Here is a 142,327-nt window from a genome sequence, read left to right as displayed (position 1 = left end):
GGCCCAAAGGCGTGCGGTGCAGCCGGCCGACCCCGCGGAGGGGGTGGAGCGTTGTCCGGGTCAGCTTTGTCCGGCCCCGGAGCCCCTGTGAGCCCTGCGTCCCCGTCGCGCCGAGCGGCTCACAAAGCGTTTTCCCACCCGGTGGCTAGCCCCCTCCCCTAGGGTGGGCAGGGCAGGACCTCTCTAGGTCTCCTCTCAGCGGAGGAGGAAACCGAGGCGTACAGGGGGAAGTGACTTGCCCAAGGTCACGTAGCCGGTGAGAGTCGTAGCTTGGCTGGGACCCAGGGACACCCTGGGCCGGCGCGGGCCCAGAGCAGGGGGCTGGGAGGAGGAAGAGCCGCTAGCCCCCGAGACCTGAGAGACATTGATTCGGAGGAGGGGGCGCTAGGCCCTGTTCTCAGACACGCCCACCCAACGCTTTTTAGGTAGGCTTAGGAAATAGGATCTCTTGCGGGGTGGGACGGAGGAGCAGGGGCCTCTTTGGGGACTTGGTGGTACCCTGGGGAGCCGATTTGGGGAGCCTCAGGGGGAGAGAGTCATGTGGGGGGTGTACTCTGTGGAAGAGGGCTTTCTTGAGTGAATGGGGCAGGGCTTCGGAAACTTCTCACCGTGGGGACCATTTGGTCTCTGCCAGGCCGCCTTGCCCACCACTGCCCGGACTAAACCAGTCCAGCTGAAATTAATAGGAGGGAGGCCTTCCCGCTTTTGAGGAGACACCCTTAAGATGTCTGTTTTCATAAAATGGTCCAAGTTTCGTTCGTTCCCCAAACAGAAGTGCGTCTAAGGCCCTAGTAAAAACATTTCTGCTGTAGAAGGCCGAATGAGTTTTCCCAGGTGGTCTGGATCTGTCACCCATGGAGAACTCCTAGAGAACAGCTATCCCCAGGCGTGAAGGGGGAAGGAAGCGGGGAGGAGTGGGACAAGTCACCCGCCTGCCTGGCATGTTAGGCAGGGCCATATACTGTATGGGACTCCCATTTTTCTTTGGGGTGGGTGCTTGAGTGGGTGCTTTTGACTGTGGATCCATCTTGGAAAGGGAAGGAGGGGAGCATTTGGAAGTTCTAGAGAGAGCGCGCAATGAAGAGGGCCCTGTAACGCTGGAAAAGCTGTAGAATGGGGGGAAAGAAGATATTTAGTCATTGTGGGGGAAGGGAGATGAAAGGGTTGCTGAGGGGAGAGGGCAGTGTCTAGTCCTGAGAAAAGTTGGTATGTTTCAAAGACGGAGCCAAGGGTGATGAGTTTGAAAGGAGTCTGTTAGAGGTGGATGGTATCTTACAAGGTTGAGTAATAGGTATTGGTCTGCAACAATCACTTCATTTTCTTCGTAAAGACAGTTGTACTTTTATATAAATGTTTTAGCCTTTGCATTCCCCACCCCCATTCTCTCTCCTGTTCTAAGGCTGCTGGCCCGCAGTATTGTCTTGGAAGTAAGGCCTGACAAAAGAGGGAAGGGGAAGACTAATTAGCAAATGCATTAATTAGGGCCCTTTGTCCGAAATGATTTCCTTGTTTAAGTCAGCTGTTTTCTTGCTGCCCTCCTGCACTTCAGCTTTCCAGCTGTGGTGGCTGTTGGTTGGGTGCTGTGGAAGAACTGCCCTGATTTAGACAAGATAGTGTAGGTTTTTCGTAAAAAACTGAGAAACACCTATTTGACAAATATGTATGAAAGCATGAAAATTTACTGGTCAAAGATTTTAATCAGGGAAATGCAAATGGAAACAGCAATGAGGTGCCATTTCACACCCATCGGATTGGCAAAATTTAAATGCTGTGATAACCAAGTGTTAGTGAGCTTGTGGGGAAATCAACGTTTATTTCCTGCTAGTGGGAATGTAAATGGATACAACCACCTTGGAGAGTGAGTGATGTCTTGTTGGAGAGCTAATACACCTACTTATCCGAAATGTCCGTTTCTGGCTCTAAGAAATCCTAGTACAGGTGTGCAAGAAAAGAAATATGATAGAAGTATAACCATGTTCATTGCAGCTTAAATGTCCACCAGCAAAGGAAATGCATAAATTGTTAGATAGTCCCACACAATTGAGTCTTATCACACTGAAAAATAAACTATAGCCACATGCATTAAAATGATTGAATCTCACAAGCATAATATGGGGTGAGGGAATAAGTTACAGAATTCTTACAAAATGTTTCCACTTGTATAAAATCTGAAAACATGCAGAATAATATTGTTTGTGGCTATGTACATATATAGTAATAGTATAAAAACATGCATGGTAACAACACCAAATTCAGAGTAGAGATTATCTCTGGGAACAGAAGAGGAGGAATGGGATTGGACAGGGGGACACCGAGGGCTTTAATAATATCAAATATTCTGTTACTAAGAAATCTGAATCAGATAATTGCAAATTAGGATTTGCTTATTTTGGGTGTAGGGTCAGAGATATTCAATATCTTATTTTAAATATTTTTTCAGATGTTTGAAATATTTCTCACATGCAAAAAATTTTCTTGTTTATAGAGTGCAGGATTTTTGTCTCATAATAATGAAATTCTTGCTGCAGACTCCTGTCCAGCACAGCCTGTCAGGCATGTAGCCTAGTGATCCTTTTCTCACCCCTTTCTGACCTGCAAAGCCTAGTGTATTGTGCTGGATGATTTTTATTTTGGAACTGCTGATAGGCATGGAGTATTTCTCAGTCTTTCTAAACTTTCTGGTGGACCTGGGTCAGCAGTTTGAGCTTTGTCAAAATATAAGTGCCCCAGGATGTTCAGACTTACATGATATAGGAAGGGACCCAGAAACCTGATTCTGAAAAAGCTCCCCAGTAGATTCTGATGCCCACTAAAATTTGAGAGCCACTGCCTTGGGCTCCTGTCTCTGGGCTGTACTCCATCTCAGCTTTGCCCTAGGCTACCTTCTCTTGCCGCTCCTGCATGACTAGGGCTAATTTGGGCCCATGTGATACTTAGCTCTTTTGTAGGGCATAAAAGAATGATAGGGTTGGAAGCTATTGAGTGTTAAGCCCTTTATAATGTGGTTGTCTATTCCTCTTATTTTCATGCAGGTAGCTGAGGGGCCCACTGCCCACCAGGGCTGTTTATCAGGTTTTACAAACTTTAACCACTTGTGTCACGATATGGAATTTTATAATTAGGATAGGAGCAAAAATAGGGGCTAACAAAAGGAAAACCAGCAAATTTGGAGAAAGGAAACCTCCCCCCAACAGTAAATGTATGTGATTGTGCCTTTTTCTACAGATAATAGTGATTGTTTTAGTGCTTTAGTATATGACATGCATTTAATTTTCAGCTATTTGAACCTATAGTCAAAGATGAGGGTCTCAGATAACAACTGCTTACCCCCCTCAAGATGGAAGAATTTCCTTTCTTCCAAATTTGCTAGTTTTAGTTACCTGCCAGACCCTTTTTGCTGTAGTCCTAATATGTTTAGGAATGAATTTATATTCACAAATGTGAGAATTTCTGGTCATGAAATTTGTGAAATGCCTGTTTGTCTTTGGGAAGGTTCTTCTTTCTGGAACCCCACTTTGGAAGTGCAGTGTTTCTCCAGGTCTACTTTTTTTCAGGGCTGCTGTGTTAGGTTGTACAGATTGTGCCCAACATGAGGTCACCTGTTTTGGGTGGTGACTGGGAGTGGAAATTCATTTGTGCTCTGTTTATCAAATGAGCATTTTGTAGAGGTGCCTGGGTGGCTCAGTTGGTTGAGTGTCCGACTCTTGGTTTGGGCTCAGGTGGTGATCTCAGGATAGTGAGATCGATCCCCTCATCAGTCTCCACGCTGTGTGGAGTCTGCTTAGGATTCTCTCTCCCTCTCCCTCTGCCCCTTCTTGCCGTGCGCTCGCTCTCCCTGCCTCCCTGTCTCTCAAATGAATAAATAAGTCTTAAAAAAAAAAATGTGTTTTGTGTGGAACTCAGGGAGGGGACACCCTTTTCTAATTCTCACAGAGGTACCTCATGAACTAGAATGGCCTTGCAACTTTGGAAGGCTCCAAGGCAGCTTTGTTGGTCCATGTGTAACTAACTGTGCCATCCATAGTTATGGACTCTGTGAAGAGGGCAGGTCAGTTTTGGGCCTTGACTTAGGAGAATTTTCTGCACGTGAACTTTTCAATGGAAGGAGCCTACCCCTGGCTTGCTTGTTTTGTTTTGTTTTGTTTTCTTTTCTTTTCTGTTCTTTTCTTTTCTTTCTTATTTTATTTATTTATTTGACAGAGAGAGAGAGACAGCCAGGGAGAGAGGGAACACAAGCAGTACCCTTGGCTTTTCATCACCATGCTCAGTTGAACCAAGATTTCAGCTTAAAATTGTAAAATTTGTTATGGAGCTGGAGAAATATGCACAATTTTGAAAATACCGTTATTTATGAAAAGACAAAATGAGAGAAATATTAAAAAGACAAAAGCGTCTGGTAATTGAAGAAGAGAAAGTAGCTATGTACCACGTTTGCTCTTGCATTCTTGCAGTGCTCACTTTGAGGGGAAAATACAATGATTTGTCTCCCTGTTCCTCTACACTAGCATTCCTGAATTTCTTAAGACCTGAGGCTTTTTAGCCAATTTTGAAAATATTTACCTATTTGTATTTTTCATTAAGTGGTTGTTTACGCTCCTGCTGTTTTATTTTTTCTTGAAGAGAGAGGAGGGGATAGTGCTGAACCAAGGACAAGACTGGACTTCCTGCTGCTTTTGCAAATAATGGCAGTGTGTTTTTCAGAACAGTTGTCATGGAAGAGTGCTATTCTGCTGGCTCAAGGGAGAGGTACATTTGAAGTGGTTTCTGTTGTCTTTTTTATTATTATTTTTAAACATGATAGAGGGTGACGGTTGCAGACTTCCATTGTGCTTTTGCTGCTGTCTTGAAGGAGTAAAAAAAATGTTTTTAAAACGAAAAATGTTTAACAAAAATAGTCTTATGCCCACATGAGGAAAATAAACAGTTCTCACCTATGGGCCTTACCCAAAGCAGTTTGTTTTCTTTCCAGTTCTGTTTAAATGAATATTAGTGCTATTTTTAGGGACTGCTTTAAACAGTTAACTGGAGTGGTGTTGGGCAGGTGGAGGAGGAGAATGATGGGATTATACTGGAGTTTTTCAGTAGTTCCCTGCAGTCTTGATACGAGAGCTATCACTGTATTGTCTGCTTTTGTGATAAAGTATGTGTAGAAATAACGGAGAGATTGTGAGTTTTTTTTTTTAAATTTTTAAATTTATTTATTCGACAGAGATAGAGACAGCCAGCGAGAGAGGGAACACAGCAGGGGGAGTGGGAGAGGAAGAAGCAGGCTCATAGCAGAGGAGCCTGATGTGGGGCTCCATCCCATAACGCTGGGATCACACCCTGAGCCGAAGGCAGACGCTTAACTGCTGTGCCACCCAGGCGCCCCAAGATTGTGAGTTTTGATAAATACAGTAATTTGACCCTGTTGAAAGAAAAAGCAGAGGCAAGAAGTGATAAGAGGAAGAAATACATGCATGGAGAAGAGAATAGCAAGCAATTAAATAGTAGGACATTTCATAGTGCTTTTGGGATGTTCTTTGAGTTGAGAGTTACCTGACTGTATCCGTTCTGCTTCAGCACCTTGATTTCGGTGTCTGAAGATGGTGCTTACTGATCGTCAGTTGAAACCTGTTTTATTGTCATGGAGCTGGAAAGTGAGCAGTTTTGAAGGCTAGGCTGAGGTGGGAGGCTAGGCTAAAAGTAAAAACAAGTATCCATTTTGTAATTGCTTTTGTAAATAGGAGTGGAGACTCTCATAATTAACAAAAGTATTTTTCGTTTGGTTTTTAGGCTATCTTATTTAAAAATGGTTTTAATACATTTGTCTTCCTACATTGATTTTTGTTGCTGCCTGAGTACGTATCTGAGCACCTACTGGGTGCCGTAATCCCAGTACTAACCACTAGTCCATGGGGCTGGGGGCCTTCATTGTCGGAGACTTCATTACCTGAGGTGCTGAGAACTGCCCAGAAGACTGTGCTTCAGCCTGTGCTTCCTTCTTCTCCCTGGTCTTTTGGGCTTGGTGGTGGTCTATGCATCTGTCAGGTGATCTCCCCACGTGTGAGGGTGCAGAGGCTTTACGGAACCTTTTGACTGGGCACCCTTAAGTAAAACCCCTTGAACAGTATTGAGCCAGACTTGAGGGCCATCATAGCGGCTCCAGCTCCTCTTTCTTCTCTGCTGCCTGTGTTGCCACCACCCACCCTTTGCTGTGGAGCCTGGAAGACGCCCCCCTCACCCCCAATCATACAAAGAGGCTTTGTGCTCTGAGGATGTTCTAAAGGCGGGATCACTGTAATTATAATTCCCCAAGCACAACCAAGTAATGGGGGCAGGCAGGGTAAAGATGGTATCCAAGTTCTTGTTGGTAGGGAGAAGTCAGGCGGGGATTAAAAATCATCTGGAGACAGTACCAACATGGATAATGGAGCGTTGTTGGTAATGCTGATGGAAATGTGTTTAATTGAATACGTTTCAGATTTTTAAATTCTAATACTTGCAAGATATTTGAAACTTTAAAAAGATTAAGACAGCCTGACCTTTTTTTTTTAGGTTTTTTTTTTAAGTCTAAAATTGTAACTGAAAATTACTTTAGAAGAAGGTATGTAGAAATCTCAGTCTGCTTTGCTTTATGTTTATGTTGCCAGAATGATTGATTGCCCAAGAAAGCCAAATACATATCTTACTATCCAGGGGGTGCTCTTACTAATCCAGCTTTTTTTGTTTATTTCTAAAAGTAAGCCATGACTGACGTTTTTGGGAAGCTAATTTTCTCCTACCACCACAAGAAGAAAATCAGCGTGGGGTTATGTACTTAATAGACTTTTATATCAACCATCGTATGTCATGATGTGCTTCCAAGCTCTATTGGTAATCTCTTAGTGAAAACTTTTTTCTTACTATGTTAACTATTAGTATATTACTCTGATTAATGTCTTAAACAGACTTTTTTTTTTTTTTTTTTTTAAAGAAGTCTACTGAACAATTGACTACAGAGGTTATCTTTAGACTTTAGCATAGTGGACTCAAGTTGTCTTTTATGCAGGGTGAGGGGAAAAGATCCTTTTTGTTGTCATGATTAGTATGGACGTTTGTGGTGAGTGAAGCAGCCAGGGAGAGTGTGTGTTCTGTATGGAAACCTATAGATATTGTAAGCTGGTCCTTCATCTAATTACTTATTGGAGTCAGGTCAAGAGTTGGACCTTTATTTTTACTGTCTAGCGTGATTTTTGTCCTGTTGGAGGAAATCTCCCTTTTTTTAATTAACAGAAGTGTGCAATGTGATGATTTGATATATGAATACATTTTGAAGTGATTACCACAGTCAGGTTTATTAATACATCCATCACCTCATATAGTTAACCTTTTTTTTTTGTGAGAATGTTTCAGATCTTTTAGTAAATTTCAAGAATATAATACAGTATTATTAACTATAGTCATACCATGTTGTACATTAGATTCTCAGAACTTGTAATTGAAGGCTTGTGCCTTTGACAAACATTTCCCCGTTTTCCCTACTTCCCAAACCCTGGTAACCACCATTCTGCTCTCTGTTTCTATGAGTTTGACTTTTTAAATTAAAAACAATAAAAAAATTTTTTTTTTTTTTTTTTAGATTCCGCATGTAAGTAAGATAATACCATATTTGTCTTTCTCTGGGTTATTTCATTGAACATTATGTCCTCTAGGTTCATCCATGTTGTTGCAAATGGCGGGATTTCCTTCTTTCTAATGGCTGAATAATATTCTATTGTACGTATATACCAAATGTTCCTTCATCCATTCATTTGTTGGACACTTAGGTCCCTGTCTTAGCTGTCGTGAATAATGCTGCAAGGAACGTGGGGGTGCAGATAGCTTGAAGAAATCTACCTTAAATTAATCTTTACATAAGACTACTGGGTAGTCTATTACAAAGATATTGTCCATATAATCCTTATAAACCAATTTGACAGCTAAATTTTATGAGATTTGAAAATACACAAGGATCCATTTTATCTGCTATCAATGAAAAGTAAGGTTGAGCTCTCCCTCTCTACTCCCAGTGTTTAAGGCAAGTATACTGCTCAGCAGAGACTTTATTTTAGCTAAATTATGCACTGTTATTTGGCTACTTCATATGCTTCGTTTATAATATGTATTTCCTTTGGGCAGTAACCTCTGACTGCTTACTTCACTGCTCTCTGGTGGCCACTAAAAGTAATGATAAAACATTTATTGAATGCCAGCTGTGTACCAGGCACAGTGAGGATTTCAGATACAATTCAGATAGACAACAGTTCAGTGATAGATTCTGACAGCGTGTTAGCAGAACAAATGCTTTTTTGGGTATGCTAACCCTTAATAAAAGGGGAGAGAACATCAGAATAGCGTTAGTAGTAGTGATATATAACCGTGATAAGTAATGTTGCTAAAGCACACATCTAACCAGACCAGAACTTTACGTGGTTGCCTCTTAAGTAAAAGAAATATTTTTTCATCTGGCATTCAAGACCAACATAATTGGGTCTTTATTATTTCAATCTCTACTATTTTTCCTCATGAATATTATTCTCCAGGGAAATAGGATGCCCTGTTGTCTATATGTGTATCACTTTTTGACCTGTTTCTTCGATTCTTCATCTTGGAATGCCTTCAGTTTTTCCAAATCCTACTTATTTTTTAATATCTAGGTGGTAGTTGTCATTTATTGTGTGCAAAGCTCTGTTCTAAGTGCTTTACCTGGATTAATTAATTTAATTTGTGCTACGGTCCTTTAAGATCATGATGCTATTATTATCCTTATTGTGCAGATGAAGAAACTGGAACACAGAGAGGTTAAATAACTTGCTAGAAATGATGCAGCTATTAAGAGTGTTATCTGGGATATGAACTCAAGCTGTCTAGTTTCGGAGTCTGTATTTTTAGCCATCATGCTTTACTGCATCTAATTTTTTTTTTTTTTTTTAAAAGCAAACTTAGCAGTTAGTTTTGGTAACAAGAGCTTGAATGTAAGCTAAGGTGATCACTGCTTTAGCCACTGAAAGGAATTTGCAATCTTTAGTTTTACCTTTGCTCCTGAGAAATACACTCTCATTTTCTTAAGTTTTGAATTATTGCATTAGGTTTATTTAATTTTTTTTTAAAAAAGTCATTCATTACTTTTTTATATAAGGAGTAGGAGTACCTGCTTTGGGATGGGTGGGTTCACATTAGAATAGGCATATTTAAATTGCTTCTTGGAAAGTCTCCCATGTTCTATGATCCTGAACTTTAGGGTCTTAACTGAGTGCTTGTTTGAGCACGTAAGCGGATAAAAAAATCTCTCAAGGAAAATTTTGGCCCTACTCAAATGAACTTCTGAATCCCACCTTTTTGTGGATATTTCCCCCCAAATATCATCGGAAGAATGGATGTTAGACTTCTTTTTAGCTTTTTTTTTTCTTTTTAGGCTTCTTAATTTCCATAATAAATTGATTTGTCACAAAGTAAAGCATAAACATATCTGTTCAGTAGCATAGAATATGAACACTTCAGGTATTAATTGGAAATGCTAATGTGTTGGGTTGATGGTGTCTGAGACAGATTATTTGAAGAAGATAATGTGGCATTGTGGTTACCAAATGAACTACTTCAGACTTGGTTGGAATGCTTGTTAAAAATTCTCTGTCTTTAGGTGGCCTAGAGTTGGAATCTGAGATTGAGTAAATTTTGTTATAAGCAGCTATAGATAATGTTTCTAATATTATTTTCATTTATACTGTAGGCTTAATAAGCGTTGGTGGGCCATCAATTTAGAAAATGTGCTGTGGGAAAATGAGATTCTAAGGTGAAAACCAGGTACAGTACTTAACAGACTTTTGGAACATGGCCTGTTTTTGAGCGGAGCACTGCCAATAGTCTTTTTCTCCTACTTTGCTTTTGGATACCTAGAAAGAAAGAAGGAATTCTTTGCTTTTCAAATTACTAAGCGATATGGAATTAAATTCATCAGAGGAAGATACTCTTCCTATTCAGACAGGATAAAGACTGGTTAATCCAGATAATTGAGGAATTTCCACTCGTTTACTTGTTTAGGTTCCTTTAAGACCCTTAGCTTCAGAACAAATCAGGAGTTATGTTTGGGGGCTCTAATGGAAGACATTATTGTTGACTGTGTTTGCTATATGTCAAGAATGAGTCATGAACTCGTGTGATCTAATTATCCAATGTTTCTTTTTTTAAAATTGTGCATGTATTGTTGAAAACAGAAATTATTTCTATTCTGTGATATTTTTGAGCTTTAAATAAAAGCTACCATTGTGTGCTACAAAACCAAAAAACAAAACCAAAAAACCAACAAAGGCAGCAAGTCAAAAGATCTGCCTTCCTAAAACGAGTTTGTGTGCATCTCATGACGTTATTAATTTCTATGTTAAGGTCAAAACAAAAGTCGGAATTTGACTCTAGAATGTTAGAGTCTGTACATACTTTGAATCTAACTTTTGGTAGAACAAAACCTTCTAAAAAATGAACTCTGTTTCAGCTGACCTAAGTGATTTTAATTTAACATAAACAGTTTTGTGGGGTGGAGATAGAAATCAAACCAGTTTTGCTATACCAAAATCTTTCTCTAGCACATTGGAGATGTAAATATGTTTCCTTTTTAAGTACAATTGTTTGATAGAATAGTTGTACTTTTTTCCTGGTGCTATGTAGTTAAAACCCCAGGGCCTAAATTTATTTTAAGGTTTCATTAAAACTTTGTTTCTATGGAAGGAAAGTTACCAAATTGAAAAGGGGCTTCCAAGGGACACTTGGGTGGCTCAGTCAGCTAAGCGGCTGCCTTTGGTCAGGTCATGGTCCGGGGGTCCTGGGATCCAGTCCTGCATTGGGCTCCTTGCTCAGCTGGGAGCCTGCTTCTTCCTTTGCCTCTGCTGCTCCCCCTGCTTGTGCTCACTCTCTGGCTGTCTCTCTCAAATAAATAAATGAAATCTTAAAAAGAAAAGAAAGAAAAGGGGCTTTTGAAATTTTGATTCCAAGATTGCTTTTAAGGAGGGAGAGGCAAGTCAAACTGGATATGGGCCCCACAGAATTGCCTGTGCTACTTCCTGGGTCACGAGAGCTCAGAGAGGGGGCTGTGTTGCAGTAGGGCAGGGTAGGAGCTAGAAGTGAAACTGGAAGTGTCTTTAAAAAAAAAAAAAAAGGCAGATCGTTGTATTAGACTGAGTCAGGCTGGATTGAGCAGTGAGACTGTGATTCTCAAGCACAAATGTGTATGTAGTACCCCTGGCAGATTTCCTGATTAAGTCAGCATGTTTGCAGTTGACTCAGGACAGACCTTAGTCTCAGTGGAGGAAAACGAGAGAAAGAGCAAAGGGAGAGGCTGAGGCAGGGGCCTTAAAGTGCAGGTCCTTTAAGAAAAAAACAATTTTTTTAAAGATTTTATTTATTTATTTGACAGAGAAAGAGACAGAGAAGGAACACAAGCAGGGGAAGTGGGAGAGGGAGAAGCAGGCTGCCTGCCGAGCAGGGAGCCCAATGAGGGGCTTGGTCCCAGGACCCTGAGATCATGGCCTGAGCCCAACGCAGATGCTTAATGACTGAGCCACCCAGGCACCCCATGAAAGGAAATTTCTTTAAAAAAAAGGAAGGAAGAAAGGGAAAAAGAGAAAAGGGACAAGAGAGAGAAAGAAAAAGAAAGAGAGAAAGAGAGAGAGAAAGAGAGAGAGAGAGAAAGAGAAAGAAAGGAAGGAAGAAAGAAAAAGAAAGAAAGGTAGATAGATAGATAGATAGATTTCTGTGCCTTTGAGAGCGAGAGAGAGCAGGAAGTTAAAGGTGAAATTCTGGGAATACTTTCCCCTCCGCACAAGCTGTATGGAAGTGGAGGCTGTGGCACGGAAGTGGATGATAAGTAGGCTTAGAGATGTTGATAAAGGTAGCCTTCATAGAACAGAAAAGATGGATCACTGGAGTTTGTTTTTAAAACGATAGACGTCACTACAATGTTAGCAGTACAAAGGTTAGCCAGTCTTACGTAATTTTATTATGCCTAGGGTTAAAATTGAAATTCACTTACTTTAAAAGAAAAATGAGAACTTACAATTGACTTAAAATTGACACTTAAGAGCATTGTGTTTCCAGGGTGGTTTAATGGTAGTTACATGCTGTCTGTCACGCACAAAAGTTGACTATGCTAACATGCTCTGCCTAACTGGGCATGCACAGCTCATGTTTGTCCCACCGGAGTGATAGGTCAGATTCAAAGAGATGAGAAACCATTGCTCTTTCTGCTGGCCTCCCCCCTTCCCATCCCTAGAACCATTCATAGATGCTCTGTGTGTGGATGGTGTGTGTAATATGGATTGGAATTAGGTTGATGGCTCTGAGGTAGGCCAGCACCTCATACACTCTATGCATCACCTGGGAATCTTGTTAAAATGCAGATAGTTAGCAAGGGCACCGACGTTGGTGGAGGAGTGCCTCTCAAACTTGAGCCTGGATGATAGGCATCTGAAGGGCTGGTTGAAAGGAAGACTACTTGGCCCCACCTTCCTGAGCTTTTGATTCACCTCATTAGGGTGGGGCCTGATATTTTGCATTTTAAACAAATTTCTAGGTGATGCTAATGCAGCTGCAGGGAGTATATTTTGAGATCCCCTGAGGTAGAATATAAATAATATTGAGAATCAAGCCATCTGTCTGGGCTTCTTGAGCATTATTTTGTAACTGAAAATGGTGAGGAAGTTTGCTGAAAGTAATAATTAATGCTGTTCATGGTGAAATAGGTGATGAGAATGAAGGAGGGCGCTTGTGATCACCGCCACCGGGTGTTCTAGGAAGTGTCGAACCACTATGTTGTACACCTGAAACAAATATTACACTGTATGTTAACTAACTGGAATGTAAATAAAACTTAAAAAAACACTGTCTGTGTTAGGCAATTAACACCTTATTAAACAAATCTGTGTTTTATTGTGGTGAATATATATCTCTGTCTAGAAAACTTCCACAATAGACCCCACCAAATGGATGGTTATAAAGATGATTACTTCTGGGGAAGGATCCAGCATTATGGAGGGTGGGATTTAGCTTTCTTTGTAAGGTTTTAATTTTTACTAAAGAGATTGTCCTTCTATTTATGTAATTAATTTTATAAAAAGGGATAAGAAAACTGGGCCGGATAGCCTCCCATTTACTTCTCCAGTTCTGTCCTCCACCCTGTTCCACCTGGCTCTCTGCCCCAGGGAAAGAGCTCCCCCCAGATCCTCTGGCTTCTTACTGGATTCAGCCTTAGGAGATTTGAAGGGAAGGAGAATGAAGGCAGAGTATATATCCCTTCTGCTGTCGTGGTAGCCTGCATTTTATTACCTGGATTCTGGGAATCTCTGTCTCCTGTCTTTTTGGGGGGCCAAAGCATTAATTGTTCTGCTATTGCTAGTCCTGGTTCCTGTTCTACCCCCTTTGATTTCTGTAGGCCTCACCTAATTTAGTAATTATTCCTTTTATAAATAGACCCTTTCAGATTATTCTAATTTGAGTTTGTCATCTCTTCACTGTTAGAAGCCTGATGGACCCTCCAGTCCTATTCCTGTCTTTACTATATTTTCCCATTTACACCCCACCCCGATCCTCTCTACTGTAATCCCAAGGGTAGTGACAGTACTGTTTCGGTAGGTGTAACCTTCCAGACATTCTCTATATATAGTGTGGCTTTAAAATAAATACACATGTTTAACATACAAGGAATCATATTGTATTTCCTATTGAATAAATTCTTTTTACATCATACTAGATCATGACCATCTTTTTTTTTTTTTTTTTTTTTTTAAGATTTTTTTTTTTAAGAGAGAGTGCAAGGGGCGGGACAGAGGGAGAGGGAGAAGCAGACTCCCTGCTGAGCAGAGAGCCCGACAGAGGCGGGGCTGGATCCCAGGACCCTGGGATCTTGACCTGAGCAGAAAGCAGTTGCTTAACCAACTGAGCCACCCAGGCATCCCCTTAACATGATAGTTTTAATCATATACTGAATTTCCATTAATACTTGATCTGTTTCTGCATTCTGTTCTATTGATCTGTCTCTATTCTGGCACCGGTATTACACATTTTATTATTGTAGTTTTATACAGCTAAATTCTTGGTAGGGCAAATCGTCATAGTTATTTTTATTTTGGAGAAGACTTTTGGCTTTCATCACATACTTTTTTCCCCTTCCATATACAGTTTTTAAAAGTGTTTGTCAGGATTCCCTCAGATCCCATTGATACCCTGATTGGAAATGTCTTTGTAAGTTTTGTAGTTTAATTTGCATTTGTCAATGTATTTCACATTTTTTTTTTAACTTAAAAATTTTTTTTTGAGAGAGAGCCAGCGAGAGAGGGAACACAAGCAGGGGGAGTGGGAGAGGAAGAAGCAGGCTCCCGGCGGAGCAGGGAGCCCAATGTAGGGCTCAATCCCAGGACTCCGGGATCACGCCCTGAGCCTAAGACAGATGATTTACGACTGAGCCACCCAGGCCCCTGTATTTCACATTCTTTTTGCTTTTGACCGTGGGGTGTTTTCATCATACTTCTTGAGTTTTGCTGATGTTAGGGAAAGCTGTTGATTTTTGTATACTTATTTAAAAATTAAGCTCTTGTAGTTGTCTTAGTAATTTTTCACAGGTTTTTCTTGGGTGTTCCAGTTGGACAGCTTTATTATTGGTAGAGATTACTAATTTAGATTCCCTTTCAGTATTTTCCTCTTTTTTTTTTTCTTCTTGTTTCATTGGCTAGGCTCTAACATCGGGAAAAATGTCATCTACTTGACTTTAATGTGGCTGCCTCAGGTGTGCTTCACTCTTCATTGTCGGGCTGACGATGGATCTGAAACCTAAAAAGTTAAAGGAGTATTTTTATGTATTTATTTATTGTTTTTCTCAGAAAGGATAAATTTGTCAGATGCTGTTCAACTCAGTTATCTACCCTTGGAGATTGTTTCTTTCAGCCGATTTATGTGCTGAATCATATTAATCAGTTTTTAGTATGGAATTATCTCTAAATTTCTGGAGTAAATCTTATAGTACTAGATTGATTTGTTAGTATTTAGGGCTTTGGTATATATTCAGAAGGGGGAAGGTCTCTAATTTTCCTTCCTTTTGCCATCCCATCAGGATTTTGGTAGCATGGAAAAATGGTGTTTTTGTTGGAGGAGCAGTAACCGTTTCTATTTTGCTTTTTAGTTTATTGTACTCAGTTTTCCTATTTTTTTTGTGTATGGGGGGCAAGTATTCAATTTTGGTGAATTAGATTTTTTTTTGTAGAAAATTAAATTCTTTTTCCAGCTTTAAAAAAATTATGAGTTCGTTAGGTTCTTTGACTTTTTAGAGTTTCTTCTGTAAATAAGATTTTGTCAGCTTTCTTAATAAGTTGCATTCTTTTTTATTAAATTAAAATCTGCCTTTGTCTATTTACTCATCTGTAAAATGGGTATAATGAAAATGAGCTAATGTATGTGCCTTACCACATAGTAAGCAAATGATGGTCGTTATTTTTTATTATTTAAATTTTTACTTATTTATTTTTAGAGAGGGAGGGGGAGGGGTAGAGGGGGACAGAATCTTTAGCAGGCTCCACGCCCAGCACAGAGGCTAGATCTCACAACCCTGAGATCATGACCCAACCCCAAACCGAGAGCCGGGCACTTAACCGACTAAACCACCCAGGCGCCCCTGATGGTTGTTATTTTTAAAAAAATGATTGTCTTCTATTATTTTTGAATTTCTTGAATTCTGTATTTTTGTATACTGATTCAGGAATCTCTTTTTAAGATTTTATTTACTTATTTGAGAGAGCAAGAGCGTGTGCAAGTGCGCACGAATGGGGGGGAGGGCAGAGGGAGAGGGAGAAGGAGAAGCAGACTCCCTGGTGAGCAGGGAGCCAGCCGTGGCCAGGGAGCCGCATGTGGGTTTTAATCCCAGGCCCCTGAGATCATGACCTGAGCCAAAGGCAGATGCTTAACCGACTTGAGACACCCAGGCCCTCCGATTGAGGAATTTCTATTCTCATCTTTATTAAAATCTTTCTGTATGCCTTAGAAGTTTTTAAAATATGTATATATTTATTGCCTTCTGATTACAAAAACGCACATGGCAAGAAAATCAAACATTACAGAAATATGTGTCAGAAAATAAAAAGTTTTTATTTGAATTCTTGAGAGATCAGTGAGAACAAGTTGGTGTATATATACTTAAGAGTTTTTGTTTTTGTGATGCACATACATGTTATAAAAGAAGGGCCGTACTATATATATTATTTTGTAGTTTGCTTTTTTCAGCTTTATGTCTTGGATCTCTTTCCAAGTTAGAATTTACAGATCTAGTTTTTCTTTTTTGAAAACTTTATTTAACAAACAATAGACATATAGCAACATTCACATCTTCTGAGTTTGCAACTCAGTGAATCATCAGTGTGAACACACTTGTATAACCAATAGTCAGGTGAAGAAATAAAATATGACAAATACCCCAGAAGCTTCCCATTGTGCCTTCCTATCTCATTCTTTTTAAAAATTTAACAGCTTTATTAAGATATAACTCACATATCATACAATTCACTCATGAAGTATAAAATTCAATGTGTTTGGTTTGGTATATTCACAACTGTGCGACTATTACCACTGTCTAATTCTGGAATCTTTTTATCACCCCAGAAAGAAACGCTATACCCGTGGTAATTGGCAGTCACTCTCCATTTCCTCCTACCCCAGTGGTAGGCAACAACTAATCTAATTTCTGTCTCTATAGATTTTTCCTTTCTGGACCTTTTATGTAAATGGAGTCATACAACATAAAGTCTTTTATGACTGGTTTCTTTCTCTTAGCATAATGTTTTCAGGGTCATCCATGTTGAAATGTATATCAGTGTTTCATTCCTTTATATGGCCAGATAATCATTGTCTGAGTATACTACATTTTATTTATCCATTAATCAGTTAATGGACGTTTAGGTTGAACCACTTTTGGACTATTGTGAATAATGCTGCTATGAACATTTGTGTACTAGGTTTTATGTGGACATATGTTTACATTTCTCTTAGATACACACACACACACACACACACACACTCACACACACCAGGAGAGGAATTACTGGGTCTGATAACTCTTGTGTTTAACCTTTTGAGGAACTGCCAAACTTTTCTAAGTTGGTTGCACCATTTCATTTTTCATTTCCACCAGCAATGTATGAGAGTCCTAAACTCTTCACATTCTCATCAACAGTTACTATTTTCTGTCTTTTTGATTATAGCCATTCTACTGCAGGTGCATTGGTAGTTCATTGTGGTTTGGTTTGCATTTCCCTAATGGTTAACAATACTGAGCATTTTTTCATGTGTTACTGGTCTGTGTAGATTTTTAAAAGGTTTTAAAATTTTCCCTGATTGTCAGAGGCAAAGCTGAATAGTATATTTTATGTCTTTATAATTTTTAGAAAAGCATCTAAAACTTCAGTACATCTATGCTTCTCTACTCTCTTTACTTTTTTTTCCTGTAGATATAATCCGGCATTTATGTTATTTTTATATATTACATATTTTGAGAGTGATTTTTTAAAATGTTTTATGCAATTATATAGTGAGATTTACAACAGTTACTTAGATTTATCTGTATTTTAACTTGTTTGTGGTTGCTTTCCATTCTTAGCTATACAGTAAGTGTAAATCAGTTCATTTGTGGTGTGAGTTCTACAGTTCCCAGAATCTGTGTTTCTGCCATTTTTTCTATAGTACGAGTAGAAATCTGTATGATTGATAAACCTGATTGAGACATTTCAGAGGTATGATTAAGGTTCGCATTTCATTGACAGAATCCAGAGCTTTGTTCCTCTTAACTGATCAGGAGTTTCAAGGTAGTATTTTTCAGTTAGTTAACCCTTGTGGGAAGAACAGCCTGAGGTTGGGAGTTTGTAGGAAACATGATGTAGTCTGTTTCTTGGTGATCAGAGAGATGACTAAGGAAGCTAGATGGACAGAGTGGAGCACATAGTTTTGTTATTTGGAAGGATTACCTGGTCCTGGAGCATCATGCCTGCTGCCTTTGTTCAAATATAATATGTACATATCCTCGTATTTGTGTGATTTATGAATACCACTACTTTCTCTATGACCCCTTTCAATTATTACAAATAATTTTTGTACAGTGTACTTTGCTTTACCCAAAAGGTAAACAGTTCATATTGAAATCTGAATGGAAATACTTCTCGAGGAATCTACAGGAGATGGGCCACAGGATTGATATGACTTTTCCAAGGCCTAGGAGCTAGTATTCAGTTTCATGGCCCAGAAACTGGGCTTTTCCTGCATGTCTACAGGTGATCAGATTCACACTGCCTCTGTAACAGAAGACTTGTATCCAAACTGAGAGTACCAGTTCATAATGTGAAATGGCCTTTCTGATGACTTAAGTACACCAAATACTTACGAGTGTCTGCTTTGTACCAGGCCTGCTTACTACTGGGTATGCAGTAGTGAACATAAGCAGGTAAAACCACTGAACTTACAGAGGTTATATTCTGGTGATGTGAGATAGACTATAACTAGTAAATATATAACATGTCTTAAAGATGGTGAGTACTAAGAAGATAAATAGAGTAGGGTAAGGAAAGATAAGCAAAGTGTAAAAGGAGTGGGTGCTGTTTAAATCTGAGACCTCTTTGGTGTGGTGATACCAGCTGAGATCCAGAGGAAGTGAGGAGTCCGACTACTCAAGTGCCGAAACCCTGAGGTGGGAGTGTGCTTGCTCTATTCTGGGAGCAGGAGGGACTTCTAACTGGCTAGAGAGGAGGAGAAGAGTGGCAGGAACTAGGATGGTGACCTTCACCATTCTAAAGACTTTTGTTCTGAGATGAGATTACTGAGCAGAGGAGTGATGATGTGATGTAACTTCCCTTTTAGCACTATCACTCTGGCTGCAGAGCTGAAAATGGGCTGTAGGGGAAGGGAAGGGTTGGAGTAGGAAAAGTGGTTAGGAGGCAGTTCTCGTAGAACAGGAGATAAAGTGATTAACTTGCTTCTTGGTTATAGCCCTTGCTTCTTGGTTATAGCCGGGATGTGTACGCTAAGTCAGAAACAGGCCGCTTGGTGTACAGTCCATCACCTGTCAGCCCTGGTCAACTTGACCCTTTCTTCTACTTCCTTAAACTGTGCTTGCCAAAATCATCAGTGATGGTGAGTTGCAAACCAGTGGATACTCAGCCACATCTCACCTTACATCTGACCAGAATCCTCCATAAAATTGACTTTTTTTTTCTTAAAAATTTTGTTTGAGAGAGAGCAAGAGAGAAAAGGGGGAGGGTGGGCAGAGGGAGAAGCAAACTCCCCACTGAGCAGGGAGCTAGACCTGGGACTGAATCCCAGGATCATGACCTGAGCTGAAGGCAGACACTTAACTGCCTGAGCCGCCCAGACATCCATGTAGAATTAATTGATTCTTTCTTGAATCCCTGTGTCTTGGCTTCTGCAACTTTCCACTGTTGATTTTCCTGTCATCTTTATTTGTATTTTTTTTGTTAGCTCCTTCTCCCCAGTAACTACAGGAGTGAATTGCTCATGGCTTGGCCTTGCACCCTTGTTTTTTTCTGTGTTCTCTTTCTTGATATTATTTGTTCCCAAGGATTTAAATATCATTTATATGCTGAAGATTCCCAAACTTACATTTTATAGGGAGCTCATATTTTATGTGTCAACAACTAAAATTATTACCCAGCCAAAACTGGGGGGGCCTGCCTTACCACCCCCAAAGTTTTTCCTTTTTTTTCCTCCCTATGCTACCCCTTTTTAAAATTTTAAATTCAATTAATTAACATATACTGTATTATTAGTTTCAGAGGTAGAGTTCAGTGATTCATCTCTCTTACATAATACCCAGTGCTCATTATATCATGTGCCCTCCTTAATGTCCATCACCCAGTTACCCCAGCCCCCCTCCCCTCCAGCAACCTTCGGTTTATTTCCTATGATTTTTTTTTAAGATTTTATTTTTATTTATTTGACACAGAGAGAGAAAGAACACAAGCAAGGGGGAGCGGCAGGCAGAGGGAGAGGGAGAAGTAGGCTCCCCACCGAGCAGGGAGCGCAACGTGGGCCTCCATCCCTAGGCCCTGGATCATGACCTGAGCCGAAGGCAGTTGCTTAACTGACTGAGCCACCCAGGCTCTCCCCTATGATTTTCTTTTTCAAAGATTTTATTTATTTGAGAGTGAAAGAGCAGGGTGAGAGAGAGCACGAGTTGGGTGAGGGACAAGCAGACTCCCCGCTGAGCAGGGAGCCCAATACAGGGCTTGATCCGAGGACCCTTAGATCATGACCCACGCTGAAGGCAGATGGTTAACTGACTGAACCACCCAGGCGCCCCTTGTTTCCTGTGCTTAAGAGTCTCTTATGGTTGGTTTCCCTCTCTGGTTTTGTCTTATTTTATTAATAAATTCCTTAAATTCTTAAATTCCACATGAGTGATAGCATATGATAATTGTCTTTCTCTGACCGACTGATTTCACTTAGCATAATACTCTCTGGTTTTATCCACATCATTGCAGATGGCAAGATTTCATTTTTTGATGGCTGCATGATATTCCATTGTATATATATACCACATCTTCTTTCTGTCGATGGACATCTGGGCTCTTCCCATAGTTTGGATATTGTGGACGTTGCTGCTATAAACATTGGGGTGCAGGTGCCCCTTTGAATCACTACATTTGTATCTTTGGGGTAAATACCTAGTAGTGCCATTGCTGGGTCATAGGGTAGCTCTATTTTCAACTTTTTGAGGAACCTCCATACTGTTTTCCAGAGTGCCCACTCCAGCTTGCATTCCTACCAATAGTATAAGAGAGTTCCCTTTCTGAGCATCCTCGCCAACATCTGTCGTTTCCTGACTTATTAATTTTAGCCATTCTGACTGGTGTGAGGTGGGGACCTCATTGTGGTTTTGATTTGTATTTCCCTGATGCCTAGTGGTGTGGAACATGTTTTCATGTGTCTGTTGGCCGTTTGGGTGCCTTCCTTGGAGAAATGTCTGTTCGTCTTCTGCCCATTGCTTGATTGGATTATTTGTTCTTTGGGTGTTGAGCTTGGTGAGTTCTTTAGAGATTTTGGATACTAGCCCTTTATCTGTACGTCATTTGCAAATACCTTCTCCCATTCTGTCAGTTGTCAAAGTTTTGTCAACTGTTTGACTGTTTCTGTTGCTGTGCAAAAGCTTTGTATCTTGATGAAGTCCCAGTAGTTCATTTTTGCCCTTTCTTCCCTTGTCTTTGGCGATGTGTCTAGGAAGATGTTGCTGCGTGTGTTCTCTTCTAGGATTTTGATGGATTCCTGTCTCACATTTAGGTCTTTCATCCATTTTGAGTCTATTTTTGTGTATGGTGTAAGGAAACGGTCCAGTTTCATTCTTTTACATGTGGCTGTCCAGTTTTCCCAACGCCATTTGTTGAAGAGACTGACTTCTTTTCCATGGGCTATTCTTTCCTGCTTTGTCGAAGATGAGTTGATCATAGAGGTGAGGGTCCATTTCTGAGTTCTCTATTCTGTTTCATTGATGTGTGTGTCTGCTTTTGTGCCAGTACCGTACTGTCTTGATGATTACAGCTTTGTAATAGCTTAAAGTCCAGAATTGTGATGTCACCAGCGTTGGTTTTATTTTTCAAAATTCCTCTGGCTATTTGGTGTCTTTTCTGGTTCCAAACAAATTTTCTGATTATTAATTCCAGCTCTGTGAAAAGGGTTGATGGTATTTTGATAGGGATTGCATTGAATGTATAGATTGCTCTAGGTAGTATAGACATTTTAACAATATTTGTTCTTCCAATCCATGAGCATTCAGTGTTTTTCCATTTCTTTGTGTCTTCCTCAATTTCTTTCATGTGTGTTCTATAGTTTTCTGAGTAGAGATTCTTTCCCTCTTTGGTTAGGTTTATTCCTAGGTATCTTATGGTTTTTGGAGCAATTGTAAATGAGATTGACTCCTTAATTTCTCTTTCTTCTGTCTCATTGTTAGTGTATAGAAATGCAACTGATTTCTGCACATCGATTTTATATCCTGCCACTTTAATGAATTCTTGTATGAGTTCTAGCAATTTTCAGCCCCACAGTTTTTTCCATCGATGATGGCACTATCAGTTGCTTAAACTGGGAACCTAGGAGTTCTTTTTGGCCCTTTGTTTTACTCTCATGCCCCTCCCCCACATCCTTCACCAAGTCCTTTTCAGCTTATCTCCAAAATGTATCTTGTATCCTTTCATTTCTTTACGTGGAAACCATCTTGTTTCTCTTCCAGAACTGCCGCCTAGAGTGTTTTAGTTGGTCCTCAAACTTCTCTGGTTTCCCTCCCATTTTCTTGGCACAGCAACGAGAGAGCTTTTAAAACAATGGGTCATATAGCTGCTTAAAACCATTCATTGGCCCTCTGCTGCACTTGAACTTAGCCAGTATTTCCTTTGTTTCACAAGCTGTTTTCTCTACGAAGACTACTCTCTGCCGTTTGCTCAGCTCCTACTCATCTGTTAGCTCTCAGCTTTCCTCTGAGGTTTTCCTTGACCACCTTTTCTAAAAGAAGGTTGCACCCTGTTTTCTTTTCCTTTGAAGCTCTTGCCACAATTTGTAATTACTTATTCATGGGCTTACATATGTGGCCCAGACGCTTGTTCCCTCTAGGTCTGGCAAGATAGTTGAGGCTGTCCTTTAGCAGAAGAGTTTGGTCTTGATTGTAACTGATACCAAAGAAAGTGAATTCAGAAGAGGCTGCAAATAATTTTGTACTTTGTCTTGGGTCAGTTCCCAGAAGCCCATTCTCCTTTGATGTTCCTTCTTCCTTGCTTTTCTTTATCCCTTTCCTTTCTATTCTTGTAACCTTCCTTTTGCCTGAGACAGGGAAAGTCTTTGACAGCTTGTGTTGAAGCCTAAGTCGATTTGTTCCTGGCTCTATCCCATAAGGTGGTTTTTTTGGATCATAATATTCTTCACAACTGAACATATATAGGACAGACCAGACCTCTCTTATGTGGTCATCTCTCCTAATAAACTTTGTTCCTTTTTTTTTTTTTTTTTTTTTTTTTTTTAAGTTTTTTTTTTTTTGCCAGAGAGAGAAGGCACAAGCAGGGGTAGCAACAGACAGAGGGAGAAGCAGGCTCCTCACTGGGCAGGGAGCTGGATGCAGGACTTGATCCCAGGATCCTGGGATCATGACCTGAGCTGAAGGCAGATGCTTAACCGACTGAGCCACCCAGGAGTCCCTCTCCTAATAAACTTTGATATGTCGTCCTAATGTACCTCTTTGTGACCAGGAGTTTGGTATTGGGAAAAATGGAGGGAATGAAGGGGCGTGGGGTTCCCCTGTCCTGTTCCCCCACCCACTTCAGGTTTTCTTCCCTACTAGATTGCAAGCAGCCTGAGGAGATAAATCTGTTTCCGATGTTCGTCATCATGAGGTACCCACTGCTTCTGTAGTCCTGACACTTAGTAGCTGCTCAGTGCATATGCACAGAATGGAAGTGGAACAAAAGCAAATTCTCATCTTGGGAGATCTCATCTAAGTGATGGGAGGGGGGAATTGATGAAAAATCTCTTCCTCTCAGCAGTAGATGCCTCTAGTATCCAGAATATTTGTGTGCTCCCCCTTGCTCCCTGCCCCTGTATCTCCTCTGGGTAAAACTAGACATGACCAGAGTGTGGTCTCAGAACCTGTTTCTTATTGCTGATTGCCACCTTCAGGTGGCCCTTTGTTTCTCTGTATGTGCACATGCCACTGATGACGCTGGTTGCTTCTCTCCATCTGGTAAGTACGTTCCTGGGCCTAGTAAATAGCCTGTTTCCTACCCCTGTGTTCTGATTTGTTTCACTTTCCTAATCAGCCCTGTTCTTGTGGTGGTGGTTGGGGGGGTGTTTTGGGGCAAGCACACTTGGACATACACACACTTTGTTGCTACTGCATTTATTCCAGAATGTACGTGTATATAATAGTTTGATTAAATCAGTGTAGATAAAAGTTCTTTTTGTTCTTGCCTCTGAATTTCCTGTTTGCTGGCTTAAATTTTGGATTAGTTTTAGTTTCTTTTTTATTATGGTCACTTATGCTAGAGACGTAAACCCATCAGTTTTGCAAACTGAGAACAGTCTGTGTAATACTCTCCACTACCTTCCTTGCTAGATGTCTGTGTGGGGAGTTCTGAGTAAGGTGTGTGGATAATTAACTTTGTGTGCTTATATCAAACAATTATGCTGTGTCTGTAAATGGGGGTTTGGAATTTCTAGTATATTTATTGGTCATTACTGTTTTTAATCCTCAGCATTGCCTTCTAGGCAGTTGATAATCATCTTAAGAAACCACAAGAAAAATGTTTTTTAATTACATTTGTCGTCTCTAATTGTAGGCACTGATTTTGGCCTTGAGTATAGTTTTCAGATATTTAGAGACATGGTTTTGGTGAAAGGATTTAAGCCTCTGCCTTTTAAGTTAAAAAAAAAAAATTTTTTTTTTTTTTTGCATTCAGGTAAAAAAATTTCCCCTAAAGCTTTAGATAGCAATATCCTAAAAATACATAGTATAAAACAGCATTTGTGCTGATGTTACCAATTACTATGGATAATCTTGAGTTCAAAGATTTCCTGACTAAATAATCCTTCTTTCATTTTCTTTTGGAAGAACACTGCAATTAGTTAAAAACTTATTCTTAGCTTTGTACATGGTGATAGAAGATAAATATGAAGGTAAAAAATTTTTTTAAATCCACAAACTTTTAAAGTGAACAACTAATAGTATTTAGTGCTGGTGGAAGGAAAGAAGTATTTCTGTGTAAGCAGCATACAGTGTTTAGAGTTAATACTTTAATGTGGTCTGTATGTGATAGAGTATGGAGTAAGTTCTCTTTCTCTCTCTCGCTCTTTCTCATGTATCCGGGTGTTAAATATAAAGGAATTCTTCAGTCACAGAAAACACTAACGGGATTTGTAATCAAAGCTTACGAAGCCATAATAATGGATTTATTCTCAAAATATTAAATACTCAACAAAATGAGGGCAATACTGTAGTCCTGATTTTGACAGAGAGGTTTTCTTTTTGGACAAATAAAACAAGTTAATACTTTAACATAGATTAGTAAATTTAACCTAAGAATAATTTCAGGAATAAATGCCTGTCAGACAGAATGGCTAGTATGAAAAAGAGAAGAAGTAACAAGTGTTGGTAAGGATGTGGAATAAAGGGAACCCTTATGCACTGTTGGTGGGAATGTAGATTGGTGCCGCCACTGTGGAAGACCATATGAATGATCCTCAAAAAATTAAAAATAGAATTACCATATAGTCCTGCAATTCCACTGCTGGGTATTACCCAAAAATTATGAAAATATTAATTTGAAAAGATATATGTACCCCCGTGTTGATTGCAGCATTATTTATAATAGCCAAAATAAGGAAAGAACCCAAGTGTCCATCCATAGCTGAATGGACTAAGAAGATGTGGTCATACAATGGAACATACTCAGCTGTAAAAAAAGAATTTTATCTTGCCATTTGCGACACATGGATGGACCTAGGGGTATTATGCTAAGTGAAATAAGCTGGACAGAGGAAGGCAGATACCATATGATTTCAGTTGCGTGTGCAATCCAAAAAAACCAAACATGCTCTTTTTTTTTTTTTTTAAAGATTTATTTATTCATTTATTTGAGAGAGAACATGCATGCATGTGTATGTGATTGAGCCAGGAGAGGGGCAGAGGGAAAGAATCCCAAGCAGATTCCTGGCTGAGCACAGAGCCCCATGTGGGGCTCCATCCTACGACTCCAAGACCATGACCCCAACCAAAATCAAGAGTCAGACACCCAACCAACTAAGCCACCCAGGCACCCCTAAACAGACTCTTATATACAGAGAACAAACTAGTGGTTGTTAGAGGGGAGGGGAGGGGAGTGTGAGGGGGGATGGGCAAAATAGGTGAAGGGGATTAAGAGGTACAAATTTACAGTTATAAAATAACTAAGTTGAAAAGTACAGCATAGGAAATACAGTCAATAATGGAATAAAGTTGCATGGTGACAGACAGTAACTATGCTTGCTGTGGTGAGTGTTAAGTAATATATGGAATTGTCAAATCACTATGTTGTACACCTGAAACTAAACATTGTATGTCAACCATACTTCAATAAGAATAAAAAAAATCCCCCAAACTTAGAGTAATTTCAGGGAGGGTTAGATCATGGATGCTAAGAGACCCTTTACCTTAGGGACTCCCCTCTCACATTTTCACCCCTTCCCCCATCTTTTCATTGTGTGGCCCTGGAGGACAATCTTTCTTACTTTTTTTTTTTTTTTAAGATTTTATTTATTTATTTGACAGAGAGAGACAGCCAGCGAGAGAGGGAACACAAGCAGGGGGAGTGGGAGAGGAAGAAGCAGGCTCACAGCGGAGGAGCCTGATGTGGGGCTCGATCCCACAATGCCGGGATCACGCCCTAAGCCGAAGGCAGACGCTTAACCGCTGTGCCACCCAGGCGCCCCCCATTGATAAATTTTTAAGGGCCTGTGGACTCCATTTTGAGAACCTCTGCCTTGGGGACACCTGGCTGGCTCAGTTGGAAGAGCACATGATTCTTGATCTCAGGGCCGTGAGTTGGAGTCCTACATTGGGCATGGAGCATGCTTAAAAAAAAAAATGAGCATGGAACATACTTAAAAAAATGATTTGAAAAAATAAAAATAAGAACCTGTGCCTTAAAGATTAACATCAACAAGGCTTCCCATAAAACTTATACATAAGGGTGTTAGAGCTATTCCAAACAAAGACTGTTTTAATAAATGTTACTGTCTGCCCATTTGCAGACTTCCAGAATCTCATGGTGTGAACAGAGCTCTGTTGAAAGGATAGATGCATGTTATTGTCTTACAACTCAATAAAGAAAATGTTACAAATTAATATATCGATCACCAATTTAATGGTTTAAGTTCAGGCAGAGTCTTTTTCAAGCATATCTTACTCTGAACTGTTACTTGGACACAGTATGTGTAGTTCCACAAGATAGTTTTATCTTATGTTCGGTTTAAATGAGGTTGATTCCGAGGAGTTTAGTGCCTTACTGTTCTGGAAGAAAGCAGGCTGGTCCTACTTTAACACAAGTTTCATGAGCAGAAGTCAGATTTTAAGGTTTCATTGTCTTATTCCTGGAAGGACCGGTGTCCATGAATTTAAAGAATTTGGGTAAAATTTGTCTCCCTTAATGGTTTTATCGGCTTGTGTCTTATTGTATGGTAATCTTGCAGGTTGTGAGTGTTGATGTAAGTAGTGCAAAAGACACTTGGGCTAGAATACAGTAGATCTGACTATTAATAGATTTTCTGCCACTAAATAACCCTGTGACTTTGGGTGGGTCACTTAATCTTCCTCAGCTTTACTTGACTGTAAAACAGGGAGGTTGAACTCATCACTAAGGTTCTTGTAACTTAACACTTCTAAATACTTCTAAAACACATACACCATTAAATAGGTCCGTACAGCAGTCAACACAATCCAGACTCTTGGCTTCATACCTGGCACATTGTAGGATGTAGCAATTCTGGAACCAACGAGGTGGTGCATTTGAGCTAGTCAGGAACCTAGAAGCAATGGGTATTCATTAGATTCAGTAAGTCCAGTAGGCTGAGAGCTAAATTGCAGGAAGAGGCCAAGAGAAACCCTTAGCCCAGGAGGGGAGGCAGTTTTACTGGCAAGTTAGAGCCTAGGAGAGGTCATTGAAGAGAAAAACCAAGAGCTTGGCATTCAGGATAGCAAATGGCTAGTTCTCCCTTGATTGTACAGTAGCAGGCATCAGAGTTTTTGATAATTGGTGTTTTGTGTTTTTTGTTTTTTTTAAAGATTTTATTTATTCGACAGAGATAGAGACAGCCAGCGAGAGAGAACACAAGCAGGGGGAGTGGGAGAGGAAGAAGCAGGCTCATAGCGGAGGAACCTGATGTGGGGCTCGATCCCAGAATGCCGGGATCACGCCCTGAGCTGAAGGCAGATGCCTAATTGCTGTGCCACCCAGGCGCCCCTGATAATTGGTGTTAATGGTGGTTGTGTATAATGAACAATTTTAAATTGCTTTGAATTTAATGTTTTGTAAAGCAGAGGAATACATACTGTATATTGAAATCATATCAGGAAAGAAGGTTGAAATAAAAATTTTTGGATCAGTTATCAAGAAAGTTCATCCAGGTGGAGCTTCTGTTCCCTACTGATGCTAAAAAAAAATTCAAAGTTACTGGGCTGATTTCTGTGATCTGGTCAAATGGTGATTTATGAAACCAAAAAAAAAAAAAAAAAAAGGGAAAATGACTGCAGTTTTAAACTTGACTTGTTTCTTAGCTTCCTTCCACTACAGATACTTGAAAATTGGCTTTGTATAGTTTGTTCTTTATATTAAAGAAACAATACTTTAATTGAGTTAAAGTACAATTACTACATTTGCAGTTTCTGAACTTATTTCTGCATATATGCGGGAATTGAATACTGATAAATTTGATTTTTTATATTTGTAGGTAATGATTTTTAGTTGGATACAACACAGTTTGTTAACTAGCATACATATGTAACCTTGGAAATCTGCTATTTAGTTACTAACAGGATTTAAAGTTAACGTATAGGGGCACCTGACTGGCTCAGTCGGTAGAGCATATGACTCTTGATCTTGGGGTCCATGTTGTGTGTAGAGAATACTTTATTTTTTTTAAAGATGTTATTTGAGAGAGAGAGAGCAAGCACGAGCAGGGGGAGGGACAGAGGAAGAGGGAGAAACAGACTCCCCAGTGAGTGGGGAGCCTGACGCCAGGCCTAATCCCAGGACCCTGAGATCATGACCTAAGCTGAAGGCAAACACTTAACTGACTAAGCCACCCAGATGCCCCTTAAAAATTAAAAATAAAAAAATTAATACTAATGTATAATTGATCCTTTTATTAAGCATAACATTTTTTCAGGTTTAAAAAAATACTTGAAGATGGGGTGTCTGGGTGGCTCAGTCAGTTAAGTGTCTCTCGATCTCACCTCAGGTCTTGATCAGGTTGTGAGTTCAAGCCCTGCTTTGGGATCTTGGGAAATAGGCCCACGTTGGGCTTTCTGCTTCGTGGGGAGCCTGCTTTTCCCTCTTCCTCTACCTGCCATTCCGCCTGCTTGTGCGCTCCCTCTCTCTCTCTCTATGAAATGAATAAAATCTTTTTTAAAAATGTGTGAAATCTATATATTTGTAATATTGTAGGCACACTTTTAATATTTGTTATACAAAGTTTTGAACATGTACAGGTGGAGAGAGACTAGTACAATCAACCCCTGTGTACCTGTTATTGCAGGTTCAGCAGTTACAGGATTATGACAGTTTTTTTCATTTACACTTCCATTTCCCCCATATCTATCTGTATCTACCTTGAATTATTTTGAAACAAGTTCCAGTCTTCGGCAGCCATGACACTCTCTAGCCACCTGGTGGCAGTATATCATAATTTGAAAGTTATTAAATCTTTTGGGAATATAATTATAGAAAATAAAGCACAGGATGGGAGTTATTTCTTAATGGCACAAGATTTCTGTTTGGGGTAATAAGAAAATTTTGGAAAAAGATAGTGGCAATGGTTGCACAATGTTGTGAATATAATTAATGCCACTGAATCATACACTTAAAAATGGTTAGGATGATAAATTTTATATTTTATGTTTTGCAACAATAAAAAGGACAACCTCATGATAGTATTTGTTAATGTATAAATACACGAGGAAATTTAGTAGTGTGGTTCTTGTGAAAAGAACTAATATGTGTTTGTTACACTGTTACCTTTTGGAGAGAAAGACCTGGACCAGCCATTAAATCAGTGAGCTTCCAAAATTACTTTGAGCAGCAAAACCGTGATAAATAAAGCATTAAATTGGAACTGCTGAGATATAATGAGGGGTCTCGGAAAGCATCTTCCATCTAGTTGAGCAACCTTCCGCATTCCCATACCATTTCAGGGCTCCTAAGTGTATTTAACTGTGGAAAATCCCTGCGGAGTTCCTCCTAAACCAAAAAGCCAGTATTCATTAGATTTACAAGGATTTGTAGAAGAGATCTAGGTATCAGTTGTGTTTTTATTTTTTTTTTATTTTTAATTTTTTGAAGTAGGTTCCACGCCCAGTGTAGAGTCCATCATGGGGCCTGAACTCATGACCCTAAGATTAGGACCTAAGCTGAGATCAAGAGTTAGACACTTAACCGACTGAGCCACTCAGGCCCCCTCAAGTTGGTTGTTTTAACTGGTTTATTGTTTAGTCTGTTTTAACCTGAGATAATCACATGCTCAGAACTTTTTTTTTGTAGGGGGAAATGTAGGCATTTTATGGAGAACACTGTAAAATTATATGAAAGCATGCTTAGTGTTCTAGATGTTCTGAGTTTCAGAGTTGGAAGGGATCTTGCATTATTTAGTTCAACCTGTTCTTTTTAAAGATGTGAAAACTGAGTTCCAGGGAGGTTGGCTTGCACGATGCTACACAGCTAGACAGTCAGCAGTAGGGCTTTGTGCTGTACCACCACTACTTGATAGCAAAAGCATATCAAAAAGAAAATGGCTCTCTTCTTATGTCTAGAGATAGGACTAGTAGTCATTCTGATTTTACCCTTTTTTCATGTCCTTTTTCCTGATAATTTTGAGGTTCAGTTATCAAAACCAACCTTTGGTAACCAGAAAATGAAGTCAGCTAGAATATGCAGTTCTTCTGAGAAGTCTGCTTGGGAAGGTTTTGCTATATTTGATCATTTTAATTTGCATTTGTACTTACATAATGCTTTGGTATGGTTTATCACAGTGAACACAGATCCTAGTAGCTGCAGGCACATGGTTCAGAGTAGCAGATCCCTGGCCTCAGCTTTAAGATCTTCAGCCCTTGCTCTGCCATTAACTTCTTGTAAGCCTGGGGCAAGTCACTTCCCCTCAGTGGACGTTAGTTATATGTTCAGTGTAAACTGGTAGAGGGAGATTTGATGGGACTTAAAAGTTCCAGCCATTCAGAGCTGTTGAGGTGTGTGTAGGTTTCAGCATTGCCTTGAAGAATAACCCTCTTCCGTGCTTTTAGTTAAAAAGAATTTACAGGGTAGAGCTGCTGCTCTTGGTTGCCTGTGACAGTAGTTATGCATATAAGTGAAAACAAACTCAATTACAGAGTACACATGAGTGAATTTTTATTTAGGTCTCTTAATGCAGTTAATAAATTTGAGTGTTGAAATCTGAAGCTTCCTCTTGGCCTGCATCCTAAGGTCACTGGATTTGAAAAGAAAATAGAAAGCAAATGGTAGTTGGCAAGACCATTTCCTTTCTGTGTTTACATTTCTGTTACTTATTCAATAGTTATTTTGAATACTAAGTATGGTGAGAGGGCTCAAGATTTCGGAGTCTGTTAAAAACTTGTCTTTTCTTTGCTTCTTTGGGGACTTATGCCTCTCCTTAGTTTTCTGTTTAAGCGGTTGTTTGTTACTAAACGTTTACTAGCATCATGTTACCAAATGCCTACACATCTGGGGCTTGAGGTACGTAGCAAATTTGAATCCTTCGGAGATAGCAGAATTTTAGTTAGAAATTTGTCTCCTGGATTCATAACGAGTATCATGTCCTTCCATTCGGAAGTATTTAATTAATACCTACTAGTGCCCAGTAGTGTGCTGGGTTCAGTATATCAAAGCATGTTGTAAGGTGTGGGTTCTGCTGTCAAGCAGCTCTTGGTCTAGAAGGAGAAGCAAAGCAATGTGATATTTTGTGACATGGTATGCAAAGGTCTATAGCAGCACAGAGGAGTGTCTAAATCATGTTATTCAGTCACAGTGATGAGACCCTGTACTCAAAATAGCCACACTTAATCACAGGAGCTTAATCAATCCAACTTGATGTGCATTTAAAGTTAATGAACAGTTTTTAGATTATATTTTTAATACAAAGAAAAAACAGTTGTTTCCAAGCCATTTCCTTATTCCTCTTTTTTTTTTTTTTCTTAAAGCACAAGGGAGGGGGAAAAAAGCATTTCATGTAAACTGTTAACACTGAATTCATATTGTCGTCAGCTCTTAGAGATTGTCCGGAGAATCCTCACTGTGTATATGAGCCCTGTACCTTGACTCCTTGCCCTCAAATTCCAGAACAGAAAATAACCCTCCATGTAAATCAATATAACATTATCAGAGTCTGTACTTGAAGGGCCAGAAGTCCTGCTTGGAGGCTTTTAGCATAGTGAGGACTTTGGCAGGGCTAACCTACAGAGAAACTCTCTAACCTGAGCAGAAGGTCCAGTTTTTCACGTGGACCTCACAGAGCAGTGTGAGAGTTTTTGGAGCATCACAAAGCTTGGTAGGCTTTCCTGTGCAAGAGCCAAAACTTTGAGGGAAGGGGAAGAGGGAAGACAAAGACTAGATTAGAGCAGAATGAGTGTGGGAGAACTAGACAATTCAGTTTCTAAATGTTTCAGTAAGTGGGACTGGCTCTCATGTTCCATCTCAAGGTGAAGTGTTCAAGCCTGGATGAGAGTTGAAAGGGAGAAGAATTTCAATATATCTTTTCCTAGGCTGTCATTTCAGGTGACATGTTGAAGCTGTGAGTTGCTTTTGTAAAGGAAAGTGTTCACTGCTGGTATTTTGCTGTTCTGTGACACTGTTTGAGATCAGCTGACACTCTGAAGTACTAAATTGAAAACCTGGATTAGGGAGCTGTAGCCCCGCTTTCAGAGAGACACATGCCTCCTTGCTTAAGGAGAGTCTTTCACCAGTTGGTTCTCTCTCTCCCTCCCCCTCCCCAGGTCTTTCTGGTCTATGGTTTGGTTCTTCTGTCTTAGCATGGACTGTCTGCTTACGCTGCCTTTCATCCCAACTCCTTAATTTATTCTCAAGCATTTTTGTAACAGTGTTGTATGTTCTATTGCTTTGATATATATGGCCACCAATGATCCAATTTCAAGTTGTGTACAAGGTCTGATAAAGAGAGTGGAGCAAATGGTAATTGAGTCTGTTTAATTATGCAATTAATGAATAACCATTATTAAAAAGGAAAAAATTACATGAAATCATATTGTCTCAAAATTTGGAACATATGGCCATGTGATCTACTTCCTGCATTTGTCTGTTTCCCTAACCACGTTCAACTTCTCTCCCATGTTCAGATTTTCTCAGATAGCATTTCATGATTGACTTCTTTCCACCTGGATTTTTTCTGTTCTTTGCTTCTAATACTTGATGATTCTTGTTGATAAGTTGTCTTTAAGTCTTCCTAAGTCATATCATTTGTGTGCACTCTGTCAGACATCAGGGGTGGAAGCATCATGTCATAATATACTCTGCCATGGTAAAAAAGAGTGAGGTGGTCTACTCTGGTGGATGCTGAACCCTGTGGGGCACTGTGTGTTCTGGGTTGGCTAGTGTAGCCTAGGAGATTTGAACCTTTGTGGTCTATGCAGAATTTGCTGGGGGTGGGGCAGGGATAAGGGATTCACCAGAGTGTTATCATAAATGATCTCCAGAGACGGCTGTGAAGAGGAGAATGGTTCTTAAAGCCGCAATATGAAATTATGCTAAATTTTCAGGTTAATAAAGAGCACTAATAGCATTTTGGGTGAGAATTTTTCTTTATTCAGATTTAACTCTTTAACTTACTTTTCCTCTGAAAAGCTAAACTGTAGTTGTAGTATTTCTAAAGCCGGGGTCTATTTGATTTTAGCCAGGGATATACAGATAATTTTGTTAGTTTAGCAAGATTTTCTGGACTGTGGGTCTGTTGAGTTCTCAGAAATGGCAGTTAACTGGAGTATTTTACTATAAAGTAGCTAGGCAGCTTACTGTCCCCTCTAGGCCTTTAATTCCATCAGTGAATTTCTAGCAAATCGAATTCTTTGGACACTTTTCAGTCTTGATTTCTAGTTGAACTTCCTATCACTCTTCTTGAAATCCTTCTCCCTTGGTTGCAGTGAACTGTTCTGCACTGTTTGCTCACTGTCCCTTTCAGTGTCCCTTTTCAGGTGCTTTGGTTGTTTTGCTTTGTTCACGTCTCAAATCAGTAACAGCAGTCTGGAAAACTGTGTGTCAAATCTGGTTTGCTGACATGTTTTATTTGGTCCTCAAAGTGTTGGAAATGTTTATGGTAGTTGCCAATAATAAAAATATAACATTTTATTTTGAGAATCTGAATGTATGGCTTTGTTTGTGGTGGGGAAAGGAGTTGGCTGCGCGGGGTGGCCGTTTCCCTGTGGTAGTGATCTTCAGAGCTGCTCCTCTGGGAGAGGCACGTCCTCGCTCCACTTGGCTGGCGCTGTCCAGAGCACTTCCCTCCTTCGTTAATCCCCTAAATCCCCTAGTCTTTGTACCTTTGAGTTTGCAGCTGCTGTTTTCCATGTTACATGCACCAGGTTCTTACCTGGGATCTCTTCTTTTGTCTCCACATGGTCTGCCTGAGCAACTCTGCTCCCATCAGTCACAGAAACCAGATGGAGGAGGTCTGTTTGCCATCTTAAGTAATTTTTTTTTCAGTTCAGTGGTTATGCTTGCCTTTTAACATTGAGTTCATTTCTTCTTTGCATTTTATTTTATTTTATTTTTTAAAAAGATTTTATTTATTTATTCGACAGAGATAGAGACAGCCAGTGAGAGAGGGTACACAAGCAGGGGGAGTGGGAGAGGAAGAAGCAGGCTCATGGCGGAGGAGCCTGATGTGGGGCTCGATCCCATAACGCCGGGATCACGCCCTGAGCCGAAGGCAGATGCTTAACCGCTGTGCCACCCAGGCACCCCCCTTCTTTGCATTTTAATCACATTCTTTTTGTTGCTTTCTGGTCTATAAGGTTTGATAGCTTGAAATAATTTTCCAGCAACATGTGTTAATTAAGACTTTTTATCTGCTTCTAGTGATTCCGAATTTTCATTTGAGTCTTCTGTGTACCACTGAGTGTTGTATTGTGCATATAAATGATATAAAGATTGAATTGCTTTTTTACTTTTTTATGTAAATACATAAGAGCAGTTTTCTCAGATTTTTTTCTTGAATCTTTCATACTTTTGCTTTAACATCTTTATGTAAAAACTGGTCTTTGAGGATTATACCAGACTGGCCTTTATATCCTTTAGTAGTGTTCACCTACTAAAACTCTGGTCCGGACATTTCTGTCATCCTGCTCCCCTCAGTTCATGAGAGACTTGATCATCTGGGTCAGATGCCCGAGGATAGTGCATTTAATGTGACACCCTCTAGGAGCCTAAAATCTACTTGGAGATAACAAACAACAGAGAGTAAAAGCAGTAAAAGACTTAAAAATAACATTTTAAGACATTTATAGAGGAAGTGGCACAGGCCTATGTTTGATATGTTGTTAATCACATTATACAAGCAGTTATTTGAAGGGTTGGGCCCTCTTTCAAAGGCCTGTATTCATGTTTCCTTGTGGAGGCAACATCACCCTATTGTAATTCCCTTGGCCTCGCTCTGTCCCAGGGGAGGAGTGACTGATCTTATTGGAGAATTAGGTAAAGGAATTAGGCCCAGGGGCGCCTGGGTGGCACAGCGGTTAAGCGTCTGCGTCTGCCTTGCGTCTGCCTTCGGCTCAGGGCGTGATCCCAGCGTTATGGGATCGAGCCCCACATCAGGCTCCTCTGCTATGAGCCTGCTTCTTCCTCTCCCACTCCCCCTGCTTGTGTTCCCTCTCTCGCTGGCTGTCTCTATCTCTGTCAAATAAATAAATAAATAAAATCTTTAAAAAAAATTAAAAAAAAAAAAGGAATTAGGCCCAGCTCCCAGTTCCTTCCCCATTTCCCTTACCTGGGGAAGTACAGCCTGTTTTCTAGAAACAGGCTCCAAGCTGCAAGTTTTCTTAGAAGCAGACCTCCGTGTGGAAAGTCTGTAGTTTTCCAACTGTGCCTGTGATTGGGTGGATGAAGTGGCTTATTTCTGGGCTGCAGTTTTAGGAAGCCCACTGTTGCAATGCCTTTAAGTTACATTTAAAAAATATAGGGGCGCCTGGGTGGCACAGCGGTTAAGCGTCTGCCTTCGGCTCGGCGTGATCCCAGCGTTCTGGGATCGAGCCCCACATCAGGCTCTTCTGCTATGAGCCTGCTTCTTCCTCTCCCACTTGTGTTCCCTCTCTCGCTGGTTGTCTCTATCTCTGTTGAATAAATAAATAAAAAAATCTAAAAAAAAATATGGGCTTAATCTATAATGAAGCTGACAGTTTGATCTTTGTCTGTTTGACTTTTTTGTCTTATTTCTCAATTATTCCAGAAGTGGGTACAAGGAATTTTATTTAATGATCCCCTAAACTCCATTAGTAATATTGCTAAAAAGTTCATGGGCGGGATGATCTTTTTTGGCTTTTTTGGGGTTTGAGGTTGGGCATTGCGAATCAGGTAGGATTTTAAAGGTGTGTTGACTTGAGAAAATTCAGGCAGATAAAAGTGAATTCTAATTAGGAACACGAAGTTGATAGCTGGCTTGAGCAAAGCCTTTGGTACAGTGTTGGTAGTGATGAGACTAGGAAGATTGGCCAGAGCAGATTGTATAGAACTTTGAATGCTTGATTGACAAATTTGGCTTTTTAAATCTTAAAAAGTAGCAAAAAGCAACTTGACGGTTCCTTGTAGGAAAATGATAATGCTAAAGGAATGTATTAGAAAGGAGTTTTATGAATTGGCGTTTTAATATAGTATGTACAAGATTATGTTCTCATTAGTGTCCAAGAAAAGGCTAATAACCAGTGGTAACAGCTAATAGGCTACAATCTAATGTTCACTTAAGTCAGTTTGAAAGTACAAATGATTTAATATACTAGGAAATAATCTTTCTTGAAGATGGTCATTCCTTAAGTAGCTATGATGTTTTTTAACAGGAGGCTGCTTTGTGGCTACTTTTGATGGACTTGAAGTCATCCTTGAGCATTTATTTCCCAGAGGAAGTTTTTTTCTGTAAGAGTGTGCTTATGAATGTATGTTAGACTGGTGCCTGATAAAATAAGAGAAATAGCTTTGGAACCTATCCTTGTGATGTAGTTATACACACACACACACACACACACACACACACACACACACACACAGAGATATGCATATATATATATATATTTTAAGTAGACTCCACACCCAGTGTGGGGCTTGAACTCAAAACCCCGAGATCAGGAGTTGCGTGTTCTACCAGCTGAGCCAGCCAGGGACCCTGTGATGTCATTCAATATTAAGAAAGATTTGGCAGAATAATTTCATAATTCTGAATAGGTATAAGGCTGAAAAATGAAATTATTTAAATTCTGTCTTTGCTTATCAGCCGACATTCATGGCGAGGTTGGCTCTGTTACACACAGATGTCCTGGTCCCAATAGGTGCCCGCCAGGATGGGCAAAGACCATTTTGTAACATTAGCACCACACTACAAAATAGAGAGGGGTGCTCTTTTTCCCGTGAGCTTTTCCTTTTTCGTCATTTCTTGCACCACCTTCTCCCCTATCCACACCAGCATGCCATTCCCGCACCCCCTGGCCATCATCGTGGTTAAAGGAGCCACAACCAGCTTTGCCTTGGCTGTGTTAGACTGGCTGGCAGATGGAATGAAAAATAAGTCCACCCTTGGGGTTTATAACTATCAGACCATGAGCTACTTCAGGGGGAAAAAAAGTTTTGGATAAAAAGGTTAAATCAGTATCTGAGGTTATATAAGTGCCCATATGAGTAATTGTCACTTTACACAAGTAATACTTTTTTCTTTTTATTAGTTTTTAATTATACAAGTAGTACTTGTAATTGTAGGAGATGCAAACAATAAAAAATATATGAATATACTCCCAGTCCCATTATTCTTTTCAAGGATAATTATCTTAACAGTTCGTATATATTTCCAGACAAACTAGACCTTATTATATTCATTTATTGATCTGCAGCTTGCTTTTTTCACTTAATATATCTTGGTGGCCTTTCCGTGTTAGTAATTTGTAGGTGAGCTGTATATTAAGTAGATCATAGGAAGAAATAAGAATTTAACCACTTTCCTATTGATGGATACTGATAAGATTTTCCCAGTTACAGACTGTGCCAGACAATTTTTGGGAGAAAGGAGTTTCTCCTTTCTCTTAACTTTTTCTATTGATCTATTGTAAGAATAACTACTTATTAACCCTTATCGTGCCAGACACATTACTAAATTTTTTGTATCATATAAACTTTGCAATGGCCTGTGTCATAGATGTCACACCCTTTTCCCGGTGAGGAAGAAATTTGAGGCTCACTTACTCAGGGTCTCACAGCTCAAGGATGGAAGAAAAAGGGTTAAATTTTAAGCTGATCTCATCGCAAAATCTTGTTCTTTTTCAGATCTCATTTCTAGATCCAAGTAAATTATTAGTAAGTAAAATGTTTTTTCAGGCAGTGATGTTAGAATTTGCTTGAATGTAATTTTAATGTTTTATTTATTTATTACTATTAATTTTTAGAGAGGTGGGGGAAGAGGGAGAGGGAGCGAGAGAATCTTAAGCCCCATGTGGGGCTCCATCTCATGACTCTTGAGATCATGACCTGAGCCATAATCAAGAGTCAGATGCTTAACTGACTGAGCCACCCAGGTGCCCCTTAATGTTTTATTTATAAAAGTTTACTCCTTCTTTATTTGTAGTTCTGTGTCCCCCCTCCCCCGCCCCTTGCTTTTCATACATAGCTATTCTACGTAGATTTGAAATACAGAAATATGAAGTGGCCCCTGTGGCTCATTTTATTCTTCTAGTTTCTGTTAGAGAGTATTTGATAGAGAGAACTGTGTAACAATAATTCTTTCGCTTCTAATGTCTGTATTGTAAAACTTTACCTGTGTATTGCTTTGCCCTCCCCCAGGCCAGTGGCTGTTCAAGGAAAGCAGGCAAGAGGGCATCTTTACTCAAGTAGACAAAGATGCCAGTCCTCTTACCTAGCCAGCTGGGTGAGAGGGAGATTTTTTTTTTCCAGTTAGGAATGGCATTGACACTCCCCCCACCACATACCTGTTTGGTTTTGTAGAAGTAAATATTTTGGAGAACGAGTGCACTTTCCTACCTTTTAGGCTTTTTGCTCAGCTCTGTGAAAGCTCTACTCTGGACTGAAGCTCTCTCTTCCTGTTCGGGTATATTGGAACAAGGTATGCAGGGAGGAACCTGGAACGCTTTGTTTTAGAGTGGTGAATTCTAACTCTGAGAATCCTGGACTACTGTGAGGATCTGTTAGAAACCACTCACCTGGATTGCCTTTTGCACTTTGCAGTCTGACGTAAACCATCTTGACAAGCTGTTCTAGGGTTCTCTGATAATTTAGGCTTTGTTTTCCCTTTTGAAGTTGAAAGCTGCCTGGAGATGGAGCCATGTTTCTGCTGCCTTTTTCCTTCTCCCAGCAGCAAGCTCAAGCTGTCAGCCAGTAGCATTGATTGGCTTATCACTCATCAGGTGATAAGTGAACACTTTATTTTAGAGTGTTGCCCTTAGAAAGCTATGAGTTCAGGTGAAAAGAATTAGTTCTCCAGATGGAGGATAAACATTTTACAAGCCAAGGTTGTGTGAATAATTTTAGGTGAGATACCAGTAACAGTATAACTGACCAAGCTTGGGTAGATTTTCTTGTGTGTTAATTTTATTTACTCATATTTCTATTTGGTCTCACTTGCATCACCACAGATAACCAAGAGTTGGTATAAAGAAGGTATTTTAGGGGCGCCTGGCTGGCTTAGTTGATAGAGCATGTGACTCTTGATCTCAGGCTTTTAAGTTTGAGCCCCCTGTTGGTTGTAGAGATTACTTAAAAAAAATCTTTTTTCTTTTTTTAAAAGATATTTTAATTGTAAGATTTGTTGAGAAAAAAAGCATATGGTGTACATATGACTCATCTGATGATTGGTGAGAAGTGGCATCTTTGATAGTAAGATGGACACACGAATTCTTTCACTATGCCTGCCCTGCTCAGCTCAAATGCCAGGAGAGAGAATGAAGGGCTGGTCACCTGCCACTGCAGCCTACGTGACCTTGTCAAGTGGTCACTGGTATCCTGCTTGCTTCCTAAATGTTTGTCTGCATTGGGCAAGGGCCTGCCTGACCTTTGCTTCTCTGGTGGCAGAAAACTGCTTTCTCTCAGGACTAGCAAGTCAGGATACAAACTTCAAAGATTATTGGCCCAGGTGGCCATGGCAAAGAGAAGATGGATGATTATCCATTTTATAGGCAGCAAATACAATCTAGTACTTTGAAATTCTGTGTTTTGTTATCTAACAAAACTTGGAGATTTTTATTTCCTAAAAAACATGACCGGTTTCAAAATGACAAAACAATTCATTTAAATGTTAAGCTTCCCATATGATGCTGTCACCTCCTAATGCTAAGGATCGCGTCTGCATATATGTTCATAATTGTGGAATAACGTTTTGTGGATGAGTCTTTTGCTGAAATTAGGCTTTTATCACTTCTAAGTCATGGCAGGGTATTTTATTTTTATGAAGGGGGTGCCAGAAATACGAAGAAAGTCAAGTGTTTTAGCCCAAAGATTTGAATTTATAAGAACTGAAGTGTAAACTAAGTGTATTATGTAACTATGTTTGGTTATCGTAAATAGTAGATGATCACCCATGCTTAGCATATATGTGCCTGGCATTTTCTACTCAGTAGCTGAAATAGTATTTATTGAAGTTCACCTTTATCCCTTGTAAAATGGGAGGTAATGAATAGACACGAAAGTAAAGACTTGGATTAATTAATTATAAGGTTTTTTTGGGAAAAGATTATTTATTTATTTGGGAGGCAGACAGAGAATACAAGCAGGACAGGGGGGAGCAGAGGAAGAGGGAGAAGCTGACTCCCTGCAGAGCAGGGAGCCTGACATGGGGCTTGAACCCAGGACCCTGGGATCATGACCCAAGCAAAAGGCAGATGCTTAACTGACTGAGCCACCCAGGTGCCCAAGTTTTAAGATTTTTTTTTTTAATAAAGTAACCTCTATACCCAATGTGAGGCATTGCATGTTCCACCAACTGAGCCACCCAGGCACCCCAAGACTTGGGTTAAAGCTGAGTGAGAGAATGCCTAGAAATACTAGATTATTTATTTTACAGTGCAAGGTATGGATTGCATTTAGGCCATATTTTTGTTTGGATTCACAATTTCTTCATTCTCTTTATGTCCCCTCACAAAGAATAAGGAGATGTGCTGGAAATTGAATTTTCCCCCCTTTTATCTGAAGTCCTCCTGTTTCCACTCAAGTAAAGAAAAGTAAAAAGTGGAGCCATTCCTTTTACTACTTAGCCTCTTATTAAAACTTAAGAAAACTGATAAAATCAGTCACTTCCTCCTTGCTCCTCTCATTGTTTTTATTTTGTCTCCTTCTCTTCCTTTGTCTCCTTTATTAACTACTCCTCACCCCTTTCTGTACATTTCATTATTCAGAAAATTCTACCTCTTGGCCATCTGCTTTTCTCTGGCTACAACTTCTTAAGAGATCTTACCTGTTTCTGAAATCTCAATGACCATCATTTTGATACAAGTTCAAATGTGATATAATTATGTTCAAGGACTGGATGAGAGGGGAAGTAGAATAGGAGGGATGAAAGAGTCTTCTAATAGCATGACAGAAATTTGATAAATAATTCATAAAACTGATAACCAAGAAATAGTCATATAAGCATGTTACTTAGAAAAATTGAGGTCAGTACTGTCTCGAAGATTTGAGGATACTTGCCTCAGGGAAGGGAGCCTGGGGACTAGGGTAGTGGAGTTCTTTTTTCATCATAAACCATTTCATTCTTTTTTACTTTTCAAACTTATGTCTGTGTGTTACCATTACATGCTAGTATTTCCCAGAATTACTGACTGGGAATGCATCTTTGTAGAATAGGTTAAAATATAAGATTAAGTGAAAGAGCAGAGACTTTCTCTTATTTATTTATTTATTTATTTATTCCCATGTCCCTCGTGCCTGGGATAGATCTGACACATAATGGGGGTTTGATAAATATTGAATGAATGAAGCCACTGCAGAGATGAAATTTCTGGAGTAGGAATGAGATTAGAACCTTCAGGATAGAAGGCAAGTGCTTTCTACTGAGCTGTAAGCTCCAAAGAGCAAGGAGCCTTGCTTGCTTTTTGCAGTGTCTTTTATACAGGTGTCTGGTACAGAGTAGGTACCAGTGCTCAGGGCTCTCTTTAAGTGTGGACCACTCACGAATTACAGTCCTGAGTATAAGAAGAAAGCATAATACCCCTACCGGTGTCTTGTTGGATCTGTCTGCTCATAGTATACTTGCTTCCCTTGGTTGATTCCTTTTTTGTTAAGCATAAAATCAGACTTACTCGATTGTGCAGTCTTTATGTATTCAGTAAACTTTTTTAGTAGGGTCTGCTGTGAGCAAAACTGAGCAATGGGCTCTACACAGGTAATAAAGATGAATAAAAGTAAGTCTCTGACTCTGGAAAATGTAGTCCAGCAGGGGAAATACAATTTATCTGTATTTAACTGTTATATACAAGACATAGTATGAGGTGTAAGCAGCTTGTGTGGGAGAAGAAAGGAAGGCATAATTGAATCTCACTGAGGCTGGTAGGGTAGAGGGACTGATTGAAGTGTAGACCAGAGAAGGGAGGGGGATGATGATGAAGGCTTTTTTCCCTTTCTTTCTCCTCCTTTTTTCTCCCTTTCCCTCTTTCATTCTTGTAGTTCCTTTCGGCCTTTGTTTCTGCATTTAGTTAGTGCCTGTCGTGAGTTGGGAAATGTACTCCATGCTTGAATATGAAAGATGAATTAAGGCGTTTATGGTCTCGTTGGAGAGACGGACATGTAACCAAAAAATTACAGCATGATGAACGCAATGAGAGTTCTAGCAAAAAGTTATAAGGAGTTAGGCAGTGTCTAACAGTCAAATCAGCAGCCTTGTTTGAACAGAAGTGTTGATTATATTACCATTTCCTGAATTGCTATGTGCCAGGCACTGTGCTGTGAGCATTTTCATACATTTAATCTGAATAATAACCCTCAGGACAACTCTAAAGTAGATGTGAGTAGACATTATTATTCCCACTTTATAGATGGAAGGCATATGATTTGTTAAATGACTTGGTTAAGATCCTGTATTCCCATAAATGACTCAACTGTGTCTAGGTCTGGCTTCAAGGGTTATTCTACTCAAGAAACAACCAGAGGAATCTTTATATACTGCTGGTAGAGTTGTAAAGTGATGGCGGTCACTTTGGAAAACACTTTGTCATTTTCTTAAAAGGTTGAATAGAGGTACCATATGATCCAGCAGTTCAGCTCAATAGAAATGAAAACAAACATCCACGCAGAAGCTTATATACCAGTGTCATAATAGCATTATTCATAATATTACTGAAGTGGAAACAACCCATATATCCATCAGTTGATAAATGGATAAGCAAAATGTGGTTATCCATACGCAGGAATATTATTTAGTCATAAAAAGGAATGAGTTGATACATTCTGTAACATGGATGAAGCTTGCAAACGTTGTGCTAGGTGAAAGTCCATTACAAAGACCACATATTTTATGATTCCACTGATAAGAAATGTCCAGAATGAGCATATACAGAAATTAGAGTAGTGGTTGTCAGGGGCTTGTAGAGGGAGAAAACGAGGTAATGGCCTTGGATTTCTCTTTAGAGTGAGAAAAATGTTCTGAAATTAATTGTGATGATGGTTGCATAGCTTTATGAATATACTAAAAAAATTAATTTTACACTTTAAATGGATGAATTTTATGGTATATGAATTGTATCTCAATAAAGCTGTTTAAAACAACCCAAGACTGAAATTTAATTTTCTGCTCTACTTAGCTAGAAGTAACAGTAAGATCTTATTGTCATGGTAAATAGGCAGCTGATCCTCACAGAGTAAGATTTTTCCTCTCTTGTTATTTACCTAACATTAAAAATGTCTTAGAGTGTATTATCTGATAGAGCCAGTAGTAAGATTTAAGTTAAGATCTCTAAAAACAGTGCAGTCTATTTTGTTGTTAAGTTCACTTGGAGAAGGCTTCCAACATTGAGAATCGGTGAATAAATAAAGTTGGGTTTAACCGGTTCGATACTTGAATCTTTGGAGCAGAAATACAGACCTTGTTGGTTGGTTGTTAAGACTCAGAACTCCTAGCATATTTTTTCGCAGCTGTGCCATGACCGTGATATCCCAGTAGCAATTGTGAAGGCTATTGTGAGTGATGTGATTAAAACCCAGAGACATCATATTCCAGAATTTAGCAACCTCTGGGCCAAGTATTGGGTAAGACTCAGTATGTTTGCATGTCCTGCTATAAAAATCAGGCACTTAAAAAAAATTCTGCTAGAGTGAAAAGGAAAAGAGCCCTGAAAGAACAGTAAATGGGAGCAGAACCAAAAAATTAGACTTAAGTGTTGAGTGTGTCTTTTAGACAGTACTTGTAGTGACAGTTACTTAGGAAGTACAAACAGGAGGGGTGCCTAGCATGTGAGTCTTGATTTCACGGTTGCGAGTTTGAGCCCCATGTTGACTGTAGAAATTTCTAAAAATAAATAAAACTTTAAAAAAAAAGTACAAGCAGGATTCTTGGGGCTGGATTTTTTTGAAAATTCTACCTGTCACTCTTAGTGTAGAATGAACAAACAGATGCTTAGTTTTACATGCTTAGTTTTCTTTTTTATGTTACTTATTGAGTTCAGATGCTTTTTATTATCTGTATCAATTATTTGGATTGTGGTGGCTGGTAGGCTAATTTAAGTTTTCAAAAGACTGATTTAGAAGGTTGTTAATACCGTCACAAAACAGGACCAGATTTCAGAACAATCAGTTAAACACGTGTAGAATATCTACCATATGCAGGGGCCTATTCCAGTGTCCTAAAGGATCTAAAAGCAATGTAAGACTGTTGGTAGGTCGGTCTCAACTGCCTTCTCCAGGGTACTTTCTCAGAAGCCATTATGGATTTGGATTGGAGCTTAATAACGAAAGGAATGGAGTAAAAATATTTGTCTCTACACGTAAGCTAACGGTTGCTCTTAGCAGAGCGTCTTAACAGTTGCCTCCAAGATATTTTTGTGAACAGGATCTCAAAGGAGAAAGAGGAAAATGGATAGTTCACCTCAAGAATGCTGCTCATGGTCATGAGGGTTCTCTGGTTTTGTTTTTTTTTTTTTTCTTCCTTGAGGCTGGTTGTCTGATCTGGTTCAGTATTCATGGGAATTCTGGGAGCTAGCCTTGGAGCTAGGCCCTTTTGTTCTTTGGGCATGATGGAAAATTGAAAATACAGTGAGCAAAAGCAAGAAAAAAAAAATGTCCTATCACATATTGTTAGTATCTAAGTGTGTATTCTTCTGAATTTTCTTTTGCTTATTTGCGTACATATACATGTAACCATCATGAAATCACGCTATTCATATTATTCTGTACGCTGCTGGGTTGGATCCCAGGATCCTGAGATCATGACCTGAGCTGAAGGCAGGTGCTTAACCGACTGAACCACCCAGGTACCAGTCCTTAAGTCCTTTTTTAACCTAGCCACTTCCTATCTTATATTTTTCCTCTTAAAATAATATTAACACGGACTTGAGAGAACCTGAGCCATTTGTTCTGCACAACAAGTTTGGGTAAGCTGATTGCTTTGTGATATTATTTGTTCATCTATCTTCTCTGTATTTCCTGTAAGCGGAAATCATATCCAGTAGTTTGATGGACGTCGTGAAGTATTTATTGCTTGAATGCCAAACAGAGGTCATGTCTGAATCTCATATTGTATAACCTCAGAATCCATTGTCTGGTTGGTCCACTGTTAATGATGCTGATTGGCCCCTGGATTAAGATGATGGGAGTTGATAACTGTGTAGTTCTCTCTGCACCTACCAGTAGCCTGTGTAGTGTTACTTTGGCACTTAGAAATTTCCACCAGCCATTCACCTAATGATTTTAACCTAATTGATGACCCTTGCCCGAATCAGCAGTTTTATGGGATTTGCAAAAGGATGTTTCCAATTCTGAAATACCTTCAACGTGTATTCGCTGGTATTCTTTCGTAATGTAGAACTAGAGAGAACTGAGGCTGTTTGGTTACTCTAAAAGATAGGATAAGTGCATGATTTTTTGGTTTTAATTACCAGTTTTTGAAGTAAGAAGCTGTTTTAATAGATACCAGAGGAAGTGATAGAGAGTTTTACTTTTCTCCCTTTTCTTTGAGTATAATTACAGACTCACAGGTTTTCATTGATACAATTGTTTGGGGTCAGCTACAGCCTTTCTTTTTGTTGATTTTAATGCTTAAATTGGTAAAACTTTGGCCAGTAGGAGCTCCTGCTTTTGGTTTGTAGAATAGGTCACAGAAAGCATGTGGTGCTTATGTGGAAGCTGTTGCTCTTCCCATTGTCCAGTTTTGTAGTTCACACCAGCATTTTTTAAAAAAACTTACTTATTTTCATTTAAATTCGATTAATATATAATGTATTCTTGGTTTCAGAGGTAGAGGTCAGTGATTCCTCAGTCCTATATAATACCCAGTGCTCATTACATCACATGCCTTCCTAAATGGCCATCATCCAGTTACCCCATCCCCCCACCCCTCTCCCCTCCAGCAACCCGCAAGTTGTTCCCTATGCTTAAGAGTCTGTATGGTTTGTCTCTCTCTCTGATTTCATTTTGTTTTATTTTTTCCTCTCTTCCCCTATGATCCTGTTTTGTTTCTTGAATTCCACATATCAGTGAGATAATATAATTGTCTTCTCTGACTTACTTCACTTAGCGTGATACGCTCTAGTTCCAACCATGTTGTTGCAGATGGTAAGATTTCTTTCTTTCTTTCTTTCTTTTTTTTTTTTGGTGGCTGAATAGTATTCCATGTGTATATATATGATCCACATCTTCTTGATCCATTCATCTGTCGATGGACATCTGGGCTTTTTCCATAGTTTGGCTGTTGTGGACATTGCTGCTATAAACATTGGGGTGCAGGTGCCCCTTTGAATCACTACGTTTGTATCTCTGGAGTAAATACCCAGTGGTGCAATTGCTGTGTCATAGAGTAGCTCTATTTTCAACTTTTTGAGGAACCTCCATACTGTTTTCCAGAGTGCCCACACCAGCTTGCATTCCCACCAGTAGTCAAAGAGGGTTCCCCTTTCTCCACATCTCACCAACATCTGTCATTTCCTGACTTGTTAATTTTAGCCATTCTGCCTGGTGTGAGGTGGTTTCTCATTGTGGTTTTCATTTGTATTTCCCTGATGCCTAGTGGTGTGGAACATGTTTTCATGTGTCTGTTAGCCATTTGGGTGCCTTTCTTGGAGAAATGTCTGTCTTCTGCCCATTTGTTCTTTGGGTGTTAAGCTTGGTGAGTTCTTTAGAGATTTTGGATACTAGCCCTTTATCTGATACATCATTTGCAAATATCTTCTCCCATTCTGTCAGTTGTCAAAGTTTTGTCAACTGTTTGACTGTTTCTGTTGCTGTGCAAAAGCTTTGTATCTTGATGAAGTCCCAGTAGTTCATTTTTGCCCTTTCTTCCCTTGTCTTTGGCGATGTGTCTAGGAAGATGTTGCCGCGTGTGTTCTCTTCTAGGATTTTGATGGATTCCTGTCTCACATTTAGGTCTTTCATCCATTTTGAGTCTATTTTTGTGTATGGTGTAAGGAAACGGTCCAGTTTCATTCTTCTACATGTGGCTGTCCAGTTTTCCCAACACCATTTGTTGAAGAGACTGACTTCTTTTCCATGGGCTATTCTTTCCTGCTTTGTCGAAGATGAGTTGATCATAGATTTGAGGGTCCATTTCTGGGTTCTCTATTCTGTCCCACTGATCTGTGTGTCTATTTTTGTGCCAGTACCGTTCTGTCTTGATGATTACAGCTTTGTAACAGCTTAAAGTCCAGAATTGTGATGCCACCAGCGTTGGTTTTCTTTTTCAACAATCTCTTGGCTATTTGGTGTCTTTTCTGGTTCCAAACAAATTTTTTAGGATTATTTGTTCCAGCTCTGTGAAAACAGTTGATGGTATTTTGATTGCATTGAATGTATAGATTGCTCTAGGTAGCATAGACATTTTAACAATATGTCTTCCTCAATTTCTTTCATGAGTGTTCTATAGTCTTCTGAGTAGAGATTCTTTTCCTCGTTAAGTTTATTCCTAGGTATTTTATGGTTTTGGTGCAGTTGTAAATGGGATTGACTCCTTCATTTCTCTTTCTTTTGTCTCAATGTTAGTGTATAGAAATGCAACTGATTCCTGCGCCTTGATTTTGTTATCCTTCCACTTGGCTGAATTCCTGAATGAGTTATAGCAGTTTTGGGTGTTTTTTTTTTTTCCTTTATGTTTTTTGAGTTTTTCCGCACAGAGTATCATGTCATCTGCAAAGAGTGAGAGTTTGACTTCTTTGCCGATTCAGATGCTTTTTATTTCTTTTTGTTGTCTGATTGCTGGGGGTAGGATGTCTATTCGTTGAACAGCAGTGGTGATAGTGGACATCCCTGCTGTGTTCCTGACCTTAGGGGAGAAGCTCTCAGTTTTTCCCCATTGAGAATGATACTTGCTGTGAGCTTTTCATATATGGCTTTCATAATATTGAGGTATGGTGCTTCTATCCATACACTGTGAAGAGTTTTAATCAAGAAAGGATGCTGTACTTTGTCAAATGCTTTTTCTACATCTGTTGAGAGGATCTTACGGTTCCTGTCCTTTCCTTTATTACTGTATTGTATCACATTATTGATTTGCGGATGTTGAACCAACCTTGCAGCCCAGGAATAAATCCCACTTGGTCATAATGAATAATCCTTTTAATGTACTATTGGATCCTACTGGCTAGTATTTTGGTGAGAATTTCTGCATTCATGTATATACCAGGAATATTAGTCTGTAATTCTCCTTTTTGATGGGTTCTTTGGTTTTTGGATCAAGATAACGCTGGCCTCATAGAAAGAGTTTGAAACCGCTTCAGAAGAATAGGTGTTAATTCTTCTTTAAATGTTTGGTAGAATTCCTCTGGGAAGCTGTCTGGCCTTGGGCTCTTGTTTGTAGGGAGATTTTTGATTAGTGCTTCAATTTCCTTGCTGGTCTGGTTATGGGTGTGTTCAGGTTTTCTGTTTCTTCCTGTTTCAGTTTTGGTAGTTTATACATCTCTAGGAATGCATCCATTTCTTCCAGATTGCCTAATTCGTTGGCATATAGTTGCTCATAATATGTTCTTTTTTTTTTTTTTTTTTTTAAGATTTTATTTGTCAAAGAGCACAAGCAGGGGGAGTGGCAGGCAGAGGGAGAAGCAGGCTTCCCGTGGAGCAAGTAGAGCAAGGATCCGTGGAGCAAGTAGAGCAAGGATCCGGTGGAGCAAGGATCCTGATGCAGGGCTTAGTCGCAGGACCCTGGGATCATGACCTGATTCAAAGTCAGACACTTAACAGACTGAGCCACCCAGGAACCCCTCATAATACATTCTTATAATTGTTTGTATTTCTTCGGTGTTGGTTGCAATCTCCTCTTTCCTTCATGATTTTATTTATTTGGGTCCTTTCTCTTTTCTTTTTGCTAAGCCTGGCCAAGGGTTTATCAGTCTTATTCTTTCAAAAAGCAGCTCCCAGTTTCGTTGTTCTATTCTGTTCTTTTGGTTTCTAGCCCATTGATTTCTGCTCTGATCTTTTATTATTTCTCTTCTCCTGCTGGGTTTAGGCCTTATTTGCTCTTCTTTCTGCAGCTCCTTTAGGTGTAGTGTTAGGTTGTGTATTTGAGACCTTTCTTGTTTCTTGAGAAAGAAAGGCTTGTATTGCTATATACTTCCCTTTTAGGACCGCCTTTGCTGCATCCCAGAGGTTTCGAACAGTTGTGTTTTCATTTTCATTTGTTTCCATGAATTTTTTTTAGTTCTTCTTTAATTTCCTGGTTGATCCATTCATTCTTTAGTAGGATGCTCTTTAGCCTCCATGTATTTGAGTTCTTTTCAAATTTCCTCTTGTGACTGAGTTCCAGTTTCAAAGCATTGTGGTCTGAAAATATGCAGGGAATGATCCCAGTCTTTTGGTACTGGTTGAGACCTGATTTGTGACCCAGGATTTGATCTATCCTGGGGAATGTTCCATGTACACTAGAGAAGAATGTGTATTCTGTTGCTTTAGGGTGGAATGTTCTGAATATATCTGTGAAGTCCATCTGGTCCAGTGTGTGCTATTCAAAGCCCTTATTTCCTTTTTGATCTTTTGCTTAGATGAGTTAGGGGGGTGTTAAAGACCAGCAAGGAAATTGAAGTCCCCTACTATTGTATTATTGTTGATGTGTTTCTTTGATTTTGTTATTAATTGGCTTATGTAATTGGCTGCTCCCATGCTAAGGGCACAGATATTTACAACTGTTAGATTTTCTTGTTGGATAGACCCTTTAAGTATCATATAGTGTCCTTCCTCATCTCTTATTACAGTCTTTGGTTTAAAACCTAATTTGTTGGATATAAGGATTGCCACCCCGCTTTCTTTTGATGTCCATTAGCACGGTAAATGGTTTTTCACACCCTCACTTTAAATGTGGAGGTGTCTTTGGGTCTAAAGTGAGTCTCTTGCAGACAGCATATCGATGGGTCTTGCTTTTTTATCCAATCTGGTATCCTGTGTCTTTTGATTTGGGCATTTAGCCCATTTACATTCAGGGTAACTATTGAAAGATATGAATTTAGTGCTGTTGTATTACCTGTAAAGTCACTGTTTCTGTATGTTGTCTCTGTTCCTTTCTGGTCTGTGTTAATTTTGGGCTCTCTCTTTGCTTAGAGGACTCCTTTCGATATTTTTTGTAGGGCTGGTTTGGTGAGCACAAATTCTTTTAGTTTCTGTTTGTCCTGGAAGCTTTTTATCTCTCCTTCTATTTTGAATGACATTCTAGCTGGATAAAGTGTTCTTGGGTACATATTTTTCTCATATAGCACCCTGAATATATTATGCCAGTCCTTTCTGCCCTTCCAAGTTTTTGTGGATAAGTCTGCTGCCATGTGTGCTGCCAGTGTAATGTTTCTACCCTTGTAGGTTATGAACCTCTTGTCCTGAGCTGCTTTCAGGATTTTCTCTTTGTCTCTGAGATTTGCAAGTTTCTCCGTTATATGTCAGTGTGTGACCTATTTTTACTGATTTTGAGAGGGGTTCTCTCGACTTGGATGCCTCTTTTCTTCCCCAGATTAGGGATGTTCTCTGCTATAATATGCTCCAATATGCCTTCTGTCCCACTCTTTCTTTCCTCTTCTACTAGGATCCCAATTATTCTAATACTGTTTTGCTTTATGGTATCACTTATCTCTTGAATTCTCCTCTCATGATCCAGTAGTTGTTTCTCTCTCTTTTTGTAAGCTTCTTTATTCTCCATCATTTGGTCTTCTGTATCACTAATTCTCTCTCCTCCCTCATTTGTCCAAGCAGTTAGTGCATCCACTTTTTATTGTACTTCATTAATAGCATTTTTTATTTCAACTTGTTTAGATTATATTTCTCCAGAAAGGGATTCTCTAGTGTCTTCTATGATTTTTTTCAAGCCCTGCTAGTGTCTTTATAATCGTTATTCTGAACTCTAGTTCCAGTATCTTATGTCCATACTGATTAGGTTACTGGCAGTGCTGTCTTTTGTTCTGTTTTCTGAGGTGAGTTTTTCCATCTTGTCCAGAGATGAATAGATGAACGAGTGAACCAAATACTGTAATGGCAAGAATAACCCCAGAGGAATATACACTAAACAAATCAGAAGAGTCCCGAAAGTGAAGGAAAAAGAAAAAGAATATAATCAGACAGGTGCACAGAATAGAGCAATACACTGGATCCTGTGTGTATATTGGTCCGTTTGTTAGAAAACTAGATCTCAAAATTGTAAAGAAATGAAAACATATATGTACAAAAATAAAATTAAGTACAATGAAAGGGTAGAATGTAACTATAAAAATGAAAATTGAAAGACAAGAAAAAAAAGAAATATAGACAGGTTGACAGAACAGGGCTACACAATATCCTGAGTGTACTTTGGTCTTTTTTTTTTTTTTTAAGATTTATGTACTTTTTAGGGAGAACAGGGGAAGGGACAGAGGAAGAGGGAGAAGCAGGCCCCCTACCGAGCAGGGAGCGCAATGTGGGACTCAATCCCAGGACCCTAGAATCATGACCTGATCGGAAAGCAGACGCTTAAGAACTGAACCACCCAGGCACCCCTGGTTAGTTTTTTAGGAGAAGCTGCATCTCAAAATTGTAAAGAAAGAAAAACTTATGTATATACAAAAATAAAATTAAATACATTGAAAGGATAGAATGTATCTCTGAAGATGAAAATTAAAAAAGACTTTACCAAAACAACAAACAAAAAAAAAAGAAAACAAAGAAAAAGAATATGATCAGACAGGTGAAGAGAATAGAACCATACACTTGATTCTGGTTGTATATTGATCTGTTAGAAGAAACTGCATCCCAAAATTGTAAAGAAAGAAAAACTTACATATACACAAAAATAAAATATAGTGAAAGGATAGAATGTAAATGTAAAAATGAAAATTAAAAAAGATAAAAAAGAAGAGTTGATAAAATAAACTGGTTCAAAAAGAAAAGGGGGGGCACCTGGGTGGCACAGCGGTTTAAGTGTCTGCCTTCGGCTCAGGGCATGATCCCGGTGTTGTGGGATCGGGCCCCACATCAGGCTCCTCTGCTATGAGCCTGCTTCTTCCTCTCCCACTCCCCCTGCTTGTGTTCCCTCTCTCGCTGGCTGTCTCTATCTCTGTCAAATAAATAAATAAAATCTTTTGAAAAAAAAAAGAGGGGAGAAAAATTAAAATTGAAAGTAAAGAATCGTGGGGAAAAAACCGTGAATTCTATATGCTACATTCCCCTAGCGCGGAAGTTTTGCAGTTCTTGTGGGGAAAAAACCGTGAATTCTATATGCTACATTCCCCTAGTGAGGAAGTTTTGCAGTTCTCAGTGATTGGTGAACTTCGTTCGGGCAGGATGTTCTTGCTGATCTTCTGCGGGAGGGGCCTGTTGCGTTGATTCTCAAGTGTCTTTGCCATGGGCAGGGGCAGGATTGTACCTCCGTTGCCAGGGGCCCAGGTTAAGTAATCTCCGCATTGCTCTATGTGGCTTTTGTTCCCTGAAGGCTTTCCGCACAGCTTTAGAGGATTAAGAATGAAAACGGGGGCCTCCCAGTCTCCAGCCGGGAGTCAAAAGCTTGGGCCCCATTCCTCAGTGCGCCCTCAGGGAAAAGCGGTCAATTACTCCGCCTCCCTGGTCTCTGTCCACACTCAGTGCTCACCCAGCCTGTGACGGAGCGTTTCCGTCTCAAGCACGAACTCCCTTTCGAGTCTCCAAAAGCTGCAGTCTCCTGTGGCGCAGTCCTGCGCAGCTTCTCCCAGGAGAGGAAGGGGGGTCTCCTGGGTACTGCTGCTTGCCGGGCCCCAGCTCGGAGAGTAGTCAGCCCACCGACTGTGCCAGGCTTCGCGATTTATGGCATCCCCGAGCTGAGAGCCCACTCCTCGGCTCGCTGATTACAACCCCCTTCCTTGCTCCAATGCCTGGGAACTCTGTCGCACTCAGGCACCCCTGGATACCCTGTGACCCAGAGAATCCTGAGACCACACTGTCCTACCTAGGCTTCCGTCCCCGTTTGCCTCCTGAGCGCCTTTCAGGCAGCCACGTCCCTCACCAGAGTAGAGTTCTGTGCTAGGCTGGTATATCATTTTCCAGTGCCGGCTGACGGGGGCTCCTTTCCCCTGTGGTTTATTATCCCATATATCGCCTCGGATTCACTTCTCTGCACCTCCTACTTTGCAGAATGTGTGGTTGCTTTTCTGTTTGCAGAGTTGCAGCTATTTTCTTAGATCTCCGGTTGAGTTCGCAGGTGTTGGGAATGATTTGATAGCTATCTAGCTGAATTCCTGGGACCAGAGAAACTAAGGTCTCCTAGTCCTGTGCCATCTTGGACCCACCTCAGACTTCCATTTTTTGTTGTTGTTCAATTTTTTATCTTTTTTTTTTCAATTTTTAAAAAGATTTATTTGAGAGAGCAAGAGCACGTGAGGGGGGAGCAGTGGGAGAGGGAGAGAATCTCCAGCAGACTTACCCCTGAGGGTGGAGCCAGCACAGGGCTCGATCCCCCCACCCTGAAATAAGGACCTGAGCTGAAACCAAGAGTTGGTTGCTCAGCCAGCTGAGCCACCCAGGAACCGCTTTTTTGGTTTCATCTTAAAAGTATATTTTATTTATTTATTAAAAGAGAAATATTTTATTTTTTATTTTAAACTGTTAGGATTTGACCACAGGTTAGTTCCTTGTTGGCAAATGAATACATTAATAAATTCAAGGATGCAGTTTTTATTTATTTCTTTATTTGGGGAGGAGGGGCAGAGGGAGAGGGAATAATAAGCAAGCTCCACACCCAGCTCGTAGCCTAATTCTGGGTCTGATCTCGCGACCCTGAGATCATGACCTGAGCCGAAACCCAGAGTGGGATACTTAACTGACTGAGCTACCCAGGTGTCCCAAGAGTGTAGTTTTTAAAAATACTTCTTTCAACATAAAATGTTAGATCTGGAAAATACTTTATGAATAAAAATCTAAACAAGTGCACATTTTACTAATATTTTTATTGAAGTACAGTTGACATACAGTGTTGAGTTAGTTTCAGGTGTACAACTTCCTTATTTGACAAGTGTGTATGCTATGCTACACTCACAAGTGTGGCTACCAGCCGTCACCGTAGAATGCTGTTACAGTACCACTAATTATATTCTTTGTGCTGTATCTTTCATCCCTTTGACTTTGAAACCTCCATTTTAATTTAAAACTCTCAAATTTTTATTTCTGAGGTGACAGGCAGCTAGCTATTGGGTTCAGGAAGCTAAGAGGAACCCACTTCCTATTTCTAGATTAAATAATGCAAACCCCCATCTCAGATGAGTGCATTGAAGAATAATCCTCACAGTGCTCAAAATGCCACATTTTTATTACAACTTAAAGAGCTAACCACCTTTCAAGATAGGTGCACCCTTTGCCCATGTCTCTGTAGTTTGGTTTCGTGGTTTAATGCCTCTTGTTTTTTATGTCCAGATTTCAAGGGGTATGCTTATTCTCAACAGTGTTTTTCTGCTTATGTTTATGTAAGAAGATTGTATGTTGTATTTCACAAACTCAGTACAACCTCTTTTTCCCCTTCCTCCTTAAAACAGTGTGCAGAAGAGTCTCAGTTATATTCCAACTGTCCTTGTTAGATTTTCATTTGGAAAATCATGCTGGGTGTCAACAAAGGGGAATGCGAATTCTGGATGGGCCTGGGACTAAGAAGCCATTTTACTGCCTACAAAGAGCAGTGGTCTTTGGCAGTGTTTTAAGTATATTATATTGTAGCATGATAATTTGCTACGTGTGTTTACTGTGTTTTAATTTCCTTTTAGGAAAGGCGAAGTGGCAGGAGATAAGCTCAGAAAGGTATAGGATAGTCAGGTCACATGGGCCTTGTAGACCAGGGGGTAAGGACTTTGGATTTTGAGTTAGAGATGTAACCAGGGTTTTCAGTGAAGGAGTGACGTGATCTGTCTGAACATTTGAAGGGTCATTCATACTACTATATTAGAGAGCAGATTCGGGGGTGGGCGAGGTGAGGAAAGTTCACAGGGAGAGTGGAACTGAGGAACCCGTTAAGCTATTGCATTAGTCCAGGCTTTGACTTACGTAGTAGCAGTGAGGAATATATGAAGTAGTTATATTTCAGGCATATTTTGAGAGTGGAGCCAACGGGATTTGCTAATTGATCAAATACGGGATATGAATGAAAGAGAGGAGTTGAGGATGATGCTAAAGGTTTTGGCAGAGCAGCTGGTGAATGGTTTTGTCATTTACTGAAACTAGAAGAGGGGTAGTTTTGGAGGGGAAGATCAAGAGCTCAATTTTGAGTGTGCTATGTGTGAGATGCTAGTTAGACGTCTGAGTGATACTGAGTAGGTAGAAGGATATAGAAATCTGGATTTCTGTGCCAGGGGAGGCGGAGGAGTCAGGGTTTGGACATAAAGCCAACGGGAATAGTTGGGATCACGAAAGGAGTAAATATAGATAGAGAAGAGAAGTTGGAGGATTGATCATTCCAACTTTCCAACTTTTAGAAACTGGGGAGATGAAGCGAATATAGTGAATGGGACTGAGAAGTTGCAGTCAGTAATGTGGGACATTTCCGTGAGGCCAAGGGAAGAAAAGGATTTCAAGAAAGAGTGGAATCAGGTCGGTCAGTTGCTGTGAATAGATGGAAAAAGATGAGGATTCAGAATTGACTCTTGGGTTTGATTGTTTGTTTTTGTTTGAAGTAGGCTCCGTGCCTGGTGTGGAGCTCAGTGCAGGGCTTGAACTTGCAACCCCGAGATCAAGACCTGAGCTGAGATCAAGAATCAGCCACTTAACTGAGCCAGCCAGGCACTCCTTGACTATTGGTGGTGGTCTCTGGGAACATCAAATAGTGTCTTTTCTTTACATCACTACCTTGCTTCTGTGGATTAAAACACTAGCTGATATTCTTGTCATTTGCTCTGAAACTTCTTCACTTCCTGTCACTGTTTCACCCTTGACCTCTTTACGTTCCCTAGTTCTAAACTTTAGACTCCAGAACTTGACTTTAATTTTCATTTCTTTCCTTTTTTTTTTTTTTTTAAAATTTATTCATTTTAGAGAGGGAGAGAGCAAGTGAGTGTGTGCACGTGCAGGGGGAGGGGCAGAGGGAGAGAAACTCAAGCTGACTCCCCGGTAAGCCAGGATTCTGATGAGGGGCTTGATCCCACAATCCTGAGATATGACCTGAGCTGAAACCAAGAGTCAGATGCTCAACTGACTGAGCCACCCAGGTGCCCCTAATCTTCATTTCTGGTCTCTTCCCTCAGTTTTCCACACTTTTCTGACTCTTCTCAGGGTGTTGCGTGTTTCTTTTCCCTTAAAAGCTCCGGATGTGGTTTGTTCTCCTGGGCCCAGCATCTTTTGCTGGCTAAAGTAGGATTTGTAACTATTTTTGGTGTGTGTCTTGGACTGCTTTGGTATTCAGGTGAGGTTTATTAGGCCCCTTTCCAGGAGAATATTTTTAATTTCATAAAATAAAATACATGAGATTTCAAAGAAAATCAATTATGCTGGAATGTAGTTATCAAAACAGTAAAAACTAATTTGTAATAAAAGTACATTTGCATCTTTATTAATGCATTAAGTGACATATTTTATTTTATTTTTTATTTTATTTTATTTTTTATTTTTTTAAAGATTTTATTTATTTATTCGACAGAGATAGAGACAGCCAGCAAGAGAGGGAACACAAGCAGGGGAGTGGGAGAGGAAGAAGCAGGCTCATAGTGGAGGAGCCTGATGTGGGGCTCGATCCCATAATGCCAGGATCACGCCCTGAGCCGAAGGCGATGCTTAACCGCTGTGCCACCCAGGCGCCCCAAGTGACATATTTTAACAGTGTTCCTAATAGCTATCATAAATTCAAAATAGTGATATGTGTGGGGGAAAAAAACCCCCAAAACCTCAAAGTAGTGATATGTGTGACATTTCAGTATACCTGCAACAACTATTATGTGAAAATATATGTGGTTTTTATTAGTGTCGGAGTCACCACAAATACTGTCAATACTAATGTGGTTTGTTGCTATATTAATAAGAGAATAAATTTTTATTTAATATTAATGATAATAAAGATAAAATTTTATTCCCATCTAAGTCTTGGGCCCCAAGTTAACCTAGAGAACTGTAATGCTGGTGTGAACAGACCATTGCATGGGCCACCAGGTGGAAGACAAGCCTTGTCTACCTGCAAGCATACTGTTACTTTGGCCCCCTGGCACCTTCTCTGCCTGTGGGTGCCAGGGCAGGCTCTTGAGCCAGAATAGTAATTTTATAAAATATATTTGAAAGAAAAAACCAGAACACTCATTGTAGATACCGTCATCTAATGTAGTATGTTTGGCTTGTTCTGTACTAGATTCTTTCAAGTTTCAAAAATTTGCCTCCTTGTTTCTTCTTTTGCTGCTGTATACTTCTTTTTATTAGCTTATCCAAAGCTGCTTTAAGACCTGCATTTTATGCTTCAGGAATTAAGTGTGAGCATTCTGTCTACATCCTTTGTCTTTTGGAGCAGGGACAGCTAGAGAGGGAATCTGGTGGTTTTGTGCATTCTTTCACTTCTTGGATGCTTCTGCATTGTCTTCCAGTAGCAAAGGGCCCTTCTCTTAGCGGCAAAGGAGTGAGTTCTGATATTTGGGGTCAAAGGTCAAAGAGAAACCCTGCCCGTTTTAAAATTGGGTTGTATGTTTTCTTAGTGTTGAGTTTTGAGTTCTTAGAATACTTCTGGATACCAGTCCTTTATCAGATAACGCATTTTGCAAATATTTTCTACCAGTTTGTGGCTTTTTTAAAAAAATTCTTTGAACGTCTTTCATAGAGCAGAAGTTTTTAATTTTAATAAAGTCCATCTTATCAATTTTTTTCTTTCATGGATTATGCTTTTGGTGTTGTATCTAAAAACTTATTGTCAAACCCAAGATCTCTTAAATTTCCTCCTTTGTTATCTTCTGTAAGTTTTATAGCTTTGTGTTTTACATTTAGGTCTATGATCCATCTTGAGTAATTTCTGTGAAAGATGTAAAGTCAATGCCTGGGTGTTTTTTGTTTTTGTTTTAGTTGTGGATATCTGTTTGTTCATTTATTTTAAAGATTTTATTTGTTTGAGGGAGAGAACACAGGCCAGTGGAAGGGGCAGAGGGAGAGGGAGAAGCAGACTCCCTGCCAAGCAGGGTACCCAACACGGGGCTCAGTTCCAGGACCCTGAGATCATGACCTGAGCTGAAGGCAGACACTTAACCAACTGAGCCGCCCAGGCGCCCCTATTTTTAATTTTTTGAGGAACCCCATACTGTTTTCCACAGTGACTGTACCAACTTGCATTCCTACCAACAATGCACGAGGGTTCCTTTTTTCCCACATCCTCACCAACAGTTGTTATTTTTTGAGTTTTTGATCTTAGCCATTCCTACATTATTCTTTTTATCAGTGCATAAAATATCATAAAAATCTACCTTTAAACAAATCTAAAAAAGTTATTTCAATAAGTATGAAATAAAAATGTTTAATATTAAGAAAGTGTCAAAGTTTAGTTGGTAGCATTCTCAGTTGCACATGGAATAGTCAGACATCTGAATCGATGGCATGGTGAATTTTACAGAATATGGTAGATGGCAGTGGGATGTCTTAGGTTCAGCTAAACATTTGTCCTCAGACTGGTAAAACCGCCATAGGTCTCATTTGGCAGCACTTTATTCAGAAGGATTTAGGACAGAAACTATAAGTAAGATAGAGTCCTGGAGCACCTGGCTGGCTCAGTTGGTAGAGCATGTGACTCTTGATCTTGGCATTTTGAGTTCAAGCCCCACATTGGGTATAGAGATTACCTAAAAAAAAAAAAAAAAGATATTGGGAGTCCTTGCAGCCATCCATGTAGCAGTTCATATTTTCTGAAGTGCTCTTCTGACAACTTAAGTTCAAAGAAATGTTACCTACATTTGGTGCTGCAGAGAACTCCATAGGCATAGTTTCCAGGATCCTCTGCAAGGGACATGCCTAATTATATGTCACCAGACCAAGAGAAGCTCAGAAACATGGCTTCCTACTAAGTGTTTATTGTACTTCCAGTCCAGATGCAGCTTACTAGTTTGGCAATTTCTATCATAAGCAATGTTGCCAAGTAATGTATAGGTTGCATGTTGTTTTAATCAGGTTAATAGGGATTATCCCTAAGTCACATTCTCATACATGAGGAGAAGGGGTTTTGCTCACCTTAGGTAGACAGTCATGCCTGCTGGCTTTTTATTTATAGTTTTTGTTTTAGTTATCTTTTAAAAGGCTTTTCTTACTCCAAGATTATAAGTCTGCATTTTCTTTCTTTCTTTCTTTCTTTCTTTCTTTCTTTCTTTCTTTCTTTCTTTCTTTTTTTATTTAGTCTGCATTTTCTTTTAAAACTGACCTCATTTTTTAAAAATGTACTTTTATCTTTGAGCCACCATTTTCTGTATGGTGTGACATAGGAACCAAAACTTTTTCAAATGACTAATCAGTTGTTTGGATCATTTATTGAATAATCCTTTGTTTTCCTATTAGTTAGAAATGTCGCTATTAGTTATTATAGGAGATAGGTCTTCAGACTAATAAACATGTATATTAAAGTATATATTTTTAAAGCAATAACTTATTTGTAATCTTATATGATTATGTATTAAACATTTTTTTAAGATTTTATTTTTAAATCCTCTCTTCACCCAACATGAGACTCAAAGTCACAACCACAACCCCACGATCAAGAGTAGCATGCTTCACTGACTGAGCTACCCAGGTGTGCCCCATGATTGTGTATTAGATTATATTATCTGTATGCTAAGAATTTATAGGGTCGTCTTTTTTCTCAAAGAAAGTGTGTGTAGTCTGAAGAAGGGTATATATATTTTTTCTAAATAGTTTTTCCTTATTGAAAGCTGTTATGCTTATTTAGGTGGCCTTTGAAAGCTGAGCTGCTCAGTGAAGTAGAAAATGGTGAATAGGGGGTTTGAACAACGAGCTTCTAGTTTTAGACCCGCCACTTCACTGACTGCTACTTTGTGCAAGTCAGCATCTCTGTGTTTTGTTTTGCTTAATTAAACTGCATGAATAATAATCCCTATCCAGCCTACTTCTGACTGTTGTTTAGTGTTAGATGGGATAATAGATATAAAAGCACCTTTAATTGGAAAAACAGTTTAAATGTTAAGGACTTACTGCATCTTAACTTTTCCTCCCTTTCTCTTGTAGGTAGTGTTGGTGCTTCTTTTCAGTGCCAGTCCATCCATCACGACCACATTTGTCATGATGACAGTGACAAGGTGAGGTCTGTGTTGATGTCTATCATGGTGAAAATGCATGCTGCCCTTATACTGTTGGGTTCATTTGCATAACTGTGGACATAGGGCCAGGAGGGTGTGCACAATGTTGAGATCCAGAGGGCCTTCCTGGTTTATGTGTCAGATTATTAGACTGTTCCAGAACACTTGAGGATAATTTTCAGGAGGTGGGCTGGACTCTTGATAAACTCTTCATTTTTTTACCCTCATCCCCGTCACTTGGCTTCCTCTTTTCTTGCACAGAGTGAGAGCATTATCTTAGTGTATGAACAGGTGCTCCCAACACTGCTAATTATCTCAACAATTTGTGTGTTTCTAGTTTGAAATCTCTTAGCCATTTTGATTTGGTTTTTGTAGTTGATTGTGTTAGATTATGGTTTCTTCTCATACTTAGTTTTTTTCTCTGTATCCAAAGCCCAATTTAATGGTGACGATTGAGAACAGAACCTGTCTGTTTCATGCCAAAGAAACCTTTTTGGGCCTGTTTTTTTGTTTGTTTTTAAAATCAGGTCCAAACTGTTGGTAGTTTTGTTTCATTTTGGTGTTTTGCTTCTTCTCTAAAGAAATCTCGTCTTGGGGGCTTTCCAGTACTCATCAGCACCCTTGATGGCCCAGCCCTTGGAGTAGATACTAATGTGGGTTTGGTGTTTGGAACATCTGGCTGCTGATGTTGGATGGGCTTAAATTTAGTCTTTTCCATCATCAGTTTCCAGTGGCTTCCCTCCCATTTCCTGTGTCTTACATGCAGGAATGTATCACTCCCTTGGTAGTTTTCCCAGGCAGACCAGTCCAAGTGATCTTTTTCTCTGCTGTTCTAATCAAGACCCTCCTCCCTCATCCTGTTGGAGCTAGATCAAGAAGTTGGTTGGTCATTGGGATTTTCCAAATGGCTTTCTTTGTTCTGTGTGTTGATCCCTGTCTTTGTGAGCTTTGCTCAGACAGATTTCAGTCTGTTTACAGAGAGAGTGGCATGCTTTTAGCATTCCAGAGTCTCTTATTATTACAGTAATCCAGAGTCCTGGATTTAACTTTTAACTTATTTTAGAAGCAAGCCACTGAGACTGCTAGACTATATAGTTGGCTCTATAAAATTCAGTATACCACAGATTGTAGAAATGAGCATTTGAAAGTGAAAGAGTGATGATAGAGGGAAAGGCAGAATCACTTTAGGCCAGTAATATTGCATACATTTGTGCTTTGTAATTGTGAAGATGTTTTTGGGTTAAGGTTTTTCCCCTGCTAAGTATCATATGCTTTTCTCTATTTGTTCATTTGTCGGGGTGATGCCGAACTGTGCTCTGTTCTGTCTCCAGGTTCAAGGGTCTGGAGATGAGATTTCTCTTCACCTATGCCAAAAACTTGCCATTTACTTTAAAATGTTTTTGCTCCTAATTTCTGAATCTTTGTATGACCAGTTTTGTTCTTTTAGGAGATGGCATTTTTTTCCTGAAATACGTGGGGAGAGGGAAGAGAACTTAAGAGCTTTTGTCACTTGATCTGCCCAGTTCTCAAAGAATTGTGAGAAACTGCTCTTCCCTCTCTTCTGCTTGCCATGTGTATACTTATGATTATTTTCCCAGAGGGGAAATGGAGAGAGTGGATTCGTTTCTTGACTATGTATTTATAATTTATTCAACTGATTCAGTCAAATGTATTGATTGGCATCGATGTGTCTAAGCCCTTAGGAAATGTATCAGAATACAAAACAAAGATTGCTGTTTTTTCAAGTGTATAGTCTAGCTGGCGAGGCAGACAATAAAAATACACTGTTAATACGTAAATAATAGAATATGTTAGAATAAGTGCAGTGGATTAAAGAAAATATAGAGCAGAATAAGTGAGATGAGAACCACCAAGAGTTGGATAGTACAGATTGCAACTTTCTATAGGATCATCAGGCATTTTTCTGGGGAGGAAAACAGTAGATAGCATGTTTAAAAATCAGATCTTTATGTCTGCAACAGCTGCTGACTTCATTCTGTAACAAATCGGTATTGGTTTTGCTTGCAAAACCAAAAATGAACCTGCTACCTGATACATACCACTTGAATGTGTGTGTGTGCACACATATACACTCACAATACATTCTCTCACTTTGAGAATTGAAGGGACTATAGGGCACAGCCAATTTAGCCCTCTTTTTAAAATAAACTTGGAAGCTGTGACCCCACTGGTAGAAATGACTTGTTCAGGAGTCACTCTGTAGTGCTGGGTCTAGACCAGATCTTCTGTCCCCTATACAAGTCATGCAAAATAATTGCTTAGGTATTCTGATTGTGAAAACTGTCAAAACACATGTTTATGCCTTGCTTAGTATCCTCATTTAGCTTTCAGGCATGATCCATTTCTCAGATTTGGGAACCAAAGGTGATTTTTCTTAAAAGTGGCCTCAATCTAACTAAACCATGTGTGAGTAAGGATGGAACCAGGGGTGAGATGAATAAAATTTTTTAAAAAAGGTTTTATTAGTTTTTTGTCAGACAGAGAGGGGGGGGAGAGTGCACAAGCAGGCAGAGGGAGGAGCAGGCTCCCCCTGAGTAAGGAGCCGGATGCGGGACTTGTCCTGGGATCATGGCCTGAGCCAAAGGCAGACGCTTAACCGATTGAGCCACCCAGGCGTCCCAAGATGAATTAATGTGTAGCCTCAGTGGTACACTTTCCCAGAGTGGCCTGGAACACTTCCAGGAAGGCTAGTCACTTGAGAGAGGAAAATGGGAGAATTCTTTCAAAATTGGCATGTATGTGAATGGCTACTCAGAGCAGAAGTCTTTCCTGGACAAAACTTCCTTTTGCTAGCCATTTGTCAGAGAAGAAGACATCAGTCCGTACAGGTAATGCCATGCAGACTACTTTTAGGGAAGGTAGGAAATGTGTTACTGGTTTTTCTTTCATGACTGTATACTTTCTTTTAATCTTGATCTTTTACATTTTTCAATTTTTAAAAAAAGTTACATGTTGATTATACAAAGATATGTAGCACTACTTTTAACCCCTCTACCCAGAAGTAACAATTGGAATTCAGTATAAACAAGATTAATTGAAGTTATATTTGTGTAAAATATTTTTCATCTTTGTAAGCAGTGGTTATTAGTATATTCAGAGTTGTAGAACTATTTCCACCATCTAATTTTAGAACAGTTTTAACATTCCTCACTCAAAAACCCATACCTGTTAGCAGTCACTCTCCACTATTCCTTCCCCCAGCTCCTGGCCACCACTAATCTTTATGTCTTAATGGATTTGCCTCTTCTGCCGATTTATAAGTGGAATCACATTATATGTGGCCTTTGTGTCTGGCTTCCCTCACTTAGCATAAGGATCTCAAGGTTTGTCTATGGTGTAGCCTGAATCACTCTCCATTCCTTTTTATGGGTGAATACTATTCCATTGCGTGCATCTAACACATTTTGTTTATCCATTCACCAGTTGATAGGTATGTTTCCATACTTTGGTTATTATGAATAACATTGCCAGGAACATTTTTGTGTAAATATGTTTTTGTTTAGTTGGTCACATGATATGTTTTTTTTTGTTTTTTTTTTTTTTTTTTAATTTTTTTTAAAGGTTTTATTCATTTATTCGACAGGAGATAGAGACAGCCAGCGAGAGAGGGAACACAAGCAGGGGGAGTGGGAGAAGAAGCAGGCTCATAGCGGAGGAGCCTGATGTGGGGCTCGATCCCATTACGCTGGGATCACGCCCTGAGCCGAAGGCAGACGCTTAACCGCTGTGCCACCCAGGCGCCCCACATGATATGTTTTTAACATTTTGGGGATCTACCAGACTGTTTTGCAAAGTGGCTGCGCCATTTTGCATTCCAACACATGCATGAAGGTCCCACTTTCTTCACATCCCCATGTTTACATCCGACACTCTTTGGTTGTCTTTCAAATTATAGCTGTTGTAGTGGGACATCTCAGTTGTTGTCCATAAGGGATATATGTTTTAATTTGCATTTCTGTAATGACTTAAGTATGCTGAGCACTTTTTTAAATGCTTATTGGCCATTCCAAATCTTATGGTCAGTTAAAAAAAAAAAAACTCAGTTAAAGGTCTTTTTTATCGTTCTCGGAGATATTTATTTATTTATTTATTTATTTATTTAAGCACAAGGGCAAGAACAGTACACAGAGACAGACTATGTCATAAGAAAACTCACTCTCTTTGCATTCTCTTCATGGTGAAAATAAAATTAAGTTGCTCTGCTTATCTATGGCTGTGTAATTAATTACCCCAAAATTCATTTGGTGTAGAGCACTTGTATCTTTCATGATTCTGGGGTTTCCTATGCTCAGGTAGGTGGCTCTTGCTTTAGAGTTTTCTCATATGTTTGCAGTCAAATTGTGGCTGAGGCTGGAGTCATCTTTAAGTCCTCAATCACATGTTTGATGTTGATGCTGGTTGTCAGCTGGGACTTCAACTGGGACCCTTGGCACAAGCACCCAAATGTAGTGGGGGCTTCTTCATAGCATGGCAGTTTGATTGCAAGAGTGACTGCTCCAACAGGATCAGACAGATGTTGTATGGCCTTTTATGACCTAACTTCAGAAGTCACAAAGCATCACTTCTAGCACAGTCACAGAACTGCCCAAATTCAAGAGGAGGGAACCTCTGTCTCACCACTGGGGAGTAATGTCAACGTAAGAAGAAGAGAATGAAGGGTGGGAGAACTTACTATGTATGGTCATCTTGGGAAATATAATCTGCATACTATATGTACTTGAACATCAGTTAAAATGGCTGCATAATGTTCTACCATAAGGATACATGGTAATTTATTTAACCTGTCTTTAATTGTAGAGCTTTAGGTCATTTTAAAAAGCTATTATGCATTTATTCATACAGCAGATATTTATTAAGTCCCTACTATGTGCCAGGCACTGTTGAGTAGCCAGGATAGAGTGGTGGAAAGACTAACAAGGAAGGTCCTTGTTCTTCTGGTGTTTATTTTTTGTGAGAAGGGCAGAAAATGAACTGTATATGTAAATCAGTAAATAATCAGATACTCCTGAGTGCTGTACAAGTAGTTGGGCAGTTGGCTACTCTAGGTGTTAGGGAAGGCCTTTAAGAAGGTGACACTTGGGACACCTGTATGGCTCATTTGGTTTAGCATGTGCCTTCAGGTCAGGTCATCATCTCAGGGTCCTGGGATCGAGTTCCATTCGGCTCCCTGCTCAGCGGGGAGCCTGCTTCTCCCTCTGCCCCTCCCCTTACTCATGTGTATGTGTGCTCTCTCAATCTCTCTCGAATAAATAAAATCTTAAAAAAACAAAAAAAAGGTGACACTTAAGCTACGGTCTGAATGATAGGGAGGAACAAGTTGTGAAAATCTGGGCCATGAGAGAAACGTCGCAGGGAGAGGAAAGGGCTAGTGCAAAGGCCCTGAGGCTAGAAAGATTGCCCAAACGGAAGGCTGATGTGCTCAAGCAAGGTGGATGAGGGTAGAAGTGGTATGAGATGAGGTTGAAGAGGTAGGCGCGGGGCAGGTCATATAGAACTTAGTAAGCCAGGAGAAGGTTAGTTTTCGTTCTGTCTGTTACAGGAAGCCTTTGGAAGGTTTTAAAGCAAAGGAATGACACGGTCTCATTTATATTTTTAAACATCCCTTTTGCTGCTGTGGTAAGATTTTTTTCTAACTGTGGTAAAATACACCTAATTTAGAATTTACCTTCTTAATCATTTTAGGTCTGGTACAGTTCAGTGGTGTTAAGTACATTCACATTGCTGTGCAACCAAACTCCAGAGCTCTTTTATCTTGCAAAATGGATACTGTATATGCATTAAGTAGTAACTCCTTGTTCTCTCCTAAACAGCCCCTGGCAACTACCATTCAACTTTCTGTCTCTGTGAATTTGAGTGCTCTGTGTACCTCATATAAATGGAGTCATAAAATATTTGTATTTCATTAAGATCTATTCATTTGAGAAAGCACGGGAACATGCACAGGGGTTGGAGCAGAGGAAGAGAATCACAAGCAGACTCCCCTCACAACCCTGAGATCACCACCTGAGCTGAAACCAAGAGTTCCACGCTCAACCAGCTGAGCCACCCAGGCGCCCCATATTTGTCTTTTTGCGACTGGCTTATTTCACTTAGTGTTGTCAAGGTTTGTTCATGTTGTAGCATGAATGTTGGAATTTCTTTCCTTTTAAAGGCTGAATAACATTCCATTGTATGTATATAACACATTTTGTCTATTCATTCATCCATGGATGGACACTTGGGTTGCTTCCATGTTTTGGCTCTTGTGAATATGCTGCTAGGAACATAGGTGTACAAATATCTCTTAGAAACTCTGCTTTCAATTCTTTCGGGAATATACCCAGAAGTGGAATTGAGGAACTGCTATACTGTTTTCCAAAGTGGCTGCACCATTTTGCATTTCACATCCTTGCCAACACTTGTTATTTTCTGTTGTTATTGTATTTAATAGTAGCCATCCTATTGGGTGTGAGGTCGTATCTCATTATGATTTTGATTTGCATTGCCTTACTGGTATAGTGATACTGAGCAGCTTTTCATGTGCTTATTGGTCATTTATCTTCTTTGGAGAAATGTCTCTTCAAGACCTTTGTCCCCCCCCTCCTCTTTCTAGAGAGAGCGTGCACACGTGTAAGTTGGTTGGGGGGGGAGAGGGAGAGAGAATCCTAAGCAGGCTCCATGCCCAGTATGGAGCCTGATGCCAGGTTTGATCCCATGACCCTGAGGTCATGACCTGAGCCGAAATTAAGAGTCAGGTGTTCAACCGACTGAGCCACACCGGTGGCCCAGCCTTTGCCCATTTTTAAATCAAGTTTGGTTTTTGTTTGATTATAGGAGTTCTTTATGTATTCTGGGTATAACTCCTTATCAGACAGGTGATTTGCAAATATTTTCTCCCATTCCAGAGGTTTTCTTTTTACTCTGTTGGTTGTGTCCTTTGCACAGAAGTTCTTATTTTGGGGGCACCTTGGTGGCTCAGTCGATTAAGCATCTGACACTTGGTTTTGGCTCAAGTAATGATCCCATGGGTGATGGGATTGAGCCCTGCTTCAGGCTCCGTGCTTAGCAGGGAGTCGACTTGGGGATTCTCTCCCTGTACCCTTCCCCCTCCTTGCTTGCTCACTCCCTCTCTCTCTCTGAAATACATAAATCTTTTTTTTTTTAAGTTTTTATTTTGAGGGAATTCCAATTAATCTTTTTCTCTTGTTGCCTGCGCTTTGGTGTCATATCCAAGAAATTATTGCCAAACCCAGTCTCATGAAGGTTTTCCCCCTGTGGTTTGGTTTTGTTTTGTTTTGTTTTGTTTTTGTTTTTGTTTTTTAAAAGATTTTATTTATTTATTTGACAGAGATAGAGACAGCCAGCGAGAGAGGGAACACAAGCAGGGGGAGTGGGAAAGGAAGAAGCAGGCTCATAGCGGAGGAGCCTGATGTGGGGCTCGATCCCATAACGCTGGGATCACGCCCTGAGCGGAAGGCAGACGCTTAAGGACTGCACCACCCAGGCCCCCCTCTCCCTGTGTTTTTACCCTAAAAGTTCTATAGTTTTAGTTCCTAAGTTTAGATCTTTCACCCATTTGAGTTAATTTTTGTGTGATAGGGTAAGGTAAGGGTCTGTCTTCATTGTTTTGCATATGGATATCTAGTTTTCCCAACACCATTGCTGAAAAGAGTGTTCTTTTCCTATTGAATTGTCTTGGGACCCTTTTGACACTTTGGGGGTCATTTGACTATATATGCAAGGGCTTATTTCTGGGCTCTCTATTCTGTTCAACTGATCTATGTATCTGCCCTTATGCTGGTACCACAGTGTTTTGATTATTGTAGCTATGGAATAAGTTTCGAATGATGTATTTCTTGAGCCTGGATTGTTAGAGAAGAATTGAATCACAGGATATGAACATTTTTTTCAGCCTTTGTCTTTTTTGTGTATTTTTTCACACATATGCATCAGTTTATGCTTCCCTATGAGAATGCCTGTCTCGCTTCCTTTTCACATTGAATAACATCCATAATGTCAAGTTACTTTGTGAATGATTGATGAAAAGTGGTTTCTAATTGTTTTAATGAATATTTCTGTGATTACTACTGAGGTTGTATACATCATTTGTTCCTTAGTCACTTACAGCTTTTTAAAAATTGGTCTTTTGCATAATTTTCTCTTCTTGTGGGATATTCCTGTTTTCCTGTCACTTTTTAAATCTTCTGTCATATTTGCAAAAAAATTCCCAGCTTTTAATTTTTAGTGACTTTTTTTTTCCTGTTCAGAAATTTAAAATTATTTTGGGAGCAAGTCTGTTGGTGGTCCTTTGAAATGTATTTTATTGCTTTTACTTCTAGGAAATCTGTCTCCAGAATACCTTCAGATATTTCCCTACATTTTCTTAAAGTTTTTAAATTTTACATTATGCTTTCTGAGCTTTATGGTATTATATGATGCAGTGTGTTTTTAAATAGATTCTCTCTTTGCCTTATTGTGGAATATCTGAGGTGATTAGGAATACATTGTAATGTTAGGTATTTTGAGATTATTGTTATGTGGCATTCTTATCTTGGCTTATGAAATATCATTTCTTTCTAAATTTAATTTGTTTTTATTTATAAGACACTGTCATAACAGGAACAAGTAAGCAGAGGAGAGATAAACTTCGGTGAGAGCTTAAATTTTATATTTGCTCTGTAAAGAGTTGTCCTTTATGTAAGGGTTTTTATGTAAGGTGATCATTTCTGTTTTGTGTGAATCTGCTCAGGTAACACACTTTCTTCTTTAACTTAAAGTTTGGAAAAGGCCTCTTGAATGTGGCTTGGACCCGAGGGTACAGGGTTTATAGTGATATGCCATGTATCACAATGTCTGTGCAAAAGCACCCTGGTTAGTCGGTGTCTTAAATGTATGTCATCAGTGGAAGCTACCAAGAGAACCCTGGCATTTTCATTGAGCTGGCCACACCTCATGAATGCAGTGTGTTAGAATTCAATAGCCAGGGGCATCATCCAGAGCAAGGCATCAACTATGCAGTCACATGAGCTCCCCCAGCATTCCCTACAGGAAATTCTGTTTTCCATTAAACATGGTGAAAGTTACAAGATAGTCCTGTGTTCTGATCTGCTTAGAGAACATTCTCATGTTCCTTGCATCTTGACCATTTAAGACCCCTCGCATTCCCATGTCCCTTTTTGGCGACTGCTTTTTCATTATTTTCTCCAGAGTGAAGGTGCTAGTTGTCTGTCTGCTTTTCTGTTTCTTAACCAGTGCTTATACTATGATTTATTTATTTTCTTGAAGCACTTACGTAAGTATAGTCCATGTTTAGTGGCTTTTGGGGTCATATTTTACTTTAGTGTCTAATTCTTAATGATTTGAGTCCTCGTTCCTTTTAGTTGCAGTCGACCAGTTTTAGCGGGCCTTCCTCTCCAGGTGTTTCTGGGATGCCATAGGTATCTTTTCTGGTGGCTGCCTGCCCTCCTAGCTAGCCCTTTGACTCAGGACCTGTTGGTCACCAGCTTTTCTAAGTGCTGCCCCTCTCACTAGTGTCACTTTGGCCCCAGTTTGGGCTCACTTCCTAGGTTATTGCATTTAATAAGACCATAGTAAAGGGTCAGGGATTTAACAGGGAGTTAAAACAAAGAAAATTTAAAGCTGGGTATGAAATATGACTGTTCTCAGAGTATCCTGGCCCAAGTTTTGTTTTCTGGGCTTCTCTCCCTAGTCCTTGGCCTACTGCAAAGATAGAATTAGCCTATCTTTCCCTCAGGGGATGCCCTTAAACACTGCTGTTTCCTCTCCAGAGTTGACTCCCAACTACTTTCATTTACTGTTGGGTGGAGTAAAAATTGGCTCAACTTTTTAGGAGGCAATTTAGCAACATTTCTCAAAATTAAAAAACAAAGACCCTTTGAAACAGCAATTGCATTGTTAGAAATTTACCTTTATGGATATATTTTCTTTTTTAAAGATTTATTTATTTATTTGAGAGAGAAAGCACAGAGGGAGAGAGAGAGGGAGAAGCAGACTCTCTGCTGAGCAGGGAGCCTGATGGCAGGACTCAATACCAGGACTCTGGGATCATGACCTGAGCCACCCAGGCGCCCCATGGATATTTTTTTAAATGCAGGGCAAACTGTATGTGTGTATGAGAGTATTCGTTGAGTCTTTATAATATCAAAACACGGAAAAAACCCACTAAATATAATACTTTGTCAAAAATAAGAGATGGTTTATCCCTAAAAATGAAATAACAGGCTTTTGTTAGATCTGTATGTGGTTAACTCTTTTCGTTGCCTGGGGCTGTCCAATGGATTAAAAACTATAGTATTAGCATATGATTTGCCCTGAGATTGAGCAGCTGGATCAATTTAGAATGAGAGTCATAGCAATTAGAATTGCTCCCAAGATGCGCCCTATTTGCCAGAACAGAATGAGCAAGGTGACTTTAAGATCTCTGCTTCAGAGGGTATGCATTAAGGCAGGTCGTGCCTCAGAGTCTGCTCTTTCTCATTTATCCTGCTCCAGAGATTGAATGTGCCATGATGTGCAGTCCATGCTTTATGGTGCACCCTTGCCTCTCCATTTCTGGCTCAATCTCGGTCTCTATTTTTCCTGTTTTTGGCTCAGCTTATCTTAGGCACTCAGGTTTATTTACTCATCTGTCTTGAACTCTTTCCTGGCTGATGGCCTTTCACCTGGTTCTGCTTTTTACCCCCTTCTCACCTTCACTGCCCTGAGAACTGTCATGGTTCAGTCCCCGGCATCTCTCACCTGTACTATAGGAACAGCAGTCTGCCCACTCCTCCATCCCAAAGCTGGCTATATTGGGGGAGGCTTTCAGTGGCCTTGGGTTTGGGTGCACCTTTGCTGCCCCTTTCTGGTCTTTGGCAGCTGTAGCTGGCAGCTGCTGCTAATTAACCTTTCCAGTCTGACAGGTGGTAACACTTAAGGGTGAAAAGTGCTCATGCTGATGTTTTGCATTAGATCAAGTCTTGTCATGGTTTTGGATAATGTGTAGCCTGAATAGTGCTAGGCCAATACACCTTTCCACTACGTAGCTTCATCTTCTTGGATCCTTTTAGCTGGTTTTGGGGGAAGGAGGGAAATTTTGAGGGAGGAGGGTGAGCAGAGCTAGCTTTAGGAAATTTTGAAATTTCCTCTTTTGTCTCCTCGTTCCTCTCTTTTACTACCCATTCTACTTTTGTCTCTCCTTTCTTCCTGGGATTTTTCTGTTGAGAAAAACGTTGAAATTACCAGTGCTATGAAATATCACATATAATTAATTGAACTATTGAGTGCTTGCCGTGTACTAGAACCCTTGCAAGAATCAGACTTAGTCCTTGGCTTCAAGGAGTTCACCGTCTAATGGGCAAAAGATTGAAGTAAATACGTATTTATGTGGCAGAATGATTAATGCTATGTTAGAACACAAAATAGAGACCACTAACAGCAGTAGTGGTTGGGGTTGGAGTGACATTACAATCAGGAGACTTGGCAGTGAATATGATGGCACAACCCTGTTCCTGACAGTGTTAACAGTGGGAAACTGCCTCTTCATTATAAAGGTCACGAACTCCCAGCAGGAGGATCATTCTTTACCCAACACCTTTTTTGACAGGCCACAAAAGCGTATAGCATTTTTTTCCCCTCTGATATTTTTCCTCTATGTGCGTGGTTCTTCAGCATCTGAACAAGTGATTCTTTATCTGCAGCTCTTCAATTATGTGTTTCAGCATTTTAAAATAAGACATGCGGCCCCTTCCCTTTTTTGTGTATTCTCTACCGGCCAGCATTCTTCTCATACATGATAACAAAGGAGAGATGGGACCTGCTCTTGAGGGGCTTACAGTTTAATGGGGGAAACAGACATTAAGTAAATACTGTAAGGAATTGTGATAGGTGTGTGTAAAGAAACAAGAAAGCCTATAGCCTCAGTCACCTCGTTTATATAGAGGTCCTTCAGATAGTCATTATGTTTAGAGTCTGTGATGTCTTAGAAATACAAAATTGAGCACCAAACCAAATTTTATATTTACTGTTAGGCAGACTATTTATCACTTATGTAAAATTTATTTGTGGTTATTGTTCATGCAGTGTGCTCAAAAATGTATTTCCGGCCATAGAACTATTCAAATTCACAAGATTGGAAGTTAGTTTTCTAGAAGCAGATTGTGAGTTTCATTATGAGATCTTCCTTAAGTTTATCCTAACATTATAGCTGTTTTCCCTTTGTTAAAAATAAGGAAGAGACAGGGGCACTTGGCTGGCTCAGTCGGTGGAGCATGAGACTCTTGATCTCGGGGTTGTGAGTTTGAGCCCCACATTGGGTATAGCGATTACTTAAAAATAAAATCTTTGAAAAATAAGGGAAAGAAATTTAATTCTAAGTTCTGTTGGCTAACCAGCAAATTCTGCCAAATGTTTAAAGAAGGCATAATACCATTCTTATAGAAACTATTCTAGAGAGTAGAAAAAGAGAGAACACTCCCTGATTCATTTCTAAGGCTAGCATAATCTTTGTAATAAAACTTCACAAAGACATTACAAAAAATGGAAAATAACAGCTATTCTCATTTAAGAACACAGATGTAAAAATCCTAACCAACATGTTAGCAAACCAAATCCAACAATATATAATAAGGGTGATAAAACAGGATTTTATTAGGAATGCAAAATTGGTTTAACATCCAAAACCAGTCAATGTAACTCACATATTAACAGAAATATTTTATGATTATCTAATAGATGCAGGAAAATTTGATAAAATTAAACATCCCTTTATGATAAACTTTTAATAATTTAGAAGTGAAAGAGAAATCTCCCAATTGCTAAAGGGATCTGCAAAAAACCTATTGGAAACACCATACTTAATGGTGAAATGTTGGGAGTTTTCCAGTTTGGGAATAAGACAAAAGTGCACATTCTCATTGTTTCTGTTTAGCATTGTGCTAGAAGTCCTAGCCAATGCAGTAAGACAAGACAAAAAAAAGGAAAAATGTGTTGGAAAGAAAGAAATTGAAAGGTCATTATTATCTGCCAACAGGATTATATATACAGAAAATTTAAAAAGATAAACTATTAGAATTAATAATTATATAATTATAGCTATATAATTATATAATATACATGTATATAATGATATCTATTTTTAGAATTAGTAATTGTATATAAAATCTGGAATAAACCAAAGAACAAAAATATGTAAGACTTGTATAGAAAATATAAAGCAATATTGAAAAAAAGTTGATGACTCAGGTAAATAGAAGGATACGTCTTGCTCATAGATTGAAGATCAGTATTGTAAAGATTCATCCCAGATCCAGTTCAGCCCAATCAAAACCTCAGCTGTTATTCCCATGTATTAGAATGGTAGGTCACCACAGTAGATAATCCCAGTGACCAGACATATTTGAAAGAGTTTTAATATTTTCCTATTTGATAAGCAGTGATTGGTATATTTTTATTTTAGAAGTGAGGGGACTTAAATTACTTGGGTACCTCAGGAAGAAGTTTTTAGTAGTCATTCAGTTTTTACTTCTATTGTGAAAATTGATTTTAAAGAGCAGTCTTGGAGTCAGAAGTCTCAAAAAGCTCTTGCTATAGTCAGTTACTTTGCCTACAAGTGTTGTGCTATCCCTAACCATATGTGGGTATTTAAATTGATCCTGGTCAATTCATTAGATGCCCTAGCCTCATTTTGAGCGCTCAGTAGCCACATGTGGCCGCCTTTTGGATGATGCGGATATTGACCATTTCTATCACAGAAAGTTTTATTGGACACCACTCCAGGAAGGCTTTGCACCTTTTTGAACAGACACCAAATAAAATTTTAGGCGTACTGAGGTTGAGCAACTATTCTGTTATAATTTACCACTTGCCACATTGGGTTGTCAAAAGTGGCCCAGCTAAAGCCTATCTCACTGGTTGGGTGTTTATTAGCAAAATACTAGATTTTCTGGTGAAGAAAATCAATTAGAGAAGAAATTGCAGCACAGATTTCATACTATCCAACCTTGAGTTATGGGATTATTGTTTACATCTAGGCGGACTTAACGGGTTAAGCCCTAAGAGCCCAGGTAGCTAAGATCTTAACCATTTGAGAAGGTTTTTCATGGAGTTTGCCTCACAGAGGATTGACTGAGGCCCAAGGGGATTCACATTAAGCTTAAGGGATGGAAACCCTGAAGGATTGTAATAGATTTTTGCTGCTGAGATTCAGCACTTGATGAATCTGGCTCTTTTGATTAGAGAGCTCTCAAATGGTTATTTCCCTTCCCTTTCCCAGTTTTTTTCTTCCTTTCCTCCTCTCATCACATAGCTAATATCCAAGTATACAAGAAAAGTGGCTTCAGAGTGGTCTGGATTATGTAAGGAAGCTTGTGCAGCTGAGGTTCTGCTGGAAGCTAAGTGAATCTACAGCAGTAGATGAATTATAAGGGACTCAAGTTAGAAACCGATTGCGTTGGTTGCATCTAAAAGTGTGGTTGGGATTTATGACTATCATGAAATGAAAAAAAAAACACTTTACAGTTTGGATGTAATCATCTACAAACTGGCTGCTGTGGAAGACAAAGCATTTTAGGAGGAAGATTCAGCTAGATAAAAGGACTACATAATGGAGGTTTGGGGCTGGGGGTGTTTATCGAATCAGCGCCGGTTATATCATTTTAGCTTCTCTTTGTCCAGGAATTGTAAAGCTTGTGATTTATTGCTGGAACTTCGATTCAGAGTTGCTAAGCACTTGCTGTTGTGTTTCAGGCTGTAGGTTTGGACCTTGGGGTTACAGGGCCAAAACAGAGAGCCAGTCCTCTGTCTGATACAGGAGACAAATGCACACAAATAATTACCATATAGTGTCAATTCATACGTTTTTAGAAGATCCTTGAACATCAGTTTACTCTGATTCCTTAATTTTCCACTAGGCAGCTAGGCCCAGAGCAGGAATGAGACTGGTTTAAATAATGCCAGAACTAGAACCTGAATTTTTTGCTGATTGGACTACCCTAAGATATGATTACCATTTTTTTTTAAAGATTTTATTTATTTATGTGACAGAGAGACAGCCAGCGAGAGAGGGAACACAGCACGGGAGTGGGAGAGGAAGAAGCAGGCTCCCAGCGGAGGAGCCCCGATGTGGGACTCGATCCCGGAACGCCGGGATCACGCCCTGAGCTGAAGGCAGACGCTCAACGACTGCGCCACTCAGGCGCCCCAGCAACTGATTACCATTCTTGATGGCAGCAACCAGTTTCCTATCTGCATAAAGTCCACTTCTTGCATAATGCCCCCTTGATGGCCCACCTTTCCTCAGATACCACTTAGCTGTCTTTTCGTTGCATTTATTGTGCTTTTATGGTCTGTCTTCCCTTTTAGCTCTCGAACGTGATCAGAACAGGCAGCATGCCATCTGCGGTCTTTGTACCCATCTCATTTCCCATCCTTAGCGCGGTCTGAATAACGGTCAGGTTTAATTAAGCCTTAGTGTTGGACACGTTGGGTTCCAGCCTGCTTGCTTCTTTGTGAGACACCTTTGACTAATCACCTCCTTCTGCATCAATAAAAATTCCACCTATGAGTCCACATGAATACATATTATATTGTGAATTGAGTGAGGTTAGTTAGTTTGATTGCCGAGTTTTGGAGGAGGGAGGCATGGCCCAGAAGCCATACTTTAGGGAGAGAAAATGTATACGAATTGGGAGACACTGCCGGCCCCAGGGTCCCGTTCAGTAGCTGGGGCCTTACGGGTAGAGAGGCGGGCCGGGGCGGGGCTGCGCAGCGGCGCTGTGCCACGGACTCTGTTGCCGGAACTAGTCCCAGTCGCGCGCCCGGACGCGCGCCGCGCCGCCCCGCCCCCTCCCCCGCGGGGTGGAAACAAAGGGGGCTCAGCGCGCGGAGCTGAGCCAGGGGGGAAAGGGGCGGAGCGTCTGGTGGTCTCGCGCTTTGTGCTCGCTAGGTTTGTTCCTGTGTGGGGGACGAGGTGGAGAGGCGGGCGGCGACCTCGAACCTTGAAGTGGGAGTGCCGCGTGCTCGCGCATCTTGCGGCCTGGCGGCGAGGGGCGTCGCCTGCGCGCGCAGCGGAGGGTAGTGCGCCGGCGCGGCCCGCCGTGTTCGCGAGCACCGAGGCGGGGTGCGGCGGAGCGGTACGGTGCCGCGGCCCCGGCATTTAGGCCCCGGGGGCTGAGAGGATGGAGCCCCCGAGACGTTAGCCGACTCTAAGCTCTGAGCGTGCAGCTGTTTCCTAGCGCGGCCCGTGTGATGGTGCCGGGAGGAAGGAAGCGCCGTGACAGCGCCTCGGTCGGAGCCCGGGTTCCGGGGGTGAGGAGGCCCGGGGACGGCGGAGCTGGCGAGCTGGCCGCTGGCTGGGGGAGCGGTCACAATAGGAGGCGGCGGCCCAGCAACGAGCCGCGGGAGCAGCCCCGCAGGGCGGAGCCTCCTCTCGCAGGTACTGGCCGCTGCGGCCGTTGGTTCCCGCTTGAGGGCGGGACGGGCCGAGCCGAACCGAGCCGAGCCGAGCCGCAGGCCGTTGGGAGCCTGCGGGGCCATTCCCGGCAACCAGGAGGAGGTGTGGTTGCCCGGTGCTTGGCGGGGCGCGTCCCGGCAGTCGGGCGCTCTTTGTTCCCGTGGCGGTGGCGTGGAGGTGTGGGTGCAGTGCAGCCCGCGGGAGCCCCGGCCCGCGGCCGCTGGCAGATGGCCTCTCTCTCGCGGTCCCTCCCGTTTTGCCGAGGCGCAGGTGAAATGATGTCACCCAGGAGAACGCGGAACCCGTTCGGAAGGGTCCTTTTGCGTCTTTCTGCTCTGCGGGTTTCTAGACAGGCTGCGTTTTGTTCTCAGGGGATGGAAGTTCTTTTCAGAGCTGAAGAATGAGAGAGGTTGGTTTTGAACCAGGAATTTTTCAAATTATTGAGAGCTAAAGAAAACAAAGTTTTTGTATCCGTGTGTAGGGACCTGTAAGAGACATAGTTTTTTCTTCGTGCTACGAAAGTTGGGTATGCTAATTCTTCCACCATAAATAGAAATTAATACTTAACGTAGGTCATTGCTGGCATCATGTTAATTGCCTTCTCTTACGTGGCGCACTTAACTTTGAAAATTTAAGTGTATGCAACTCGTACACAATCGGTTTGTTACTTTAGAATCGCAAGCCTTTGGGATCGTGTTTGGCCTCGGTTACAGGTGCTATTGTTAATACATTTAATTCAGTTCCTTTCAGTAGCAAGCAGCCCTGTTAACACTAGGCTCAAATTAAAAATCCATTCGCACAGTTTTTGTGAAATCAAAACTTAATAAAAATCTAACGACAGTTGGGGTCAAAGTAAAATTTTAACTGTCTTCGGACAACATATGGGAAAGGAAGAAATAAGACTTCTTTAAAAGTAAAAATACAAGACCAAATATAGATAGATGTTAGATCAGTTGTAGTGAAGTTGGGACATACGTGCAATCAGAAGATGAAATTACTAACTGGAATTTTAAATGAGAATTGTCTCTCTTCACATACTTCTTTCTCCAGTTCTTGCTAGCTTGTAAACTTAATTGGAATAATATTTCTTTTTGAAAACATATTAAACCTTAAATCTGTTCATTACAGGAGTTCAATTTTAAGTTGATTTCTATAATTTTTTGTGAGACTTATCTCTTAAGAGATTTGGTAGACTTTAAAGGCTATAGTTAAATAAATTTTGCCACAAACTGGCCATATGGGCCACAGGGTCTCATCTGCAAAATATGAAAGTTGGATTTAAATGATGTCTGTGGTCCCTCCACCTCTGATATCTTTTCTGATTCTGGAAGGTAGTTTGTTTCTGTACTTGTTGAGGTTTATGTACCCGTCCTGTTTTTATAGCTGAACTAAGTTTGCAAGTATTAATCTGAGTAAATGTTGAGAACCTGACTTTTGAGGGAGGATGGACATACGATGGCATAGTTAGATATAATTTAATCTGTTAGCATCATAATGTGTAGATCTATTGTCTCTCTGCCAACAGCTTTGGATGAACTTTTTAGTTACATTGCCAGACTCTTTATTTGTGCTCATTTTTACTTTTTTTCAAGGGTGTCAGTGGGAAGTATGGATGAGAAATCCTTGAATAAAAATCTAAAATGATCTCTATGGAAAGATTACTGGTCAAGATTGTCATTGTTTTCTGGTGTAGTCCATCTGTTTCTCTCTGTGCTGCCCCGGTTTTGTTTAGGGCACCTTCATTTTTTAATTCACTTTGCTGGTTTTTATGTAGTGTCTGGGTCTGCTTACTAGGTTTTTGGTTATTTTCCTATTAACCACATATATCAGGCCTGTGTTTTCACTTTTCTGCTTTGGTTAACTCATAGCTTGCTTTATTTTTCTCTGGAGAGAGTATACAGATTGTAAACGCACATTTGAATGTAGTTTTGGTCTAGTTCATTCATTCAGCAAATATTAAATTCTTGAAGTAACTGCCTTTGTGGAGGAGATGAAGCAAATGCTTTAATTCTGTATAATAAATTAACAAGTGAGAAATTTGAGCAAATAGAGGATGAGGGGCCATCTACACAGTCTCATTTCTCCTCCAACTCTTACATCTTTTCATGTTCCTTTCTTAAGGATTTCAACACCTTACCTTCCCTCTATGTTAGAGGGCTTTATTCCTCATAGTTCTTGTTGAATTGCCCCTCATTAGACTTGAGTCTCTGAGGGCAAGAATAATTCCTTTTTTCCCATGTATTCATAGCATTTAGCACATAGTAGACATGTAATAAATATTTGAATCAATTATGAATTTAATTTAATAAGAATCGTAAAGAGCTTAGTCACACTTTATATTTTCAAATACATAAATATTTTTGTATATAAATTTTTCAGATTGATTTGGACTGGTCATGGTCTAGATACTTGCCAAATCTGTGTAATTCTTAGAGATAAACCTTGAAGAGATACTTTAGAGCATTGTGCTAAGTGGTTACCAGCCTAAATAAAATTATTTTTGATGTACTTCCTTGCTGGGAGAATAATCCTTGTGCAGGCATATCTGGATGTGGAATGGAAAGAAAAAAACTTTAATTAAAATAATTTGTAACTCTTATTTTTTCTAACCTTTATGTCTATCTTCTCAGAAGATGTTATGGTAGAGACCTCTTGAGTTGCACGTACACACATACCCCTTCTGATTAATTTATGGGATTGTGGGGTTAGGGAAAGGATGGTGAAGCCTTTCAGCTATTTTCACCAAACCTCGTTATGTTGCTCCCAGAAAGACATGAACCCAGTTTGTTGTTTGCCTTAACTCAAGAATGGAAATACTAGTATGTGTTAGAAAATGATTGTCCCAGTGCTGAGCAGCAGTGATCCTCCCTCAGTAGGTAGTACCAGTTTTTGAGTTTAAGGCTGCATGATAGTCCACCAAGCATGTTACCATTATTTTACTTAGCAAATATTTATTGGTTAAACATTTAGATCACTTCTAGTTCCCTTTTTAAATTATTGCTATTACTGTACTATGATGAACATATTTGTGCACGTGGCTTTTCCCTTATTTTGGAATATTCCCATATTGGAGTATAATCTGAGAATTTATCAGATGAAAGGTTACTGATTCAGACTGTTCAAAAAGTTAATAAAATCTACTTGATTACTTTCCAGGAGACTAACATTTGCCATCATGGAAGCAGTGAGAATATGTGGATTTTTAGATAATTTGGATTTGACCTTTTCGTTTTTTAGGTACCCAGACTTGAATCTAGAGGAAGACTTGGAGGAGTCAACACTAAGCATCTGACTCTTCATCTTTTATTTTGGTTTGGTTTGGTTTGTTTTCCCCCCCCCTTCTAATAGGCTATGATTTGAGTGCTTTTGACCAGTTGGTATGCTGCTAGTAGCAATGAACAATGTTTTGTTTTGTTTTGTTTTTTTTCTGGAGAGTAATATGGTTGTTTTGGAGAAGACTATTTGGCCTTATAGCAATTTATTTTGAAGAAAGTAGATTATTTTAATGCTGGCCTACACGTCATGTCATGTACCTGCAAATCCTCTACCTCAACTTTATGAGAAAAATGTAAATGAATGAAGAAGAAAGCTGTCATCAAAAGTGATTTTGGAGGAAGCAAGTTCTGGGACAATATCTGGACCTAAGTCCTATGTTATTTTTAGCACCATGACTGATAATAATTAGACTCTTCAAGACAAAGGTTAAATTGTTGGTTATATTATGGTTTACCATACAGGGACAGGCCGCATTAAACAAAAGATTGCCTAAAATAGTACTGTATTGGTGCTTAAAAGGCTAAAGTGTTTTCTGTAACTTTAGTTATGTGAAACAGGTGCTTTTCTCAGTTATGCTAGGTGAATTAGTCATATCGTTATATGTAAATAAACGTTAAAAATGAGAAGCGTCGGGAGTTGCAGATTAATCAGGTCTCAGGGATGTTTTCTCGGCAGGACTTCTTAAACATAGGTTGCATCCTGAGTGAAGACTGAAGTTACTGTATCTTTGTAATGTTCAGCAGTTGCCAGGTTAGAGAAGAATGCAGTTGTATCAGTTTCCAGATATGGTATACCATAAGTAATTTTAATTGAGGACGATTGAGGGAAGTAGTGGAAAGTTATGTCAGAAATAATTTACAAGGAAACATTTTTTGAATACTTAAAATAGCTTTAAATAGACTTTGTGGAATAGTTTTTTTGTAATCCAGTTAGATTACGAAAAAGAATGTGTTTTTTAATAAGTTTTATTTATTTAAATAATCTCTACACCCAGCATGAGGCTCGAACTTACAACCCCGAAATCAAGAGTCACATGCTCTTCTAACTGAACCAGCCAGGCGCCCCAAGACTGTTACTTTTAAAATTCTTAAAAGTGTTTTAGTGGGTTGAGCATGAATTTTAGAGCCAGATAGACTTACCTTCAAATTATGGCTCTGGCATTCATAAGATACGTGGCTTTAACAAGTCCGTTAACTCTGACTTGCAGTGTGTAAAGATCAAAGAGCCAGTTCAGTTTCCAGCATGAAGTTACCAGATTTAAAAATCTGCTATGTTGCTTAGGTAAAAATGTCTTAATTTATATCTTTCGTCATATTAATACAGCTAAAATTCTGGAGAGGAAACTTACTTCAGGTGTGGTACAGCAATTTCTGTTCTATTCGATATGTATACATCATGTTAGTTTTCTGTTGTGTTAACAAAGTACCACACATTGAGTAGCTTAAAACATGAATCTATTATCTCACAGTTTACATGAATCAGGAATTTTGATGTGGATTAGCTGCAGGGCCCTCTGTTAGGGATTTACCTGTCTGGTGCTGTGATGTCATGAGAGGTTTGATGTCCTCTTCCAAGCTCACTGGTGGTTGATTCAATATGGTTCCTGTAATTGTAGGACTGAATCCCCCAGTTTTCTTGCTAGCTGTCAACTGGTGACCCTCTTAGCTCCTAGAGGGTGCCCTCATGTCTCTGCCACATGGCCCCGTTCATATGCCTTCTGGCAACATAGTGGTTGCCTACAGGGTTGACAGGAGAATCTCTTCAGGAAGGGTCAGTTCCTCTTTTAAGAGCTTTCTCTAAGTCGGGCTTACCTTGATTAACTTAAAATCAACTAACTTGAGATCTTAATTACACTTAAATTCCTTCACTTCTGTGAATGGGTTCATATAATTAGGTTATATAATTTAACCTAACCATGGAAATGAAATCCACTGTATTTATAAGTCCTGCCTACACACCATGGAGGGATGGATTATACAGGAAATGTGTACTAGAGGTGGGAATCTTGGAGGCCGCCTTAGAATTCTGCCTGACATGGACACACAAAATGATTATATGTGATTTTATCTAGTGGGTACACCTGGTTTCAAGTCTATCTATCATTTTGTCTTGGATCTGTATTAACTATAGCACCTGAATATAGCTTTTCTCCATGGTATTTTTTGTCCTCCCTTTTTATAGATAAATGGAGCTTTTGACCGAAGGAAATTGTTGTGGGTAAGAGAGGAATATGCTTGGAAATTATTAACTTATGAGCACAAGGGCCAGGGTTTGCCAGAGTTTTGTTTTTGTTTTCTTATATATGACTGAAATCTTAAGTTTTCAAAGGAACAATGAATTAAGGAGAGGAAACCTGACTCCCTGATCTATTTGCCAAGCTAGCCACTTGTACTAGCAGTTTATAAGAGTGCTGCTCAGGCAGACTGCTTCAGGTATGATAGTTGAAGACAGGTGAGCTTTTTAAAACATTCTTCAAAGGTAACTTGCAAATTATAAGTTTAAGATTACAAAAAGAATATGAAACTTACATAAAGGAACAGACTTTTAAGAGAAGAGAATTGCTTTAAAGCGGTAAAAGAACTCAGATTGAGTGAGGAGTCAGGAATGTGAAATACACTTGTTCCTATGAAATATTTTTACATGTCTTCAGATAAACTCAAGGCTCCTACCTCTATTCTAATTTTTGCCTGTATTCAGGCATTTAAAACATCCTATAATTGGCTGCTTTGGATTTTGGGTTTTTTTTTGTAAACTGGAATAAGCTCTTTGGGGGTAGGATCCATGTTTTGTCCTTTTCTAACAACTCTGAGGCAGTCAGTAAATATTCCTTGATTCTGCGTTTCATACTCTGTCATAGTGGTAAAGAATATTAGCACATTCATGTTTTTAGTGCAGAGATAAGCTTTAGCTCATGTTGAAGATATTTTGTGTAGCGGTAGTAAGAATTCTAAAGTTACTGCCCTCAAGTGATTTGCTTTTACTCCTAGGAAGGTGTTTGGAAATAATTTTAGTCTTACCAGCAGGCCTGGTTATCTGTTTACTAGGCTCATAGCAAACCAGAAACAATTTATAAAGGGGCTAAGGATGGTAATTATAGAAGTATTAATATAATTAACATGCCTCTTCATGATCTGTCTGCCTTCCTCTCTGGTTACTTCTGTACTGGATAGCCAAACTGAATATGTTGCAGTTTCTTGACTACTGCTCTTTTGCCAGTTACCTCTCCATAGCATCTAGTGCCTAGCATTATCATAGAAAGATGATACTCTGTATATTGTATAGTGATTTGCTTTTGTATCTTTTTCATAGCATGTACTTCTTGAAGGAAACCATGCCTATCTTGGTTTAGTGCCTTTCACAGAATAGACATTTATAGGTGAAGGGAATGAATGAGATAGTGAAACTGACAACCAGACATGTGGTTTAAAGCACATGGTCTTCAGTGTAGGGGTAAGCACGTTTACAAACCGTAACTCCCAAGAGTAGTTCACTCCACAGCACAGTGGTACAAGTGATGCTCATGATGTCCATGATTAAAAATGCTGCAGATTTGGGGTGCCTGGGTCACGCAGTCGTTAAGCGTCTGCCTTCGGCTCAGGGTGTGATCCCAGCGTTCTGGGATCGAGCCCCACATCAGGCTCCTCCACTGGGAGCCTGCTTCTTCCTCTCCCACTCCCTGCTTGTGTTCCCTCTCTCGCTGGCTGTCTCTGTCAAATAAATAAATAAATACATACATACATACATACATACATAAACAAACCTTAAAAAAAATGCAGGTTTAAGGGGATTAACCTACAATTAAGTCAAGCATTTGAAACACGGAGTCATTTGCTTTGGGGCTTATGATCTTATTCTTTATTCTTAAGGTCACTAGGTTTGTGTTGAATAGAGCTGAGATGTCCATAAACTCTTCTTTTTTATACCTATGGTCATTATAGAAGGTTTGCTACAAATGTTCTGAAATCTCGTCGTCTTTGTATGATTGTACAGAGGGTTAATTAAAAAACAAGGAAAAAATATTAATCTTAATCAAGATGGACAGTAATCTTTCTGTACTTGATGCATGATTTTACCTCAGGTTTTCTTAACATGAAGTCTTACCTATCCTTGAGGATTTTAGAATTAATACCAACAGAAAAGATATCAGGTATTTTATGGGAATCATAGGAAGGACCTTGCATTTTTGAGCAGTGCTGTTTTGTCTTTTAAAAAGTTTTTGTAAGAGAGATCTGTTGCCAGAGGCAACCTTTGCCATCCTTATATTTGTTTTGATGTTTAAGATTAATTTTTAATTTCTTTCCAGTCTCTGCTAACACAAATACCTAGAAAATCCAGACTGTCCTTCATAGACATGATTCTCCACATTGGTGCGGCTAGCCATGAACTATCCTTTTCTTCTCCCTCTTTTTCCCAGATATCTCCCGGGGCCAATTCAGCACCTCTACCTGGCCATCCTAACAAGGTGATTTGTGAAAGGGTGAGACTTCAGAGCCTGTTCCCTCTCCTCCCAAGTGATCAGAATACTACCGTTCAAGAGGATGCTCACTTCAAAGCTTTCTTCCAGGTTCTTATATATTTACCCTTTCCCTACGTAGGGCTGAAAGTCACAGATACATTTTAGGTTGTTTCTAGGAAGGCTTAAAACAGAATTCTCAATATCTTCTTATTTTCTGTTGTATGTGGGGATAAGTATTCTTCTTAGAGGACTTCTTCAACGTAACTTTTTAGCCAGCTTTTCTGAAGAATGTTTGTCTTCTCTTGAGCTGCTGTTTATTATTTGACCACTTAATATTCTTGTTTTTTGATCTTTTGGTCTTAATCACTTGTCCTAATAGGCCAAGTTCTATAGGAAAATAGAAGATATTACAGATATATGAAGTTGTGTAGGGATGGAAAAACGAAAACATGCAAGATATTTTTTAAAGCCATCACTGCTTACTTGCTTCATGCCCAGAGTTTGATAGTGATGTATATTTCAAAAAGAAAACACAGTAACTTGCCTTCTATCCCACTTTTGATAGCTGTAGGTAAAATGTGATTAAAATTTTTGTTATATATAAAATGAAAATAAATTATGGCAGGGACTATCATTAGTTGATAGGATTGCTAGGATGTGCTCACATAAATTACTGGCAACTCAATTTCTAATCCATTACTCCTGGAGAAGCATGTTTTAGTAATGAAAGTATTAGTATTATCAAGAGGAAACTAGTTATACAATGCTTCTGGATATTAGGGTTGTGGGCCAAGGCATGTATTTGTATATGTGTATATAAATCTGAGGTAGTGAGAGTTGCTAATCAAAGCTTGGACTTTGGGATAGAACTGGCTTATTTTCTGTTTGTGTGGGAGTGGTAGGTGGGGGCTTGGGACTAGTTCTGAAAGAGAAATGCTTGTGATACATTAAATCGGAGATGTTAAATTTCTAAGAATAGCTTTGTAGGTGATCCAGAGATCTTCAGTACGATATTCCTTGTTGGAATTTGTTCCAGGTGCTCCCCTTTGCATGTATTGTCTCCTTTGTTTTTAACCCTCCTAATAATAAACCAGTCATGGATGGTTTTCTGGATGAAGAAATAGGCTCAGAAAAACTCTCTCAGATGCCCAGTTACATAGTTAGTTATTGGCAGAGCAGAGACTGAAATTTACCTTTTGCTATTTCTTGTCTATTATAGCATACCACCTTTAGATAACAGGTATTTCTGTAAATAGTACAGTATATATTAAGAGACATAACTGTCTGTATTGAATTAAATGGAGTATTGACTACCATTTTTGATACAGCATTGGTCTGTGATAGCTTGATATTTAGTAGTAAACCAGTGTAGCTAAGGAAGAAATTGACCTAACTACTTTCACTACTGCCACCATAAACAGTTACTTGATGAATCTTTGTTTTCCATACCTCTTTTGAGTCTTCAGGCATTAACTCAATACAAACTTTAAACTCAAGGAGTTGCTGGAAAATGGAATAGATTTAAACATATGTTTTAAAAACAAAAAGTTAGAGCCACTTCCATTTGAGTGTTGCAGAAAGGTAAAAGGTATTACTGTTAAATTTTTATTTATAGCCCTAAACTTCAATTTTACTTTTTTCTAACTTTAAAACAAGGCCGTCAGTGTACTTGACTCCCAGGGAAGACTGGAGAGTTTTCTCTGCCCACTTCCTTGCCTACCACTGTTGCACATGAAGCAAAGTAAATCCTTCTCACATGCCCTTTGAGATACCGTCACATACCTTCAACTAATTCTGATTCTACAATTGGGTATGATTTCTTGTTCCAGTTATGCTTCTCTCATCCTTAGAAAACTTAATTGCCACATGAAAGGGAGAAATCTACCCATTTCTTATCCTCGGAGTTATTCTTTTAATGTGTTGTGTTTTCATTTCTTGGCTCTACCCCAAGTTCCTGCCCTGCCAGCTTTTTCTACTTTCCCTTCCCTTTGGAATACTCCATTTTAAACAGACTCACCTACCTCTTGCATTTTTTTTTTCTTAAAGCATCCTCTTTATTCCCTTATCTTAGCTGAAACTAGGCTCTTTTCAGAGGATATCATTTTCCCTGCAGTCTTGTGTAGGAGTAAAAAAATTGTTGACCCCCCCACCCCCGCCGACTTCCAAGCGTGGGAATTGAGTGTTTGCTAGTAAGTGGGATGGTCATAGAGGAGAAAGAAAGTTTTTGATATTCTCCTGGATCCTTGTTTCCAACCACCAGTCATCTTTGAACAAAAATCTTATCTGTTTTTTAGCTTTATTTGTCATCTATCTCCACTTTATCGATTTTGTCACTGTTCTTGTGTATTAAAGACCTTTGTACTTGTTTTATATTACTCTTAGTCAAAATTGTTCAAAATCTGCATGCTTTTAATTTTTAAAAATTACGAGGGGCGCCTGGGTGGCACAGCGGTTAAGCGTCTGCCTTCGGCTCAGGGCGTGATCCCGGCGTTATGGGATCGAGCCCCACGTCAGGCTCCTCCGCTAGGAGCCTGCTTCTTCCTCTCCCACTCCCCCTGCTTGTGTTCCCTCTCTCGCTGGCTGTCTCTATCTCTGTCGAATAAAGAAATTAAAAAATCTTTAAAAAAAAAAAAAAAATTACGAAATATTTCATATATGAAAGTTATAAAGCAGACACATGTATAATTTAAAAAAACACCATCTTAAGAAGTCAGCCATTACCAATACTTTAGAAGTATTCATATGACCTTCCATATTATATCTACCTGCTGTCCCATACCTGTGCCTTGGGTAAAACTCTGAATTTTGTGTTTAATAACACTTTGCTTCTCTAAGTGGTTTTACCACATGAATATCCCTCAATACTATACTGTTTAGTTTCTGAACTTAACATAAATGGTATCATACTTTGTATTTTTGTCATTTTTGAGAGTCATTCATGTTGATGCATGTGGCCATGTAGTTGATTCATTTTCCTTCTAGTATTTCATTTTATACGAATATGCTGACATGAATATGTTATTCAAAATTTGCATGCTCTTTTCGATGGACATTTCCAGTAGTTTCCAGTTTTTTACTGTTACTGCACGCAGTGTTGCCACAAATATTCTTGTATGCGTTTTTCTGGTTGACATCAGTTGATTTTTTTTTTTCAAAGATTTTATTCATTTGAGAGAGATTGAGAGTGAGCACGAATGGGGGGCAGGGGAGTGGGAGAAAGAGACTCCCTGCTGAGCAGGGAGCCCCATGTGGAGCTCCATCCCAGCACCCTGGGATCATGACCTGAGCCAAAGGCAGATGCTCAACCCACTGAGCCACCCAGGTGCCCCTCAGTTGATATTTGTGTATTTATTTCTCTGTATTTTTTCACAGAAGAGGTATAGGTATAGGCACCTTTGCATCTTTATAAAAATAAGTCTATAATAAACATTAGAATGAGAGTACCCCTTTAATTGTTTTAGAAATTTAAAGTAGAATTAACATACAGTAAAATTCACCCTTGTGGAGTACAGGTTTGTGACTTTTGACAAATGCATACAGATGTGGATCCACTGCCACAAGCAAGATATTAGTACAATTTCGTCTCCCAAAAAAATTCCCTTTGTCTCTGCTATCTACCCCTTACAGTTTTAAAATTAGCAGTTTCTGTACTATCAGCCAATTCCTTGTGATTGGGTGCTTTCATAAAATAGGTACATTGTGGGGAACTTAGATTTCATGTCTAGCACAACCCTTGATTTCAGGGGTGTGTGTCTGTATCCTAATGATAACTGTGTGATACTTTATTTTGTAAATTTATGAAAGTTAATTAGGCAATTGAAATTTTCCTGATTTATACACAGAAATAGACTAGGTTTCTGAAAGAGAAGACTATTGGGAAAAAAATTTCTCCAGCAAAGTTACTTAATAAAACTTTCAGCCGAAATACCAGAATTTTATGATTTTAGAAAACTTAGAATTATTCTAAATTCATAAGAAAAGATTTTTGAGAGAAAAGACGGGGAAAACCTTTTTTGGAAATTGTTGTAAGGGGCAGTATGCCATGATAGATACTAAATCATAGTACAAAGAAGTAGCTCCATGTCACTGAGCTGTTTGTTGTTAAATACAGTGGATGTTTTTCGGTCCCCGTCTTATGTGACCTCTCAGTTGTATCCTTGAAACTCCATTCCACTGGCTTCTTTCACCACACTCCACTTTCCTCTTATCAGCTACTTGGCGTAAAATATTTCTTAAGAGTTCAGTATTGGGCTTCCTTTTTTCTGTATAAATTATTTGGGGAAATTTTGTCCGTGCATGTAGCTTCATTAACCTGCCATTTATATACCAAAAACTGAAATCTCTAGTCTCTGAGCAGAACAGTTCCATGTGGGTAGAACAGTTCCATGTGGGTATCTCAGAGGGATCTCCTGATTTCAGGTTGTCTGCAGAACAGTTCCATGTGGGTATCTCAGAGGGATCTCCTGATTTCAGGTTGTTCTGAATATCTTCTCTGTTTTCATTGGTTTCATGTTTATGCTTCAGTTTTTTTATTTTAACCATTGATTTGTGTTTACAGATTAAAATTATTATAGTTACAGATTCATGATGCATAAAATCTAGTGCTTTGGTGGAACTAACATACCATTTGGAAACAAATTACAGCATCAAGGTAAATCAGTTTTTGTGAACCAGTGATGTTTTGTGTAATTAAAAATTAAAAAAGGGATGCCTGGGTGGTTCAGTCAGTTAAGCATCCGACTCTTGATCTCAGCTCAGGTCTTGATCTCAGGGTTGTGAGTTCGGGTCCCGCATTGAGCTCCACGCTGGTCATGGAGTCTACCTAAAAAAATTTTTTTTTTTTTTGAGAAAAAATAGGACATTAATATGTATTAAAAAATTACCCATGTAGGCCTCCCAAGGGAGGCCTAGAAGTTGGACTACCAGTGATAGTAACATCATATTTTCACACAATGTTGTATTCTATTCATTATGATGGGACTGCGGTGCTATACCACTAGACTCCCTTTCCAAGCACTCACTGCTCATAAAAAACTATTCTTTTCTTTGGCCTTTCATGAAAAAACACAAACTTGGATCCTATCAAAAAGCAAATTTCTGATTTTTTTTTAATGTGTGCTTTTGAAAATACAATATTCAAAGCCTCTTTCCCCTCTATATGAACAAGATAACATCCCAGGAAAATGTACTTAGTCTGGTTATGAGTTTAGATTTTATTCTGAAATCTTTTGAGCTGAGGAATATCAGAGCTATGCATTAGAAAATTGAAGTCCAGTGTGAATTATGTGAAACAAGACTATGTATTGTGTTGTTCAAGGGCAATGTAATCATTCAGTTGTCTTTGGTTCGTCTTAACCAATAGAAACACAACAGTCTGGATATAGTTTAATAGTTTAAACGAAGAACTTCAGGTTGTGGAGAATTAAATGAGAGAATGTATAGAAATCATTTTATAAACCATATTGTGTGATTAAAATATGAAATTGTTAATTTCTTGCTTTTCCCCTGCTTATATCCTTCCTTTGCAAAACAAAACAACTGGGTCCATCTTGATGGTTATTCTTCATTACCAACTTGCTTTATGTGGAGTGTCTTAGTTTTCTAAGTACTTTGACATCTATTGTTTAAAATGAATGAAATTCAGTGTTTTCTCTCTCTGGGTCATTTAAATTTAACATTTGTTTCTTAATTGTGAAATGAAAAATTTTATCTTTTGTCAAAGATAGCTAAGGCAAGTGGAGAAGGTCTGGGAATTTTTAAAAATTTTTTTCTTTTGAGAGAGAGAGAGTGGGGTGGGGAAAGAAGGAAAGAATCTTAAGCAGGCTGCACGCCCAGCACAGAGCCCCTTGTGGGGCTTGATCTCATGACTCTGAGATCATGACCTGAGCCAAAATCAAGAGTCAGACATTGGGGTGCCTGGGTGGTTCAGTTGGTTAAAGTGTTCAACTTGCTTAAGATTCTTTCTCTCCCTCTGCCCTCCTCCTTCTCTCTCCCTTTCTTTAAAAAAAAAAAAAAAAAAAGTTGATGCTTAACTGACTGAGCCACCCAGGTGTCCTGAAAAAGTAAATTTCTCCTTTATGGCGAGTTTATCCTTAGGGACTTTTCCTAAGAGAGTTCCTGAACTTGGTTTGGTGGTTCTCAGAGTATAATCCCAGACCAGCAGTAGCAGGCATCACCCAAGATCAATTTAGAAATGAGGATTCTTGGGCCCTAATCTAAAATTTCTCAATAAAGACTGGGGAGTGGGCTCAACCACAACCTGGTGGTTCTGACACATGCAGAAATGTAAGAACCACTGGCCAAGGTAATGGGAGGATCCCTCCAGATTCTGCTGTGCATTTACCTCTGTGAAGAGTCCTTGTGGTAGCATAATTCTGAACCAGTTTCTATATTTCTGAGCTTAGCGGTTCATAGGCAATCTCTGTGGGCAATGAAAAAATTGAACCCTAAACTTGGTGTGAGGAGCTAAGCTAACCTGTGGTTTGAATTCTCAGCGGAGAAAGCTCTTCTCCAGTTCCCAGTCCAGACAGAGTGGATGTTTTCTTACTGATTCTCCATGCCAGTGAGCTTTTTCTAGTTTTCCCTTTTTATTTATTTATCTTTTTAATTTTAAATAGGTTCCATGCGCATCATGGGGCTCGAATGCATGACCTTGAGATCAAGAGTCGCATGCTCTACCGACTGAGCCAGCCAGGGGCCCCTCTAGTCTTCCCTTTTATTGCAAGTATAGTACTTTGGAAATTTGGGCTCTGTGCAGGGCTCTCAGTGAGTGATAAGGCCATATCTTCTGTGTCCTTCCCCAAGATAAGAAAAACAAAACAAAAACAACCCTGGTTTTCAGTTTTCTCTTTGTTTTGGTCCTTGGTAATTTTTCCTTTTTTTTGAATTCATCGTTGCATTTGAAACCTATTTTTGTTGTATTTAAGCCATTATCTCTGGATGTTATACTATTGATGATTTTCATATTTGGTCCGTGATTCTGTCAAAACAGAGGTCTTTCTCAAACCCCCTGTAACTACAGTGGTGATCTTGCATGCCTTATCCAAGTTGATCATAAAATTGAAAACCAGTAAACATTCTTCATAGCGTTAGGAGTATCTGTATAGTCATTGCAGAACCAACTAGCATGTTGACCGATGGAGAGGGAGATGTAATTACATCTCTGCCTGTTCCACTCAAAGAATGTGTTAGATGACAAAATGATACAGATTTGTTTTCATCTTTGTTTTTTCTAGACTCTGATTACGTTTTATACTTCCTATGACAGAGGAGCCATGTGCTTAAGTTTTATAAAGAAATTCCAAGTTCTCAGGGCACCTGAGTTAAGTGGCTGCCTCCTGCTCAGGTCATGATCCCAGAGTCCCGGGATTGAGCCCCGCATCAGGCGCCCTGCTCAGCAGACAGTCTGCTTCTCCCTCTGCCCCCCAACCCTGCTCTAGTGCTTGCTTGCTCTCTCTCTCTCAAATAAATAAATAAAATCTTAAAAATGGGGGGGGAACTTCCAAGAGCATTTTTCTTGAAGTCTTTTAGCTTGTTCTAATTGTAATGATGACTTTTCAGACCTTTACTGCCATCATCCTGAGGTTTCTTTCCATTGCACTTCTGGGTTACTTCTGCTGCTTATTAGATTGTGTGTGTGTGCGTGCGCGCATGTGTATGTCCTCGAGAGAGAACACACGTGTGCACATAGAAAGTCAAGTAAAATTTTTTGAAAGTATATGTGAGAAACATCTTTGAATCTTAATACATCTGGTAGGTTCTTTGTTTTTGCCTTCACACTAGATTAATAGTTGGGGTGTAAAATTCTAGGTTCAGTATCTTTTTCCCTCAACATTTTTATTTTATTTTTATTTTTTATTTTAAAAAGCTATATATATATATATATATAATATATTTATTTTTAAGATTTTATTTATTTATTAGAGAGAGAGAGAGAGGCAGCGAGAGAGGGAATACAAGCAGGGGGAGTGGGAGAGGGAGAAGCAGGCTTCCCAGGGAGCCGATTGGGGCTGGATCCCAGCTTGAGCCGAAGGCAAACGCTTAATGACAGCCACCCAGGCGCCCCTAGAGGACTAAAATTGATGTGGAATGTGATGAAACCATGTCGTATATAGTAAACTTTTTAATATTTCCCTGTCTTTATCCATTTTGGTTTTCTGTTACTTTGAGTAAAAAAGGAAGACTTAATAGCTCACTTCACATTCTTTGTCTCCCCCTTTTCACTAATGTGAACCTATCACAGCATGAAGAAAGAGATGGGAAACTTCCCCAGTCACCTTTGCTTATCTCTTTAAAAAGAATGCATGTGTTGTAAAATAAGAACAGTGTTAACCCACAGTTTTAACATCATTGAAAATTTGCAAAGGTTGATAGTCTAAGTGCTTCTTCAGGTGGTGTTTGTGGATCTGTACCATTCCCCTCCATTTTGGGCAGTTAATTTTTAGAATTCAAGAGTTCCATGCCTTAGCTTGGCATTGAGGTTTGCAGTATAAGGATATACATATGAAAGCTAATGATCATGATTGGTTTCTAGCATTTGGTAGTTTAAAAAAAGTCATTTATTTTATAACTGGAGATCACTTATTTCTAGTGCTTGTGTGTAGTTCATGTATAAGTTTGCCAGGTCTTGATCAGTTGGCATTTTTTTTAATTAAAATGTCAAAATTTCATTGCTTATTTTTTAAGTTTTAGGATTATTAGAGCATAACTGATTTTACTAAAATCAAAGGGTAAAAACAAGCATATTTTTAATAGCACCATTAAATCTAGGGAGAAAACAAGGTGTGTCTTTGTGGTTCTGAAAACTATTTTCTATTTTAATTAAAATGACAAATTTGAATTATAAACTTAAGTACATAAGGAAAATGGTGTTTTGGGAATACCTCTGCTAAATAACTTGGAATGATCAAAAGTAACCATTTAGCAGTTTGCTTTATTCCTGTCAGTTTAATCAGTTCTGTTTTATATGCTTATCTTTTAAAATCTCATGTTGTAGTATTGGAGCTCTGTATACTCTTTTGCTAATATTCTCATTTTTTTTGTGCTGGCAGCAGGCACCAATTATTTTGCAACCAAAAGTGCTATAATGCCCAAGTAATTAGAACTTGAAGGAGTAGATTTGAGATGAGAGAGGTTCTCTTAGAAAACACATAACCCTCCCCAGACATTTGGTTAATGTGTTATTTTGACAGTTTTTGTGAGACTGGGTTGGAAAATTGAGTTGTGTGGGGAATCCTAGAGAGTTATAATTCAACTAAGAGATCCATACCAATTTTATAGCTAGTAAACAGTGCTGTGACCCTTGAAACCTCAATACGTAACAGGAACAGGTTTTGAATTATCCACCACTCTCATGATTTACCTGAAAGTCCATGTCTTCCCCAAAATGTTATAATGTACTAGTTAAGAACTGATGATCTAGATGAGGGGATGACTGGGTGGCTCAGTCCTGGTTAAGTGTCAGACTCTTGGTTTCATCTCAGGTCATGTCTTGTGGTCACAAGATCGAGCCCCATGTCGGGCTCTGTGCTCAGTTCAGAGTCTGCTTCAGATTCTCTCTCCCTCTCCCTCCAGCTTACTTTCTCCCAAATAAATAAATACCTTAAAAAAAAAAAAAACCCAACAACTGATGATCTAGATCAGTTGATGGTTCCTTTCATTTGTTTTTGTAAATGTTATTTTATCCCTATAAATTTTAAACAATAGGAATAAGCAGAAGAGTGTTGTTTAGAAATTACTTGAATTATACCCCCTTCTCAGTTGCTCTCTTAGATGAGAATTGATCCCTAAAAGAGTAACTTAACTGCCGAGGAAGCATAGTAGAATTTCTCAGTTGGGTTGGGATTTTAAAGAAATGGTCAATGGGAGCCTGGTGGCTCAGTCAGTTAAGCTTCTGACTCTTGATTTTGGCTCAGGTCTTGGGATGGAGGCCGTGTTGGGCTCTCACTGGCAGGGAGTCTGTTTGAGGTTCTCTCTTTCCCTCTCCCCCTGCCCCTAGCGCAAACGCTCTCTCTAGAGTGAATGAATAAATGTTTAAAAAATAAATGGTTAAGTTCTATACAATTGCTTATCGCCTTATTGTATATCTTATATGTTGATGAGTTTTATGATGATTTTGAAGAAACAGGTTTTACTTTCATTTGATAGTTACTTTGCATCTCCCTTCCCTTACCCAGAATCTTTTGTTCTTTAAAGATACTTAATTTGGGTTGACAGGATATTTTCCCCCTCCTTTACTCTTTAAGGTAAATATGTTTAAACAGCTGTGCATATATAGTATTGCAAAATCCTTAAAAGGTCTCATTAAGTTGATTGATTTTGTTGCATTGGCAGAGTGAAGATAGTCCGAGTCCCAAGAGACAGCGCCTCTCTCATTCAGTCTTTGATTATACATCAGCATCACCAGCTCCCTCACCACCAATGCGACCATGGGAGATGACATCAAATAGGCAGCCCCCTTCAGTTCGATCAAGCCAACATCACTTCTCAGGGGAACGATGCAACACACCTGCACGTAACAGAAGAAGGTTAGTTGATTACAATGTATTTCTTAAATTTTCTTCCATTGGTAGATTTATGAGATTTTTTTTTTAATGTCAGAAAGCATTTTTTTTACCCTGTGGGCATTTTATAAACACATTAACACATATGCTCATACACTCACACATGAATTACAACATGACACATTGTTTAGACTCCCACACTAGAGCATGAGAGTTATAGAAGAAATTAAAAGAGGCTAAAGTGATTTACCTTAAGTCAGCCCATGCCATTATGTATGAATTCAGCTACTTTATGGTTTAAGGCTTTGTGTGGGTTAGCCTCCAGTTCTGATTACAGAAAAATGCATCTTATAGTTCAAAACTGTAAGGAAACATGGAGACCTGAGAAATGAGCTACCTCTTTTTCACTCCATTCCTTTATCTTCTGTATCCTTAAGGCAATTGGGAGCTTAATTAGGTTTCTTGTAAAACTGTGGAGCCTGTGGTGTGAAAAACTGACTGAGGTTAACTTCAGTGCTCAGTCTTCTCTGTCATGGGACGTGGCCCCTGGCTTTCCTTCCCAGAGGAATATATTTCTTCTGAGCTGCTTCCTCTTCAGTTGTGGCCTGAGGCATACATTTCTTCTTCAGGGAAATTGTGTATCCTTGGAGTGAGACAAGTGTTCGCATGTCCAGGATGTTGATAATCTAAGAAACATTGAAACTCTTGAATTAGGAAGGTGTTATGGACTGAATGTTTGTGTTTCTTCAAAATTCATATGCTGAAGCCCTAATTCCCAGTGTGGCTGTATGTGGAGATGGGGTCTCTAAGGAAGTAATTAAGGTTGAATGAAATCATAAGGGTGGGGCCCCCAATCCAATAGGATTGGTGTCCTTATAAGAAGAGACACCAGAGAACTCACTCTCTCTGGCATGTGAGGACACAGTGAAAAGATGGTCACCTGCAAACCAGGAAGAGAGCTCTCACCAGAAACTCATCATGTTGACACCTTGATCTTGGACTTTTAGTCTCTAGAGCTGTGAGGAAATTAATTTTTGTTGTTTAAGCCACATAGTGTGTAGTATTTTGTTATGGCAACCCTGGGAAACTAATACTGAAGGGTCTTAAAACCACCAGTCTTGAAACGCCCTGGGTGGCTCAGTCGGTCAAGCGACTGTCTTTGGCTCAGGTCATCATCCCAGCATCCTGGAATCAAGTCCTGCATTGGGCTTCTTGCTCACCGGGGGCCTGCTTCTCTCTCTGACAAATAAATAAAATCTTTAAAAACAAATCAAAACCCCCCATTCTTTGTTCCAAATGAGACAAAATAAACCTGTTCCTGAGTTATATTCTGTTGAGACACTAAGACTTTTACATTACTTGGTGCATTCCCCCCCAATTTTATGGGAACGTTTAAGTTAAAATAATGTATGTCAGCCCAGGTAAAATATTTTATAGCTATTAAATATTATAGCATGAGGCAATATGGTTGTTTCAGGGTTACAATCTGAGCACCTGCTGTAATCTTATCTATTGTTTTATGGTGAAATGCGTCATACATTCAGAAGAACATGTGAAACAAGCATACACTTAAAAGGATAACACACAAGTCTACCAACACCCAGGTTAAAATAGAACATTGTTAATATATCAAAAGCCCCTGTTCATCCTTCCTAGAGGATAAATCCTGTTCTGTGATTTGACATCATTTCCTTGTTAATGCTTTTTAATACCTAGGAATATATTCTACAACAATACAATTTTAGGTTTTGCCAGTTTTACTTTCATTTAATTGTATTCTTCTTTGGCTTTGTTTATCAAACATTCTGTTTTTAATGTGGATAGCAGTAGTTCATTTATTTTTAGTTTGTATAGTCTTATATTGTATTGATATACCATTATTTATCCATCTATTGAGTAATTGTTATGCTCAGTTTCTTACTATTATAAAGGATGTTATTAGGAACCTTTTATGTACATATTTCCTGGTGTACAGGTGGAAACATTTCACTAGTATATAGGCTTAGGAGTACAAATGCTGGGTCATAGGAAAGGCTCTGGATCAGAGAGAGAATGTCAGATGTGTCTATTTCCAGGTGGTGATAGTAACTAGCTGTGGGTTGTTAAATTGAAGAGAAGCATCATACTCTAAGCTCATGGAAACACGGGGGGGGGGGTAGGAGGAAGCACTTACCTAGAAAACCAGCTTATAGGCTCATTCTGCCCAGCAGTGTGTGTTATTCCTTACCCCATACTTTATTATAGGCTAGCTATAAGCTTAGCTGCCAGATTGCCTCCAAGCAGATACAGTATTCAATAGCAGTCTAACATAATTTCAGATACAATGATGAGCACACAAAGTGAGAGAAGAACACTAAACTCAATAAAACAAAGAATTTAAACAGTTAATAGAACAGACAGAATTTTTGAGTAAGTGTAACATGAGAGAGATGCAAGAGGATATTGTATTCATAAAAGTCAACTAGAAACCTTACTAAGGAAAAAATTAGAACTCAGTAAATGTGCAGAAAAGGTGTCCTAGTTTCTGATCAAGTGGAGAAATTTTCCCAGATGTAGTGTAAAAGGCAAAATAAAAAGTGTGGATAAAAAAGTTTAAATATAGAGACAGAGCCATCAGTTCTAAGTATGTATAATAATATTTTCAGATGGAGACAATTGAAGGGACCTTTTTAAAGAAATAATGCGAAACCATTTCTCAGAATTTAAGAAAGACTGTTGAACAAGATTTTGGTGAACTTGCAGAACATAACCAAGGATAATAAAAATTCACAAATATTCCAAGACAGAAACTTTAAGTTCTGCCAGATTATCACTTAAGTATAAAGCCAAAATATAAATACATTTCAAATATTAAGAGACGGAATTGACCAGCAAGAAATCCTCCCTGAAAGAATTAATAAAAGTTTTACTCTCTCCAGGAAGCAGAGGAATGAATGCAAGAACTAGGATTCAGGACCATTGGTTAGCAAAGGAAATGAAAAAGACATACAATTAAGTCTGAATAAAGGTCTGTTGTTTAAAAAAGAAAAAGAAATACGGAGATCTGCCCATGAGATGGGGACAGAGCAGGGAGAAGAGTATATAAGTTTAATTTCTACGTGCCAGGAATGTTGAGTAAATCGAGATGTTTTTAGAAAAGTGGAAGTATATATTTAAAAATTAAGGGTAATCACTAGGAGAATAGAAATAGAATAGAAATAAGGAATGTGTAACTTCTACACAAAAATACAAAACACGTATAAAAAACTCAATCCAACAAAAGGCGGGTAAGAGGACAGAACAGCTTTGTGGCAAATGATACGCCAAAAATAACATGACAAGATACGATAAATATTCATTCAACTGAACGAAATATTTGTATTTTATAATTTTTTCTTATTTCTGGATTTTTCAGCTATTCTGCTTTCTAAATGTTGTTGCAAAGGCACATGTAACATTTAATGAGAGGCCGTATAATAAAGATAAAGGGACCAAATAATAGACTTGAATGTCATCATGAGGAGTTGGATCTTAATTTGTGTTTCGTTGGAGTGCTGCTGAAATTATTTTTGAGTAAGAAAATGAGAACAAGTGGCAACAAACAGAGTAAAAAATAATAAAGGGGCCCTTAAAGTGTATGTATAGGTTGAGTAGATTTTCAGGAGATGAATGATCTGAGCACGTATACTCTATTTTGATTTTAAGGTACATATTTTTCCACATCTCAACATCTGTTAAGAACTTAGAATTGATGGTATGTCATAGTTTAATTGGCAACCTTTTTTTTTTTTTTTAACATAAAGCAGTCCTTTATCTTATATATTTTTAAGATTTAATTTTGAGTAACCTCTGCAGCCAACTTGAACTCACAACCCTGAGATTAAGAGTCCCATGCTCCACCCACTGAGCCAGCCAGCTGCCCCATGAAACAGTCCTTTAAATGTCTGTACAGATACAGGAGCCACCTGGGTGCTCAGTCGGTTAAGTGCCCGACTCTCGATTTCATGCTCAGGTCCTGAACCTCAGGGTCGTGAGATGGAGCCCTGCATCAGGTTCTGTGCCAGGCGTGGAACCTGCTTAAGATTCTCTCTTTCTCCTTCTCCCTCTGCTCCTCCCCAAACCTCCCTAAAACAAATAATAAAAAGGAGATATGACAACTATACGCAATAATGGGATCCTGTATTGGATTCTCAGCAGTGAGGGGACTTTGGTGGAAAAAGTAGTGAAATCTGAAATATGCTCTGGTTTAATTAGTAGTATAATACCAAGGTTTATTAATTTTAGTAATTTTTCTATGCTTATGGAAGATACTAGCATGAAAGCTGGGCAAAGGGTATGCAAAAAACTATACTAAAATTATCTCAAAACATTTAAAAAGTGAGTTCTAGGGTGGATGGCATCTTAAATTCAATGAAATACAGTATGTAGATTTTGAAGCAAAGATACATAAATTTTGCAAAAAGAGACATATTAAAGTTAGAGGAGGCAGTTAATGGAACAAGAAGCAGGGGAATGGTATCAAGAGTACTATAGAAGAGTTAGTGTCATGAAGGAATGTCCTTGTTCTCCTTAAGATTGGGCAGTTGGGAGTGAGAAGAAGCAAATTTAGAGGTAGAGAGGTGACCTGATCTCAGTAAAGGTTGCTGAAGGGGCTGTGTGTGCAGCTGTGTCTCGAAAGGGGCTGTTTGGCCTCTTTTGCTAATGTAGAGTACATTTTATTTATTTATTTGTTCGTTTAAAGATTTTATTTATTTGAGAGAGCGCGTGAGAGGGTACAAGCAGCGGAGAGGGAGAGGCAGCTTGCCCATCGAGCAGGGATCTGATGCAGGCCTCAATCCCAGGACTCTGGGATCATGACCTGAGCCAAAGGCAGCCACTTAACCTACTGAGCCACCCAGGCGCCCCTGTAGAGTACGTTTTAATGAGTCTGCTTTTTTTAATTGCGTTGGTGCTAAGTCATTGTAAAAAGCAGTGGAGATGAATTGTGGAATTTTAGAGAAGTAGAAAATAGAGATTTCACAGTAACAGCTTGACAAAGTTCATGTTAAACTATATAGATGACTATGACTGGTGTAGGGGGAGTAAAAGTGGTTTCCTTTATAGCCAGTGCTTAAAAATTGTGTATATTACAGGAATATTTATGCTGATGCTATCTCAATCATTTTCATTTTCAGCATTTACTGAGTTACTATTACATTTGCAGTTGTCCACAGATGTTCTTTATGTATTTTCTACTTGAATTTTGAAAAAATCTCATTTTGGATATGTAAGAACTCTTTTTCACCTCGATTTCTTTTTTTAAATTGTAGTTGGCACAGTGTTTCAGGTGTACAGTGTAATGATTTGACAGGTCTGTATGTTTTGCTCTGCTCATCACAAGTGTAACTACAACTACCATCTATCACCATACAATGCTATTATAATGCCATTGACTATATTCCCTATGCTGTACCTTTCATCCCCGTGACTTATCCATTCCATTATTGGAAGCCTCTACTTCTCACTCCCCCTTCACTCATTTTGCTCCCCCTACCCCACTCCCCTTTGGCAACTACCAGTTTGAGGAACTAAGTCTTTCTGTATATCTTAGCTAGATAGATAAAACATGAAGTGCCCATTAGGCATATATGGAAGATTGGCGAGATATATGCAGATTAAAATTCGTATGTTTACAGGATAAAAGGGAGCAAAATAATGGGTTAATCCATGTGAAATTGCTGATATTTGACTACTTTGCCTTTACAAAGGGCAGCTTCATACAGTTAAACAAACAAAGACCAGTAGTGGGCTGTTGATTTCTAATATTTGCAGAGCTGAGTACCAATTTTGTTATTTTTAAAAAAAAAAAAATGTTTGTTTTTAGAGCTGATGGGGAACCACAGTAATTTAATACTCAGGCTTTTGCCTTAGCATAAACTGATGTATTACAAAGAGAGACAATACTTAGAATCCTTATAGATCACAACAGTAAATATTATAATGACTTTTTTTGACATTTGGTGTATTACAGTCCTCCTGTCAGGCGCCAGAGAGGAAGAAGGGATCGTCTGTCTCGACATAATTCCATTAGTCAAGATGAAAACTATCACCATCTCCCTTATGCACAGCAGCAAGCAATAGAGGAACCTCGAGCCTTCCACCCTCCGAATGTATCTCCCCGTCTGTTACACCCTGCTGCTCATCCACCCCAGCAAAATGCAGTAATGGTTGACATACATGACCAGGTATAGTTACAGAACGGCCAGAAAGTACAGACGCTAAAAATTGGTGGCAGTTTATTGAGGTTGTTTGTTTTTTGTTGTAAATGTCTTTTAATTTTACTTAAAAGGAAATAATTTTCCCCAAACTGAAGCTGTTTTAGATAAGTTCATTCTTTTTAATTTAAATTCTGTACAGCTTAGAAGAAAATTGAACTTTAAAAAAATTTGGAGCAAGGTTATGAAAGCTCAGATTCTGGTTTCATGTATTGGTTGGAAATCACTGGTAACAAAATTAATAGGAGAGAACAGACAGCTGGTAGTTTGAATACACATTTCTGTTTCCCTCTCCCTTCCAGTTTCTTCTGGATAATTCAGTAGGCAAGACAGTTGGGTGCATCTTTGCTGATAGGTTTCCATGAGTCTCCAAAGGGATGTCAGGTAGAAAGCTTCATTTCCCTTTGTTCCTGCCAGGAACTGAGGGACTAGTCGAGGAAAGAGGGCTTGTCGGTCTTCAGAGCCTGAAAGTAAAGACCAGAATTGTTTGGATTTCTGTGGAGTTTCTGAAGTCAAAGAAGCCACAAATCTAGATACATCTGATAAAGTTGCTGAATTTTAAGGATAAGGAAAAAGTCAAGTTTGTAGACAGGAAAATTAACAAAGGAAAGACACTCAGACTAGCATTAATTTTTTCATCTGCACTAGATGATAGGAAGTCATGAAAACACTGTATATTGACAATTAAAAGAAAATATGTTTCCCAGGCACCATCTTCTGTCAGACGTGTTAATGAAACACTAAAAAAAAAAATGATCACGCAGTAAGAAGTTCTAAAAAGAAAAAATTTTTCTAGACCACATTCTTTGTGGTCATAATCTGATAAAACTATAAATCATAAGTTTAAAAATGATTTTTAAACTGACACTGAAATACTTGAGGCAAGATTGTAATTAAGGGAAATTAAAGGAAAAATCATCAAAGTCAATGAGATATGCCTAAAGCTGTTTTCTGAGAAAATTTTATAAACCTTCATTATTTATTAAAAATTGAAAATAAATGAACTAATTGCTTGAATAATTAGGGGGAAAAATTGCAGAGTAAACCAAAAGGAATTGAGAAGAATAAATTACCAGGAAACACAACTAAAATTAATAATGTGGAAATCTATTTTTTTAAAAAGAAGTAGGGCAAAACCCAATCCTGGTGCTTTGAAAAATTGATAAGAGTAACAAGCACCTTGTGAGCTTGGTTAAGGTGAAAAGAACAAGTATATAAAGGAAGTAGGGATGATATAAAATACCTGTTTCCTATGGGATGTTGGGAGAATTAAGAGTTGATTCATTTTGAGCACTTAAACTAGTACATATGGTAAGCACTCAATTATTATTTTGTTACTAGCTATTATAATGAAATTGTGTGTGTAACTCGGGGGGACAGAAAGAAAATGTGAAGTTCCAAAAATTAACCCAACAATAATAGGAAAATTTGAATTACCACATTAAGTGTAAAAGCTACCATTGAAGAGGCACAGTGATCAGATGGCTTCACAGATAATTTTTCCAATCTGTAAGGAACTCTCATGTAATAATATACAAGTGATTTCAGGCTTTTCTTAAGACCAGTTTTCTAATTATTTTATGAAACCCATGTAGTTTTAATATCAAAAGTAAATATAAAGATAGTAATCCCCAAAGAACAATAGAAAAAAAACTCAAATACAAAGGAAGATGTTCTAATTAGATGTTAGAAATACAGTCTAGCCGTGTATCAAAAAGAATAACCTATGAATAAATAAGGTTTATTCCAAGTAAGAGGGTAACTTAATATGAAAATATTCATATTACATCAACAAATAATAGGAGAAAATGATAATGATTTTATCAGAATATGTTGAAGTCAGTTAAAATTTAATAAAAACTCTAATAAGAACAAAAAGGAAATGACTTAAATAAGTAAAATTAGCAGCAAGTATCCTGATTGGCCAGAGATGAATCAGCAACTAGAGATGTTTGCTCTGTCCATTTTTATTTAATGTTATATTGGAAGTTCTACCAAATGGAATAAGGTAATGTAGTTATAGGTATAAAACATTGAAAGAAATAATTGTATTTTTCTCCTCACTATATAACTGTAGAAGAAAACACAAGAAACTCTAAGTTTAAAAGAATTTGATCTGGTGCCCAGATGCAAATTAAATGTGTAGACTAATCTGTAACTTGCATCGATCACTTGATGAATAGATACAATATGGTATATCCGTACAATGAAATAATTCACTAGAAAGTGTAGTGAAGTACTGATTCATGCTAGGCTACATGGATTAAACTTGAAAACATGGTAAGTAAAGAAAGCTAGTCACAGAAGGCCACATTTATGTGAAATGTCTAGAATAGGTTAATCTGTAGAAATGAAAATGAATTGTTTCCAATATTTTATGGAGGATAAGTGAGGACAGAAGGCAAGTATAAAAGAGTTTAAGAATAAGAAAAGAACAAATAACACCAGCAGTATTTGCAGATGAAATGATCATATGCATAGAAAAGCCCAAAGCATCTTAGATAAGCTATTAGTATTAAGAATTGAACAGATTGATTGGTTACAAAAACACCTATCAACAGTCAGTTGTATTTTTCTATACCAGAATCAAACATAATAAAAAAAAATTTTTTAAAGCTATATTTCCACTAAACAACCCAGACTTTTTCAACAGATAAGCTGTGGCGATGAGGGTGAGGAGGGGGATGCAAGTGGCAGTTATAAACTTAGAGATCTTCCAATTAATTGCAAATATGTAAACCATTTTTGGATTCTGATTGAAAATTTGATATTGATGATGCAGTTGGAATTTTGAACAGAATATTATTTTTAAGGATCTTTTTCTTAAGGGAGGTTGATAATGCTATCATGGTTGTGTTTGTGTCTTCCAGAAATACGTACTAAAATATTTATTAAAGGTTGGGTTCCTAGGATTTGCTTCAGCAAAATACAGGAAAGGGAGAAGTTGATGGAAATGGATTGGCTATGGTTTTGGAGGCTATGTGATGCATATGGGGACTCATTATACTACTGTTTAACATGTTTGAAATTCTCTATAATAGTCAAATAAATATTGAAAAAACCAAAATAATATGAAGTTATGAAGCAGTCTTAATAAAAGATGCTCAAGATTTCTTTGTAGAAGATTATAAAACTTTGTTAAGGCAGATTAAAGAAAACCTATCTAAATACTGAAGGTTTGGCTTATAAACCTTTTTGTCAAAACTGCCTGTTGTCAAAACTGACATTCGGAATATGTAGAGATAGCATAATCTCAAGTAAATTTCTAGAAAGTTTTTGGTGTAACTTGAAAAGCTGATTCTGTCATTTCTGAGCATTTTATAAAGGACCTGGAATTATGTTGGAGTGGGGAAAAGCAGGCTACTGCTTCTGTAGAGCTGTTTCTGTAGAGTTTTATTGGAATGCAGCTGTGCTTGTTTATTTATTATCTATGGGTGCCTTATGCAGAGATCAAGATGCCCACAAGCCTAAATACTTACTTTCTCACTGTTTAAGAAATAGTTGGCCAACTGGCACTCTGGTCTAGTCGCTAAGACCAAGTGGTTCTCAGAGTATGTCCTAGATCATCTGGCCAGCAGTAGCAGCATCACCAACACATTTGTTTTAGAAATGCAGGTTCTCAGACAATATACTAGACTTCCTGAATCAGAAACTCTGGATGTGGACCAAGCAACCTGTTTTAACGCAGGTGATTCTAATGCCAGAATAATTAAATACGCTAATGAAATAGAACATAAAGCCCAGAAATAAACCCACATATTTATGAATACTTTTAATGATACATGGTTTCAGATGAGTTGGAAGAAGATAGTGTTTTTAATAAATGATGCTGGGATAATTGGATATCCAAATGAAAACGTGAAACTGGATCCTTTTACCGTTCACAAAAATCAATTCCAGGTAGATTAAAGATGTAAATGTTAATGGCAAAACTGTTAAGCTTTTAAGAAAGTCGTGTAGCAATAGCTTCATGACTTTAAAGTAGGGAAGGCTTTCTTAAGTAAGATATGGGAAAAGCACTAGCCATACAGAGAACTGTTGATAAACTAAACTTAAAGAATTGTGTTCATTGTCAGAAATAGACTTAAACATCTATTTGTCACTTAACTTTTGGCAGAGGTTAAGGAATTCAAGGAAGGAAAGGAAGGTCTTTTAGTAATGTTACGGTGACAGCTGGATAACCATGCACATGAATTGGAACCTTGAGTCCTACTTGATATCATACTCAAAATAAAGTTGGGTTCTAGATCTGAATGTGTAAGGTAAAAAATAAGTAAACAGATAAAGAGATTGTCTATACATAAGGTCGGCAAAAATTTCTTAAACAGGATATATAAATAAGCACTTAATAGAACACCAGCATAGTAGATTTTATTAAAATAAAAAAATTTCTGCTCATCCAAAGACAGTATTTTAAAAGTGAAAAAGCAAGCTACTCCTTAGAAGAAAGCATTAGCAGTATTATTTCAGGGAAAAGACATAGCGGGAACAGAAAAATTCAGTAAACATTTCCATGAAAATCAGGTTATGAGTGCCTCTGAACATCATCTTTGAAGGTTCTTCATCACTAAAGCAAAAAGGCAAGAAAAGTAAATAATTGTGTTGAATCTTAGCAGATAGCGTTGTATACATACATAGGAAAGAGATTTTTTAAAAATCTATAATTGAGTTGGATGAGATTGTTAGATTCAAGATACATAAATAAAAATCTAACTTCTCATAGCACTAACCAGTTTGATACGGAAATAGAGAAAAATAACCTATTGACAATGTAATAAAACCTACAAACTTACGGAAGAGCTTTGAGGAATAAATTATATAAGAGCAATATAAGATCTTTATGAAGAAAAGTAATGTCTTCAAGGACAGTACTATAGTATTGAACATCTGGCATAATATTCCAATGAAAAGCCTTAATATAAAATTTCATGTCCTTTGTAAAATAACATAACCTTTAATACAGTTAGATTAATAAAAATCAAGACACCAGTGGGTTTTGAAAGGGGATAAAATTTGAGTTTATTTACATAAGAATAAGTGTGTGAAAATGGCCAAAGAATAAGATGAAAAGAAAGTGTGGCAATAAGAAGAACTTGTCTTCCTAGATACTAATTTCTAGTAAGATGACTATAAAGCAACATGAATTTGGCACAGAATATAAGTGGGAAGTTATTGAGTGGGAAAAGATGCTATTTCTGTTTAGAGGGGAAAAGGGTGTCCTAATAAATGAAACAAGTATTGCAAGAAAAAATTAGGACCCTACTTCACATTATAAACAAAAGTAAATTTTAGTTGGAATATAAATTAAATGTAAAAAATAAAAGGATTAGAAAGTTTAGGAATATATATGTATATCCTCATCAATAAAGGGTACTATAAATTTATATTCAAAAAATAAAATTCATGGGGGCTCCTGGGTGGCTCAGTCATTAAGCATCTGCCTTTGGCTCAGGGCGTGATCCTAGGGTCCTGGAATCGAGCCCCACATTGGGCTCTCTGCTCCACTGGGAGCCTGCTTCTTCCTGTCCCATTCCCCCTGTTTGTGTTCCCTCTCTCACTGGTTGTGTCTCTAATAAATAAATAAGTAAATAAATAAATAAAATATTTAAAAAATAAATAAAATTCATGAAAGATGGAATTTACTATTAAAAGGTTAATCAAAAGATAAAAGATAGACTGGGAAAATAGCTTTGTTAGACATGACAAGCAGTAGATTTGTATCTCTAATTAAAAATAAATTCTAGGGGCGCCTGGGTGGCACAGCGGTTAAGCGTCTGCCTTCGGCTCAGGGCGTGATCCCGGCGTTATGGGATCGAGCCCCACGTCAGGCTCCTCTGCTGTGAGCCTGCTTCTTCCTCTCCCACTCCCCCTGCTTGTGTTCCCTCTCTCGCTGGCTGTCTCTGTCTCTGTCGAATAAATAAACAAAATCTTAAAAAAAAAAAATAAAAATAAAAAAAAAATAAATTCTAAATGAAGGTGACAGAAAACCTGATAGAAAATGGTCAGTGATGGGGCGCCTGGGTGGCACAGTCGTTAAGCGTCTGCCTTCAACTCAGGGCGTGATCCCAGCGTTGTGGGATCGAGCCCCACATCAGGTTGTTCTTCTATGAGCGTGCTTCTTCCTCTCCCACTCCCCCTGCTTGTGTTCCCTCTCTCACTGGCTGTCTCTATCTCTGTCGAATAAATAAATAAAATCTAAAAAAAAAAAAGAAAAAGAAATGGTCAGTGAGCAAAGGATAGTTTACAGAACAGGTACTCTAAATGGTTAATAAACCTATTATAAGATATTTAGCTGCTCTAGTCAGGGAAATGCAAATTTAAGCAAGCATGTTAATACTGGTTTGTTGTTGTTGTTGTTGTTGTTGTTGTTTTTCCATTCTTCAGGTAGGTAAGCACAGTTGTGATAACAAGTACATCTACTTTGAGTGGAGGTGCTGGGAAATGGGCCCTGTTGTTACTATTAGGATTGTGGCTTACTCAGCCTTTTGCAAAAATGTAAAATACACCCTTTTACCCAGAATCCCTCTGAAATAAGTGTAACTTCTAGTATGTAAGGATATATTCAGTGATATATTTTTTTACAGTTGTGTTTGCATTGGCGAAAGAGTGAAAACAACATGAATAGCCCATTAGTATATTAGTGATAGGACTGTGTTAAACGGAGTGTACTTGAAATATTTGGCTGGTATCAAAAAGAATGAATTGACTTTAACTCCCTTGAAGAGATATCTACAATACGAATTGAAGAAAGTAATTTGCAAGGTAATATCTCATTTATGCTAAGGGGAAAAAAAAACACGACAACAATTTGTGGGTAATCTGTTTGTATATATTCGTATGCTCCTGGAGAAAGTTGTTGAAGGGTTATATGTTATAAACATTGTTTGGCTCAGGTAGGATAGGAATCAGACTGGCCAAGAGAGAAGGAAATTATTTAACTTTTTTAATTCTACTTTACATTATTTTACAAGTTAGATTTAAATTTAAAAAAAACCTTCCTGTTGGATATATCTAGGTATTAGAAGATACAGCTTTCCTGTTTCCAAGTTTCCTCAGAAGAGTTTTCTCTATAAAGCAGACTAGAAGAGTTAATACAACAGTTCATTTTTTCCTGGACATTTCAGGTTTTTTTGAGGGTCAAGTTGAGTTACAGTTCTGTGGGTTTCGTATACTATTCTTGAAACAGTCAGCTGTCCTATACAAAGACAAAGAATATTCTGGTTGAAACTGTTGGAGAAGTACATTGTGAAACTTTGTGCAGCTGAGAGGGGAATCAATAAAGGCCCAGATTTTAATTTTTAATAGTTGATTTTTTTTTTTATTCAAACAGCTGAAGTTCTAAGGTTCTGTTTTTCTTTCCTAATAGCTCCATCAGGGCACTGTCCCTGTTTCTTACACAGTAACAACAGTGGCACCACATGGGATCCCACTCTGCACAGGCCAGCACATCCCTGCTTGCAGTACACAGCAGGTCCCAGGATGCTCTGTGGTTTTCAGTGGACAGCACCTCCCTGTCTGTAGTGTGCCTCCTCCAGTAAGTCTGCAGTCCCCTTAGAATGGCTAAGTGTGTTCTGTAAGCAAACAGAGTTGGAAGAGACTGCTCTTTGTAAAAAGCTTTTCACTTTCAAGTAAAAAAGGCAATTTTACTGTAACAGGAATCTCAAAGCATACTTAGAATACAGTTTAATAAAATTAGCTTTAAAACTTGGTATATTTTCAAATTAAATTATACATATTTGAATATCCTGAAGACAAAGCATGTATCAGCACTTTATAATTAAACCTTGATAAAGGTTGGGTTTAGGGTACTAACATAGGAAATTGAACTAGTTAATAAGTTGGTCTCAGAGGCTTTAGTGATCAGCAGTAATAGTCTCAGCACTTAGTGGATTTTAACAGGCACTTTTAGTGCTTGGTCTTACTTATTGCTCACTGAGGAAGCCTGTGGTAAAAATTTACTAGATGATGAAATTGAAAATGACTTGCTTAATGTCACAGAGACAGTTAGTATGAGAGAGCAGTGATTCACATCCACTTCTTTCTGCCTCTTAAGTTTATGTTTTATCCTTTAATCTACCAACCCCCAGTCCAACTTCCTTATTTCACAGATGAGGTCTCTGAAATCCAGAGAATTTAAAGGACTTGTCTAAGGTCTTCAAAGTAAAGCACTTTGCTGAAACTAAATATAATCCTTATATCCTTATTTTGAATGTGAGATTAAAAGGAACACACAGATACCAACACTAGTTTAATTTATTAATTTATCCCAACCTTGGTTTCTCAATAATGGATTATGGAATCAGTGTGCTAAATAGCAGACTAAAATATTGAGAGAAATAACATAAGGGACTTAGCTGTGAGTTGGGCTCTTAATAAATATCAGAATTCTGTAAATAAAAAAATTTCTATAAGATTGAGAAGGAGGGATTTTTAGAAAGGAAAGCAGTAATGTCTGCTTCTTCAGTCAAGTAGAAGGAGCTTCCTCTTCTATGCTGCATACTTCACCCCATTTCTTAGGTGTCAAAGAGGAAGTTACTAGTTATCAATATTTTACTGATAGATGCAAAAACACACTACTATTTCATTGTTAATGTAGGTTAAGACATTTTGGTGTGATATTTGAGGGGGCTATGGCAATGACATTTCAATCTCAATGTATAGATTTTTAAAAAAATTATTAGTAATATATTGATACATTAAACAAATAACAATTTCTTTTACAGATGCTTCAAGCATGTTCAGTTCAGCACTTACCAGTACCATATGCTGCGTTCCCGCCCCTTATTTCTAGTGACCCATTCCTTTTACATCCTCCTCACCTTTCTCCCCATCATCCTCCTCATTTGCCACCACCAGGCCAGTTTGTCCCTTTCCAAACACAGCAATCAAGATCGGTAGGTATCTACTCTTACGTCTTTAATTTTCAGAGAATGTGTAGACCTAAGAGGCAGATTAATGTAATAGATACAATTTGTTACCATTTAAAAACTATAATTGAGGCATTCTTTTGGTTCTTAAAAGAATTAGGGAATTCACAGACATACAAATTAATATAAACATCTTTACCTAAAATTATCTTGGTTGCTTAAATTTTTCTAGTTTTTTTATATGTCTCTTGTATAATTTAAATTTGTTCTTATATGTGTAATCCTTCAGGAAGTAAATCTGAAGAAAAATTCTGTTTTTTTCCATTTAGGTATTTCTAAAGTGATGGAAAATGAAAGTTGATAAAGTTGTTTATACTTGCTATAATAATTACATTCGTTTAGTAAGGTTAATTTCTGAGCCTCAAGTGGTTTTTCCCTTTGTTTTCTGTGGTTTTTTTAAGTCCTGTTTTTCTATAGTCTGATGAAAAGATGAGATCGTCTATTAACATAGTTAATTCAGTCTTGGGACTGGAATTTAGCTGAGAGGCATTTTCTTTTGGGGGTTTGGAGGGGGTATAAGCACTGTAGAAGTGGAAGGGAAGGCACAGGAAGGAGGCCCAGATGTTTTTTGGACAGGCCAAGTTAAGCATCGGAACTGTCAGGCATTCAGGGAGAATAGGAAAGAGAACATACGGAATGGTTAGGGGAGAAGATTTCAGTTCTGTGAAGGGAACTTGACCCATGTATTCTAGCAGAGCCTAACCATCCTTTACCGAGGATTTATGCACCATGCTGGGTTTCACATGAAGGTGAGCTTAGCCTGGCTGCTCTCCTGACAAGTATAGAAGCCAATTAGGACAGAAATTTGGCTAATTCAAAAAGTCATAACTACTTCTACAAGAAAATCTTCTATTCGAATCAGGGCAGGATTGATGCCAGGATGTTCTTTAGCTTCCAATATCTGAAAACTTAAGGTTAGAACAAAATTTTGCCGTCACTTATATTTGAGTTTGGAATCCTTTAAAAAGTCGGTCACATAGCCAAGTCAGAACTTAGGTTCACTTGTGTTGTCATAGTGTCAGCAGTTGGGGTTTCTCTTAAGCATATATAAGCTCCCATACTACAGTGGAATTTTGTTTGGATAGTGAACAGTGTGTCGATATTGTCTAACTGCAGGAGGAAGTCAGACTAACATTTAAGAATACATGTTCCTAAGAGAATCAGAAGCACAGAAATACGTACATAAATGTTCGTAGCAGCGTTATTCCTAACAGAAAAGTGGAAAGAGTTCAAATGTCCATGAACTGATGCAGTGAATAATTTTTCAACTATAAAAAGGAATGAAATACTGATACACAAACTACAAGATGGATGAGCCTTGAAAACGTTATGCTAAGTTACAGAAGCCAGATACAAATGATACATACATACGAAATGTCCAGAATAGGCAAATTTGTAGAAATCAAAGGTAGATTGGCGATTGTCCAGGGCTTGGGGAGGACTGGAAAAATGGGGTGATGGACTGCTAACGGGCACAGGTTGTGGGGGGGATGAAAGTGCTCTGGAATTAGGTAGTGGTGATGGTCGTACAACTTCTGTGAATCTACTAAAATCTATTGAATTATACCCCTTAGCAGGGTGATTTTTTTATAGTATGTGAATTGTATCTCAGTAAATCTATTGTCAAGAAGAAACATGCTGTGTGCTTTGCTTTTGTACATTGTCTCAGTGTTCATAGCATGCTTTTGAAGTAGGCACTGAACCTATCAGTCCTCTAGATAATATTGAGATTCATGTTAAGTTATTTATATAAAAGTCACATGGCTGATTAGTGACAACAGCAAGAGTCTGTCTGATGCTGAAGCCCATAAGCTTTCTAATATAGCATCATGCCTGCTCTCTTTTATCCCATTTAGCCCTGGTTCTGATTTATAAATATACACAAGCTCAATTTCATATGTTAAAGATTAAATGTCCGAAAATTTTATGAGTAGGTCAGTGTATCATGACTAATAAGAATTTTGACTTTCATATAATTACTCTGTCTCCTTTTTAAGAGAAATTTCAAATAGTAAAATGTATCTTTGAATGGATAGTGGAAGTGTTTTAATGACATGTTTCAGAGATTTACTGAAATCCAATAAAAAAATAGGAAGATTTTACTGTAGTCTCTATGTCCACATTTATAAATTTAGATGGGTGTAAACATCAAAGAATACATGATCTTAAAGGTGTTGTGGGGGGAGTTAATTTTTATTATTATAAAACATTATCTAAACACTGGTAGTATATTAATGTATTAGTTCGCTTTTTTCCTCCCTCAGCCTCTGCAAAGGATAGAAAATGAAGTGGAACTCTTAGGAGAACATCTTCCAGTAGGAGGTTTTACTTACCCTCCATCGGCCCATCCCCCAACATTACCTCCATCAGCTCCTTTGCAGTTCCTAACCCATGATCCTTTGCATCAGGAGGTGTCCTTTGGAGTAGTAAGTTTTTATTCATGGTTATTAATCTAGTACTCGCTGTGATAACTTGTTTTGAGTTCCGTGTCTGTATAACTCTACATATTTAGAATTTTAAGTGTATTCTTGAAAACATTTGGTTGGAAAATTGTATTTAAAAATACACTTAAGTGTATTTACTTTTTTTAGAAAGATTTTATTTATTCCTAGAGAGAAGGGTGGGGGGGAGCAGAGAGGAGAGGGACAAGCATACTCCACGCTAAGCTTGGAGCCCAGTGCGGGACTTGATCCCACCACCCTGAATTCGTGACCCAAGCCAAGATCTAGAGTGGGCACCCAACCAACTAAGCTACCCGGGTGCCCCAACCACTAAAAAATACACCTAAGTGTATGTTTTAATCTATGCTAACATCTAATAAATACCAGATGTTACTTACATAGTAAGGAATTTTGTAGGTTTTTTTTTTTAGGAAGAGAAGCTATTCGACAGAATAAATAGTTACAAGGTGGAATGATCTTAAATTGTTCTAACGTTTTCCCCCTACAGCCTTATCCTCCATTTATGCCTCGGAGGCTCACAGGACGTAGTAGATATCGATCCCAGCAGCCCATACCACCTCCCCCTTATCATCCCAGCTTACTACCATATGTGTTGTAAGTTCTTTTTTTCTCGTTTTAGTGAATTCTGAATTTTGATACCCTTGACATTCTCTTTTATGAATATCTTCTATGTGATATATGATTTAAAGTGTGTTAGAGATTTGTTTTTATTTAATGTTAAAGGGTTGGGCTGGGGAACCATGTAAGGGTAAAATAAAGAGAAGAGCTAAGAACAAGGGAGAAGTGGTAGAGGAAGAAATTTGTGAGAAAATAGGTCAAAAGGTTAAAAAATAAATCAAAAGGTAGAAAAGTTCACAATTTTTGGCTCTCTTAACAGCTGTGATCACTAGCCATCTTTGAATATACAGCTTTGTTTTTTAAGATTTTACAATTTATTTGAGAGAGAGTGTGCATGTCCATGCAGCGGGGAGGGGCAGAGGGAAAGGGAGAAGCAGACTCCCTACTGATCAGGGAGCCCAGTGTGGGGCTCGACGTGGGGCTTGATCCCAGGACCCTGGGATCATGACCTGAGCCGAAGGCAGATGCTTCACTGACTGAGCCACCCAGGTGCCCCAAATATCCAGCTTTTGGTTTTGCTGCTTTTCTCAAGGAAAGAGGGACAGATAAGATGATTCTGTGCCTTAGAAATACTGTTAGGATTAAGTTAGTAACAAATGCCCAAGGGTTACAGATCATAGTTTTTAATTTCTCTTGTGTAATGAAGTTCAGAAGTAGGCGATTCAGGGATTGTTAGCCCTATAATTAAGGAATGGTTTTACCATGTTGACAATTTTATGGCTTTCTCTACATGATTGAAGATGGCTCCTCAGGTTCTAGCCATTATATCTACATTCCAACTAGCAAAAATGAAAATGGTTCTCTCTGTGTACCTGTCTCCTCTCAAGTAGACGTTACAGAAGTTGCATATATTACTCCTGCCTACATCCCACTGGCCAGAATTCCATCTCAAGTCTATACTTACCTTCTAAGAAGACTAGGAAATGTTTTTATACACAGAACCATGTGCCTATACCACACTATTTTGATAATTGTAGCTGTATTGTAAGTCTTAAAATCAGATAGTATCAGAACTTGGTTCTTAAAATTATTTTACTTAAAGTCTTACATGATCCACGTAAAGTTTAATATCAGCAAATCAGTTTCTACTAAAATATAGTTTGCTGGGATTTTGGTGGGGGTTGCATGAAATTTATAAGAGAATTGATATCTTCTAGTCTCCTTAACAGTATATTTCTCTATTTGTTAATTTAAAAAAATGTTTTTCCTGGTAGTATTTTTAGTTTTTAATTATATAGGTCTTGCATGTGTTTTGTTAAATTAATCCTTAATATTTCATGTTTTTAATGCTATTGTGAATTGTATTTTTTAATGTCAGTTTTTATCACTAGTACAGTCCTTTTCTTTAAGGGGTTGCCACTGATTAACACTGACCATTCTTTATTCATTTGGCATTAACCTTGTTCTTCCCGTCCTGTTCATTGAAGTAATGTATCAGTGTATCAATGCTAGTGTTGGTTGTTTTCACTGCAGATCAATGCTTCCAGTGCCACCTGCAGTGGGCCCAACTTTCAGCTTTGAATTGGACGTGGAAGATGGAGAAGTAGAAAATTATGAGGTTAGTAGGTGAACTGTTAGTTGGTTTGGGTAGTGTTATATGCATAAGAAGTACTGTTCTGCTCATTCACTCATTAATCTAATTAAGCATGCATTTGATAAATCTTTTGTATGTATCAAAAAAGTGATCAGCATCCTTAGGATATTTCTACATGCACCACACAGCTATGATAACAAGATAGGCTTGGTGCTATAATAGAAATTACATATAGTTCCCGTGAGAGAATGTAGATGAGAGAACAATGAATTGTGATTGGGTGTTCTGACAAGATTTTGTGGAAGCACAAGTGTTTAAGCTGGTTCCTAAAGGATGGAAAAGCTGCTTCATGCATGAGATTGAGGTAGGGAAGCGCTGGATATTCTTGAGGCACAACATACAGTTGGAGTCTTAAGTGAAAGGGAGAAAATAGAGATTTGATTGAAAATCTCAACTGGCTGTTGTTGAGTATGTGTGCCCTGCTAGAGACATGATTTTGTCTGTTATGGGAGGAAGGAGCTGCTAAACATTTTGGTTCTGATGACATCAGCCTCTAAGAGTCAAAACTCTGCTAGTAGCGTGAAGGAATAGATGGGAGTGGTTAGACGTTAGTGGAAGGAAAACCAAGTTATAGAACCATGCAGTTCTGAGCTATGGGAACTGCAAATATAAGAGTAGACTTTGAGAGACTTTTTTTCTTTTTTATTCTTAAAACTCTTATATGGTTTAATTTGAAAGACTTAACACTAGAATCAGCAGGGATTGATCGCTGAATGGTTTGTAGTAGTGTCGGGGGTGCATAGGGGGCTTGCAGAAGAAGATGCTCTGCAAAAAAGATTGCAACGGTTCATGAAGAAGGCAGAATGAAGAAGACAGCAGGTCAAGTAGCTTATATTTCGTATATTTATACAATTAATATATATTTTGTATATTATACATATGAGTATATATGACATGCATATATGTAATATATATTTTAAATATATATATTTACATGCAAAATATAAAAATATAAATGTATAAAATAATATATAATTTGAGGTTAGGAATGGGAGGTGCAATTTAGGGGTTGGAAGGCAACTTTGTATTGCTGAATGTGAGTGATGTTGTGACTTTTTTTTTTAATACTGCTGGTTACCTTTCTCATCCCAGCCTTACTCAGTCTCTATTTATACAATGTGAAAGAGACAATACAAGGAGACAAACACACACAATCTTAAAGCACTTTTTTTTTTTTAACACACGTGGAAGAGATCAGGCCAAATGCTATATTCTTCTGTAGTTTTCAAAATGCTATTATATCATTCTCCTTCTACATATATAATCACACTGCACTGTCCTTTGGATTCCAGTTCCAGATTTCTAGAGAGTGAATGGGGCTGTAGTAATTTCGTGGTTTTGTTGCTACACTGATGACGTTAGTTTCGTGGAAAGGAGTTGGTTATCCTTTAGGTATTCTGTACTGAAGTCTTAAGTCACCTTGCTGAAGAGGACACCTCTTCGTTAAATAGATCATGTACCCATCAATGGAAAAAACAGTGATACCATCCCTGTATAAGAAAAATATTTTGGGACGCCTGGTTTGCTCTGTTGGTTAAGCGTCTGCCTTCGGCTCAGGTCATGATCCCAGTGGGATCAAGTCCTGCATCGGGCTCCTTGCTCAGTGGGGGGCCTCCTTCTCTCTCTGCCTGCTAGTACCCCTGCTTGTGTGTTCTCTCTCTCTCTCTCTCTTTCTCCCCCCCTCCTTTCACAAATAAAATCTTGAAAAAATATATTTTTTATTTGGCATTGGAATACCTTTCTTTCTTTCTTTTTTTTTTTTTAAGATTTTATTTATTTATTCGACAGAGAGACAGCCAGCGAGAGAGGGAACACAAGCAGGGGGAGTGGGAGAGGAAGAAGCAGGCTCAGAGCAGAGGAGCCTGATGTGGGGCTCGATCCCATAATGCCGGGATCACGCCCTGAGCCGAAGGCAGATGCTTAACTGCTGTGCCACCCAGGCGCCCCTGGAATACCTTTCTGAACTGTACTTTGAGTTAAATATGTTTGATCTTTGGCAGTCATACTTTAATACAATCAAGACTCTTGCTTTTCTGGTTTTGAATCTATCCTTTGCATTCTTGCCTAAGTGCCTTTATTCCCCTTGTCCTTCTGCCTAAGAACCCCCCCCCCCCCAATTTGGAAACATAACCGTCTTTTAAGACCTGGCTAAAAATACTACCTCTGTGAAAGGCATTTCTAGTCCATTCCCAGATCTAAATGAGTCCCTCCCTCCTTTTTGTTCTTAAAGTTCTTATAAAACCATGCATATTAATCACGTCCTCACTTTAGTTGTCTTGCTTGCTGGATCATATAAATTCATTGAAGGCTTGATTATCATTATAGCCTACATCCAGTAAGGGCTTAGTGAACGTACTTTATTGAATATAATTATTATAAGTTATTTTCAATGACCAAAGTGTCCTGTGGTATATATAAGAGACATATAAAAGATTTATATGGGCTGTATCCTAAATTTTATCTGCTAATTACAATCGATATCAAATTTAACAATTTACTATCTACCATTTTAGAGGGACTTAGGGGCATGCATGGTGAAGGGGGAGCAATTTATTTAGATGACCCAGTTCTCCAAATAAGTGGTACCAAACACAGCATTGTGGTGTCATCGTGTTAAGACACAGCTATCATATCATTAATTATTGAGGTTTTGGGAAATTGATTCTGTGTCTCTCATTTTCCATCATCATTTGATTGTTAGCCATTCTCTTAACCCTGTGGCCACCTAAACAAGAGGGGAAAGCAGCATACCAGGGGCTGCCAGATTGTAGGATAAAGCAAATGAGTAATTAGAGCCATTGAAAACTGGGAGAAAGGAGTTACTGGCATAAAATCAATAAGCATAAGAGCATAACTGAAGCAAAACTATCTTAAAATCCATGATTTCTTAGTGATAACTTCAAGAAGTAGGAAATTCACTGGTCTCATGCTGCCTTTTCTATTTAAATTGTGCTACTGAGTACAGTTTGATATGGGACAGTGGTTCAGTATAGTAATATTTCATCTAATAAATTAAGACAGTGATTGAATAGGGGCGCCTGGGTGGCTCAGCCATTAAGCGTCTGCCTTCAGCTCAGGTCATGATCCCAGGGTCCTGGGATCGAGCCCTGCATTGTGCTCCCTGCTTGGGGAAGCCTGCTTCTTCCTCTCCCACTCCCCTTGTGTTCCTTTCTTGCTGTCTGTCTCTGTCAAATAAATAAAATCTTAAAGAAAAAGAAAGAAAGTGATAGAATATTACCATTTTGCCATCTTTAATGGACCTAAGCAGTGTTCCATCAGTGACTGCTGATATAACAGCTAGGCATGATGAGCCTTATGATGGTAATAGTCAAAGCTACCAACTTATAGGAAGTACAGGGGACAAGAAAGTAAAATTCTCAGGGTAGGTAGGTTCAGTCAGCAAAATTCAGACTCTGGGAATTTGTACAAGCAAGCCATTGACCTGTTTTCTTCAACAGATAAGAGTAAAAAAAAGGAATTAGAGACATACCAAGCAGTGGTAATATATGGATTTATTTGGATCCTGATTTGAGCAAACTTTTTTTTTTTTAAGATTTTATTTTTATTTATTTGACAGAGATAGAGACAGCCAGCGAGAGAGGGAACACAAGCAGGGGGAGTGGGAGAGGAAGAAGCAGGCTCATAGCGGAGGAGCCTGATGTGGGGCTCAATCCCATCACACCCTGAGCCGAAGGCAGACACTTAACCGCTGTGCCACCCAGGCGCCTCTGAACAAACTTTTTTTAAATTTTATTTATTTGTCGGAGGGAGGGGGAGAGAGACGCAGGCAGAGGGAGAAGAAGGCTCCCCGCTGAGCAAGGAGCCCGACGCGGGACTCGATCCCAGGACCGTGGGATCATGACCTGTGCGAAGGCAGATGCTTAACCAACGGAGCCACCCAGGCATCCCTGAACAGACTATTTTTAGAAGTGTTTTTGAGGGACGCCTGGGTGGCTCAATCCATTAAGCGTCTGCCTTCAGCTCATTTCATGATCCCAGGGTCCTGGGATCGAGTCCCGCGTCGGGCTCCTTGCTCAGCGGGGAGCCTGCTTCTCCCTCTCCCTCTCTCTACCTCCCCTGCTTGTGCGCGCTCTCTCTCTCTCTCTCTCTCTGACAAGTGTTTTTTTGAAAAAAGTGTTTATGAAAATAATTGAAACAATCAGAGGCATTTGACATTTAAGGAATTGTTAGTTTTTTAGGTGTGATGATGTTATTGTAGTTATATTCTTATAAAACGTCTTTTATTTTTTAGAAGGGTGGTTCTCAACTTGGGGACAGTTTTACTTCCCAGAGGCTATGTAGCAACATCTAGAGACATTGTTGGTTGTTAAAACTGGGGGTAGGGGTTACTGGCATCCAGCAGCTGGAAGCCAGGGATGCTGCTAAACACCCTTCAGTGTGCAGGGACAGCCCCAGACGCCAGAGTGCTGCGGTGGGCGGATTGTTTTAAAGATATACACAGAACTGTTTCACCAATGAAATACAGCGTTTTAGCTTTGTTCCAAACTAATCTGGGGTTTACCAGTGGATGGTACTCCGTGAACTTCATCGTGGTTCTTGAGCCTAGGTTATAGGCACGTGGAAGTTCATTACACTATTTTTCTACTATTGTATATATTTAAAATTTTCCATAATAAAGGTAAGGTTGAGTTTTTCTTTGGTTTGTTTGCTTTTAGGGTTTTTTGATTATTGAAATAGAATATTTAAAGAGAGGGGCGCCTGAGTGGCTCAGGCGGTTGAGCGTCTACCTTCGGCTCAGGTCATGATCCCACGGTCCTGGGATCGAGTTCCGCATCGGGCTCCTTGCTCTGCAGGGAGCCTGCTTCTCCCTCTGCCTGCACCTTGTGCATGCTCTTGCTCTCTCTCTTTCTGGCAAATGAATAAAATCCTTAAAAAAATTTAAAGAGAGTTGAAAATTGTCCCCCTTTCCCTCTGTAGGCCCTGTTAAACCTGGCAGAGCGACTGGGAGAGGCTAAGCCTCGAGGACTGACTAAAGCAGATATTGAACAGCTTCCTTCTTATCGGTTCAATCCTAACAACCACCAGTCAGAACAGACTTTGTAAGTACATTTTTCTGACATTACTCTGAAATTTCCTTTTCTACCTTTATAAAAGAAAAGCTTGAGAGTCAAAGATAACTTGATAACTGTAAGTAGTCTCTGTTGTATTACGCCAGCCCTGTGCTGTTTGGTAAGGTAGCCACTAGTCATGTGGGGCTGTTTAAATTAATTAAATAAAAAGTTTCTTTATTGCACTCACTAATGATGCTGTGACAGAAGATGTAGAACATTTCTATCTGAGAAAGTTCTGTTTGACAGTCCTGTTCTAGATTTCTAGGTTGCCTAGAAATTTAATGGTTTCTTAGAATATTTTATATAAGATTAAAGAGCCTCGTCGAGGTTTTTACCTAAACATTCTGCTTATTATAATATCTTTAATAACAAGTTTACGGAGCTATAATTCACATGTAAAGTGTACAATTCAGTGGTTTTTAGTATATTCATAGAGTTTTCCAACCATCTTCAAATTCAAATGTACACCATTTCTTCACCTCAAAGAGAAACCCCTAACCCACAAGCAGCCGTGTCCTATTTTTCCCCAACACTATCTATTCCAGCATAGACTCCCACTATTTTACCTTTTTTTTAATCTCTGTAGATTTGCCTGTCCCGGACATTTCACATTAATGAAATCATACAGTATATGCGCTTTTATGTGTGGCGGCTTTAACCTAGCTTAATGTTTTCAAGGTCCATCATGTTGCTTGTATCAGTACTTCTTCATTCCTTTTTATGACCAAATACTATTCCGTTGTATGGATATACCAAATGTTGTTTATCCCTGCCTAGTTGATGCACATTTGGCTCGTTTCCATGTTTTGACTAGTATTAATAATACTGCTGTGAACATTTCTGTACAGAATTTTTCTGTGGATATATGTTTTCATTTTTCTTGGGTATCTAATAGACCACATGGTAGCTTTGTTTAACCTTTTTTTTTTAAGGTTTTATTTATTCATTTATTTAAATAGTCTCTACACCCAACGTGGGGCTCGAACTTACACCCCTGAGATCAAGAGTCACATGCTCTTCTGACTGAGCCAGCCAGGTGCCCCAACTTTTTTTAACTTTTTGAGAGCTGCTAGTTTTTTCCAAAGTGGATACACCATTTTACATCCCCACCAGCAATATGTGAAGTTTCTCCACATCTCTCCAGTGGTTATTATTATTCTCTTTTGATTCTAGCTGTCCTAGTGGGAGTGAGGTGGTATCTTGTTAAGGTTTTATCTCCATTTCCAAGATGGCAAATGATGTTGAGCAATTTACTGTACTTACTGGCCAGCCACCTATGTATTTCTCCAAAGAAGTTTGGAGAAATGTCTGTTAACATCCTTTGTCCATTTTTAAATTGGGCTTTTTATTATTGAGTTGTAGAGGTTATTTATATGTTATACATATAAGTTGTTCCCTTTTGAGATATGATTTTCAAAAATATCTCCCATTTTGTAAGTTGTCTTTGCACTTTGTTAATGGTGTTTTTTGAAGTACAATTTTTTTTTTTTAATGTTCAGCTTACCTAATTTTTTTTTTTTTAAAGATTTTATGTATTTATTTGACAGAGATAGAGATAGCCAGTGAGAGAGGGAACACAAGCAGGGGGAGTGGGAGAGGAGAAGCAGGCTCACAGGAGAGGAGCCTGATGTGGGGCTCGATCCCATAACGCCGGGATCACGCCCTGAGCCGAAGGCAGACGCTTAACCGCTGTGCCACCCAGGCGCCCCTAAGCTTACCTAATTTTTTTATTTCTTGTGCTTTTGGTGTCATTTCTGCTAAACCATTGCTTATTCCAGTATCATGAAGATTTACCCCTATGTTTTCTTCTAGGAGTTTAATAGTTTTTAGCTCTTAGTTTAGGCCTTTGTTCCATTTTTCAGTTAATTTTTGTGTGTCATGTGAGGTAGGGGTCCATCTTCATTCTTTTGCATATGGATGTCCGATTGTTTCAACACCGTTTGTCGAATATTATAGTGTCTTCAGTATTAAGACTAGCTTGGATGTTTAACCAGAAGTTCTCTTGATGATCTCTCAGTAAAGCAAAGCACTCTAAATGTCTTAATATCATTATTTTTTCAGGGTATTGATAGATTATTTTGTTTTAAAATTTAAATGACAGTTTGAAAAGTGAGATGGTAAATGGTTTTTCTAGGCTTCATTAGTCATAACAAAATAGAAAACCACTTGAATTTATGGTTAAATGATCTTTTTTGCTTTTTTTAGGTGTGTAGTATGCATGTGTGATTTTGAGTCAAGGCAGCTACTTAGAGTTTTACCCTGTAACCACGAGTTCCATGCCAAGTGTGTCGACAAATGGCTTAAGGTAAAGTGGATAGCATCTGTGAAGAGAATAACATTGAATTTTCTCCTTTATTGACCATAGTTTTATGTAAAATAGGTCCATTGTTTGGTGGAGGACGGGTAAGGAGACAAAATTTTCAATGACTTCTGCAAATGAAAAGGCCAGTGAAAATTAACTAGAGCCATCAGTGTGGGAGTGATTGTGCAAAACTTGAAAATGGGTTATGTGTACTTGATCATCAGTATATCCTTTCTAGTGTTACATAGGGGCAAGGCCTGAACTTCCGGGGCCAGTTTCCTGTAAGAGTTTAGAAGGGGACCTCACTGGACCTCCTTTGTCAGAGATTTACATGAGAAATGAACCACTAGTGCTTTTATTTCATTCTTATCATTTTGTAGATATGAAAAACCCAAAGCACACAAATTCTGTATTTTATAGTAGAATAAAAATATGCAGTAAAATAATTTAAAAAATAGTCAACTTTATCATCAACTAAACTTCATTTAGGTGATCTGAATGATCTTAAAAATGATAATACCTCTGGGTTACTTAAGGTCACAGTTTGATGAGGAAGACAGATGAGTTAAAAGAGAATCAGTCCTCTGTGTGAGCACCGAGTAAGGGTGCCCAGTATTTAGCTCAAGCCACATCCTGAAGGCAAAGAGTCTTCACTTTTTAGAAGAAGAATGTATTATATATACACAGCCCTGCTGTGTAGGAACAGAGACTGATCAGAAAACAGCAGATTGCATATGGCTGATAGCGAGAGTGGCAAGAGAAGAGATCTTCAAAGATATGGCCAGTGACTGGCTTATTGTGAAGTCATGATGCTTGTGAGGGAGTGTGACTTGATCCTGGAAATAATGTGGAAGGCTATGACTGAGATTGTGCTTCAGAAAGATGACTGGCCACCGTTAGGAGAACGGGAAAGGAGAGAGGTTTCTGAGAGACTTTGAGATGGGATGATGATGTTCTGGGCTAGACAGAGAAGGAATATTGGCAATTGGATGAAAAGAGGAGGACTGATTGGAGAGCTATTGTAATGTACAGATGAGAGTATTTCATGAATAACGTGTTTTAGAAAGTAAGAGAGCAGGTGATAGTTTTGTGGCTTTGGCAACTGAGAAAATGGTGGTGCCATTTGTTGAGAGGGCGTTTTAAGCTAGGTATTAAATCTGTCTGAACTGGTGATAGGTAATTTTGCCTATATGTTGAAACGGACCTATTAAAAAAAAAAACACTCATCGGCTGCTAAGTCTTTTGAGTTTGTGGTGTATTTTTTTAAAAGAGAGATTTAATGATTGCTTTGTACCTTTTTAAAGGAATAAGGAATAAAAACTATATGGGAAGTAAAAATAGCTTGTTGCCTTTAACATGTTACATTGTATAAATCACAGTTCAGACAAGTTTTCTCTTTTGTGTTTTAGGCAAATCGTACTTGCCCAATCTGCCGAGCTGATGCTTCAGAAGTGCATCGGGATTCAGAATGACCAACCTAAGAGCACAAATTTAGTTTGGGTGTTCCTCATCACATGTATATACGGACTATCCATTGAACTTAATCTGTGTGGCTTCCAGCCCTCCCTTTACCAAAAGGGTCAATGGACCTTTCTTTGCACTGTGTGACTTAATCAACTATAAAAGCTTACAATTAGTCTTCACAATTATGGGATTGTTATACTAACTGTGTGATTGGAACTCCAAAGACTTTTTCTTTAGCTTAATTTTGTGTGTGCACTAACATTCCCTGGTTTTTGTGTGATCATTCCGAGTGTTGCTGCAAGATTACAGTGGACGTGATCTTTTAGCATGTGCTTTTATAAAAAGTGGTAGCTCCAGATGATATAGCAATCTACCTTATATAGAGCCTTCAGAAACTGTGAGTGGAAATGAATGCAGCGTGTGACTGTTGGTGATAAGTGTATCTGTGTGTGAGAGAGAGTGTGCGCAACTACTTGTGTGAGGGCATGGTAGCTAACGTGTGTATGAGATCCTATATACCAGCATGTACCAAGAATGTGTGTGTAGTTTTAATTATGCTGCAATGTATAATCTGGTGTGTTATTTAAACAGCACTAGTACTGTACACTGGTTTTTTCCCTTGTGTTTGCTGTTGCACACTGATTGCTAAGGGTGCATCAATGATAAGCATTGAATACTCCATCCCTTCCCTCCCAGTAAATGGAATGAGAAAAGCCTTCTTCCTTTGCTTCAGGCAGCTGTCACCTTCTCTTCGTTGGTGGTCCCAAGTGGGTCACTTAAGAAAAAAAGTGTAACAGATTTCTCACTCCATGAACCTGATTTTTTGATTCTGTTGTGAAAAAGAAATTTTTTTAATCTCCAACTTGCTGTTTCCAAAAAGAAGGTGCAATATCATACATCATCAGTTAGCAATATTAGCATTTCAATCAGTGATTTGAATGTTGATACTTTGTTTTTTTTCCTCTACATTTCCAGTAAGCTTCTTACAGGAAGTACCTGTGATTTTTTTTTTTTCTTAATGTTTAGGTTTGTAGTCTATCTGAAGATATTTGAGTAATATATTTCTAAGAATATCACTGGTCCCATGAAGTCTCACCTCCTTTACTTCCACCAGAACAAAATCTATTAGCTAATTCAGCTTGACTTCTGATATGTTCTTTGTTAAGCTCTCATAGGCAACTAAATTGTTTTAAGAAACTATATTTCTGTTTGTATCGATTCACCTGCCAACCTCCAATTCTGAAAGTTGTCTAGTTCTTCCCTCCGTAAATGTGCTTCTCATGGAAACCCTGATTTCCAGGATGGATCAAGTGCTGTGACAGCTTGAATTCTTAGACCTGATGTGCTTTGATGTTTTATTGCTTTTTTAAAAAATTTTTGTTTGAGAAAAATTTAATATAACAGGTCCAGAATACTTGCAGTATAAACGAAGATTTGATTTTTGTATAAAAAATAATGCTGTAAAACAGGAATTGACCTTCATTTAGTTGATCTGAAATAATACATAGCTGTGTGGGTTTTTTTTTTATAGGTCCATTGAGCATCATATAGATTGTTTAAAGTCATTTTCCAGCAGTGTTTTGATTCCTCCCTTGTTCTTTTGTTGTCCTCAGCATTGTCTGCCTTTTCCTGCAGTTGAGGTCATTGCTTTGTTTGCAGTGGCGCAGGCTGCATAATCCCAGTCAGGACTGTGATGACTTGCTGCCAGCCTCACTCAGCTTTCAGTTGGCTCTGTGTCGGTTTTCTACTCAGACAGTGTTAACTACTTGTTACTGCCATGCTACTTGCCTTCCCTTGATGTCTCTATAAGCTCATCCCAGCTTAGAGTTCAGTAAAGTCAATTCTCACAGAAGCACAATTTTGCCCTTTTCCAGACACTGTTGCCTCTATCTAGTCAGACAAATAGGATTTTGCACACTTTCTGTTCACCCCTGTATTTGTCAGTGCATCAAAAATACATCTCAACAGTGCTGAAGTGCACGTTACTTTTCAATCATTAGGGCATTCCCCACCTGTTCCTGATGAATAAAAAGCGTGTTGAAGACCAAAATTATTGGCATAATAATCAGCTACATTACGAATCACGTATAGTTTGATCTTTATTTTTTTTAATTATAGAAAATCATGTTTAAAATGGCGAAAGCCCATCTTATACATAGACTCTTTTATATAGCTGCGAAAAATTTATATCTGTACAGATCTAACATAACACTACTACACTCAGTATTCATTTTATTGAAGCATGCAAGTAAAGCACTTTTTCTAATTTATATAGATACCTAATTAACAAGGCACATTGTACTAATGACTAGGAAAAGTAGCTCTTCCCTCCCTCGGACGATGAATTCTTGTCATAGTATCCCTTTTCCAGCAAATTTTTGAGAGGCAGTTGGCAATTTAGGAGGCAGCAGGGTCTATGTTGGTAAAATCCTGAAGTAATGTTGCACTCTTGTGACTGATCTCTCTTGGGGAATGTCTTTCTTTGCATGGGGCCCTTAGAGATGTGTACAGATTTGCTGATTAAGTGGGTCGTGCGTATTAGGAGCATACATGCATGTGGTCTGAACCAGCTCAGACTAGCCACAGTGAGCAGCTTCATGGCTAGCGAAAGAAAGAACAGTTGATTCGTGCCCAGCTGTTGTCACCTTGAGCGATGCACCAGATAGCAGGCAGTTGTTGGTTTGTTGCCTTCTTCCTCTTTTCTCCTAAAACAATATTGGCTTTACCATCTTAACTCTGCTGTGGGGTTTCATTTTGTGTTATTTGCATGAATTATCATCTTTGAATTTTTTTAGCGCCCCCCTCCCCCCCAAATAGAACAAAACAAAAAACAAGTCAAGGCCTCCAGGTATCAAGATCTCATTAGGATTTTCTGTCCTGAATTTTTTTGAGCAAAATCTGGAAAATGTGAAAGCATATTTAGATTTTATACACTCTCTGAAATGTGATTTATTAAGATTCTTAAATTTGGCCCTCTTGTAAGTATTTTGAATGAGATCTACCAACTTAGAATATTTTTCACAGATATCTTTAGGCCTTCATTAGAAAGCTATTTTCCCCCCTGTTGGTACATTTGGTTACCTCATTTTGCTATTTGTTTCAGATTATGAAAGCTTACAGGGGTGTTTTTTGGAATCATTTGCTGAGTCATATCCTCAAATCATATTCCATTGTATCAGTTAACACATAGTTTTAAATGTACGTATTATAAATATCTGTAACCAAATCATTTGAAGGCTTGATAAATTTTTAACAAAGTTTGTACATTTTTTATGAAAGTTACTAGTAATGCTTTACTAAGTAGTGCAATGAATTTTTATTTTTAATCCCTGTGCCCAATTTTGGAGTTGAGAGGGTTGTTGGTAATAAATGTATGATGTACACTTAAAACCTTTTGTTGTGTTTCGTGTTACTGTGTTAGGGAAGGAGTGAGGTTGTGTGTACTTGAAGTGGGAGGGTTGTGGGGGGATTCCGGCAGGAGGATGGAGCTGTTGAGCTACCTGTAGCTAGATTTAATTTTTCGACTATAAATACATTTGTGTAAACATCTTAGAAACATGAAAACAACTAGCATTGTAGCATGTGGAACAGAATTCTATCCTTTGAAAAGCCAAGAAGATAGCTGAATAAGCTTATTGAACAGTAGGGCCACATACTAGGTAACTGGATATCTTTCTATACATGCTAACCATAAGATGCAGGAAATAAGATGATGATAGATAACAGAGCAAATTTGTCCCCATTAGCTACAGTTTACGTCCAACTTACTGTCAACATAATAGGGAAGAGGAGCCTCTGTTAGTCACTTTCCATACATGTTTGTGTAATCCCTTTCCTTTGACCAAAAAGGAGTAAAAGACATCTACTTATATGTATATGCTGACTGTGTTACTCGAGAAGGAAAGTTAGAAACAAAATAAAAAGTGGAGGCTGAAGAATAGATTCCACCCCTCTTACCTGTCTTGGGGCCTGAGGGGAATGGATGCCCTCTGACTGGCTCCAGCACTTTGCTGTTAGAAGCATTCAGTAACCAAGTCCTGATTGTTTTTCTCATTTTCCCAGCATATTAGAAAGAATGCTTGTGTTGGACTTTGAATACCTCCAGAAACCCAAAACTTGTTCTGTCTTACGGCAGAGGCACCCGCTACACATCTGTGCGTGCTCTCATGCCTCAGTACCTACAGTAAGGCAGGGAGGCCGTGCAGCTATTTGAGCATTGAAAATGTGGACAGTCCAAACTGAGATGTACGGTACATTTTTGCACTGGGCTTCAAAGAACTGGTATGAGGAAGCATAAAATATCTCAGTAGTTTTTGTGATAATTCAAAGACCAAAGGCCTATAAGAATAGGCCCTGTGGCAGCACTTAAAAGCCAGCTCTCTTTTCCTCTGCCATTGGTGGTGGCAGCCCTGGGTTCAGAGTCACTAGCTGGAAAAGAGCTCTCCTAGAAAGCCTCTGAATCAGCAGATTTTCTGTGAGCAACAGAGGCCCTTATAACTAAGATGTGCAATGTAGACTCTTACCAGGACTTCATCTTTGTGCATTTATTTCCCCCTTTAACAAATCTTTTCCATTTTAAATTCTTAAGTCATCTACTAAACCTTGGTTGTATCATATATACCAGTTAAAGCTCACTGGCTACCATTATTTCCTAATAGATCACAAAACCTTATTTGTACCAAGGGAAAAAATTCTTGTGAATGTTTGTGATCATAGTGCTACAGGTATTTCAGGTCTCTTGTATGTTTCAGATGACTGAGCCAATGTAGACTGCTGTTAGAAGTGTAATGAGCCACAGTTGTAATTAAAGGTTTTTTAGTAGCCACATTAAAAAGTAAAAGGAAACAGTTGAAGTATTTTTAATATATTGTACCTAACCTACCCAAAATATTTCAGTATGTGATTAGTATAAACATTAATGAGATGTTTTATGTTTTCTCACACTAAGTCTTTGAAATCCAGTGTGCAGATTTATAGTACATCTCAATTTGGACTATCCACATCTCACATGCTCAAGTAGTTACCTGTGGATAGTGGCCGTTATGTTGGACAGGACAGGTCTAGATTGGGATAATGGCAGGTTATTTCCTGATACCCTCACGACTTAACATTCTACCACTGCATACCTTAATAAACTGTCAAGTGGTTAGCAGTGTTTTACTCCTTTTTTTTTTTTTAATTTTATTGATTTATTTGACAGAGACAGCAAGAGAGGGAACACAAGCAGGGGGAGTGGGAGAGGAAGAAGCAGGCTCATAGTGGAGCAGGGAGCCCGATGCGGGGCTCCATCCCAGGACCCTGGGATCATGACCTGAGCCAAGGGCAGACGCTTAATGACTGAGCCACCCAGGCGCCCCAGCAGTGTTTTACTCCTTGTGTAGTTGAATAACTTTTGCTATATTCAGTACATAAGAAGCTGACTTAGTTGTTGTGAACATCATGTATAGCTGGCCTTGATTACATTCAAGAGCAAAGTTTCTTCTCAGTACATTCCCTAATCAGAGGTTCGCTGAGCACTTTCAGGATTCACGGCAATTTGAGAGATTGGTTGCCCATCAGAGAATTGGGCATTCTGAAGGATTGGGAGTCGGAAACTTCCAACCCACATCGAGATGATGCGGTAGATTGCCATTGAGGTGGCCCTACAGAACATATGTTTTTAACGTCTTTCATGTGGTTCTCTCTGCCTCCCAAAATGGCAAGTGGGAAATACAGGAATAAGAAAAACTAAAGAAAGAAAAATACACATAATGACAGCCAGGGAAGTTGAAGGTCCCCTTACAGTCTGAAGTCTGGAAATGTGCTGTAGAATCAGTGTGGATGTTTTCCCACCGTACAGGAAGTGAAGGGAAGTGAATTGTTAAGTAAAAAGGAACCCACTTTCCCTTCAAACATCTGATTCTTGATCTAAGGTGGAAACAGTATAACGGCTGGTTAATAAGACTTGTAGCCAACACCCAGTGTCTACCAGTACCCATCAGTGTGTCCATAAACGTGTTCACAAGCTGCTTTTTTTAACCTCCTTTTCAAGTGTTAAGAGTCCCTTCCCCACTTCCTCAATAGTAAACTTAGAGATTAGCGATGTGATGGCGCCTCTCTTCCTGTTACCTCAGTCCTTTCATGTTTGGATAAGAAAAATTTTTTTTTTTTTAAAGATTTTATATATTTATTTGACAGAGATAGAGACAGCCAGCGAGAGAGGGAACACAAGCAGGGGGAGTGGGAGAGGAAGAAGCAGGCTCATAGCGAAGGAGCCTGATGTGGGGCTCGATCCCATAACGCCGGGATCACGCCCTGAGCCGAAGGCAGACGCTTAACCGCTGTGCCACCCAGGCGCCCCAAGAAAAATTTTTTTTATTATCCAACTTTATTGGTAGTTATCACTTCTAATAAAGAAGGGTGCTACAAACAAGGTAAGATATGCTCTGACTATGTAAACTTAATCCTAATAAAAATTGGCATTTATGTTAATGGTGCAGGCTTGTGATATCCACATGTTCTAGTTGGTTCTTTTTCTCCCATTCTGCTTTTGGTCATATTAATACTGGGCTTAAGCTAAATCAGAGGAAAATAACCTTGACCCTGGTACCAAAACAAGGCCCGTGTTCCCAAGAAAATATTTAACGCTATTTGGCGATTCAGGCTCAGATTGCCCTGGTTTTGATATCAGTAAGGAGGGAAATAGATTGCATTTACTTTTATTTTATTTTATTTATTTTATTTTATTTTTTAAAGATTTTATTTTATTTATTCGACAGATACAGCCAGCCAGCGAGAGAGGGAACACAAGCAGGGGGAGTGGGAGAGGAAGAAGCAGGCTCATAGCAGAAGAGCCTGATATGGGGCTCGATCCCATAACGTCAGGATCACGCCCTGAGCCAAAGGGAGACGCTTAACTGCTGTGCCACCCAGGTTCCCCTGCATTTACTTTTAATTCCAAAATTTCTAAAAGAAATTTGGGCCATCTTTCTAATCCAAGCTACTAGACTTTAGCTGGGGAAACAAGTCAGAAAGGAAAAAGTGATGGAATACCTGCCTGGCTCAGTGGGTACAGCGTGTGATTCTTGATGTCCGGATGGTGAGTTCAAGACCCGCATTGGGCATAGAGCTTACTTTAAAAAAAAAAAAAAAAAAAGAGGGCAATTTCTTTTCCCCATGAAATGAGAGATTGACGTCTTTCCCAAGATGCGCTAGGCTATGTTCCACAAGCTTCTGGAGAGCACCGGTTTATGCCAGGCAGCTCCAGAATCAGGAGTTAGGTCACTAGTGTGTCCGTTTTCTAGGGCTGCTGAAACAAATGACCATAAATTTGGTAGCTTAGAGCAAATTAGCTCACTGTTCTGGAGGCCAGAAGTCTAAAATCAAGTGCAGGGTTGGTTTTCTCTGGAGGCTCCGAGGGGCAGTCTGTGTCTCTCCTTGAGATCCTTTGGCTTGTAGAGCCGTAAGTCCACAGTCTCTGCCTCTCTCTGCACCTGGGTCTGCACATCTCCTCCCCCGTGTCTGTCTGTGTTTTCAACTGAGTGGGAGGCCCCACGCTTCTTCATAGAGGTCAGCTGTATGGGTGGGTACCTTAGAAAAAGCCAGATTTGTCCCATCTCGGGAATTATTTGAATCTATTCCAACAAATGAACTCAAAACTCCAGAGTGTATCAGAAAACATGACCAAAATAATTTTGACCCAGGAAATGTTAGAGGGGTTTATTTCTTTATCTTCAACAGTCAAAGATAAACCTCAGTCGCTCTCACAAATTGATTCAGAGTAGTGAGGCTTCCTAGTACATCCATGAAAATACATTAACTGTGAAAATTAACTATAAAGGTATCATCAGGTAAGTGAGCAATTAGCAATGTTTTTTTTAAAGGGGAATGAATAAATAGGAGCAAGCCTGCAACCTGTGTCCTGTCCCATGTGTACAGTTTGATCCGTGATGGTTTCTTTGCTGAATCAAAGTCTGATGAATCTTCAAAACATTATCGTAAGTGAAAGAAGCCAGACAAAAGGTCACATACTGTGCAATTCATTTATGTGAAATGTTAAAGGCAAATCTATAGCGACAGATTAGTGGTTGACTAGGGCTGAGGGGATGGGAGGCTGGGGGTGACAGCTGAGGAGTGTGGGGTTTCTTTTTGGAGTAATGAAAATATTCTGAAATTGTGATGGACGCACCGTTGTGTGAATATATCGAAACAAACGCATGTGGTAAAATACACGCATGAGAGCATTCATAGCAAACTAATCACCCCAAACTGGCAACAACCCAAATTTTAATCAACTATTGAATCAATAAATTATGGTTGAGTTTTATAACGGTATTTTCATACAGCAAAGACAATGGACTACAGGTGTGCAGAGCAACGTGATGAATCTCATCAAATATATTTAATAAGACACAAAAGAACAACTTCCAATTACATATATACACACACACACATAACTGTATAGAAATACATCCCAATTATAGAAAGTGCAAAAACAAGCCAAGTACATCTATGCTATATGAAAAAGCATGATAGTGGTTATGCCTGGCATTAGAAGTTGTAGTTAGACCAGAAGGTGCAGAGGGCATGTTGGGGGGCTTGGGGGTACATCAGGCTGTCAGTAATTCTGTTTGGTGATCTGTGTGCTTGATGACACAAGTACTTCCGTTTGAGAAATTTGTTGTGCTTTATGATTTGTTCATTTCTCTCAATGTATAATTTAATAAGCTTTATTTTAAAAAATAATGGGTGGGTCCCAGTCTGTGACCCTTTTGATAGAAGTACAGCTATACATCACACATTGGCATATGAATTTTTAACCATCTTGAAGGAGCCATACCAGGTACATTGATATCCCCAATGTTACATGCTGCATCCCATAAAACCCAAGTAAGCTAAAACCCAAATCAGACAACCCTACCCTTCCATGTGTGAGAGCAGGAACAATGGGAGAATATTGCCTTCATGCTAACATGCATGACATCCACACCAGAGGGCACTGTTGGAACAACCAAGTTCCAAAGAAAAGCCTTTATGTACAGGTCAAGACTGATGTGGTTATAAATGTCCAGAATGTGCCTTAATGTTGCTTTTATTTACAGAAAGCATGCATAAGAAATCTGTTTTCTCAGAGTAGTACAGGGTCAGGACAGCTCAGAGACACTCCTTTAACATTGCATTTGTTCCGTACCAGGTGGGATTTTTAACCGTTTAAATGCTTTTTTAATGTTTAACCTACAACTGGTTGGTTGGTTGGGTTTGTGTTGTATTCTAAAATGCAATTTTATTGCATAAAATCAGGCTCCCTTTATATAAATTGATCGACATCGATTCATAGGTAGGAACTCAACTCCCATGCTCCTTCCACATGCGAGCATGTGGGACAGGGGCGACTATATCTGCCAAGACCTGCCTGCCCCCACCAGTCCCAGGTTTGCCAGTGGCTTCTTAAAATGTCAAATCAAATGAACACTTTTCAGTCTTAGTCTTGCTGGACTTCTCTATGGTGTATGACACCGCTTATTTCTTAGAGCTGTGTGCCTTTGGCTTTTGTGATGTCTCCCCACTCAGTCCTTATTTCTCTCTGTGTTTCTTTCCTTCCATCTCTCCGAGTTTCTTTTCTTTGGCCTGCCGCTTTCCCGTCAGGGCCCCCCAGGATGTGTCTTCACCCTCTGGTTTTCCTATTCTGCATGTTCTCGCTGCAGTGCCTGCATCCTCCTGTTGACTCAACTGTTCTGTCAGTTCTCATGACTCACAGCTTCATACCTGGTCCGGCTTCCTGCTGAACATCCCCTCCTGAACATCCCCTCCGGAATATCCCGTAGGCACTCGATCTCACTGTGTCCAAATATAAACATTTCCCCCCAAGCTTGTTTCTCCTCCTGTATTCTCAATTGCTGTTGCTGCCCCGCCAGCCACTGAAATAACCCAGCTAGAATCAGGAAAGTCATCTTGACTCACTCATCTCCGGCCTCCTCCAGATTGATCAGTCATCCCTTTGTCTCCCCTTCCTCCACAACTGTGGTTCAATTTCCATCATCTGCCTTTTCAAGATCTTGCTTCCAGCCTTGCATCCCTCCCACCCACCCTCTTATTCAGATCTCTCCACAGCTTCCCAAGTGAGTCATTCAAAATCTGGCTCCCTTCACCACCCACCCCCACCCAAAGTCCCAAACCCTTCAATGGCTTTCCATCGCCTACAGAACATAGTCCAGTCTTGGTCTCCAACAAAAGTGCTCCTAAGTCTGCCCCTAATCGTGGTTCCGGTCTTAGTGCTCAAGGCCCTTTGCCCGCTGTATCACTGTGTTTTACCCTCCGGCAGCATCAGCCTGCTTGTGGTTCCCCGACACACTGTGCTCTTTCTTTATTTTCTCCTGCAGACCCCTCTGCCTGGAAGGCTGCTTCCTCCACTCCTCTCTCTCTTCTGCACGACTCAACGCAGGTATCACCTCTTCCAGGACATCTTCCCTGATCCCTGTGCGCTGGGTTAGACACTCCACCCCTCCTCCTGGAACAACCCAGTGTGCTATCGGCCCTTGTTCTTGTGGGTTCCCCACTGGCCTGTGAGCATCTCCGGCCTGCACTATTGCATGTCTGTACCATTAGGGCCTAGCACAGAGTCTGGCACTGGGTAGTGGTTCCAGAAAGATCTCTGGGGTGGAGGAATGGAGAATGACTCAGCTTGAATGGTTAGGCAGCTGGTGGGAACAGTCACCCAAGGAATGAATCTTGGAGGAGGAGCAGGTTTTGACAAAAATGAGGACGGGAGAGGAGAGTGTGTCAAAGAGGAGACATCCTGTGAGGTGAACACATAGAGTGGATATCCCGTATCCAGGTCTAGAGCTCTAGAGAGAAGCTTGGGCCCCTGGGTGTTAGAGACATTTAATTGTGTCAGCTAAGACAAGGCTGACTTCAGGAGGCCTCAGAAGGAAGTCTCCACATGGCCACCTGGGGAGCCAACTCCACCTTCTTCCAGATCTGGGCCAGGTTCCACATGACTCTGGATGGCAGAAAACAAACAGACACTCCTTTGCTGAGACGTGCCAGAGAGAGGCTGCCAAGGCTTCCTGTGACTCTCCCACTCGTAGCAACTGTCCTTCCTGGATTTGTGTATTGAATGACTTAGGTTCAGTTCACTAGGCAGGGTGAGAGCTGAACCCCACATGCCAAATGCACGAGGAGATCACAGTCAGGAGTGAACCCCAGCCTATGCACAGAACACAAATGCCACCAGCTCCTTGCCTACCCAGAGTCCAGCCTTTGTCTAGAAAGGGCCTGCTTGTCCCCTATGGGGTGGCTTGTCATGACTCTTCCTAGAAATCCACTACCCAAACCCAACCCGGAACCCAAGGCATTTGCTGGAGGAAACGCACCAGAATTTCACTGCATAGCAATGTGGCAGGAAACCTGAGTTCCAAGCAACTATTTCATTAAGGGTTCTCAGTCCCACTCCGTGAATTGTGCAACAAACACCTGCAGGGGCTTAGACAACAAGCCTGTGGAGAAAGAAAAGTAAGCAACCGGCAGCTGTGGGCTCACAACTCGTTCCCCAACAGCCCACCTGCTGCTGCAAGATCCTGACTGAGCACACAGAGGTCAGTTACCTGTTGCTGGTTTGCAAAGAACATACAGCTTCGGGGTTATCCACCCCACTCGTCATGACCTTATTAATTGACACCCACCCGGAGTGGGGCCAGTGGAGTAGCCATTTTGTATACTTCACTCAACGCCCTGTGTCGATGGGTGTGCTGTCTCCAGGATTTTGGAACTGAAGGAGAAAGAAAAGGACAGTGTCTTTAGTGATATTTGTTCTGCCTCAAAGCTCGAAGACGCAGAAAAGGTCTATCTGCAGGCAGAGAGAATGGAACAGAAACCCGGAGAAGAGCTGAGAATCCTGACATCTTCAGTCCCTGATTCTCATCCCACCTGCATCTCAGTGCTCAGCCTCCAGGAGACACCTTGGACCCTTATGACAAATTCCCTGCATTCTGAGTCTGCTGACTCAACTCCAATTCACTGAGAAGCCTCATACCGGGAACGTGCCACTAATTCCCTGGGTGCCGCGGGTCAATTGCTTAACCTCTCTGGGCATCTTTTCCTCATCTGTCAACTGGGGGTCGTAAGATTCTTCACAGGATCAAAGGAACTAAGTGAAATAATTTAGTGTAAGTGAAAGTGCCAATGATACCGCCACCCACATGGCAGGTCTCCTCCCTGAGGGACCGAAGGCACCCCCTAAAGGTCTGGAGAGAAGATTCTGGGGTCATTCAGATATTGGTGATGGGTCGTTGACACCCAGAATTAAAGAAAAATCAATTCTTTCACCCGCTGAAAGAGGACTGGAGCATTCAGTGCTTCTAGAACAAGCTGTGGCATCTTTCTCTGGATTAGCTTCTTGAGTTTGCAGGTCTAGACATTTTGTCCAGTGAACACTTCTCATTGCCTACTGGTATCCATTCTCTCATTCCTTCCCTGACAGCCCCTAGCCATCCCGCCCCCCTGCACCCCATGCTCAGAGGAGGGAACTGACTTTGATCCTAGATTCAGGGTGGGCCCGAGCTGGGTAAAGTCAATTTGCCCATTTCCCTGGGCAAATCAGGGTTTTCAAGGGGCCAGCTGGTCCAAGCAGTGCACGTGAAGCTGAATCTTACTTGAAATGTTGGCTCAGGGATGCTCTCTGTTCTTCTGGATGTAAAGATGGAAATATGCATCCCTCTTAGCTACTGACCGTCACCCTACAGGCATGAGGGAAATTAGCCTCAGGATGAAGCCAACCTCATGAAGGCAAAAGAGAATTTGGACAGAAACAGGCCGCCGAAGACATCGGTGGACTGTTTGTCTTACGTCTATGTGAGCCCCTGTCCAATTGTCTTTTCTGTTACTGGCAAAACAGTATCATAACGGATAGAACCAGGCAAATGTCTTTGGGGGTTCATAATTCCATGAAAGCAGACATTTGTTTGAGCAGGGCAGTGTTTCAACAGGAGCAGTGCAAGTATTTGAGATGAAAGACCGTTATTCAAATCTTTCCCTAAACACTGGAGTTCTCAACCACGCACCTACCCCAAGATGACTCTGCCAGTCATCTGGTTTGGCTATTCCCCAGTATTTACCAAATTTGTCTCTCTCCTGAGACTCTCCGGCACCTCGGAACTCAACAAGTCTAGACCCACGCTCGTCTTCCTGCCCAAACCGCTCAGCCTCTGCTGAGTCCACAGTCCCTGACTGTGATCTGCTGACCGAGTCCAAGGCCAGCTGTCACCAATGCCACCACTTCCTCCCACCTCCCTCCTATCAGTCCGCAAGTCACACTTTGACCTCTCGGTTCTGCCCTTTGGTTTGTTTCTTTTTTTTCATTACCCTCATTTAGGCTCTCTTCCTTTCTCTCCCAATTACTAGTCTGTTGAATCATACTTACTGCTTTTTCTGATGGATTTTTTTTTTTAACAGAAAGTTGGGATCTTGCTGCATACCCACGAGTGCACTAAGTGAAAAGGAGGGGACAAAACTGTATACAACATGCACATCCCTACTCATCATGGAATAGTCTTTGCAGAAGTGATTTTCGACAGTGGTATAATAGTCCATTGTATGCGCTTCAAAATGTATTTAATTGTTCCACTGTTATTGAACATTTTAAAAAAGATTTTAGTTAGGGATGCCTAGGTGGCCCAGTTGCTTGAGCATCTGCCTTCAGCTCAGGTCATGATCCCAGGGTCCTGGGATCGAGTCCCACGTCAGGCTCCTTGCTCAGTGGGGAGCCTACTTCTCCCTCTGCCCGCTGCTCCCCCTGCTTCTGTGCACACTTGCTCTCTCTGACAAACAAAATCCTTCGAAAGATGTTATTTATTCATTTGAGAGCACAAGCAGGGGAAGTGGGGCGGAAGCAGTGCTCAAATAAAACGTTCACATGCTACAAGAAAAAAAGGGAAGGGAGGGAGGAAGAAAGGGAAGGAAGGAGGAAGGGAGGGAGGAAGAAAGGGAGGGAGGAAAGGAGGGAGGGAGGAAAGAAGGGAGGAAGAAAGGGAGGGAGGAAAGGAGGGAGGGAGGAAGGAAGGGAGGAAGGAATGAAGGAGGGAGGGAGTGGGGAAGGAAGGAAGGAGAAAGGAAAGACAGAAAAGGAAGATAAAGGAATAAAAAAAAGTATATACAATAAACAGAACAGTAAATTGTCTCCTCTAGGAGGCAGTACTGGGCAAACACTTGTAGCAATTTTAGATTTTCATTGTGTTTGGAATTTTTACAATAAACATGTTTTATTCTTAGAAGCAGACAAATATCCAGACAGCACTTAATAAATGAATGAATGCATGAAGAGTGAGTGAGTGAAAGCCAGCATAAGGGCCCCACAGAACTCTCACTCGTTGGGTGGGCTGGCAGCTCCCCTGCCTCGGGGGGCCACTGGCACCAGTAGAACTCTCTGTTTCTCGACTGCCCACACTCGGGGGGGGGGGGGCATCCAGCCAGGACTGCAGACTGGTCTGAGGAGCAGCGGTGGTTAACTTTCCGATGGGGAAACTGAGGCATACTGGGAAAAGGAAGTCAAGCAGGGGGTTAGAGAGGCAGGGCAGGGCTGACCCACATGTTCTAGTAGCTAGCATCATGTTCTTCCCATGAGTGATGTTCATGTGGGTGGTGGCCAACAAGGGGACTTTTCCTCCTCCACCCTCCTCCGACCAGCAACGCAGCAATTCACCTGTTTGCTCTTTGGCAAGTAAATGAGTTTGCCAAGGTTTATTGTTTGCCTTTGTGTTTTTCATTTGCTACAGCACTGAATTCTTAGGAAAAATGAAGAGGGTACTCTTTACTTACTGTGCCCCTATAGAAATGTGGGGGGTCTGTAATGACTGCAAGTAACTTCCCGCACTCTCCACTTCTCCTTACCTACACATTAGCTGCGGGTTCCTGGGGAAATATTTCTGGAGCAGTAAATCTGATGATTGAGCTCTACAGCCTAGAGCTTTGCTATCCCTGGGGGTCAGATCTTAAGCCATCCATACCAGTTCCCAGCAGAGCCTCTCCTCTCTGGCCCGAGCCCCTTCCTCTTGGCTCCTGGCCACACTCTTCCATCCCCCAGGACTGACCTGGAGAAATGGGCTGTTCCCAGAGTTAATGTGTCCTTGACGCATGGCCAGACTCCACAATAACCTTCTTAATGAAACAGGGAAACTGCAAAGTCCAAGTGGGTGTTTAGCGGTGAGCTTTGGCTCATATACTCAGTGATCAAATAGCAATAGAGTCCTCAAACAAAGACCAGAAAGTTCTCATCTCGACCTTCTTGAGGAAAGATGTTGGGGTCTGGGAGTTCTTCAATAGGCCAGGCAGCTGGCCGGCAGGTGTTAGGAGCTAGCTGGGAGTTTTAAGCAGACAGCTGCCGAGTCTAAGGAGCCAGCTGATGCTGTAAAGGTAGAGACCCCTAAGGGGCCGGGGTCCCCAGCCTCTGCTGGTTTCAGCTCTGACTTATGTGCTTAGATTCAGTTGTACGGTGTGTTGGGGCACGATGGTGGGGAATGTCAGCAGTGACTTTCCTTTATGTCCCTGGGGGCCCTCTACCCATTTTCTCCCACGTCTCCATCCTGTTCTCTGTTGGCCCTTGGTCAACTTTCTGTGGCAAGAGACATGAGCAACAAAGGGCTGTGTGTCTTCTGAAAAGGATGTTGAAACGGAAGTGAACATGCCTGTGTTTTCAGAACCTCCCATTTGCTGGCCACTCTTCTGAGTTCTTAACCTTTCTGTGTGCCGTGAGCTCACTCCATTGGCAGGCTGGCCGAGCCTGGGGACTGCTTCTCAGAATGCTGTTTCTAATGCCTAAAATAAGTGCAAAGGGAACTGATCAAATTGAAATACAGTTACCCAAATATAAACAAATCTGCGATATGGAAAGTAAATCCTACTTTATTAACGCGTTGAAGGACAAAATCTAGCAGTAGGTCTAATAGTGACTACGCTTTTGAAGAGGTGACGAATGGAAGTAATTCACGGTCTCTGCAACAATTGTAACGTGCTATGAAAACATATGTGACTCTGGCACGTGACAGAGTCACAGGTCCCCTGCTACACCATGGTTTGTGGCCCACGTGCTTAATCGAAGGAAAATCTAAATTGTAGTTGGAAAAGCAGGGTGTCATCTTTTCCTTACGTATATTTTACTGACCCTCTCAGTTCTCTCTGTGGGCCCCTGACTGAGCCAAGTCAAGCCTTCTGCCTGCAACAGGCTCTTTGCAGGGTCTGCAGCCAGGCCCCCACCTTTATTCTCACCGTAGCCCCCCACTCCCTTCAGCATCTCCTTGGCGCTCTTTCCTCAGGGCTGGGGGGTAACATTGTCAGATTTAGATGGACTTGGCAAGGGGCAGGGTTTGTATGGAGCTCTCCCGGTAAACCGGCTGGTAGACAGGAGATGTCAACCTCCAAACCCAGGTCTGTCAGCACTCAAAATAATGTTCTTTCCACCAGGCCCCAGTCATCCATGAGAACTTCCCCCGGAAGAGCAATGAGTGCTTCTGTCTCCCTAGCTCGGAATGGTTCATCTAAACAAAGGGCAGCCAGTCGGACCTGCAGTGAGAAAGCCTTCAAATGCTCCCCTGGCACAGCTGGGCAGCGGAGCATTCCGCCGGCTTTGCCTGCCTGCTCGTCGGGCTCTGGTCTGGCGCACCCAGCATGAGGGCAGGTCACAGTGTCGTTCGGTAAAGATTTCCTAATGCCTTCTCCTGTCATGGGCCCTATGAAAACTGGGGGAAAGAATCCAACCCCAAACCTGTCCCTGCCAAAGCCAGACATTTGCTTGTGCTTATTGTCTCTGTGTCCTACCAACATCAATCAGAAAGCGTCTTTGGCTGGACACAGGGGAGATAAAGGTCACAGTGTCTGGCGCACACTGCTCTGAGACTGAACAAAGGCTGACCAACAAAAGGCAGGTGTCTGCTTCCCCTTTCTTTGCAAAGGATTACAGAAGCTGTCCACCTGACAGAGCTCTTCCTGAGTGGCTCCTCTGTCCCCCCCCCACTCATACTCTGTCACTCTGCTCCGTTTCCTTCATGGACTCAAGACGGCCTTGCCTATTTCATTCATTCATTTATGTACCCATTCGCTATCCATCATTTGCTGAGCATCTAGATATGTGGATGAAGGTAATCGCACCAAGCTCATAATCATTGGGTTAGATTCCCTTTTAAAATGGATGTAAAGGGGCGCCTGGGTGGCTCAGTGGGTTAAGTGGCCGGTGATGATAAACACAGAAGAGACAGAGCTTTAGTTCTGATCTGAAGGACTGAAGGATGGAAACCTGTCCTCCCTCCCTGGCAGCCAGGGCCCTTTGGATGGCCACAGGACAGTCCTAACCTGTCTTCTCAGCACCGTCCTGTGTAAACCCTTGGCTCCAGGAGTTCTGGTCTGGCTTAGTCTTATAGCAGCTCCCAGACAGGACGTGCTGCTTGGGCCTTGAGAATCTCTGCCATCTCTTAGGGCCCAGCGGGCGCCAGCCATCCTCTGGACGGGTGGGCATCTTTCCTGCCCACAGTGAAGTGAGCGCCCTGTCCTCTGATGCACATGCTGTTGTCCATGCTCTTCATCTGACGAGGGCCACGTGAGTACGACATCGTAGGCGTTGGCTGGTGCTGTGTTACTGTGACTCAGCCATGCCAAGGTCTCCTCTCCAAGTTCTGGAGCTGCTTCTTCGTCATATTCCTTACATCTGCACTACATTTTCAGTGACCCCAAGTCCTTGTCCCTTCATCCCTGAATATAACAACTACGTCAGTAGTTTGAGCTGCCTACTTGGGGCCAGGCCTTGCTCTTTTTTTTTTTTAAGTTTTATTGAAGTGACAAAAAAAATTGGAAGATATTTAAAGTGTATAACGGGACGAATTGATATATTCACATTGTGAAAGGAGTCCTACCATTGAGTTAATTAGCACATGCATTGCCTCATGTATTTATCTACCTTTCTGTCTTTCTTTCTTTCTTTCTCTCTTCTTTCCTTTCTTTCTGGTGAGAACACTTAAGCTCTACTCCAACCCACAAAAGACAGGTGTCTGCTTCTGCTATCTTTACAACCGATTTGATTTGGGGGCCTATCCCTTGGGTGGCAGCTGCAAAATGTGGGGCACTCGATGTGTGGACAAGCTCCTTCCGGCAGATAACAGCGACCAGATGCTACTGTTGG

The 142,327-nt window shown here is 39.6% G+C and overlaps 1 protein-coding gene across 13 annotated transcripts; it reads left to right on the top strand.

Annotated features, from left to right (window-relative positions):
• Positions 1 to 60,761: 60,761 nt before the first annotated feature.
• RNF38 (ring finger protein 38) lies at positions 60,762 to 127,578 on the top strand. 13 transcript variants are annotated; one of them, XM_034664123.1, is made up of 13 exons: positions 76,821 to 77,264; positions 84,973 to 85,020; positions 89,573 to 89,665; positions 95,347 to 95,540; positions 101,506 to 101,719; positions 109,116 to 109,283; positions 110,473 to 110,643; positions 112,941 to 113,102; positions 113,626 to 113,732; positions 115,230 to 115,314; positions 120,289 to 120,410; positions 122,628 to 122,727; positions 124,134 to 127,578. In XM_034664123.1, the coding sequence occupies exons 4-13, from the start codon at positions 95,434 to 95,436 to the stop codon at positions 124,194 to 124,196; spliced, it is 1,299 nt and encodes a 432-aa protein (XP_034520014.1). In that variant the 5' UTR covers positions 76,821 to 77,264; positions 84,973 to 85,020; positions 89,573 to 89,665; positions 95,347 to 95,433; the 3' UTR covers positions 124,197 to 127,578. The 13 variants fall into 13 exon arrangements, with proteins under 13 accessions (XP_011222865.1, XP_011222866.1, XP_034520010.1 ...); XM_034664122.1 differs by having other exon boundaries at positions 84,973 to 85,122; positions 89,589 to 89,665; XM_034664121.1 differs by having other exon boundaries at positions 84,973 to 85,122.
• The last annotated feature ends 14,749 nt before the right edge of the window (positions 127,579 to 142,327 follow it).

This window comes from Ailuropoda melanoleuca, chromosome 7, assembly GCF_002007445.2.
Source record: "Ailuropoda melanoleuca isolate Jingjing chromosome 7, ASM200744v2, whole genome shotgun sequence".
Taxonomy (NCBI): Eukaryota; Metazoa; Chordata; class Mammalia; order Carnivora; family Ursidae; genus Ailuropoda; species Ailuropoda melanoleuca.
This window is presented reverse-complemented; position numbering and strand designations above follow the sequence as displayed.

What these genes read in the sequence shown, in the direction of transcription:
- RNF38 (XM_019799337.2), top strand. An exon ending in ACTTCAAAGCTTTCTTCCAG is followed by an intron (nt 85,123 to 95,346) that starts GTTCTTATATAT and finishes TTGCATTGGCAG; the next exon opens with AGTGAAGATAGTCCGAGTCC. An exon ending in AGGAGGTGTCCTTTGGAGTA is followed by an intron (nt 113,103 to 113,625) that starts GTAAGTTTTTAT and finishes TTCCCCCTACAG; the next exon opens with CCTTATCCTCCATTTATGCC.